Source organism: Bombyx mandarina, chromosome 16 (genome assembly GCF_030267445.1).
Source record: "Bombyx mandarina strain Sakado chromosome 16, ASM3026744v2".
Classification (NCBI taxonomy): domain Eukaryota; kingdom Metazoa; phylum Arthropoda; class Insecta; order Lepidoptera; family Bombycidae; genus Bombyx; species Bombyx mandarina.
Genome location: NC_143222.1, coordinates 10,386,213 through 10,530,391, shown reverse-complemented (window position 1 = coordinate 10,530,391; position 144,179 = coordinate 10,386,213). Strand labels below are relative to the sequence as shown.

The 144,179-nt window shown below is 37.0% G+C and overlaps 1 protein-coding gene across 1 annotated transcript; it reads right to left on the bottom strand.

Annotated features, from left to right (window-relative positions):
- Window positions 1-52,176: 52,176 nt before the first annotated feature.
- On the bottom strand, window positions 52,177-130,679 carry LOC114240515 (TWiK family of potassium channels protein 18). Its single transcript, XM_089733620.1, has 3 exons — window positions 130,299-130,679; window positions 54,271-54,924; window positions 52,177-53,290 (listed from the first exon to the last, which is right to left on the bottom strand). Exons 2-3 carry the CDS (start codon window positions 54,812-54,814, stop codon window positions 52,560-52,562), a joined length of 1,275 nt encoding a protein of 424 aa, XP_089589746.1. The 5' UTR covers window positions 54,815-54,924; window positions 130,299-130,679; the 3' UTR covers window positions 52,177-52,559.
- Between the last annotated feature and the right edge of the window lie 13,500 nt (window positions 130,680-144,179).

Here is a 144,179-nt window from a genome sequence, read left to right as displayed (position 1 = left end):
ATTTTGTGTGCTACCTTGTGTATATATTTTTTTATTTTCACGATCCAGGGCAAATACGATAGCCGTTTCCTATTCTAGGCCTCATCCTATTCCTATTCTAATTTCTAACTAGTGTAGTCGATCAATTCGCATAGCAAAAAAAACGGTCCGTTGGATTCTTATGGATTCTTTGATACGTATTTTTTTAATTTTATAATTCTAAATAGGACAACTTGCCATAACATATTTATAGCCTTCCATTAGATCTGGTGATGCCTAATTATCCTGAGCTACTAATTTTATTACTGTTTCTTTTCTACGTAGCTCCTGTAGCCATGATTCCTGCTTTAGCTATTTATGCCACTTTTTCAACCCTACTGACTCAAGACAGATGACTTTATGACGTCACTTAACATCAGAACGTGATTAAATATATATTGATATAGGATTGAATATAGGTAATAATAAAAGCAAAAGAAGACATAAGCAGGGCAGATTAACTTAGAACATTAACATTTCTTAACCATCGGGTGACTCCTGAGATTTTTTATTTAACTCCTATTTCCGCCGTGAAGCAGTAATGCGTTTCGGTTCGAAGGGTGGAGTAGCCGTTATAACTATACTGAGACCTTAGAACTTATATCTCGAGATGGTTGGCGCATTTAGATTGTAGATGTCTATGGGTTCCAGTAACCACTTAACATCAGGTGGGCTGTGAGCTCGTCCACCCAACTAGGCAATAAAAAAAAAAAAAAAAAGCAGCAATGGATAATACTAGATACACTAGTAATTTAAAAAGTTGCACAGTCAAATCAAAAACGCGAAAATGATAGTTGTGAATTTAGTTTAGTTGCATATTGCGCAAAAAAAAAGACAAAAACATAATGAAAAGGTAAAACGGATGCCGTCTGAAATAGATATTTCGAAGACCACAAAGTTCTGGTCACACTGTGTCAAACTGGTATTTTGCGCGATATAAATTATGAAGCTGATTATGAGAAGAAGAATAAAGAAGATTATGAGAAGAAGAATGAAGAAGATTATGAGATTACGATACAGCTCACGTAGCAACGTATCACTTCTAAGCCACAGGGGTGAACAACTCTTGTAAAGAATATACATTATCAAAATAAACAAAACGAATTTGTCACTGTAATCTACGGACATTATTTTCCAAAATAAATCGTGTGTGTATAAATTCGATCAGACTCGCGGGTGCTAAGTACGGTCCTTGTTCAATCACAAAATCTAATTTATTTACAAACCAGTACGGCCCGTCGAGATAACAATTCATTTTCTCCAAAATATGAGTGAAGCTTCTTGTTTTTGTATTAATAACGAATGCTATAAAATATGAAAATAGCTTTAATGTTAAATGCGCTTAAAGTATTTCTATAGCGGTCACGCTGCCTTATCTTAGGGATTCACTGGCTGTAGCATCTTGCCAATTTTGGTCATCATACAGGCTTGAGGTCCGATTTAAGGACCGTATTTTTAGAATGGTCGAGGTGAATGGTGGCATTCACTTTGTTTAAGGACTCTGAAAATCACAACACCAGTCTTTCAATCAGTTGTCTGATATATTATAATTGGATTGAAAATCATGCAGCTATTCAACGTTCTGGCTAAAGAATAGCTTAAGGCAAACCAAAATATATCCGTATTGCTCACTTCACTTAGTAAGTTGCAGAATAGTGCTTTGGCTTATCACTTCAATTTCTAGTACAGTTTTTAAGTCACGTAATATTCATGAATACGTTTAATTTTGGTACACGAAACAAACACAAAAAAACTACAAGCCCAAAAAAGCAGGTAGATTACGAACTGAAATTAAAAAAAATATCGCAAATTTGATACAGATAGCTCTAAATATTGTAAATTTTCAAAATTCTCTGTCGACAGACGCAACATGCAAAGTGAGAGGGTTTTCAAAATGATTAGATTTGTTTTTCGAAACTACAGATGAAAAAATGGAGTCGCACACGCGAAGCACGAAATTGGGAAATTGAAATGGCGCAGTGTGTAAATTGGACGGTGTTGAGCACAAAAGAACCAACAAATAAACCTATACACTGCTATTTGCATTGGCTTGAATTCATTGACGGGGTAGAAGTAATTGCCCGATTGGATACAATATAGTTACCTATTGCGCGCGCAAATTATTTGTAGCTTATTTAATTTTCACGAAAACAATCGGTAGGTTTTTGATTCGTTCGTCCAGAATTTGTTTCTAGATAATATATTTATTCCATGGCATTAACCTGTGTTCTTATTCATTTTGTGTATCTTAGGTTAAATAGCAAAATCCATCTCAGTCAAGGAGGAAAAATGACTAATCTATCTATAGGCACTTTCAAACGATAAATAATTATTCAATAAATTAACGAGTAGTAAGTTGTAAACTAATTTCAATGCAGTTAATAATAATTTACAAGAAACTCCAGGCTTGCCCTTTTAAAGTATGTGTACAGTTAGTTACCACAAACATTGCAAATTACCTATGTAATGCGTATTCCCAAATTGCACCGTATTGACAGCAATGAATGAAACATTGTACACAGTTGTTTGAAGGATTCACGCACAACCCCATAGGTAAGATTAATGATCCTATAAAACACGAATGGACAAATAATTGACGAACACGTAGAGCACGAATAGGTAAACAAACATTTTGTTTAATGTTCAATCGTTTCTTCGAATCCCATTTTTAAATTATTAGGGCCCGTGTGGTTGATTTTAAGTTTAGCAGGTATTCTTGAAATAACATATTATTTTTGGCTTTGAACAATGTTGCTTCTGCAAAATTCTCAGCAAAAAAAGAACAAGTGGTAAGCCACGTCATCGTATTTATACGTTTCGAAAGAACTTGTAGTTTAAAAGGAAACTGTTTTTATTTTATTTTTACCCAAGTGCTAATTGGCAAATTTATTACTAGTGGTCGCCCGGTAGTCGAAATTCGACTATAGTTAATTTAAATTCTAAGTTTGAACATCATTGTTAAGGATCTCTAAATCCCCCTCCAAACAAGTTTTTATTCTCGCCCACCACCGACCGATCGCGAACGCATATACATCTTTAACGATTACATTATCTACTACAATATTGCACTTCATTATTATTTGTTCTTCAGTTTTTATCTTTTAATAAACCTGTAAATACGAACCAAATCGTTTCATTGAAGAGAACAACAAGACATCCAGCACGGAACAATCATTAAGGGTCTATTGTCAAAAACTATCATAGACCCTCTATATATAAGAAATTTCGGCAAGGCTACACTATAGATAAATAATATTGAAGACAAACGATATCAATCTATTCTGAATTTGACCACAGACTATAACAATAAACAAAAGAGTATATATGCGTGTGTTTGTCAAATACATGGTAGAGTGTGTAATGTTTTTTTTATTTATTTAATGTACATATTTTTTATGTATAGTTTAAAAAAAAATTAGCATTCTGCGCTCCTAAAAAATCCTCCGTAAAATTATAATCTATACTAATATTATAAAGAGGAAAGATTTGTTTGTTTGTTTGTATTGAATAGGCTCAGAAACTACGGAACCGATTTGAAAAATTCTTTCACTGCTTGGAAGCTACACTATCCCCGAGTGACATAGGCTATAATCTTTTTTGAAAAAAATTAGGGTTCTTTACTCCAATAATGAAACCCAAGGTGTAAAAAAATGACCTAAATTATTCTTTACATCGCGTGCCCTGCGAAAACTATTTATGATAGAATAAAATAATGTACTACAACTTTGTAGAACACATTATTAATTACAAAAAGTTTCGCGACAGCATACGTCTAACTATTTGTAGTTATGCCGCAATAAGTGTTCTTTTATTTAAAAAAATAAAACAACGTCAAATATCGTTGAAATTTTTGTTAAAGACCCAAGCGGAGCCGGAGCGGGCCGCTAGTAAAATTATATAAACGATGAATATTTTACTTTTAAACAATTAAATATAATGAGAGGTAGTTTATAACTGAAAATGTTTAATGACATGGAACATTTTTGCACAACGACATCCTTGATAGGTGCTATCGGATACGCGGTGTTCGATCGCGACTTTTATAAGAATGTGATTTTTTATAGATTTGTTTACAACAAAATTTAATTCTCATTTTTATTGGAAAATCTTCATTACATAGAAAACAAGCAAATTCTCATTTAACATGTGTGCAAATGTAATTTTTTTTAACAGATAAGAAGCTTTAAAAAAATAATTCTAATGCATGAACAAATTGACGATATATGTATCCTCAATGTCAAATTCCTAATATATACCGAATCGAATAAACATGTACTTATATACGAGTATAGTAAATATATCGAAATAAAATATAGCAGTAGATATTATAGAAGTATAGATAGTATAGAAGATGTTTAGCAAAAATCTGAATGTCGCTAACGACATTTTCAAGATAATTTTGCGTGTATACTAGTACAAGTTCCGAACATTAGTACCACCTGTCTGGCCATGACTTCAGCTCGCCCGAACCAAGTATTAATTCAAGTACTTTATCTATGAGTCGAATTGCTTTATTAATGAACTAATGTTAGGTCGTATTATAAACTTGTAGTAAGTAACGCCACCTTGGCTATTTCTGACGTGAAGGCAGTTGACAGACTTCAATCTCATTTTGTAAAAAAAAACGGCCTAAACGTTTTTGGTGAGCTGTGGCAACCTCTAACACTGAGGAAATAGTCAACTCATCCCCAATGTGATGCAAAAAAATTGGCCTATGTAGGTAGACAGACAAGCATAGGGTCCGCCTGATCGTGGATATTGTCCCTCATGGGCATCAGCAAATGACAGATAATGCGCTGCGTACCAAATATTTATAGTTTTTGTGGTGCTAGTCGCACCAGTACTAAAAGAGGAATTATTAACTTTTACAAGCAGTACCTTTGTACTCTGTATCCTTATTGTCGTGTTTATTCTAACAGCTGTGTGTGCAAAATATATTAAATAAATAAATAAATACTGGAAGAGATTTCAACATGAAATCAGTAGTGCCCTTGTATTCTGTACCCTTATTGACGTGTTTGTTCTGACAGCTTTGTGTACAAAATATATTAAATAAATAAATGAATAAACAAGATACTCCTAAGCAATAGTAATTTTCTGAATTCAGGCGTAGGATCGTTTAAAACCAATCTCCTATTTATCAGACCACTTTAGAAGTTTAATAGTCGTAACATCACCACAAGTGATTAATAACTAAGCACTATCTCAAGCATGAATTTATTTTGTATTGCCTCAAACGAGGATCACCGAAGACACTCGTGACATTCGATCGTCCAATCAATGAAACAATGAAATAGATCCGTTAAAGCATTTTCAATGGCGCGGACAGATATCCCGAAAGTTCGATGAATTAAAAAAGTTACTTCCGGCTCTCGTGGGAGGAAGCGACGATTGAAATCGATTTGGTTATCGGTTTGATGGTCTTCATTGTTTGTCTCTCTGAATTTAATCTCACTTAAATTTAAAAAAAAAAAGCTTTTCTAGTCAGTAGTCAAAATCCGACCGAAATCACTTTCAACAACAAGAACGCCATGTTTCCTCTTTTGTTGTTCATATTCATTTTGCAACTTCATTTTACAACACTCCATTTATAACACTACCGTGCTTTAAGCGTTCTTCAAACCGAAACGCATTACTGCTTCACGGCAGAAATAAGCGGAGCGGTGGTACCTACCCGTGCGGACTCACATGAGGTCCTACCACCAGTAATTACGCAAATTATAATTTTGCGGGTTTGATTTTTATTACACGATGTTATTTCTTCACCGTGGAAGTCAAGCGTGAACATTTGTTAAGTACGTATTTCATTAGAAAAATCGGTACCCACCTGCGGGATTCGAACACCGGTGCATCGATACGAATGCACCAGACGTCTTATCCTTTAGGCCACGATGACTGTTAATCTTAATCGTTAATCTTAATCGAGATAATCGGACATTGCTCCTAAATTTATTAGATTGTCAACGGTCCTTGATACCTGTAAGAAGTTTTGATTTAATTCGACGCATTGCGCTAAAATCTTCCGTTGCCAATTAATGGCAAGTCCATGGGGGACGGTAACCATTGACCATCAGGTTAGCCGTATTATCGTCTACCTACAAGGGCAATAAAAAGATACCTGCCGAGGAAAGCGTGTGAATAAAGTAGTGAACTATTCTGTCACTGCGTATTTGTATATTTAGAAATTTAATTAAAAGCTAAAGATGAAATTTTTCAATCGGCCACCATCCAAAAGCATATCTGGAGGGAAAACGTATTGTTAGCCCGTATAGCTAAGTAGCCCGTATAGTTTGTTGAGACTGACTTTATAGTCGAGAGTTAGACTCCAAGTCTCTAGGTGGAAGGCGGCAATCAAGTTATGATATCTATGACCTTCGATGACCACTAATCACCAGAAGGGTTCTGAGCTCGTTCACGCAAAAAGTCCGTCAAACAAACAATTGCATGCAAACCCATCAGCATCAGAAATGTTTCAGAATTGTTTTCACGCAATGCTGTTCTTCTTATCTTAGAAGTCGTGACATTAAATATGTATCTGTTTATCGTAATCAGCAACGCAAGCTTTAAGCTCTGGCATACAATATGCTAAACTCAAAACAAGTACACTAAGTAGCGTACAAACAAGGCTTTCGAAGCTGTATAAACAAAAAGCTTTTCGTTCAATAAAACGACTTAAAAAATTACATTAATATCAAACGCATGTTTCGTAACAAACTCTACCTGCGTAGGTGGAGTCTCACGAGTTTACATAGAGACGGTACACGACGCATTTCGTGTTTCTGTACACATTCCCCTTTAATTAGACTCTGAAATGTTGCTCTGAGACGGCGTACAGCCACAGTTGAGCAAATAAATTGTAGAGTAGTAGAGTGGTGATAGAGCTTATGCTTTTTGTATACAAATTTAGGGTAAAATTTGGAATAGCTTTTTTTTTTGTTTTCGTATCGTCATGACATCCAAATGGTGTATTATCTATATATAAGTATATAAAAATGAATTGCTGTTCGTTAGTCTCGCTAAAACTCGAGAACGGCTGGACCGATTTGGCTAATTTTGGTCTTGAATTATTTGTGGAAGTCCAGAAAAGGTTTAAAAGGTAAATATGAAAATGCTCGGAATTAAATAAAAATAACGATTTTGTTTTTCCTTTGATGTGTCCCCCGTCGGACGGATTCCTTTTGTTTGTTTTATGTTTATTTTATACAAAAGCTTAGGTCTTTTATTTATCGATTGAGGCACAACGAAGTCAGCCGGGTCAGCTAGTAAAAAATAAATAAATGTACGTTCAAATTGCGATACTGACTTATTGCGGGTTAACTGATAATTGCACATGTTGAGTTGTGAAAGTACGAAGGCTACGATAGTCCAATTTGATGACTTATTGCCGGCTTATCGTTTTTTTCATTGCGTAAAACAGGAAATACGAAAGGCCAATCTAATTTAAAGTGTTTATCGGAATAATATAGCTTGAGTATCGCCACCAATCCGAAACATGAAACAAAAGTCTGAATTATAATGTCCGACGATTCAGCCACATTTTAAAGCAAAACGAATAATTGATTTACGGCAGAACTAGGCAGTATTGTGGTAACTACCCTAGCAGGCTTTTCATATGCCCTACAACTAGTAAAGGTGAAGACAAGAAGACAAGAAAAGCTTTAATGAAAATTCACCGCAGTCTATTTATTTGAATTTGACAACGGACAAACTTGCAGCATATCTCATGGCAAGTGGTCACTGTTACTTTTAGATTAAACCAACACCAAAGACATAAAGCTCCTTCGGGACTTCGTTTGATGGTGAACAAATTATTCATGTGGTCACACATTGAGTGGACATAGGAAGCAAACTGGTTCCACGCTGTGCGGCCTCAGAATTCCTTCAAAAAATAAAATTTACTATACTTGAATATCATTTTCCAGATTAATTTCGTAAAATTAAAAGCTTCAAAAGTAATTTCAAAGCATTTTTCTTTGTGCTTAATTGAAAATTATCGTTCGTATCTTTTGGTACCAGTGTTAGAGGAAAAAATTAAGAGTACACACACAAACTCATTGTTAATTTGTTGACTATGGAGTGCTTTTACAATATCCGATGAAAAATTGTCTTGTCGAATCCATCGAATGCGACGAAGGGCTCGACGAGTGAATTAACCCACAAACAAGCCCACTGAGTTTCTCGCCGGATCTTCTCAATAGGTCGCGATTCCGATCCGGTGGTAGATTCCGCGAAGCACGGCTCTTGGCTAGGGTTCGTGTTAGCAACGTCTCAGGTTGAGCCCCGTGAGCTCGCTTACTCGTTTGGTGAAGCTAGCATAACCCCACGAGGTTACTGAGCAGTAATTACGCTTAAAAAAAAGATGTGAAATATCGTACATCGTATATCGTATCGGTTATCGTATCGTATTTTTTTATTGCCTTTGTAGGCACACGATCATACGGCCCACTTGATGGTAAGTGGTCACCGTCGCTCATAGACGTCAGCAATGCCAGGGGCGGTGCCAAGCCGCTGCCTACTATACATTGAAACTCTCTACCTAATGAGAGTAGTAAACTAATAAGAATGGTAACAAGTATTTTTTTTATTAAATGATACTCCTTTTTCGGCTAAGCTCCCATCAAAGTTGGAACACCGATAAAATAATACCATCTATTAAAGCTACAAGTAGCTACAAGAGCAGTAGCCTTAATAGTTCTTATTAATAGAGCTTAGAACTTATATCTCAAGGTAGGTGGCGTATTTACGTTGTAGATGTCTATGGGCTCCAGTAACCACTTAACACACCAGGTGGGCTGTGAGCTCTTCCACCCATCCAAGCAAAAAAAAAAACATCTTCCAGCAATCTCTCCTTGAATAGGTAATCTGTAGTTGTCATTTCTCGCGACGTAACCAAACCATGATCACCAATTACCTACGTTCGATAATATTAACACTTTCATTGCGTTGGAGGTTCGTTTTATCACATCGCTATTGTAAAATGGCGTTCCCATGCTCTCTTTATATAAGTCTTTAAAAAAAAACAATAAATAAATACTTGTAAACGTATATAGCATGTGTGTGTAAATCTTGAGGTTTCAGATGATCGAATCTCGACTACTTGGCGAACACTAGTAATTCATATCCAAAACAAGAAGACATCAAAATGTTAATTGGTTTTGTGCCATCGATGTGTAACGATAAAAATAGTAGATGTCGTATCGTATCTTTATCGTGTCGGATCTTATAAATCTTAGTTAACATTCCAAAGTAAACATCTCATTAATCCTGGTAATTGTTCACGAAGAATAGTCGACTCCATCATTGCGTGATGTATTCATAATTTTTTTCCCCCACTTCCTTTGCTGTCGGAACATTATTATTATTCATAACACGATCGCTAAATTATCACGAGCTGTGTTTGGAATTGGCATCAATAACTTGGAGTTATTTGTAACTGATACAATAAACGCAATGACGACGCTTGCAGCTGAAAGTAAGTATTGTACTTTTTGACGAAGCATGTTGCTGATAACTCTGTTTCTGTAATCTGACGAAGCGTGTTGCAGATAATAACATGTACTTTTAAGTTAATAAACTCAATTTGTGCTTACAGTTGACTTATTGCAGTGAATCACGACTTAGACAGCGTTTTAGCTACTGTACTGCTGATGTCCATGAGCAGAAGTAACTGGTTTCGCTCGGTTCTTTTTCTGCCTATAAAGAAAAAAAATCGGTTGTCTGTAAAGTGGGTTTACTGACAATAGTTGAACGTGACATAAGAACATACTGATGGAATGGTTTCATATTTCAATTATCGCAATTATCGTTGCTATAAACAATTGACACCGCATTCACTTTTCACTGAACTTCATACTTGACGAAAACATGTAAATGTATTATTGTATAGCAGCTGTCCACGCGGATGCATCGCTCACTCAAGTAGGAGAGAGACAGATGTCGAACGCTGCCGAATGCGGAAGCCGATTGTGCCACTTTGTCGCTCGTTACGCGCTCTCGCTTGCACTTCAAGCCTTAAATGGAACGCCTCATGAGTCATGTTTTTTCGTGCGTGCAGCCGGCTCCATCAAATTATAAGACGTTGTCACGTCAAAATTTATTTGCTATTGTATAATTGTTTTAAGAGTTTTATCTGTAACTGATGCAATAAACTCAATCTGTGCTTACAGTTGACTTATTGCAGTGAATCACGATTTAGACAGCGTTTTAGCTACTGTACTACTGATGTCCATGAGCAGAGGGAACTGGTTTCCGTCGGTCATTTGTCTGTCTATAAAGATTTTTTTTTTATTGCCGTTGTAGGCAGACGAGCATACGGCCCACCTGATGGTAAGTGGTCACCGTCGCTCATGGACGTCAGCAATGCCAGAGGCAGAGCCAAGCCGCTGCCTACCATTGCTATTGCATAATTGTTTTACAGAGTACGAAGTGAGCCTACTCGACCTAATCCTGATCACGCAGGAGCAAGTCACCGTCGTCGCCCTGGACACATCCTTACGGATTCATCAGATCCAATAACTCTTGCATTAGATACCTTTAGCTCTAACACTAGGAGCAGGCTGAAGAACCTCGGTAACCGTGCTCGTCGAACTCAACAAAGAGGTCGACGTGCAACCTAACCCATGCATCAGCTCGCTGAGTTTCTCGCCGGATCTTCTCAGCGGGTCGTGATTCCGATCCGATAGTAGATTCATTCGCGAAGCAGTTGCCCTCGAGTTGTAGGTCTCCTTCGGAGGCGCTCGGGCAGCTGTTAGCAAATCCCACCCTTCTGGCTGAGCCTTGCTCGCCCACCTGTCCTGGTGAAACTGGAAATGACTCCGGGTCACCAGTAATACTTCAATCATAAAAAAAGCCAAAGAATTCGAAGGTGGGTTACGTTGTAGATGCCTATGAGCTCCGGTAACCACATAACATCAGGTGGGCTGTGAGCTCGTCCACCAACCTAAGGAATAAGAAAAAAGTGCGATATAATCATTCGAATAATAAAATTGGGCTTTTGACATCAAACTTAAGCTAATATTGGACAAACAAAAATATTTAAATTATTTTTAATTATTTTTTCAGTTTTGTTAGTTCCGGATGTCAAAAAAAATATATACTGACAATATTAAACGAGATATTGACCCGTAAAAGTAATTTGAATTGTTTCTACGAATTGCAAATAAAATGAAGAAAATATTTTTATTATTTTTATTAATTTCTCACTGAAGTATATCATCGTTTAATTACCAGCCAAAATACAAGATTGCATCTTATTTTCCGTCAAATTTGTTAAAACCGCCGCCTCTATACATCGTTAGTTTGCTAACAAGCTTTTAACTAAACGAGGCAATAATTAGACTGGTAATATGCGCGACATCAACTAGACTTTGACTTTATTAATGCACGAACTTAGTTCATAATTAGTCTTGTAGATGTTGTAGATATTTATAATTTAGGCGAGCTCTTGCGTGACAGTGTTCAAATCGGCCAATATCATAGCATTTTTCCTCGATGAGACAGATAAGTTTATGGACATCAACAAAGCTAAGAACTCCTTTCTACGCACGCTTGGATATGACGTGTCGCCCTGATATTACAAAGACGGGAATTTTATTCTATTGCCCAAAAGCTCTCATGAGTGATGTTGGTAATGTTACAAGCGCTACGTAATCTAGCAAGAACCTTCGCTATGATACGAATTATGCGATAAATAGCCAAAAGAATTTGAAATTATCATTTAATAATTATTGTATCATTTTGTACTGGTGGTAGGACCTCTTGAGTCTGCGCGGTGGGTACCACCACCCTGCCTATTTCTGCCGTGAAGCAGTAATGCGTTTCGGTTTGAAGGGTGGGGCAGCCGTTGTAACTATACTTGAGACCTTAGAACTTATATCTCAAGGTGGGTGGCGCGTTTACGTTGTGGATGTCTATGGGTTCCAGTAACCACTTAACACCAGGTGGGCTGTGAGCTAGTGCACCCATCATCATAAGCATCCTCATATACCTACCCATCATCCTAAGCAATAAAAAAAAAACAATTATCATTTTCTCAAGGTCACGGGTCTTGTACGAACCCTATATTAGATTTACTTTACTCAATAATTCACGATTCTAATTGGCGTACAATCAAATTATATCTAAAATGATTCAGAAAACAACTTATTCAATTATAAAAGAGAAAAAAAAGGTTGGTATTAATTAATTCCAGAAATAAGCGCAGCCATTTCTAGATGAAAATACAATTTGCGTTATAAAAAAAAACAAAAAGCAAAAAAACAAAATACGTTTCATCTAATTGAAAATCGCCTCTAGTCCTAACACAAATTAATTCTCAGAACAACAGAATTCGAAATAAAGTCTTTAAAGGCTATCATTAAAATAATACACTGCATTTTTTAAATTGTAATGAGTTTAAAGCTTCGTCAAACGAACGCGTACTTAGCGCCGCGTACTTAACGTCGCGCTCTTCAAATTGACTAGATGAGTCTAACGCTCCTTGACACAACGCATTCGCCAAATCATAGTGCCTTTCGATAGCAGTGTGAAATTTAAAAGTATTAAGAAATCGGTGATTCAGATGTGGCATGTATAGGCATGGGTATTTTCTAACTATTTAATCATTTTTTCGGGCATTATCTAGTATTTTATACACATGCACTCGGACGCTAAAATAAAATTTGTAAAATATTACAACGCCTGACGTCAAAGCGTCCCAACGCCGCGACAGAGCGCTACGTACTTATTAGCGCTGGGGCTCTGTTTGACGGTATGTTACCATAGTAGTACAACACATTTCGGCGTCATAGCGCGGCGTCAGTTTGGCGCCTGACGCGCGCTAATTACGCGTTCTGTTTGACGAAGGCTTTAATTCTACGTCATAGGTATTTCTGCGTATTCTGATGCGCTATTTGCTGAGAATCTAGCCATCAAAGTTTTTGAGGAATCGCTATCGGAATTATGTTGCAGCTTAAAAAATAATACATACGAAGATTTTTATCTCATTGTTCTTATCAACATAGCTGTTTTTCGTTCATAACCTAGTCCAGCCGTAAGTTTGTTACAATGAAAGCATATTTTTGTTGTTTTGTTGTTGAAAAAAAATATTTTTTGTTATGTAACAGTATTTATGGCCAGCATAGTTACATACAGATACAACCAGAGCTTACTAAGCACAGTATTGGAGAGAGACAGTTTCGCGGGCCACTAAAAACTAAAAACTCTTGTATATAACATTACCAATACACCTTCAATGAAACTTGCATATGATTCCTGTTTTCAAGTTAAGCATTGACATGTAAGTCTTATTTTTTTAAATAGCCTTTACGTTATAAACTTATAAAGTACTAGCCGTACTCGTCCGCTTCGCTGGGCATTTAAAATTAACATTATTATTATTGTGATTATTATTAGAGAGTCCAACACTCATTTAAATATTAGCCTATCCATTAAGTAGTGTATTTTCTACATGGATACCAAGTTCAATTCAATCGAATGCGTGGTTCAGTAGTTATAACGGAACATCCGTAAAAACCACTGTAGATTTATATATTACTTTAGATATATATTGTGAAATTAATTATTTAACCTATATTCCTTTCTAATAAGAGAAAAATATGTTGATTAATTAAAAAGTAATAAAGAATATACAAATACATTAATAAAAAAATGCTAACAATGTTCGGTAGAAGGGTTATTAAAATTTTGAAGATGAAATTCTTTAACAAGACAATTAGTTACAACTTATTTTTTAAGATATAATTTCACGCATAAAGGATTATATTTGGAAATTTATTAATCTTCATCTTTCTATATTCTGACAGCTCAATCCCTTTTCCTCTTAAGATGTTTTTTCCTTTATACTAATTAAATTTTTCTTAAATTGTTTACATTTCACGTTAATGGTGCGTAAAAAATTAATATAAAGGATGTTAAAGTAGAAGTCAAAATATAAAACCAACGCACTAGATTTAGCTTTAAATTTTATCTTATAATTAGTAGTGTGTACTTAATACGAAATAATAATAAAAATACAGACCAACTATCACCCCAAAGTTACAAATTACTGGTGGTAGGTCTTCTTGTGAGTCCGACGGGTAGGTTACCACCACCCGCTATTTCTGCCGTGAAGCAGTAATGCGTTTCGGTTTGAAGGGTGGGGCAGCCGTTGTAACTATACTGAGACCTTAGAACTTATATCTCAAGGTGGGTGGCGCATTTACTTTGTAGATGTCTATGGGCTCCAGTAACCACTTAACACCAGATGGGCTGTGAGCTCGTTCACACATCTAAGCAATAAAAAAAACAAATTTCACACAGTCGAAACAACATAATATTACGAAATCATGAAATTTGGCTGTAAGTAGTTTCGACAGTTAACTTATATTTCATTAGAGACTCCCATGCAAAATGCACTACTTCCAACTCCACCGGCTTAGGCTGTGTATTGTCTGGAAATTCGGGTACTTACTGTTTTAGAAGTAAGATTTCTGAATGACGTCAGCAATAGACAAACGAACTTCAATAAAGCGGAAGACAAACTTAAACTTGAAGAATTTAAACCAAATAAAATCCTTCTTACAGCAAGATCTAAGCGCCAAATTACGGTAGGCGTGACTGCATCAAAGCCTTTGTGACCGAAGATACTGGGTAAAATGGATAAAGGTAGGCATTTAAACTGAATAGATTAGCAGCGTTCGGGGATTGCGCTCGTTAAAGGAACAGAACGGGCCGGTTAATGCGAATTTGAATGGTGCCCGCTTGTTTAGGCATTATTGAGAATCGATAAATGTTTTAATTGAATTAGTTGACTACGAGAACTCAAAGAAAAACAGAGACAGTGAGACGTGGAATTAACGTTTTTTTACATCCTCAATTAAGATAAAGAGTTTATCATCAAAGAATCTCAATGAGAATAGTCTAGCAACTGTATCTGCTTATTATTAGCCTCCACCATCATTGACTTACTGTCAGTGATGCTCTATCATCCATATGTTGTAAGATATACTTTTTACGATTCTCTTCTTTTTCTCCACCTCATCCCACTAAGTAGGGTCGGCACAGCGAATTTTACTATTCCATCTCTTCTATCAGTCGTCATTTCAACAATCACTTATCTCTCTCTCTCTCTCATATTGTCATTCACACACTCCATCCTTGTTTTCTTCGGTCGACCTCTTCCCCATTACCTTGCACTACCCATTTTGATACATCTCCTAGTCACATGCATCTTCTCTCTACGCATAATATGTCCATACCCACGCTAACCGTCCGCACTTTAATTTGCTATTACCATGGCTACTTTCACACTCCTGTGTTATACTCAGTCCTTATCTTGTCCATTGTTGTCACTCCACACATCCATCTCAACATTCGCATATCCTACCGCATGCACTCCTCTTTCTGCTTTACTTTCGTCGCCCAGCATTCAGATTCATACAGCATGACAGGTCTAATGATAGTTTTGGTAAAGTTTCTCTTATATAATAATATATATGATTACTTTTTAGAACCGTGTTATAACAAAATAGAACTGTGCCTCCCATTTTCGGATGAAACTTTAGTTACTTTTCGCATTGGTTTTCTATAGGAAGTAGGGTGAGGTATTCAAGGTTTATCATTTATAAATTGCACTTGATGTTCTAATAAGTTTCAAATTACTAGGATTCTAAAAATTGAACGGTCGTAGAGAAAAGCGCACGTGCCTCAGTTAATTAATTTCAAATAACCCCTTAATCCAAATGGCTTCTATGCGGTCAGTCTGGTAGTTTTGGATACCGTTTACTTAATACAGTTCGAGTACAAATTGCCAGATTGCTAAACTTAATACAATAATAACCAAGTATTTACACAGGCCCGACTTCGTTAGTCTTAATATAAACACTTGAACTTGTAAAAGTGAATTAATTAAAGTTTCACGTGAAACTGATGTTATTGATAATTAATGTTTAGTTCAGGTTAAAGGGATAGCCCTAACTGGCTATTAATCTACTGCAATGAACTTATTTCTAGCTACTAGGGAATACAGCAATAAACGGGTAGCTCACACTATCCAATTTTCCATTGAGCGGGTGCTTTTCTCGATAAATCAACGGTCCAAATGTACTTGATCAACTATTCAAATCTTGTAACTATGCGAGTCATTTTTTCCGTGATCAAACGTCATGCCAATAAATACAAAAGCGTCCCTACTGAAATTAGCTTACAAGTCTAGTGGCACTTGATGTCTGTGGTGAGGTCAGACAGATCATAAATGCTGTGTTAGTAGTCCAGGTAGAGCATAGCTGCAAATCCAGACACACGAGGTCTTGAATGAGGAGGGAGTTAAGACCGTTCTCGATTATAAGCGACAGGATGAATAAAGCGAAGGGGTAATATAGGTTAGTAAAAATGAAACACGTGAAACTAATGAATTTGCGACATTTTATTTATTTATTGTTAACATAGAAGTAGAAACACAATCATAATTTCCATTTGTGCTGAACTAGGTGACAAAACTGTATCTCAAGCAGCAGTGTTCCTCGTACAAAGAATACAACAGTTTACTTCAGATACACACAAAATACATAATTATTTACTAGAAAAAAAAAAAACTGATATTCATGGATTGGTTAAAAGTGACAATATGTGAGCTTTAAATAATACATTAACAAAAGTTATTATTAACAAAAGTGTGATATTGAAAGAATTTATTAATGTATCTCTGTGTGTAATGTGTGTGAACATGAGGAGTGTAAAAGGGTATGTGTGGGTGTAATCAAAGATATTAAATTTATTTAATAACATTCAATGTCCTTATAGTTAAAAATGAAATAGACAATCACCATTAGTAATATGTAACAAGACCATGGCAGTGGTGAGTACAGATACTCCTTATTTCTGCTTCAGGACTTTCAGGTCTTCCAGTTGAGAGATGGCACACTGGGTTTGTGGTATCTGCGTATAATAGCACCACACTATCTCTTAGCGTGGGTGTTGTAAAAGACCACTAAAGAACTCACTGGACAATGGGTCAGCTCTATCTATGAGTATTATTATATCAGTGATTACGTTCTCCAACTAAAATTTACTGGTGGTAGAGAGTGTTGTGAGATTTACATGGATAGGTGCCACAGTCCAGTCTTTTCTACTGTTAGGCAGTCTTTCGTGCGGTTTATAAGGTTGGACTAATTATTATGATTCAAGCGGCTCGCGTAACCGCTAATTCTCGACGAGCTAATTACAATAACTAGAGCATTTATGTTTTAATCGTTATCATTATTTAAAAAAAAACTTTTCAATACCCTAACTTAATTAAAGAGAATAAAAAAAATCTTTTACCTAACAAAAGGTTAACAAACCCTTGTATCATCATTGTATTCTAACTTGAGAAATACAATTTGTATTACAAAGGGTCGAGACCTGAGCAAGGGATAATTATCCCTATTTAATTTCGGTACTATCTTAGATGAAATATGAAAAGGGTTTCGAGAAATGTAGGTGCTTTTAGGAAGGCTATATGTATGTATATGTTAAATATAAAATTAAAAATTCTTCATTGTCGAAGCATTTTTTGAGTTACGTTGTGGTGGTTGTGGTTTTTTGAGTTATCCAGCAATTTGGGAGTCTAAAGGTAACACACACATATCGACTTTTATACACATAAAGTTAATAAATGAAAGTAAAGAGAATATAGTTTTCTTTATTTGTACTATAGTTGGAAATTATGTAAAATAATAATAATAACACGAAATTACAATAGGCTGTCTTATCGCCCAAAGCCATTACTCCGAGATAGTCCCTGAATAAAATAAGATTTACAGTCTACCACTAATATTATAAATGATATGGTTTTCACAGTTCTATATTATAATTACAATTACGTATAAATATAGATTAATAACGATATTAACACACTAATGATTGGTATTAGTGTTTTCAAAAGGTCATAGGTATTCGTAGGCCGACCAGCGTCTTCGCTTGAGGAGTGAGGTAGAGGCATACTTGCTAAATAATATAACGAATGTTTGAATACTAGTGAGGTTTTCGTTTATCGTAAAATTAGTAGGTGAATTACATTTATTTCTCAAACATAGCACTTATCTCAATATTATTATATCTGATATAAGTACAGCGGGTATCTTATCCATCAAATTGTAGGTCCATCCAAATTAGTTTAGCCATATACGTGATTGAATAACAAACATCCAACACAGAAACCTACACGTCCTATGCTTAGATATTATACGATATAATATATATGACATAATAATTGAATTATGTATATTGGTACGCTTTCAATAAAAGAATCTGATACATTCAAAATTTCAAATCTAAACAAGATTACGAACAAATTGATTCCGAGAAATATTTTTTTTTTAAGGAAATGTCAGACTTTTTCACCTTTTCTTCCTCGTTGACGATTCAATTATTTTTCCATTAAAGCTCCTTCGTGGAGCCACGGAACAGCGACTCTCTAATGGGATCCCGTATATATTGCTTACGCAGACTTAAGAGCTATAATTTACACCTTTTGAAGTTAACTCGCCCGTTAATTGGTGGAAAGTAATTTAAATTGTTATTTTTTTCCATTTGTATGTTTTAAGCCTATTTCATGTAGCTTGAATACATGTTTGGCATACGCTGACTTGGATGTATCCGCGGTCTATTGAATAAATATCTGGTCTTAATGCTTCCATATCGGGTTAAGAATTCTGGAATAGTTGATTTAAATTTAACATAAATTCCTTGTAAAACAAAATTCACAAAAACAATCCTCACAAGTGGTTCACTCTTACTATAATCCTATTTTACCTCAGTTATTAGCTATATATTTTATTTTTTTATTTTTAGATCTCTCTATTATTTAATACAACATATTTTTTTCGATTTGTGGAGCTGTGTCGTGTTTTTTTTTTCAACTTTGGTCTTTCATTGCCTGTTGTTCTTTCTTAGTTTATCTATTACTAGGGGCATCAGGCTGCGTATGGTCTATCCGCTGTCTTTATTTAAAACCTCCTCTGCTTTAGTGACCGGTATTTTGGTTGGTATAGGATCTGCCAACTGGTACTTCAATTTGCTAATTCTATGATCTTTCTCGACGATTTAGTCTTCTTTCGAAAGGTTTTATTCATGCTAATAATTCTTCTTCTGAATCGATCTCTTCATTGTGAAGGTCTCTTCATTGTCTCAAGGTCGTGTCTAGTTTGAAATTTTGATCACGAGATGCACTAAGTTTCCTCACGTCTTCCTGTCTTTATAGCCTCGGTTATTGGTGAGCCGGTGAGCGTCTTTACCAGATCTGACCAGCGGGTAGGTGAGCGCGCTTGATCTTCTCCCACTAATCGTGCTAATCATGCTCTTTGTTAGGTTTATGTGTATGCAACAACATACCTACTATCTTCTGGCTCCAACGTACTTAGGCTAAGACGCCGCGGACGTTTCTTCGCGGACGCGGCGTAATTAGCATTTTAATTGGAAGCGCATTTCGGCTCGAAGACGAACCAACTATGGCTTCGCGATGCATATTCTTTAAAAGCGGACTTTTTAATGTAATTGCCTTGTTGGAGATATTTAAAATTGTTTCCATAAATTACAAAGTAATGTCGTTTGTCGACATCTTCCTTGTATTCTTTATGTAAGGTATATGAAGTGTCATAGAAAACAGGTGACAGAATTCACGAGAGCTCGCCCAAATGTGTCATCGTAGAATTAATGCTTAGTAGGTATTTGGGATCTTTCAAACCAGAGCAACGAAATAATACCCAGCAGTGTTAGTACTATCTCAACCGTAATTACAATGAAATCTCGTTGCACTGCTTCTGCATATTAATAGGCCGTTAAAAATTCATTCTACGAGCCAATTCGATATGTTAACGAAAATCGATTCGCCACTGATTACATTATTATTAATTTAATCCTCTTTGTGGATGGCGAAAATTGATTCGTTCAGAATAATGTATATGTTATTTTTAAGGCACATCCGGTGTTATCGGCATCAGAGCTGGTCAAAAATGTAAGCGTGTTGACACATGAGATCACTCTTTCAAATACAGATCAATAGTCGCTATACTACACACGAGTTGGTTCGCATAATTGCTTTAATATGACACTAATTATTGCGAATCCCAAATGCTTAGTATCACAATTTGGCCTATATCTCCCGCAACCTCGACATACGATCCAGTTTGGAGGGTGGAACAGTCCTTCCACAATACAATTGAGACTTAGACCTCCTCTCTCAAAGTGGGTAGTGAAACTCATATCGTGACGTCAATTGGCTCCGGTTTTATCTAGCAAAAAAAAGAAAGCTGCGCAAGTATTCTATCTTATTTTTCTCACTAAATCCTATAGATATTTATGTCTCTCTTTTTACGGTCGCCTTTTGAGTGTCGTTTCCACTTCAACGAATTTTAAATCGCAACGGTGACAAACAAGTTTTTACTATTCTTTATTTTATTATTATTTTATTGTACCTAAGACGCCGTAATGACAAATTTCGTATCCAATAAATATTGAAGACAGCGAAATATGGGTAGAGCAAAACATATATGTATAATTTGTGTAATAATTGAGACATAGAAGCCATATCTCAAGATGGGCGGACGCATTAATGGGGTCGATGTCTATGGGCTCCTGTGACCATTTAACGCCAGGTGGGCCGCGAGCTTGTCCACCCACATAAGAAATAAATAAATAATAGTTTAAAAAAACTAACAAAATACGCTTTTATAGAAAATCCAACTAATTTGAATTAAAAATAGTTTAAGAAAAAATGATTTTATTGTAAAAAAGCGTGGGGTGCTTTTCAAGATATTATCAAAATAACCCTTCTACTCATATCTGTTTATAAAATATTATAACTATTGATACCGTGCACCCCACGCTTTTTTTACAATAAAACCATTTTTTCTTACACTATTTTTTATTCAAATTTATATTCTATTTTAGTTGGATTTTCTATAAAAGCGTTTTTTGTTAGTTTTTTTAAACTATTACCTATATTTATTTTTCATTTTTAGTTGAATTTCAATTTTTTTTAAATTTTTTTTAATGTTTTTTTAATATGAAATTGTCATCGGTCGGTAATAAGTATACCAAATTTCGAGTTAATCCAACGTTTTGAAGGGGTCAAAATCATGTTCAAAGATTCCGTTACATACTAACATGTTACATTACATACGTATGAAGCTAATAAAAGCGTATCAAAAATATATTTAACTCTCTGAAACAATTTGATTACAAAGCAAACCGAATTAAATAAAGTACCGCTCAGTTTAAATGATGGGAAATGTATGGAACCATCACGCCGATGACCGCGTCATACGTCATTGTTATCGCATCATCTATGAGCCCCTAGGAGAGCCATCCATCGTGTTTATTGGACGCTGTCATACGTCGCGGCGACATTTTTTTCCTACCCAACGTTCCCCTATCCAAATAGATTGCGAAATAAAAGACCTATGCCTATAGTAGAAGTATCAATTTGTTTATGGCTCCGAAAACTACATACCAAACGGTTTCAGGAGGTTTTTTTTTGCGGCAAATAAGGAGACGAGGCGTTTCCCCCTGATGTATTAGTTATCTAAGCTTATATATTTTGCAAGCAATTGGATGGTATAAAGGCTGACTGACCACTGACCTTCGGACCTAAGTCGGAACGAGTAAAATGAGAATTGTGACTACCTATTGCGAAATAAAAGACCTATGACTGTAATAAAAGTATCAATCTTGTTTATGGCTCCGAAGACTACATACCAAACGGTTGGAGAAGGTTTTTTTTTTTTTTGCGACAAGTATGTAGACGAGGCGTTTCCCCTTAATGTATTAGTTATCTAAGCTTATATATTTCGCAAGCAATCGGATCAAATAAAGGCTGACGCTGACCTTCTAGTGAAAATGTTTTTTTTTTAAATTTTTTTTTTATTGCTTAGATTTGTGGACGAGCTCCTAGCCCACCTGGTGTTAAGTGGTTACTGGGAGCCTAATAGAAAATGAATAAATAAATAAACTCATTCAAAATGAGTCAAATGAGGATTATGTCTACCTCGTAAAGCGTAGTGACTTAAAGGATAAGACGCTCGATAAGCTCGTTTCGAGGAATGCTACTTTTTTTTTATTGCTTGGATTGGTGGACGAGCTCACAGCCCACTTGGTGTAAGTGGTTACTGGAGCCCATAGACATCTACAACGTAAATGCGCTACCCATCTTGAGATATAAGTTCTAAGGTCTCAAGTATAGTTACAACGGCTGCCCCACCCTTCAAACCGAAACGCATTACTGCTTCACGGCAGAAATAGGCGGGGTGGTGGTACCTACCCGTGCGGACTCACAAGAGGTCCTACCACCAGTAAGCTACTGTACTTGTTTTCGAATATCGCAGGCAGGTACAAAATAATCTCTTGAAATACTGTTTTATTTTCTCCTTCTACTCCTCCTTGCACTATCTTCTTCATGCTGAGGGTCGTGATCTCTGCTTACACTTTTCTTTGGGCTATGTTCTCCATTCATTCCTGTCCTCTACGCAGTGGTTAGCGACATTGACCCTGGAGTTCAGTGTCTTTTAATTTGATCTAACCAGCTAATCGAACCTCTTGCCCCTTTTGTAAATACGTAATGCGTACTTAACATGTATCTTGAAGAATGGCTCCACATTGAATAAAGGTGATAGATAGCACCACTCTGCCTATTTTACCGAAAAGTTTTAATGCGTGTCGGGTTGAAATAAGGAGCAGCCGTTGTACCTACTGTAAAAACTGAGACTTAGAACTCATGTCTCAAGGTAGGTGGCAGCATTTACGTTGTTCATGTCTGTGGACTCCGGTAACCAATTAACACCAGGTGGGCCGTCAGCTCGTGATGAGGATTCATTTCATGTGGATAAGCAAGTCAAAATATGATGGTTTATTGACTGAGCAATGAAGTACATCATTAAACAATGTTTCACAGTACAACTTCTTCATCTTTTAGCCCTTATCCTCCGTTATGTAGGGCTGAGACCAGTCTTCATTTGATTGCGGGCAAAGTATTTACTTTGCAATGTCTACTGACTCGGATTTCTGCAAATCTATTAAGTAGGCGTTGATTTATTTAGCCATGAACATTTAACATTGAAGTCGTCATGGCCTAAAGGATAACACTTCCGGTGCATTCGTATCTAGCGATGTAACGGTGTTCGAATCCCGCAGGCGGGTACCAATTTTCTAGTGAAATACGTACCAAATGTTCACGATTGACTTCCACAGTGAAGGAATAACACCGTGTAATAAAAATAAAACCCGCAAAATTATAATTTGCGTAATTACTGGTGGTAGGAAGGACCTTTTGGGAGTCCGCACGGGAGGTACCACCACCCCGCCTATTTCTGTCGTGAAACAGTAATGCGTTTCGGTTTGAAGGGTGGAGTAGCCGTTGTAACTAGATTGAGATCTTAGAACTTATATCTCAAAGTGGGTGGCGTATTTACGTTGTAGGCGTCTATGGGGTGGGTCCAGTAACCACTTAACACCAGGTGGGCTGTGAGCTCGTCCACCCATCTAACAATAAATAAAAAAAATCAAATATTTTTCTTGACATTCACAATAATCAGAGATCACCATGCAACAATGAGTAGTAAAAACAAAAGCAAAAATGTTGATAAAAAAATTACCGATAAGTCTCTGCAATAAAAATAAGAGTCCACGATCTACTGGTCCAGAAACTTTGTTATTGAAACTTAAGGAAACAATAAAAATTAATGAATGACCTGTCTCGTTCATAATTATCACACACGACTCAATTTTACGGACAATTCAATTGACATCCCACTAAAGCTTCAATCCACCACACATTGAACCGATAACCTACAAGCAAAAATCATACTTAACGCCGACAGGATAAGGATAATTGGGTGGCAGTACTAATGCACTTAGTTCTCGCTATCATTTCGGTGCACTGACACAAAATTTATATCCCGTGACGTAATGGCACTGTCTGGCTTATGCCTCCACATTTTTAGAAATGTTCTGCCATTTAAATGTGAGCTTTATGGTACACGTATAAGAGCCAGATTTGTAGAATAGAGGAAGTCCCTTGGCTGGCTAAGATGTAATTAGCGGAGACAAGCTCCGCTGACTTGTGTGGGATCGTAGTGCAAATGAAGACAGACAAACAATTTAATATTCATCGCCTGTTTTAAGAACATGTTTTTTTTTTTAATTGCTTAGTTGTATGCAAGAGCTCACAGCCCACCTGGTGTTAAGTGGTTACTGGAGCCCATAAACATGTGTATTCGAATCCCGCTGGCGAGTACCAATTTTCTAATGAAATACGTACTTAACAAATGTTCACGATTGACTTCCACGGTGAAGGAATAACATCGTATAATAAAAATCAAACCCGCAAAATTATAATTTGCGTAATTACTGGTTTTAGGACCTCTTGTGAGTCCGCACGGGTAGGTACTACCACCCTGCTTATTTCTGCCGTGAAGCAGTAATGAATTTCGGTGTGAAGGGTGAGGCAGCCGTTGTAATTATACTGAAACCTTAGAACGTATATCTCAAGGTGGGTGGCGCGTTTACGTTGTAGATGTCTATGGGCTCCAGTAACCACTTAGCACCAGGTGGACTGTTAGCTCGTCCACCCATCTAAGCAATAAAAAAGCTATTAGGGGGCTATTCCAGCCGTACCATGGGTAGGGAAAATAAATGTACAAGCATACTGCGCTCAACTTTAGTAGTCACAGAGCGTCTTATGAAAGAAACCAATATGGTCATTAGTATTATTTGACCTGCCTTTTTCTGGTACAAAACTGTCATGAGTTTTTGTTTTATAGGGATAGCCTTTGGACTTGGTGTCTAAAGTTGAGTAGCAATCACGAACTAAGCTGTCTCATACAAAAACAATGTAACCGCTTCGTCGCTATGCACTGTGTACATAAGAGTGTGAGATCACGTATCACGGGCCCGCGACGCGTGTCTTCTTCTGCTGACATCGCCATCGACGGGCTTAGAGCGCGATACTTGAACACATTCTTCAAAAATATAAGTTGCTGGTCTTTTATTAGAAAATGAAATGTGTTTTTTTTATTGCTTAGATGGGTGGACGAGCTCACAGTCCACCTGGTGTTAAGTGGTTACTGGAGCTCATAGACATCTACGACGTAAATGCGCCACCCACCTTGAGATATAAGTTCTAAGGTCTGAAGTATAGTTACAACGGCTGCCCCACCCTTCAGACCGAAACGCATTACTGCTTCGCGGCAGAAATAGGCAGGGTGGTGCGACCTACCCGTGCGGACTCACAAGAGGTCCTACCAGCAGTGAAATATATAATATAAATTTAATTCTATATAAATGTTACATAGATCTTTGTATTGGATTCGACGACATATTTGTATGTATGATGTCTAATTATACAAAATCGGCCTTATATATTTAATTTATGTTTTATATTAAATGCAACTAATAGGCTCAACCAAAGAGAATTTTTAGTACTGACTAGCAAGAACAGTGCTTCGCTAAATCTACCACCGGATTCGAATGGAGAAATGAGAAGATTCGGCAAGAAATTCAGTGGGTTGCCATGCACATCAGAATTCATCAGTGACGTTTTTTAAATAAAATGGTCACCATTGTCATCAATCTATTAAAACTTGTGAAAAAAATTTAATTGCTAATTTTATTTTTAAACAATAAAATTAAAGGTTACATTTTATTTTTTTCTCTCTAATTAACAACGTGGTAAGGCTAGCTTGTAATAACTTATGAAATAAGGTTGTATACGTATAAATTCTACTCGAGACCGCCACAGATACATAATCTGACATAATCTGTGACTATAAAAATTACCGCGAAATTTAGGAGCGTGTAAAAAGCCGTTTAAGAAAATAAAACAATTTAATCACAAATTTAATGGTTTTGCGTGTTCAAATGCACGATTTTTATCCCCGTCGGATTTCGCGAATATCACCGTCTTCGAAGAATTACCGAGATAATACTGTGGTTGCTCACAGAACTAAATCCAACGAATCAAACGAGGGACAAGTCAGTCTTTCATCCCAATTAAAATGAAAGTAAACTAAAATAAAACAAACTAGTGTAGACTCTCACAAGCACAACGTCTAATGTATTTTTTTTGTTCGTACCAAATGGTTAGAGAAGATATTTTTCAAAAAGATACTTGAAAATAAATTCTCTCTTATTAGCACGTATATAAGACTAAAGTACTTTCTTAGACAATTACACGAAGTTCATCCACATTCATTACCCGTTTTTTCTTTGTTATAGAAAAAGTGCTCATCAGAACGTTAGGCTATGTTTCTTGCTTTTCACAATTAAGTACCGTTTTTCCTGAGAAAAACCGTAACTATACTGAGATACTGTAACTATACTGAGACCTTAGAACTTGTATCTCAAGTTGGGTGGCGTATTTACGTTGTAGATGTTTATAGGCTCCAGTAACCACTTAACACCAGGTGGTATGTGAGCTCATCTACCCATCTAAGCAGTGAAAAAAACTTTTCTGTGAGGTAACGACAGAGGGAAAATCTAAATGGCTTATATCTCAAGGTGGGTGGCACATTTACGTTGTAGATGTCTCTGGGCTCCAGTAAACACTTAACACCAGGTGGTTAGGGAGATCGTCTACCCATCTAAGCAATAAATAAATAAAAAACTTTTCTGTGAGGTAGGTAACGACAAAGGGAAAATCTAAATAGCTTAAGGTGGGTGGCACATTTATGTTTTAGATGTCTAGAGGCTCCTGTAGCCACTTAACATCAAGTGGTCTGTGAGCTCGTTCACCCATCTAAGCAATAAAAAAAACCTTTCTGTGAGATAAGGACAGAGGGAAAATCTAAATGACTCATCCCAGTTTATGTTAATTAAATCGAAACACCCGCAGACATGCATAGAAGATATTTTAGAATTGGGACCAACATTATTAAACAAAGCCTCGATCGATCTAAGTGAACTCAAGCATCACCAGTCACCAGTGAACAAATAAGGGAATCTATAGAATATTCTAGCGCCCCGATATAACTGAGCTCTGAATATGCACAGACGGAATTCGTATATTTGACTTACCGTTCCGTAGCCAGTCGTCGAACAAACTAGTCCAGGAGCTGGATATCACAATGTAAGCAGTATGTTTTTTTTTAATAAAAACGAAAAGCTTACAGTGCCCGTAGGGATAATAGTCAGATAAGCTTTTTAATTTATTGTTAGATGAACGAACTCACAACCTACTTATGCTATGTGATACCAGAGTTTGTATCGAGTAGTGAAAGGTTACTTGGTTTAAGCGACATTTCGCTTGATACGTGACATTTATGTGTAATTAAAGTTCATTTTTATTTGTTATTAGCATCAACATTTCTATGTTCTTAATTTAACTTCAAGTACCGGGATGACCAAGCTTTGTTCGATATTTTTTTTGATAAATTGTGTTTTTAGAAATAATGTAAGTGGCAATATTGGCCAAAAAAAAGTTTATGTTTCAGTTGATTATCGATAAATTCGATTATTGAAAACACGAATAAAACAAAAAAAATTAAAATAAATCGTAGCTAGATCGATTTATCGCCCCCGAAATCCCCTGTTTACTAAATTTTATGAAAATCGTTGGAGCCGTTTCCGAGATTTAGATTATAAATATATTTATGTACAATACAAATATATTGATATACAATACAATATTATATATAAATATATTTATAATCTAAATCCCTAAAACTACAGTTGGATTAGGGCCTCTCGCAAAATCACGCCATTGAGTTAGAGTTTAATCATATTTCATCTACATTCATACTCTATTTCAATAAGCTCTTGCAACTGGGTAATGTCAAGGCAATCACTGCTCCAGTAAAATCCTATTGTTTTGTTGGACCAAAATTCTTCTTGCACATTAAGCGCTACCTTCAGGGACGTTTTGATTTTTTACATACTGCAAACTCCCATTCACTTAGGTCATCGGAGAATTTAATGCTGAAGTTTCCGGCTCACGGGACGTCATTTTATGACCATTGCTTTGCGGTTGAAGCAGTCCGTTTATGGAATGCACTACCCTTAAGCATCAAACAATCGTCCTCGCCGGAAATTTTCAAGTTCAGATTAAAATCGCACTACCTTGCACAATAATATGGCTCCTACGATATAACTGTATAAGCTGCTACTTATTTTGTATTTACTTGCATATTTTTAGTATTTATTTTTATTTAATGGTATGTAAGTCTATCTTGTATTGTATTTATTTTTCACAGCTGTATATAAGTATATATTTTTATGTAAGTTTACTAAGATATAGCACCGTCCATGCTAGTTTGCTTATTCCTCTCTCTGCAAGGTTGCCTGGAAGAGATCGCTTTCAGCGATAAAGCCGCCAATTTATGTCACCGTCTATTATTTGTTTTATATGCTTACTCTGTACATGCGGAGTCAATTTTTTTTATGGCTTAGATGGGTAGACGAGCTCACTGACCCCCTGGTATTAAGTGGTTACTGGAGCCCTTAGACATCCACAACGTAAATGCGCCACTCATCTTGAGATATAAGTTCTAAGGTCTCAAGTATAGTTACAACGGCTGCCCCACCCTTCAAACCGAAACGCATTACTGCTTCACGGCAGAAATAGGCAGGGTGGTGGTACCTACCCGTGCAGACTCCCAAAAGGTCCTACCACCAGTAAAAAATAAAAAGTTATTATTATTTTTTAAAAGCAGTGTAAATAAACGCCAGCTCCCGCCTCCTAAACTCAAACTCCTAATGCAATCAAATTCAAGAACGCACTGTCTGCCCGCAGGATATCGGGTCTATTTCCGCTCAAGTGCAACGACTGGATGGTATACTCGACGTTCTTTGGCTGTCTCCGAGGGCTGATGTAAGATCTTGCTGCGAATAGTCCGTTTAGAGAGCACGACCGAGCGTGATCGAGTGCCCATGCCGGTGAGATGCCTTCACAACTGTTGTATTCTGTACATTGACATAAGGATCGTTTTTAGGGTAGTTAGATAGGCAGGTAGTTTTTTTTTATTGCTTAAATGTGTGGACGAGCTCACAGCCCACCTAGTGTTAAGTGGTTACTGAAGTCCAGAGACATCTACAACGTAAATGCCCCACCCACCTTGAGATATTGTAACGCTAGAAAAATTGAAATTGTTTTTTTTTTAAATTAACGCCCTCTAGCGTATACGTGGCGCAGTGTGGGGAAATAATTTGATTATGAATCACTGCTTAGTGCACTTATTCGACACTGCATGGCGTGACCGTGCTATCTTGTGTGTGGTTCGAGGGTGAGATTGTCACAGCACTATAGGTGGAACATTCGAGAACCGTAAGACTATTCTTATAAAAGGACAAGTCACTTTGTCCGAAGCCTTTTTCAATCAACATCTCTCGAGCTGCAGTGCAAGTTGTATTACGTATTTACCAAAGTCAATTTATCAGATCCTTGGTGTATTTTTATTCAACCAGGGTAAGTGTTTCATAATTTATTCTCCACACTGTGTCCACAACCTTTATCTAAATTGAAGTTAACACCACTTTGTCTTGTCGTGTAGGTTCTAATAACTGGTACAGTACCTGTACATCAGTTAGGGTGCGGAGTGTGATTTATTATCACCTTCGAGATCCCGCAGTACTTTTCTGCGCGGACGCTGCCGGAAGCGAGGTGCTCTGGATTGGCGATCCAAGAAAGTACTTGACTACAGTAGAACAAGAAACACACCTGCATACACAACCTGGCTCGGATCCAGCAACCCCAGTTGCGGGGAAGCAATCCAGTAATCGTTCATCGTCATTTTGTGAACCACTGGTGATACCGTCTTTGTTTATAATATTGTTATTTAATCTCACTTTCATTAAATTCTTTCTCCTGTGTTCGGTATACCTACCGACACATATTTGACAAAGATACCGTACCACTAATTTATTCTGTGTAAACAATTATCACCATCAAATCTGTATTCATGTGTAGTTAATAAACTCAAGTGTAATATATATTGTAATTGTTTCATTTATTGGCGTGAGTCCTCCTCACAGAGTCTCCTGTTCACCGGTTGTCTACCGGTGGTGACGTGTCTAGAAGTGGTGCGACTCGGCCCCGTGTCTCTCGACCCCTAGACCGTCTTTTGGGGAGTGACGCGACTGTGCCTCATGTAACATCGGCATACCAGGGACACCCTTAGACACAGACACGTTATAATATAAGTTCTAAGGTCTCAGTGTAGTTACAACGGCTGCCTCACCCTTCAAACCGAAACGCATCTGATTCACGGCAGAAGTAGGCAGGGTGGTGGTACCTAACCGTGCGGAGTCACAAAAGGCCCTACCACAAGTAATTACGCAAATTATAATTTTGCGGGTTTGATTTTTATTACACGATGTTAGTCCTTCATCGTGGATGTCAATCGTGAACATTTGTTAAGTACTTATTTTATTAGAAAAATTAGTACCGGCCTGCGGGATTTGAACACCGTAGCATCACTAGATACGAATGCACCGGACGTTTCTTACTATCTATAATCCAAGCGATACCTTACAAGCGGGGACTCAAAATAATTTGATATTTTCATACGCCATATTATTATATGGGAGCAGTACTCAAACTATTACGAATTATATACTTAAGGTACCCCAATAGTTTTCGGATAATTGAATTTAAATGCACCAGTACATTTGTCGAACACCAAGTCACTCTAGAACCAACCTCATCTACATTACATGGAATATTTGTATTCGATGTTGAAATACCTCATAAAAACCCTAATATTGTTGGCAGTAAGTGACAAGTTTCTGATGCCATATACAGCGTGGGTAACAAAGTTTTAATACGTTCACGTTGAGTGATATGCGTCGCTTGTCGCGTCTCCTGTGTAAAGGGCTTCTTCCCAACGTGGTCCCAGGTTTAATGCGTAAAGCACGTAATTGTTAGATTGGCGAGATTCGTGTATTATTATATTGTTACGTGCTGGGGTTTGGGATAAATAAAAATTCTACCGAATTACAAGTTAACACTGTATTAGCACTTAAAACACTTCAAACTTTAAAATTCTCAATTCCCTTCAGGTGATCCGTTCGCTGTTTCGCTTCGAGTATTTTCGATTACTAACTGATTGCGTGCCATCTCTACAACGCTTCTATAGCCGATACCACATCCCTAGAATTATCGAGAATATTCCACAAAAGTCGAGTATTGTGTGTTTCCGCTATCTGACAATTGATGGCGTTGTACTTCTCGAGCGTTCTAGGTGCTACTAGATTCCTCGATATTCGTTCGGCTATTCGGCGATAGATGGCGTTACTTTTGCCGGTGTAACTATATCATATTTTACTCGGCTTCGAGTAAGACGACGATGTGGAATGTCTAGTTTCAGCTCGGTCTCATACAATATTACGAGGGACGAGATAAGTTTTGAAGCTTTCGTAATTCGTTCTTATAAGTAAAATATTCGCGAAGTCTAACGAAGTCTGCGCTATTGTTCACAATGGTAATTGGTAACCATAGCATAAATACATTTCTGCTATGTAGCTGCAATAAAGATATAGTTTCGTATTATTGAAATCCCTTTAAGCTATTTGATTGGTCTTATAAATGATGTTTAGGTTGTTGCAGTCCGGATACCTCAATCCAAAACTTCTATTGCGTGTCGCAAATTAGTCGACTTCAACAAGGTATTTCGTAGACCCGTAACGAAAAGCAAAATCTCAATATAGAGCTATGCGACTGTACCGATGTCCGAATCCCGCAGGCAGATACTAATTATTCTAATGAAATATGTACTTATATAAGTTCACGACGGACTTCTAATATGAAGGAATAGCATTGTGTAATTGTAATTGTAATTGACAAATCGAGCCCGTCTGGGTTTTTTTTCCTACCTAAGCTATATCAGCGTAACCTTAACTAGTAGGTGAGCTCACGGCCCTCAAACCTGACGACGTTGCTAACACGAACCCTAGCAAGAGCCGTGATCCGCAGAATCTACCACCGGATCGAAAACGCGACCCACTGAGAAGATCCAGCGAGAAACTCAGTGGGCTGTGTCTGAGGGTTAATTTACTCGCCGACCTTTCGTCGCAAGCGACGGGTTCGACGAGAACGATGACCGGTGCTTGAGGTACCTAAAGGCACCGTTAGTGGATCGGGAGGAGCCCGCCTGGATAGGCAACCACCTGTCTATTTTTTCCGCAAAGCGGTAACGCGTCCCGGTTTGAAAGGCCGGGTAACTGTTGACTAAAGAACTGAGACTTAAAACTCTTGTCTTAAGATGGGCTATTTATGTTGTAGATGTCTATGGGCTCCAATAACCGCATAACTCAAAAAAAAAATCAACAAGAGCGTAATACAATTTGTCAAACATACAAACCGTTTGACTCGGTCCTTAATGGTTAAGATTATCGATAACCGGTATCCCCCGGGCTCTAAGCCTCTCCACCTCATATTCGCTCTCTGATTTATTGAGTGTAAAAATAGAATTGCTTTTTGTATACGATGTGTGTTACCTCAACGTTTATACCCATCATTTGCTTTTAGGATTACGGCGAACGGCACGTGAGGGTTAAATCGAGAGAACCGTTTATTATGTACACGATTTAGAACAGATTTGAGGTGTTTGTTGTTCGAAAGCTATTGCGTTTGTCTGTAGCTTTTCTAAATATTGTCACATGTCATTGATAGTAGAGCAGATTGCATGAGAGATCGATGCGACTCTCTCGCACGATTTGCATATGGGTTTATGGTACATGTGATGTCTGTGGGATTACATGTCTACCGTTGAGAAACTGGTGGGCTGTAATTTAGTCTTCGTATATATTGACAGATATTGTGACGCTCTTATTGCCCCTGTAAGCAGACGAGCATACGGCCCACCTAATGGTGAGTGGTTAACGTCGCCCATGGACTTCAGCAATGGGGCAGAGCCTAGCCGCTGCCTGCCTGCTCTTAGCTGCATCCCATTAAATTTTGTTTAGATTTTTTTTTCCTATTCGCTGGTAGCCCAAGGAGCTATTCCAGCTACGTTAACGGGCAAGTGAGGTCACGGGCTCAATCTGAGAGAATTACTAACACTAGCGTTAGCAAGAGCAGTGTTTCGCAGAATCTTCCACCGGATCGGAATCGTGATCCGCTAAGATGAAACTGAGTGGGAAAATTCTAGTTTCAGAAAAGGCTAATCTAGCCATTACAGAGTAACTTATGTCCATCATCGGCTCTAACTGCTAACTATCAGGTGAACCGTATGATCGACTGCCTTCAAGGGCAATAAAAAAAATATCGCATTAGTTTCTTTTTAAACAAATTTTAAAAAGTTACCTTGTTACTTAATATTATTTTTTATCGTATCTTACTTAATTTTACTTTTTCTGTAGTTCATCAGTGTTTGAACCAATAGCTCCTTAACAGCAATATTGCTCCAATCACCTGGTTTGTGTAACAACTTATTAAACTTACTAACTTTCGCCAAAAATACTCACATAAAAGTTTTTCGCGGATCACGAATTCAATGTCCAGAGGACACGAAAGCTCAAAGTTCCATCGTTCTAATTAAAAGCGACCGAAAGTTTGGCTATTAATTTCTTCTTTCTAGAGTTGAGAGCTAAAAAATCTCCGGCTCTTATTATGAAAAAAAAATCATGTCATAATTATGACAGATTACAGGAAAAAATCGACGGAACATTCGGGAACTTTGTTCTTTAACAATTAGAGCTTTTGACTTCTTAATTTTGAGAGGTTTGATTTTAATTGATTTGTACTTAATTTGTCCAATTTTTATTTTTATTGTTTTTAAATGAATTTTTATATAGTCACAAGGTAAAACTTTGTTTTCTAATTCTTTGAGCAGTCAGTAGCATGTAAAATCTTATACAGTATGTATGTAATACATAAATACAAATCTTTAGCCATATGTTTGACGGTGGTACATTTCAGAACGGATCGATGGGTAATACGATTTTAAACATTTCAGAACGGATTGTTATCATTTTTTTTTAAATACGAATTTATTGGGTCTATTATTTAAGGGTTTGTAACTGATTTTTTTGGAATCTACACGAAAAATTTATTTTTATTTTTATTTAGTGATAGTCTCGGCGCGTGACAATGTTAAATAATCAAATAATAATATATTATGTATTATACTAGTACTACTATACTGTGGCGGGTGGGTAGCCATCATACAACACAAGATATTTGCAAGATGCCAACGACGGTTCGATTACGGGACAGAGTCAGTCCCACCGGGAGACATTTTAAACTGAGTCTAAAATACGGGACGTCCCGTGAAATACGGGACGTCTGGCAACCCTAATTGCACTCACTTGAGAAGATCCAGCGTGAAAACAGTGAGTTGCATCTGTATGCTAAGTCGCATAGTCGAATGATAACCCGCATTGTCTTTCGGATAATACGTACAATATATTAAATATAATTTACATATTTTGTATATGTGTGATTGCCCTATTTTAAAACAACAATAATTGTTGTGATATCGAAATTAAAACATGTGTACTTTCCGCGTGGGGTGGAAGCGTCAAATTGCTGTAATTTAAATTTTAAAATAAATTCGTATTGGATTCATGGAATCCGCCGAGTAACTACATAATATTATATTTAATTTTGAACGACTCTCTGTTTAATATTCGTTATTGAATTCACTTCCTGGTACCTGGTGAACGAATATGTATTCGTTAAATAAATAGTTGATGTTTTTTTCTTTAATTGGTTTTCAATGAAACTGTGCTGAAAGACAAAAAGTTCTTGTTTTTTTAATTTTTTTTATTGCTTAGATGGATAGAAGAGCTCACAGCCCACCTGGTGTTAAGTGGTTACTGGAGCCCATAGACATCTACAACGTAAATGCGCCACCCATCTTGAGATATAAGTTCTAAGGTCTTAAGTATAGTTACACAAGTATAGATTACTGTTATGTCAAAAAAATTACCGAATCATATTGTTTTAATATGATTTCAAGGTGCTAACAGACAATACACAGGCGTTTCTTCAAGTAAAATAGTGGTATAAAGCCCGCACGGATGGGTCTTGCGATCTTGCCTATTTCAGCAGTAATCCAAAAAAACTTTACAGTCCTTGTCCATCTTAGAGGATGAGACTGGTACCTTGTGTATGCTTATAATACACCACAAAATGTAGGTAATTAAAAGGTGTTATTTTTTTCCAGATTTTTCCAGTTGAACCGAATGCTCAGTCATCGATAAATGAAATGATCACTACAATATATTATTATTAAAATTATATTTATATTATAATGACAGTAACATTGACCGGTTAGTACAATCTTCGCTTCCGTCGGCCCTTGCGTCCTGAAACTAACAGGAAATACTCAAACTCCCACCCTCCACTGGGGATGGCGGGCGGGGTAAGTCGGAGTTGAACCGACTAAATCCTGTCGCTCAACAACCTACGTCTGAAACCTGGTATGAGACAGAACTCATGAAAGGGCAAAGGAGGGAGAACTGCTCTAGCTGGGGCTAAGGTCAGCAACGTCCCTGGCTAGAGCCCCGTGAGCTCACCTACTCGCTCGGCAAATCTAGCATGACCTCTTGAGGTTACTAGAAAAGGTAGAGAAAAAGCAATTCCAACAGTTCCACACTTCCATGACCGATTCTCTTTCGTTTTTCGGCTAGTTCCGTAAAGTTCCGGGAATCCCCACAATCGATTAACACAATCGAAACAAGTTCATCTCTATGAGCCGCGTTTTATATTAGATCCGCGAATAAATTGGCACAATTCACTCTGACACAAGTGGCGCCTTTCCGAATAACAAGGAACGAACGCAAATAGCTTGCGTAAATACACGAGAAAAACCGTCCCGAACTCTAAGTAGGGATGAAGAATGTTTATCGATATGTCTCATCCGTTTTATCGACTGTGGACAGGTGCGTTTGATTGTATTTCAATTCCTTAATGTACATAATTCACTTGCCTCGATTAATTGTAAATGTCAGTTAATCGATTTTGTTGTGTGAGTTATCAGCGTGTTCAAAAAGGGATACTTAGCCGTAAAGTTCGTTTGAAAGAACAGTTAAGTTAACTATGACTTAGTGTTGCAACTAAAGTTAATTTTTAGGATTGTTTTTGGATGCAAACGTCACATGCTTATACTGTTTCTTCTGGAGTGATTTTTTCTTGGTTTACGAAAAGCGTTAGGTACTCTTGAACTAGGCTAGTTATTGAATGTGGTCCAAGGTATAGGAAGAAGAGAAAAAATAGACAAATAAAGAGGTAAAAGCATGAACTACCTAAGGGATGAAAAGGCACATGCAAATGACCAAACTAAGACAGCCTGACATTGATATACAATTAAAAAATAGTTTTGTGACGGAAGGCATTTTTTTTACACACACCTTATAATCATATTCATTTAAAAAAAGTACGCGTTTATCCTAAAGGACACTTAATACGTAAGATGTTCGTGGTTTTCTTCTAGATTATTATATAGACCGCTGGATGGGGGTGTTACGGAGCTATGAGATTCTACAAGTATACACAAAATTGAGCATACTAAAAGACCATGGTCACTTTCTACCAGACTTTCCATTCACCCTTATCCCCAAGCCGAGGATATAAGTCTGGCTTGAGTAAATAAATGCCATTTCCCAACTGGACACCAGATCCGCACTAATTATGCCATATATCGGCCATGCGTCTGTCGGGTAGTTCTGTATACGGTATATCAAACGAACAATTCTCACAATGAAACAAAATCGTCTTCTAAAATCGTTTTATTAAATTTTATGAAAAAAACAGCGATGAAATCACTATGGCCTCTTTAAAATCACTATAAATAGATCCAATAGGTTCAATTAGTAAGAACGACCTCTGTTCCAATGACGGGTAGCGCTTTGGTAAAAGCTGACAGCGAGGTCATCTCAAATGTTAACCGAAGGAACGCTGGTTTCGCGTTAATTAAAAATCGATAATTTTCTTTCGACGCAAATCTATCGATATTCAACGAATCACTATTAAAGTGAAGACCGATCCACGCAAACAAGCCCGTTGCTCCGCTTTTCGTGTCATTTTCTATGAAAATATTTTTTTTTTTCTCCAACCAAAGCGAGGAGAAACGACGCATTGATTCCTTATCGGGCCGTTTATTGATAAACAAAGAATAATGCCTATAAATATTTATGGTTTCGTGCGCGTTTTCTGATGATTTTCAAAGGCCTCTGTTCCAGATTTGTTTTCTTGTAATCTACTTATTTTGTAGCCGGCTACGGCAAAACCAAAAGAGATTTATGGTTTTATAGACTTACCGAAATTTTATATATATTACATATGTTGTTGTGTGCTCATCCGATTTCTCCCTACATCTTTTGTTGCAGTTTTGAATATGCAGTTTTAGTCTTAGTACATTAAGGCGATTGTTGTGGTTGACGATGATGAATCTAGTTTGAATAATGAAAAAACGAACGCACCTAACAGAAGCGTTAGCTATCATAAAATAGAAAAGCTTTGATAAAATCTGAACTGCGCCAATAGCCTTTGCAAACTAAGCTCGCTTAAAAATTGAAACAGTATAATTAAGACTTTGACCTCATGGGTCACGGTATGTGGTGGCAACTCTGCGCGTAGGCGGAAATCTAGCTAGCTATTTATTCCCAAAAAAAGTCAGTAACACACGGGAGACTAATAGCTTAAATTCACAAGTATCCGACTTATGTACTTTTTCGAGGCAGAGTATGAAATAGGCGTGCATGCGGCAGAGATACGAATGTTGAGATGGAGGTGTGAAGTGACAAGATAAAAAAAGATGATAAAATAAAGAGCAGGACGTCCAGGATGGTATGGACGTGGTATAGAAATAGAAAGGTAGAGTGGAATAGGTCGACCGAAGAAGACATGGATGAAGCGTGTGACATGGACGATATGAAAGAAAAATGAGTGTGTGTTGAGATAACGGTGGATAGAGGAGAATGCAAAACGAAAATTCGCTGTGCCCTCTCCTAGTGGGATAAGCGGGAGACAAAGAAAGAAGTAATTTTTCAGGCAAGGGGCCGAACTTCCTATGAGGTATCCGCACCTAGGGGACATGTGGGGTATGTGTGACTTGACAGTCTGTTGATGTTGGGAGGAGACCGCGGGTCCAAGGATATTTTGAGGGTCTTACCGCTACAAGCGACTCCTGGTACACCCCCTCGCCTGACGTCCGATCTCCGCCCGGGATCAGATTCCGGTCAGAGTAGGTTCTCGCGGTCAAATGTACAATCAAACTAACAGCACCACCCCCAGGACGGCCAAATCGATCGTCGACGACCAACGATGGCTTTGTTGCTCTGCGAGATTGCGAGATTGGTTCGGGGCGAGACCGACTCATCAGCGCTCCATTTTCAGATCGTTTGACTAGCAACCCTTCGCCTTCTTCGTGGTGTAGGTGCTTAGGAGGAGTGCTACAGAAAGGAACATATCAGAACTGTATGACAAACATTTTTAGTTTGTTGACAAATAATATGATGTATTTTTTATCGCGCAAATGAGTTCACGGCCCGTCGTTGAGTAGGTATGGGAGCCCATAAACGTAGAGATTAGAGGTCTATGTCTTAATTGTGTAGTAAATATATTAGAATCATTTCAATGAATTTTTTGCAGGTTTGATTTAAGTAAGTATTTAATTAGGAAAATTGGTACCTGTCTACGGGATTTGATAACTGGTATAATCGCATAGGTCTATACGAATATTATATCGAACGTTTTATAACTCAGGCCACAAAGAACTCATGCAAAAATATATGTATTACGTTTTTAAAACAAAATACAATAGTAATAAAGTTTTAGTTTATCTTACATTTTCACGCGATTCTAATTTATGTTCAAAATTACAAGTCAAATATCCCATCAAGGAAGTTATTACAAGTCTATTCCAAAGTTCCCAACAAACAGATATCCGCGAAAGTTAATAAAATGTATATTTCTTAGCAGATCTGTTGTTTTCAAGAGAATCCTGTACAAAGTTAGATAGAGTCACTGCCTTGTTCTGACCAAACAATTCTCGGACTCGTTTGCCGAACTATTTTAATAAAAAATGCGCTCCAGTGAGACCAGCGCTTTACTGCTTAAAGACGGAACCCTACGTCACGGCTCTATAATATAACTTTGGACCCCTCGGGACCGCTTCGCTGTTATTGGCATCGATGCTACGCGTGTTACAAAAATGTCGCTTCTCTAGGGTCCACACGATAAAGTGATAAACTTATGATACTTAGTCTCGTTGTTAGAATTTTTATTACGAAATTTTATACGTTCAAAATTCGCTTAAATTTTCTCGTATGGCATCCTCTGTATTCATAACAAAGTTTTATTGACCATTCCTGATTTTCTTGATAAGCTATCATAAATTTAATTTATATCGGCAAACGAACTCAGTACATGTGGTTATAAGTATTTAACCGTTGCCCATAGAAGTGACAAAGTGGATTCCCACATCCCCCTCGAGACATTTGAAGTCTCCTCAGGTTACCGCTGAAGCCATAGACATCTTAACGTCACACATCACCTCGACATTAGATAGGTCATCGAAACAAGTTGTAGCGGAGGACTTCCTTCACCGCTTCAAATTGTCCGACGATATTAGGGAACTCCTTAGAGCTAAGAACGCCTCGATACGCGCCTACGACAGGTATCCTACCGCGGAAAATCGAATTCGAATGCGTGCCCTACAACGCGACGTAAAGTCTCGCATCGCCGAAGTCCGAGATGCCAGATGGTCTGATTTCTTAGAAAGACTCGCGCCCTCTCAAAGGTCTTACTACCGCTTAGCTCGTACTCTCAAATCGGATACGGTAGTAACTATGCCCCCCTCGTAGGCCCCTCAGGCCGACTCGCGGCGTTCGATGATGATGAAAAAGCAGAGCTGCTGGCTGATACATTGCAAACCCAGTGCACGCCCAGCACTCAATCCGTGGACCCTGTTCATGTAGAATTTGTAGACAGTGAGGTAGAACGCAGAGTCTCCTTGCCACCCTCGGACGCGTTACCACCCGTCACCCCGATGGAAGTTAAACACTTGATCAAAGACCTACGTCCTCGCAAGGCTCCCGGTTCCGACGGTATATCCAACCGCGTTATTAAACTTCTACCCGTCCAACTCATCGTGATGTTGGCATCTATTTTCAATGCCGCTATGGCGAACTGTATCTTTCCCGCGGTGTGGAAAGAAGCGGACGTTATCGGCATACATAAACCCGGTAAACCAAAAAATCATCCGACGAGCTACCGCCCGATTAGCCTCCTCATGTCTCTAGGCAAACTGTATGAGCGTCTGCTCTACAAACGCCTCAGAGACTTCGTCTCATCCAAGGGCATTCTCATCGATGAACAATTCGGATTCCGTACAAATCACTCATGCGTTCAACAGGTGCACCGCCTCACGGAGCACATTCTTGTGGGGCTTAATCGACCAAAACCGTTATACACGGGAGCTCTCTTCTTCGACGTCGCAAAAGCGTTCGACAAAGTCTGGCACAACGGTTTGATTTTCAAACTATTCAACATGGGCGTGCCGGATAGTCTCGTGCTCATCATACGGGACTTCTTGTCGAACCGCTCTTTTCGATATCGAGTCGAGGGAACCCGCTCCTCCCCACGTCCTCTCACAGCTGGAGTCCCGCAAGGCTCTGTCCTCTCACCCCTCCTATTTAGCTTATTCGTTAACGATATTCCCCGGTCGCCGCCGACCCATTTAGCTTTATTCGCCGACGACACGACTGTTTACTATTCCAGTAGAAACAAGTCCCTAATCGCGAAGAAGCTTCAGAGCGCAGCCCTAGCCCTAGGACAGTATTTCCGAAAATGGCGCATAGACATCAACCCAGCGAAAAGTACTGCGGTGCTATTTCAGAGGGGAAGCTCCACACGGATTTCCTCCCGTATTAGGAGGAGGAATCTCACACCCCCGATTACTCTCTTTAGTCAATCCATACCCTGGGCCAGGAAGGTCAAGTACCTGGGCGTTACCCTGGATGCATCGATGACATTCCGCCCGCATATAAAATCAGTCCGTGACCGTGCCGCGTTTATTCTCGGTAGACTCTACCCCATGATCTGTAAGCGGAGTAAAATGTCCCTTCGGAACAAGGTGACACTTTACAAAACTTGCATAAGGCCCGTCATGACTTACGCGAGTGTGGTGTTCGCTCACGCGGCCCACACACACATAGACACCCTTCAATCTCTACAATCCCGCTTTTGCAGGTTAGCCGTCGGAGCTCCGTGGTTCGTGAGGAACGTTGACCTACACGACGACCTGGGCCTCGAGTCTATACAGAAATACATGAAGTCAGCGTCGGAACGGTACTTCGATAAGGCTATGCGTCATGATAATCGCCTTATCGTTGCCGCCGCTGACTACTCCCCGAATCCTGATCATGCAGGAGCCAGTCACCGTCGACGCCCTAGACACGTCCTTACGGATCCCTCAGATCCAATAACCTTTGCACTAGACGCCTTCAGCTCTAGGAGCAGGCTTAGGGACCTCGGTAACCGTACTCGTCGAACTCGACAAAGAGTTCGCCGTGCAACCTATCCCATGAATCAGCTCGCTGAGTTTCTCGCCGGATCTTCTCAGCGGGTCGCGATTCCGATCCGGTAGTAGATTCATTCGCGAAGCAGCTACTCTTGAGCTGTTAGGTCTCCTTCGGAGGCGCTCGGGTAGCTGTTAGCAAATCCCACCCCTCCTGGCTGAGCCTTTGCTCGCCCACATGTCCTGGTGAAACTGGAAAGGCCTCCGGGCCACCAGTAATCCTTCAATCATAAAAAAAAAAAAAAAAAAAAAAAAAAAAAAAAAAAAAAAAAAAAAAAAAAAAAAAAAAAAAAAAAAAAAAAAAAAAAAAAAAAAAGTCGTGGCCTAAGTGTGCGTGCGATGCATTCGTATGTAGAGATGCACCGGTGTTCGAGTCCCGGTGGCAAGTACCAATTTTTTTATTGAAATACGTACTTAACAAATGTTCACGATTGACTTCCACGGTGAAGGCATAACATCGTGTAATAAAAATCAAACCCGCAAAATTATAATTTGCGTAATTACTGGATGTAGGACCTCTTGTGAGTCCGCACGGTTAGGTACGACCACCCTGCCTTTTTCTGCCGTGAAGCAGTAATGCATTTCGGTTTGAAGGGTGGAGCAGCTGTTGTAACTATACTGAGACCTTAGAACTCATATCTCAAGATGGGTGGCGGCATTTACGTTGTAGATGTCTATGTTCGCTCACACGTTCCGCACCCATGGAAGCTCCCCTCAATCAGTCTGCCTCATTTCTGCAGGACATAACCTATTTTAGGCTTTGTATGATGAGTGAGCTTGATCATTTCCCAGCCGAAGTCCGTATCTTCCTTAAAGATGTTTGGTGTTCGGAGTACATAAACCTAGGTAGATCACCCCAGCCTCGACTCAGACGCAGTGCAATTGGAATTCAAAGGATCCAATCACACAATATCATTGTCCCGCATCAAATATTTAATTTATGGGTCCCTCCTAGGCCTGGGATGTTTGTCTCCGGTACTCAAATAGCACAAAATCCTAGCATAAGACCATTATTATTATTATTATTTATTTATTTATGTACACACAGAAAAGATGACATAGTACAGAGTAATAGGAAAATTATGTACAAAGACGCTGCTTATTTCTTTAAGAAATCTCTTCCAGCAGACCTGCGAGAGGATTATGAGAATAATAATTAAAAGTGATGAGTGTGTGTAGAACAAATGACACATAACTAAAATTGAAAGTACCACACTAATACGATATCCATCATATCTACATATTTACTTAAACTAGAGGTCCCGCAGTAGTCGAAATTCGACTATAATTAATTGGAATTGTAAGTTTGTACACTATAATGATTGTATTTTATACTTCGATAATCACAAATTTCGCCAAGACTACACTATAAAAAAATATTAACAAAGACAAACAATACTTAATCTATTCTCATTTTGACAACAGCCGTCAAGAACAAAAGTTTGACAATAAATAGTATGCATGCGTGTGTGCGTCAAATACACGGTATGTAGTGTGTGTAATGTTTTCTTTATTGATTTAATGTATCTTTTATGCATTATTTTAAAAAAATATTAGCATTGTGCACTTCTTCTCTATATTCTCTATAAGTGTGGAAAATTTCATACTCCTCCGTCCGCGTAATTTTCGTAAAAAGGGATACAAAGTTTTTGCTTCACATATTAATATATAGATTTAATGTATCATAAAGCGCAAACAAACTCCGTCAACGTACGTTTTAATATTTATAGCGACCGCAATATACTTGCAATTACATTAACTACAGCGATACTCCAGAATTGCTCACCGGCTTATTTGCGATTTAATATGCGAGAGTACAGTGGGTATGTTTTCAATTCATACTATACGCTGAATCATGTACACTGTAAAAACTAGAATTCTAAATGCTTAGAACGAATGAAATAGTTTTATTTGTCAAAAACTTTTAAAAAAAAAACATTTTCTTTATTTAATATCTTAGAACTTAAGTTCCGGATATCTTCATAATAGAGACCTGCTTAAAGAATTCAGAGATAGAAGTAATGAATGAATGAATGAATGATTTATTTTATTTCAGACAACAACAAGTCCATATGTGCACTTTTTTTTATGATTGAAAGATTATTGCTGGCCCGAAGGCCTTTCCAGTTTCACCAGGACAGATGGGCGAGCAAAGGCTCAGCCAGGAGGGGTGGGATTTGCTAACAACTGCCTGAGCGCCTCCGAAGGAGACCTAGCAACTCAAGAGCAATTGCTTCGCGAATCAATCTACTACCGGATCGGAATCGCGACCTGCTGAGAAGATCCGGCGAGAAACTCAGCGGACTGATGCATGGGCTAGGTTGCACGTCGACCTCTTTGTCGAGTTCGACGAGTACGGTTACCGGGGTTCCTAAGCCTGCTCCTAGTATTAGAGCTGAAGGCTTCTAATGCAAAGGTTATTGGATCTGATGGATTCGTAAGGAAAATATGTGTACATAGTATCATTGAAACATACTTTAAAAAAAGTCGTCGTGGCCTAAAGGATAAGACGTCCGGTGCATTCATGTTGAAGCAATGCACCGGTGTTCGAATCCCGCAGGCGGGTACCAATTTTTCTAATGAAATACGTACTCAACAAATGTTCACGATTGACTTCCACGGTGAAGGAATAACATCGTGTAATAAAAATCAAACCCGCAAAATTATAATTTGCGTAATCACTGGTGGTAGGACCTCTCGGGAGTCCGCACGGGTAGGTACCACCACCCCGCCTATTTCCGCCGTGAAGCAGTAATGCGTTTCGGTTCGAAGGGTGGGGTAGCCGTTGTAACTATACTGAGACCTTAGAACTTATATCTCAAGATGGGTGGCGCATTTACGTTGTAGATGTCTATGGGCTCCAGTAACCACTTAACACCAGGTGGGCTGTGAGCTCGTCCAACCACATAGGCAATAAAAAAAAAATAAAAAAATACTTAAAATTAACAACACCGATCAAATAAAAAAGATACATTTATTAAAAATAATTATCAGTTGAATACATTTCAAATATTCCATTCAACTGATACTTACTTCGAACCAACAATTATTATTATTATTATTTAGTCCGCAAGTTCACTTTGAACCATGGTGAACCATTGTACCATGGTTCACCATGGTACAATGGTTCAAGTACCGACAGCCATAACAGTAATTTCTCAAGGAATAATTTTTATTTTATTTTATAAATCAAAGCTTAGAAAAACCAATCACTTTTTTTGTTTCGAGGATAAAAGACACCGGATCCTTATCTCACTGTGGAGAGCTGAGACTGCGGTATAAGGAACACTGTTGACCCACTAAACCACCTCATGTCCCAAGCCTACTATCGACAGATAAAAAGTACCGTCACTTCTAAAAAATAAATAAAGTCTCATAGAATCCGATTGTAATTTATAATGTTATAAGACCCTTCGTCTTCCACATCACCAGTTCATCTCATTAACTCGAAGAAGACATGACAAAAACGTTGATGAAATTTCAGCGAGACGTCATTATAATACGAGAAAGGGCCTTCAGAAGATATTTTATTACGTAAACGTAAATTGGACGGTTTTAAGCGATAATCATTAATTTAATGTCGCGTAAATTGTGTTTTTAATTTGTTTATTTATTCACAAATTATGACACATCGTAGAATACTTTTTTGTACAGGCGTTGATAAATAGATAATCGTAGCTCATCCAAGTTCCTTATCACATCTAATTTGATTTTAAGCAAACCTTATAATAATTACTTACTTACTTTTTGTTTGTACGATTTTTCCCTGCAATTTTTTTTGCATTGTACATACATGGCTATTAGTTCAATAACGAGGAACGTAATCTCTTCAATCATTTTAGATGATACGATTTTATATCGAATATAAAATGTTAATTTGTCGTGTCTGTGTGTCATGTATAATCTATACTAAGCTAATCGCTCTGTGATTCAATTTGAGCTAACTACTCTGTAAAGGGGATTTCCCACTCTCCATAGTGTGCTAGGCCCAAGATGGACATCAAATATTACTATAAAAATGTACTGATTCAAATTCTTAAATGTATTGGATATCTAAAAAATATATTGAAATTGACGCCACTATTATAAAAAATATAATAAAAATAAAAACTCGTTTTGAGGTTAATTTTCTATATAAATAAGTGTCGGATTATGAGATACTTCAAGAACTTTTCTTTTCTTAATGTTTAAGATGTTCCTAATGTATTTTTATCCAATAGGGTATAAAAAACAAACTTAATTCTTTAAATATCTATATTTTCTTCATCTTCATACACAATTAGTATCATCTAAAAATAGCAAAAGAGAGCATATACACGGTTTTAAATCTCGGTCAGGGTAAAACCACAATTCACACAATGTTTTTTAGTCGTAGTATGAAACGTTATTGATAAAAGTAAAATAAATCGAAGAAAAATCAAAACACATCCATTTTGTACGCAAGCACAACACCACGAGCAGCAAGCGAAGTGTCAGTCAGTCAGATTAAATTCAGTGTTGTCAGTATAAAGAAAAATAATTACATGAAATTCATATATCGATAATTTTTTTAGATAACCGATAATTGATTTATATCTTAATCTTTTTTTTACGAGTAAACATTATTTTTTATGTTTTTGTTTTAGTTGTACATATTTAAATAACAATACTAGTAAAGTTTTTTTTATTGCTTAGATGGGTGGACGAGCTCACAGCCACCCTGGTGTTGCTAAGTGGTTACTCGAGCCCACAAACATCTACAACGTAAATGCGCCACCCACCTTGAGATATTAGTTCTAAGGTCTCAAGTATAGTTACAAGTTAAAGTCCAATGGGTATGTCTTCGATGTTATTTTATGTGCATAAAATCCATTAAAGTCGATTGATTAATGATAATACTTAAAATGATTTATTTATATGTTTTATTTATATACTCAAAATATTTACTTTATACGTAAAAGGTTTTGAAGCTGGCAATATTTTTCCCGCAAAAATAAAAATCCTTGTTTTTTCAATAGAGTTACTTTTTTTAAACTACTTATTGTAAACTGTAGTGGCGCTTATTTGCAAGAAAGTAAATGCATATTTATTTATGACAAAATTAATGCACTAAGTATTTTTTCTATAATCTATTGTCCGCTTTGGGCCTAAAATGGGCCATCCCCTTTAAAATAATCTTTATCTAACTACCCTCTGACTCTAACAAAATTTTAGGAGGGGGAAACATTGCAAAAAAACAAGCCTCCCTTAAGCAAATTATTGTACAATTAAGTAAGCAACAAAACGAGATTTCGTTGTATCATCAGATGCAAATAGGAAATTATTGATCATCACGTAACATGATAGCCCAATTTATGTTATGCTAGCGAATCTTAAGAACGCTCAAAGTACTACGAGTGTCTTAAAAAAATTCTTAGAAGGCAACGTAAATGTACTTGCTCATGCTTTTAACGGCCGTCTGGTGTAGTGGTAAGTGACATGGTCACTACACAAGGGGGTCGCGGGTTCGAATCCCGCCAAGGGAAGATATTTCTATGATAAATATAAATGTCTTTTCCAGGGTTATGGATGTATATTAAATATGTGTATGTGTATAATAAAAATCTTACATTTATTTCCGTTATCTGGTACCTGTAACACAAGTTCTTTACGAACTTATCACGGGACCAGTTAACGTGGCGTGACTGTTAGTATATATATTTATTTATATTTATGCTTAAAGTCTCACAATAATTGATTACAACATCTTGAATAACACCATCCTCCATCACCTCATATTGTTTTTGATTTTACAAATAAAAAAGGACACGTCGGGTATAAAAAAAGGGTGCTGCGTCGAATTGTAATTTTTAATTCAATCAGTGTTTTGACCCAAATTAAAAATAACGAAGTAGCCTACATACATTTGTTGGGTTTTCAAAAACACCCACAAATACAATCAAGTGATTTACAATGGAAGCCTTTCGTTGTTGTTGTGGGGTAATAAGGAAAAATATTGCAAAGTCTACAAGCCGTAGACAATGGTGGTATGCCGTAGCTCCTTACTGTATTATCCAGCTTATTTTTGTGAAGCAGCATTTTGATTTAAAGGCAGAAGATATTGTTGATATTGTGAATTTTGATTTTTATTACGTCACATGAATGAACTACGATTTTCGATTAACACAGAACGATCGAATAGTTGGAATCTATCTGTTCCAGTAAACAATTCGCTAGTAAGACCTACTCTCCTGGCATCGGGAAGAGCAGAAACCCTAATTATATCTATTTTTCCATTTCCTTCTTTTTTGCATGGGCATGCAAATAATCTATCTAGTGCCCACAATAAGGATTACGCCACCCGCCTTGACATATGTGATAGATATCTGGGTTATTTTATAATTCAACAGACCCACTCAGACTAGAACGCATGATTAGCCGCAGAGATAGACACGCAGGTGGTACCTAGCTATACCTAGCTATGAATAAGCTCCTTTCTGCTAGCTAGAATAACCTAATTCGATACTACTTCTTCAGTAAAGTGACAAAAATGAAGTAAGTAATGAAGTTCAATTAAGGAATGAAGAAGTGTAATAAGTAGTAATGTATATCATCTACTCGGTAAACTGTGCCTATTTTATACTACCTGACTGTCTATTTATACTGACTGGGTAATCGTCAACTATCGTTACATATTCGTTTTAATTGACATCAACAGTACGCCGTTTTCAATCAATGAAAACTCAAAAAGTGTGACTCGAAAGTGAACTGAACTTAAAAGTGAGAATATCATCAATGCAGTTGAAGTCGATTAAGGATAACCCAAAAACTTTTGTTCAGGTCTTGATAAAAGTTAAACGGGACCACATTTTTTATTGCCCTTGTAGTCATACCGCCTACCTGATGGTGAGTGGCTATCGCCGCTAATGGACATATCATAGCGTTCAGGAAACACCGTAGAAAAGAGCTCATTCCAAAGCCGGATGATAAGTGGCAAAAACGATCCGTGAAAATGCACTGTAGATTAACACAGTAGTTCTAGGTAGTACGGATGAACTCTACTCCGGTGGCAGGCGGTGCGATGGTAAAAAGGAGATAGTGGAATCATCTCAAGCAATTCCGCAAAGCACTTCCCATGAAGCATACGGTACAAAATACAGAGAGAACCGAAGCCCTCCACAGATTCAGACCCACATGAAAAGCTCTTCGAAGAAAAAGGAATCAAGAAAGTCGAATAAAAAAATCTCCTGTTTTTTTAAAGTTGGTTAAAAACCCTTCATTCTTTATAGCAGCAAATAAAGAGCACGCGGGTTTTTTAATGTCGACGGACCCTCAGCATTGTGTATTCCCCTGTGTATGACCCAGCGAAGTGTCGACCGCACGTTTTACTGCGCAGAATCATTCTTCATAACCCAGCGTATCATTGGCAAGGAATAGCTTAATAGACAGAATAACTTAATACTACATATATAGATATATACTATCTATCACTATCACTAACCTTAATACGTTCGAATAATATGAAAATTTGTAAACCTGTCAAGAACACAATATGATTATCCAATAATTTTTGTACTTTGATCTAAATCCCTAACCAGGATCGGAAAAACAGACCACGGATGTTGTTTTTCTTAAGTTTTTAACTATTTTGTTACATTGAAATATAGGTTGACATGAAAGAAAAAGAAAAACACGAAAACAAGAAAAACAACCTCTTTAAATAGAAATACGCAATTATTTTTATGTATTTCACTTCTCTAAAAATTTGACGAAATACACCTTTAGACCTTTGACCTATACGACCGGGTCACATCCCACAATTTATCGTCTTCTGACCTCTCTATACCTAAGTTATGACCACGCTTCACCGTCCCGACTTATCAATTAAGAAGGGCTTTATTATTATACTTAACCTCATTGTCTTGGGATTGGGTATAGTGAACAAGAAAATGATATAATCCCAGTACATATGAGGTGAAACGTCATATTACATCCTTGGGTCAATTCGCCTAATTATTAATTCTTAAATGTGTTTTACTATTTTTGTTTAAGGTATTACGGTGAAAATTGAACAAAATTCAAATGAATATAATTTTAACTTCGCTTAAGCGCAAAATAATATTCACTTAATTAGTTAAGAATATTATAACAAGAGTACTAATTAATATGGCTTCTTCATTTCAGAGATAACGCTCTACAAAGCCGATATTATCGCATTGTTTCTTTCAAAAGGTCGATATTTATCCGTCGATATGCCATACTCATACGAGCTACCCATATGACCAACCTGTGAAAGTGTTTAAAAGTACTAACAATGATCAGTTCAGATACAAAAGGTACACATAGCACGAACAATAAATGGTTACTGGGGCCTACAGTCGTCACCTTGAGACATGAGATCTAAATCTTAATCGTATAGTTATAAAAGCTGTCCCATCCTTCAAAGCGAAACCCGTCAGCTTCGCGGCGGAATTATTTCCACCCTTATGATACTTGCCTTACCACTAATAATTTCGCAAATTAAATTTTTTGCTGGTTAACAAACAGGTCAATAAACAACTCTTGCTGTTGCTTCTTTACCATAAATACTATAGTACTACTCATTTTTTTCACATTCAAAATTGTCATGCTGTAAAATTGGAATTTACTTGACTGACTTTTCTGTTGGGAGTTTTTCATAAAATGCGGTACAGCTTGTTCGGGTCACGGGATAGTTTCAAAAACCTCGTTCTGTCAGAGGTTTGTGTACAATCTGTTTGTTTTCACAGCGGTGCCGTGACCTGTTATTGTCAGGGCGACCTGAATTTGACGCTAGACTTCGTGAGTGGCAAGTTGTGTTTGCCGAAGTAAAATTAAAAGGTTGAAAGGTCGTCGTGGCGTTTCACATTGCATAATCAAAGATTTATTTGACATGGAGATGCTCTTATTTTTTTATAAGTCAAAGCGGTGTATAGTGTGGGAAAATTGCAATTAAACCACATTGATTATAGTCGCTTTACCACTGGCTACTCAACCGTATCATGCGGCGCAACTGTAGCAGAATCCAAATATTATATTTCAGTACAGTTTCATAATGTACAAAATTATTAAAACGGCAAATTACTCGTCAGCTAAATGGTATCATATTATTCCAAGCCTCTAGCGGGGATTTAGTCGGTCGTGCTCGGAACTTCATTTTAGTCATTTATAAAATAAAAACTTGGAACTAGAAAAATAATATTTGAAGTAAGACATTGAATTTGATCCATAGGCGCCGCAACAAGAGGCGAATTCTCCAGGACATAGGTATTTCATCTGCAAAACCTAGTCTCATCGCATACTTATAATTACCACGACGGGAATTATCTTTAGATTCCAGTCAGTACTCATAATGATGTTATTGGAATGAATATGTTATATTCCAATCCGTTGGTCTGATCAGATTCATAACACCCTTGATTCCACTGTCTGCAATGCTCTCCGAGTAGCCGATGATTAAGATGGTACAGCATCTAGAAAACTAAAGTCATGGATGGAGGTGACAACGACCCTCAACGATCCTCAGGAAGACTATATTACAAAATATTGCTTGTTAAATTTTTGCTGTAGAATAATTGCAATCGTGTTCATAAAATAAATTATTGCATAGTCGATGATTATAGTCACTGCAGTCACGATGACTTTTCATTATTTGTCCTTTGCGATTTTTTTTCTGCCTAAATTTCTCTAATTTCTCCTTAAAACCTATTTGTAGGAATAGGAGCAGAAGTATAACTTTATTTGGTACATAGATTGATATCTCTGTCCTATTTCTGAAGTAAAGTAGTCGTTGTGTTTTAGTATCTCAAACGAGGCGACGGTATTCCCGATGAGATTTAGTCCTCGTGGCCTGCGAGAAATCTGGTGCATTCGTAAATAGCAATGCGACTATGCCAGTGTTCGAATCCCACAGGCGGGTACCAATTTTCCTGATGAAATACGTGCTTCAAAAATGTTCACGAATGACTTCTACAGTGAAGGAAATAAGACGGTGTAATAAAAATCAAACTCACTAAAACTATAATTTGCGTAATTACTGGTAGTGGGGCGTCATTTAAGCCCGCGCGGGTAAGTACCACCATGCGTCTCGGTTTGAAGGGCCCAGTTGTACTGAAAAACGGATACTTAGAGCTGATGTCTCGCGGTGGGCGGTGGCATTACACATTAACACTAGCTGATCCGTGAGGTGGTCCACCCATCTTAACAATAACAAACTTAAAAAAGATGTCTATGGACCTCGAATGATCGCTTATTATCAGTCAAAAAATATATAGGAAAACTGTTGACAGCTTGACGATGGCTGGGGTTAATCGCCTATTGATTTCTGAACTTGTTTTAGATAAAATATGTATAAATTCAGATTTATTATTATTTGTAGGGAAGGGTTTATAGGGAACAGGAAGTGTTATGCATCTATTTATTCAGCTTGTGTGTGCAAGTTGCGTTTCTGATTGTTGAATCTATCAGTTCTGTTTTGTGATCATAGTGTATAATTTATAGTCAATATTTACGCTTCGATCGCATTTTAACTATTTTATTGAAGAAACCTTATATTTTCGCAAACGTTTTGCAGCTCTATTCGTTTTTCTTCGTGATGTAACAAAATAAACAACAACACTTTAATAAAAAAAGGTTTATATTTACTCATATAACAAACCGTGTCCAAATCAACAATTCTACGACTATCTTCAGCGTTTGTCGTTGTCACATAAAAACGTCATCCGCCAAAGCTTTGCTCGGCGGTCTGTCATCCTCAAACGTCACCATTTTATCTCTATTTTTAACACTCGATTTTGACTCATGACTTTTACCACTAAACGGCGCCAAATCGTATAGGTCGCCTCCAGTTCCACTCAGATTAAATTCACTCAGACTTCTCGGAACAAAATACTCGACGCACTTCTCTGCGTGACCCGCTGACCGTCGCACAGGCGTATTCCGTTGGAAGCTCTCCTCACCGTAGTTCGAAGATTTCCGCCTTGGAAGACTATTGAACTTGGTCGGGTTCGATCCGTCTATTTTGAAGGTCACCTGCTGGCGTTTTTCAGAGCAAGTCGGGAAACTAGCAGACGGCCCCGCGTCGGCCGTATCTTTATGTCAGGAAACAATTGACATAGGTATTTTATCATCGCATATCTTCTCCACGCTGTGCACGGCTCGAGATTTCGCAGTTCCCGTACATAATGTCGTAAATTTCTTTAACATCGTACTCATGTCTTCTTGTATGAGATTAAAACACATAGCTATTATTACGATACCCACTAAAATGTAAATGCAGCACACGCCTACAGCTATATCTTCAGCCTTGGGAGAAACGGTGCTGGCATACAACCCTGGTTTCAAGTCACCAAAACCTATGGTTGCCAAACTGGCGAATGAGAAGAAACATCCGTCCATGAAGTCCCATTTCTCTGTCGTGTGGAATACGAAGGAGCCTAATCCTATATAAAGTACGATTAGAAAGAAACTAAGAATAATTGGCACACGAGTGTGGTCCCGACACGTCCAATGATAGCCACCACTAAAATTATCTAAATTTAACGCAGCTTGAAAAGGGGTCCGCTTTTGTTGTTCGCCACTGTACTTCTCCCTTTTGTCTTTACTGCACTCGCCTTGAACAGAGTGTCGGTTCAAACAGTCTGCTTTGGTGTGGAAGCTGTCGCTGTTCTGGCTTGATGGGCAGATCTTGGAATAAAGCACTCGGAAGTTTCGGGCCAGTGCTTCGCCGATAGTGGAGAGATACAGCATAATTATGGGAATGCCGATGCAAGCATAGACTACAGCAACCATTTTCCCCACTGATGATTTAGGAGTGACGTTTCCATGGCCTGAAATCATCATCAAAACTATATCTGTGAACTATATCAGTTCAATTATTTTTTGGGAATGTTATTAAAAACCATCTCTTCTTTTTTTGTAATTAATGTTTTATTGGTTGGTGTTGAGTGGTTAAGTGACTTTGTGACATGATGTCAAAGACGCAATTAAAAGTGCATTACTTCGCAAAAGTAAGCAGGACAACATAGTCATTAGACATGGTAACATTACCAACATAGGTTATCATGCTTATAATACTATCAATTAATGACAAATAATACTCAGAGATTACTGCCGCCCATTCTTCTGTTAAATATATTATACTAAATACAACAGTGAAAATACCTCATGAACGTGTGTTAGATACATATCTACTTAGAAATAATGATACCTGTCTTAGAATTTGAAGCCCGGTTTAGTCATTTGACATTATAAATTCATATGGTTCCCCATCCATCAAGTCGATATACAAACATAAGTCCAATGCTCTTTATAATTTTATTTACTCTCTGTTTCTAGTGAGATATACGAATATTCTTAATATGTTTTTACTATATCTATGGTGTGATGGATGGCAAGCAAATATAGGGCATTTGACAAATCTATATCGTATAGCCAGCCATAACGATCAATTTTTCAGCGTTTTGTTTGTGACAATAATTATTTATTTTAGTCAAAATATATACATATTACGAACCAAAACTATTGTCGTCACCAATATTTTTTATTATTTGTTATGCTATTGCTCTTTTTGGTTTGATTAGACTGATAAGCTATCATTGTCATCATAGCGTATTTTAGTACCATTAGAGACCATTACTCTGGACGAAGAACCTCGAATCATATTAAAGACTGTAATTCTTATCTTGAAATAAGAACTTCGATCGTGTCGCTAATAGTTTTTTTGATAAAAATTCGATGGATACTAAACCAATGTAGGATCCAGACACACTATCGCTAATCTTATATTTACTAGTACACGTAAACTTACCAATCGTCGTGATCAAAGTCAAGGCATAAAGGAAACTATTTGAAAATGTCCATCTGTAGTCGGATTCGTGATCAAAGGTTAGCTTATTGTCCAACAGTACGCCGCCGCGCATGCTCTTTATAAGAACCTTTTGGAAATCCATTAACTCTTTAGCAGCTAATTTGGTCCAGTTCTCCTTGTACAAAATGTTTAGGTCTTCAGTTATAGACCATAATTTTTCGACTGTCTTCGATCTAATATCGTTGCTGACGGTCTGAGGCTGACTGAGGTTTGGTTTTGAGGCCGCAACTGCTGTTTCTTCTGTGACTGCGTTGCCTTCTATTGCAAGAAAAAGAAAGCCACCTAAGAGGTTGTAAGTTAGAACCAGAAAACATATCGCAAGACAGGTGAGAGGAGAAGCTCTTCGCTTGTGAACACATCGGCAGCAGAATAGCCTTGAGTCATCTATACCTCTTCTTGTAAAACAGCATTTCGGTTCTTCCATAAAACTTGCATCGTTGCCATAATTTCGCTTAGACAGTTCCCGACTGCCGTCTTCAAGCATCGTGCGGTTTTATTGAGACATGCTACTCCTTCACCGTACTTTGTATTTTTTGTGGTGTCTTCTCTTCTTTAGTCTTGGCATTCTATCTCCTTTTCAGGTGTAACAGGAATCTGAAACAATGAACAATGTTAAATTATGGAGTGCACATCTCGCCTTTATGGTGGATTCAACTAGTCACTTAAGTGATGATCGTGGTTTCACCACATGGCACGCTTTTCTTCACTAGACATTGGAAATACAGGACTGTTTCTTATGACGATCTTTGGGAAACCTATGTCCCATAGTAGATGTATTTTGGCTAATAACGATGGTGAATTCACAGATTTTTTTGTATTTGTATATTAAATTCTTTTTTTTGTATTCTAGATGTGGAAAAGAGTCCACCTGCTTTAAATCTGCTATGAAACTTAACAATATGAGAAATGATACAAAGAGTCAGTGGTCTAATGCGTTTGGTGTATCAGTAGCATTAAGTGATTTGACTATGCCGATGCCTATCATCGCCTATGCTTATGACCAATGCTCAAGTCCTGTATTCGTCTTTATTGTTGACATTACTGGTAGTAGGACCTCTTGTGAGTCCGCACGGATAGGTACCATCACCCTTTCTATTTCTGCCGTGAAGCAGTAATGCGTTTCGCTCTGAAGGGTGGGGTGGCCGTTGTAACTATACTGAGATCTTGGAACTTATATCTCAAGGTTGGTGGCACATTTACGTTGTAGATGTCTATGGGCTCCAGTAACCCCTTAACACCAGGTGGGCTGTGAGCTCGTCCACTCATATAAGCAATAAATAATAAAAACTTTGAACTTGCACAAATAGGAACTAGTATCTGACTTATTTTAGCCACAAAAAGGTGATGCATCCAGGGTTGAAGGTGACGATAGCGTTATCATAATATAAATGTATCAAGTAGATATATTTATATATATTTTTATTGCCTTTGTAGGCAGACGAGCATACGGCCCACCTGATGGTGAGTGGTTACCGTCGCCCATGGACTTCAGCAATGCCAAGGGCAGAGCCAAGCCGCTGCCTACCACCTATATATTAGCGCATCCAAAAACTTCAGTAACCACTACGAATTCATCTTTTCCCCCATGGATAGTATCTTGCAGAAGATCCCTTACGAGGCAATAAAAAACACAAAATTATTAGATATTAATTATAACAAAAAAAACAGCTTGATCCACATAACGAAAAGTCATAAAACTTTTACGATTGAATTCTGTTTACGATGTAATAAAATTGTATTCCAATTCGTTATATTAGTTTTAGCTTTAACTATTTATATATTCTAAACATAACTGAATACACTTAATGTTTCAAACAATTCAGATAAATAGCTTTGTAAAGATCGCAAATATTCGAAATGTTTCTTTTAAGTGCAACAAAATTAATTACAATAATTATAAAAATCAACCGTTATTTTGTATTATTTCGTCTATTTAAGAAGTGTTCTGTTCCAACTCTTCGAATCATTTTGATCTATGTGGACAACTGGGTGATAGTAGTCCACGTTGTAGTATCAACGGAATTTGGAACATATTCACATCAAATTAACTATTAAAACATCCATTTACATACATTAAAAGGTTAGAAAATATCACAAATAAAACTTTGCACAAACTAGTTCAATCTAGATATCATTCATATGGAAACAAATTTAAACTTTTAATCGATAATAGTACAATATGCATTCCTAAGGATTTATCGGTATGTATTCATATTAATGCAAAACCATATTCGATAATAACTAATTTTGAAGCTTTATCGCACCAAAGAACATTGACAAAGGAATGCTGAGCCGACCATTCAGGTCATATATTAGTCTGCAAACTCTAGACCCTATTCCAATTTCCTTTGAACGTGAGTTCCAAGTTATGAAGCTTAAGCTTTATAGTTCAATTAACTGGATATATTGATCTATAATATATATGTATATAATATAGTACACCGGAATCTAAGTCCACTAGGGAATACGTTTATGGAAATTTAATTAATAATTAAACATGGCATGTAGATTGCTTGGAGTGGACAGATCTACTGATGTTTGTTCTGGATCAAATAATCTTGAATTATAAAAATAATAATTTGAATATATTTATTACTGGTCATACACGAATTGCTTTGCTGGCCAATCTTTGATTTGACTTTGATCCGATCGCTACTAGACTTCACAGAATCACTAGACCAAACTGAAGATTTCTTGACAAATTTTATCGAAATCGGTCCAGCGGTTTCATAATCTACAGGGAGCATACATAAGATAGAAGAAAATATATTTAAATACAGCTTTTAATCAATAGATATGAAGAGATACGAAGCATTTATGCGATACATTTTATATATTGAACTATTAACATTTGTATTAAGCTTCTCTTGTTTCTCGAGCGCTATGTAATTTTTTAAAACAAGCCGGCACCGATTTAGTTTTGTGCCTGGTATTCCCACCGTCCAAGGTTGGCGACATACCTCACCTAACTTTAAAATTAATAAACAAGCATACCTCAAAAGCATAGCGACCATGACATAAGCTGCAACTACTAGTCCTCCACCACTATCCAATATTTTAGACTTATTTAGTTGGCCATCCAAAATTAAAAAATGCATGAGCCTATATTTTATTATTATAGCACTGCCGACAGCCAAAACAAAACCAACAAACCTAAACTTTAGGTGTAATTTTCTGGACATTCCCTCTGGGAGATAAGAAGCTCGGTAGTCTTTCCTTGAATATTTATGGGCAACATGACACCATACCTTTATATATTACACGTGTAAACTCGAATAAAGGCTACGACCCTTTTCTTTACTTGTCTCATGGGTTTCACTTTCAGGCTTAAATAGATATACCTCGATGAAAGAAACATTATTTTTGGGGGCACATTTCGTATTTAGACTAACAGGCTTAAATCTCCAACCGTACCAATCAATATTAGGAGAAAGAGAAAACTATAGATGATTAAACATAAAGTTTAGAATATATTGTTTGGAGGTGCTGCATGGAAATAAAGTGACTTTTTTTGTAACTGGACTATTAGGCCAGTTGGGTAATTAGTTAGAAGTCTAGCTATAAAATTTTAGATCAACTAATTTTATTTTCATAGAAGGCCCGACTATACGGCGTGGCTTTTATAACCGTCGATCGGACGTACGAAAATCAGTAGTTTAACAGCAAATCCGCTTCTTACCAAGGTATTTTCGCAATCATTGGCAGCCACCGGAGTTATTTGCATCGGTACATTTAAAGGATTGAACATGGCGAATAATCAAAAACCTTTAACATCGAATTTGGCTAAGTACATAATATAAGTTTCATTACTGTTTTCATTTTATAAAACTTATAACTAATCTGTTGTTTATTTATACATATAATTCATTTCTATAACTTGCAGTATTTGCGCCTCAATCGATACAGGAGGATAGTATAGCATTTATTAATTTAATATACGCAACATGAAGCATTTGTGCGCCATAGCAATGTGTTTTTGATAATGAAGTGGTTTACGAACGTAAACCAATAAAACTCACGGCAATGCTAACTTTGGCATACTCTCATACACTTAGGTATGACATTTTTTTATTTCAACATATTTAAGTAATACGTAGCATGAAAAACTAAAATGTGATACCCACGGTTTTTCCATTTCAAATTCTGTGTCAGACTGTTAGATAGACTGCAACAAAAGACTTCCGTTCAGACCCTTTGAGCAAGCTTAAGTTCTAGACAACAATGCTTTTACGCTACCAACGATAAAAGGTATAGCGTTAGTGACAAAACCTTACAAGAACCTTGCTTTTTCATATGTTCAGTATTTCTATCATTGCTAGTAATCAATTCATCTTGATAATTTTAAAAGATTTCCAAAATATTTGCCTGTGTGGCCTTAGAATATTACTACTCAATTTCGTCCTGTATTTCGTAAAGGACGACTCAGGCATTCACCGGCAAATTGGCAATGGCGATTTCTACCATTGTACCAGCGTAATGCGATCGCCAACCGACTTTTAGTGTGGGCAGAGTATGTAAGTTCATGCTTTATATTGTAAATAAACCCAAATTAGACATCTCCGAAAATAAAGCGAACTAGTAAAATTCACATTGATTATATTTTTCTAAATATGTTAATTATCAGTAAATGAATACGGTGTAAAGTCTACCGACATGTCTACGACCTAACCTCGGTCACAATTCCGTCACTGACTTACTCCATCTATTACCATTGCCTTGCTAAGTGTACAGCCCAAATCCATTTCAGATCTGCTATTCTCTTACCGAAAAATAATCGAAAATTTAATTATCTGATCTGGAAGGTAGAATTGCTGAATTGTTTGATATACAACTAAGACTTACGAACGTGAATCACTCTACTAACATGCTTTTAAAAGTTTTTTCAGAAACCTTTAAACAATACAATGTCACTATGAAGAGCCGTGGTCAAAATGACCTTACCTAACTCTTAGCTCTGACTGATATTACAACATTAAAGTGGAAATAAGCCTACAAAATTTCATACGAAACAGCACTGGAACACATTTCAGACGTACTACATTTACACGCAACGACATTAATTCACCGGATGCGGTCGGACTCTGACATGCTGCAAAGTGTTGGACATAGTTTCATTGGAGACGATAAGTCGAGTCGTATTGTTTAAAATAGTAAGTAGCTCCTGGTTAGCTGTAGCTAGACAAGAGAACTACAAAAAGCGATCTAAAAATAAACGTTTTTAGCTTTGCAAGCAATTTAATTCATTTCCAAATCAAATCACTATCGCACGAGGATTACGGCTTCAAGAAGCAATTAACTGCAAGCAATTAAAACTTAATTAATTTTATTTAGTTTAGAAAAAAATTATCTATTTTTGTTTAAACCCACGTTGGTTTTGATAACGAACTTACACTCTGTTAATTTTGTTAATAATGAATAATTCAAACTCTTTATTAAATCTGTATGAAAATCTATTCGTTGAAAATGTTATTCTATTTTTCAAATACAGAATCTGACATGCATTATTTTAATTTAGTGGTCTGTTTTTTTAAGATCTTCGGATCATCCTGCTATTTAAGATATTACAGGATTGCTTTACGTATTCACACGATCGCTTACTTAGTACTTGACGCTATAAGTGACTGCGGCCAAATCTTCAATATTCTATAACTTTCAATATTCTATATCGTTGCACGATGCTAATAGAAGCACGCTTTCAATCTATACTAATATATAAATCTACAGTGTTATTTACGGATGTTCCGTTATAACTACTGAACCATGAATCCGATTGATTTGAAACTTGGTATCCATGTAGAAAATACATGTACTTAAAGGATAGACTAATATTTAATAATAATGACAATAAATAATTATGTTAATTTTTAATGCCCAGCTAAGCGGGCGAGTACGGCTAGTACAAAATAAAATTACATAATATTTGATTAAATCTACTTAAGATTACAGATTACATCAAATTGAATTGTAGTACTGTTCTGTTAGCACTGTGTCAGATAAGTGAGGTCAACCATCCTGCCTCGGTCACTTCGGCCAGCCCCGTCCCACCGTCTTTCTTATTAAGACAACCCTTAATTGCTTTTCTGCTTAATTGGTGGACATAATTCGTAATTACTTAGCTCAGTTTAGAAAGCACAAAAAAAAAGGTTTGATAAATTATAACATAAAAATCACATAATTTTATATTTATGTCTCCTTATCGCTACCAACCTAACTTTAAACGGGTAATCTTTGTATATAAAAATGAATTCCTGTTCGTTAGTCTGGCTAAAACTCAAGAACGGCTGAACCGATTTGGCTAATTTTGGTCTTGAATTATTTGTGGAAGTCCGGAAAAGGTTTAAAAGATAGATAAATATGAAAATGCTTGGAATTAAATAAAAATAACAATTTTGTTTTTCCTTTGATGTGTCCCCTTTGAATCGTCGCGGCGTGGGACGGATTCCTTTTGTTTGTTTTAAGTTTATTTTATACAAAAATTTTGGTATTTTATTTATCGATTGAGGCACTACGAAGTCTGCCGGGTCAACTAGTATTTAATACAATCAGACTCGGATCTCTGAGTTGAAGTTCAAATATTACAATTTGATTGATTAGAGCTAAACTAATGCAAAGTATTTAGTATCTTAGTCCATAGACATCTATAATGTAAATGCCACCACCCACCTTAAGATATGAGTTCTAAGCTCTCAGTATAGTTACAACGGCTGCCCCACCCTTCAAACCGAAACGCATTACTGCTTCACGGCAGAAATAGGCGGAGTGGTGGTATCTACCTGTGCGGACTCACAAGAAGTCCTACCACCAGTAAGCTAAGCTAAGCTAAGTATCCACAGTCAACCTCAACACGGTTTTCTTCGTGATAGGAATAGAGATGGTGCGATTTTATAACCAAAAATACCCAATGTCAACGTTCACAGAAAATGAAACCTGGTCATTGTATCAGTAGGTCGATATCAAATTTTATTATTATTTTACGGGACCTTCAGCCTCTATACTATAATTAGTGGATCAATTACCGACAGAAATCTCATCTTAAAATGATCGCATAGAAATCTACAATTTTGCACATTAGAAACGATTGCTATTTGAGACAGTCAAATCAAAAATTTGACACGATCGAGAGTCGTCGATTATTTTAAGACGACAATATATTTAGGGGCTCTAATATTAAGGATAAATAAAATAAGAAAACATTTCCCGGCAAAACATTGTTTGAAGCGAATTTCTCCTTGAGAAAGAAAAAGCTATTGACGCGCAAGGCAAGACTAAGCTGACATCAAACATTGAAACGCAAGATGCCACTAAATCTTTGTCGCTCTTTTTCAAAATAAATATTGGGTCATAGCTTTTCGGTTCCAGCTTAGACTTATTTGGACTACACTTTCTATTATGCATTTCCTTTTTGACTGCTTCAGTCCATAGGAACCAAATCGCAAGGTATCTACAGCTAAATAAACTTTAATAATGCCAATTATCTATGTAGCTTTTGCCGGGCTGTAGATAAACGTGCATAAAGTTTCTTCTCCAAAGCGCAAATAAAACTAAATGTATTTCGCTGAGAAGCTACACGATATAGGATAACAATCATTCATACCGCGCTTCCCCGACATTCCATAACAATGTTGAATGTGAAATCGAGTACTTTTGTTAGAAAGAAAAAGGTGAGCTATTTTTAGCTAGGTATGTTTTTGATGTCGATTGAAGTTACGATACAACAAAAATACCAAATAGCTATTACAGATCTGGGAAGATTATCTAGTTCACAATACTTCTATGCAAATTATTATAACGTATAGCTACTATAGTTTACTTCACTTTTGTTGTATTTTTGGTAGCATTACTTTTAATTATGACATAATGCTAGCTGTTTATTATCCAAAAATCAAATCCACTTTACTATCCAAAAATTAAATTCAAAGGCTTGTCTTCAATACTATACATTTTTTTTATTTATTGCTTAGATGGTTGGACGAGCTCACAGCCCACCTGGTGTTAAGTGGTTACTGGAGCACATGGACATCTACAACGTAAATGCGCCACCCACCTTGAGATATAAGTTCTAAGATCTCAGTATAGTTACAACAGCTGCCCACCCTTCAAACCGAAACGCATTACTGCTTCACGGCAGAATTAGGCAGGACGGTGGTACCTACCCGTGCGGACTCACAAGAGGTCCCACCACCAGTAAAAATTACATTCTAATATATTTAATGTTGGTAAGCAAATATACTAATTCTTTTACTGATTCAATCGTAATATTGCTGGAAAAACCCTTTTTTGGCTAAAAACATCCCATATCTGTATTTATTTTTATATCTAAAAGTTATAGGAATCAGACTTTAGCGAAGTTGAATCACTCAATACGAATATAATATCAGGAAGGTTGCCTTAGGCAACACTTTAAGCTGACATTTCTAACAGAGACATAGATAAAGTTTCTTGAAATCCTATTTTCCAAGTAATCATAGTTGAGGAGTTTGGCGTAAAACGACCTCAAACGGCTACAGCAGCAATAACTCCATTCGAATTACTTTGTACATTTACGCAATATTTGACATGTTATAATTTAACTTAAGCCTAACCGCATTCCATGGTACCGATTTTCGAGATTACATCCATAGCGCGTTGACACATAAAGATATTCGGCGGTTAAACTTTGTCTACACTGTGCGTACATAGCCTTGTTTTTGGCAAATAAAAGCTGAAATGAGGCCACTTTTTAAGGCTGTATCGTACTCACTTTTTCTGGATGTTTGGAGTTTCAAGCTTAGCATGGTTTGTAACTTTTTGTACCTTCGCTTGTTTTCGTAACGCTTCTGTTCATCTGCTTTTACATATGTCCAAATGATGTCCAAATTACAGATGTTTTACAGTGTCTTTTGAATACTATTAAAATTTCAAATTGTCATTCTAATAGCATAAAAAACATATTTCAATCGAATACTTTCATTTAGTGGAGTAGCATCTAATATTTGACATGGAACCCGTAAAGTGAACAATGTTATTGCCAGTCAGAGAACGCAATGTAATAGATCTTTAATACCACATATTAATGCAGAAATCATTCGCTGTGATAAAAAAATTAACTTCTAGGCATTCAAGGACAATAAAACGAGCTTGTAACTTTGTGTACCAGTGGAAGCCTCCACGTCAGTTAGATAGCGATTTGTTTAGAAAACCGGACTTATTTATGTACTTATTTACTTACTGAACTTGTAGTATTGTGGATAACAGGGGCGCTCGGGCCTACTAAGCCCACAAGAGCTATACATTCTGCTTTGGACGCCAAAATATTTCTTCCATTCAACAATAGACTGGTGTCGTCAAAGGCTATTAAGGGTTCAGCTGAGAATAGGCAGCATTCTAGCAAACTTGGCGTTATTGTTGGAGCAAATATTGTAACTCCGTCTGGACAATCACCACTATCCAGCTTATTCGTGCTGCAAGCCTGTCATACAATAAAATTGAGACTTTCACGTCATGTTTCAAATGAGTTGCAGTATACAGGTAAGAATAGATCATCCAGATTTACTAATCTAATTGAAGCTTAAATTTCATCTATCAAGTCCGAAATTACAGTTGCAACAATCTACAAATGTCTTTTAATAAATAAACATAACGTATCGTACTATCTTTTGTCACACAACAAGCCTTTTGTGAGGATAAAAGTAGGCATATCACGTTGCACAGGCCACATACGCAGCGTGCGAGTGGCAGTTCCCGCAAATAAATCGCTTTGTGCGGAACGTTTTGAAAGGTCACCTCATATTACTTCCGGATTCAGATATATTAATATGTTATTGTAGATGAATGTTTGGGACAGAGATAATATATTAAGTTTTTTATGATTCTATTAGTAATTGTGTCATCGTGTGGCAATATGAGATGGTTTGGAATTGCCAGTGTAGAGATATCGTTTTGCCTGACAGATTAAGTGCGCTACAATGCCGGAAGCCCCTGACTGGAGGTTGTGAAATGATACAAAAGGAAAAAAGGAGGATACGCTTTATTTTTATATTGTATATATATATATTTGAACTAAGATAGCTTCACGGCTCAGCTAGTATATAGGAGTTAGGCCATAGATATTTCAACTAAAATAGCTTTACCCACCTTGTGACATGTTGTTGAAGTCAGTCATATATATCGGAAGTCTTGCCCAGGCCGAAGAACATGACTGCTTCGCGATATTATGGCGGTATCTACTCATCTCACAATATCTCACATATCAATCTCACAATATACATTTCTCTATCTCTTATTCTCTAATTTTAAGAGACACATTGTTTTAGCAGAGTTTAGTCCATTGTTTTTCATTTCGTTTCTATTATTATATTGTTATGAACAGTATTCGTTCCGTTACAAATTCTTTGCAAACAATATTAAATAGTTAAATTAAAATACCTTAGCGTGTAGTAAAAATTTATAGTTATAACTCGATGAAACTCTTATTGTAAGTATTCGTAACTTAAACTTATTTATACCCAAACTATCTTTGCGATTTATTATTTAGTAGTATAGTGTGGATTACTTTGTTGATGTAGTTTGTGTGGATTTTAGTAGCAGATGGATTACTTTGCAAAACATTAAAATATGATGCATCGATGTTTGCGGGCTATCTTATAAAGTCAAATAGTTGAATCAGGCTACCAAGATTTTCAAGATACGCTAGTATATTTTTATAAACTCCAAACTACAACACCCGAATCGTCATTCTATTGAACATTATTTGAATCTTATATTTCAAATAATTTATGTCATATTCGGTCTTACATAGGAAAACCTAATTTAAAGATAAATTTAAGTGTGATGATAACTTAGAAATAAAAGCATCTCTGAGCTTCATTCGAAATCACATCCAATTTACCTAAGTAACGACACCGAAAATCCCAAAATAAACGGAGATTGAGGTCAAAATTTAGACAAGCCAAGGATTGTAGTTAGACCGATTTCACAGCTGGCTAACCTTAACTGATCGCCAACACTCCCTAATAGTTTTAAACTTAAGTTCCCAACGGGTGCTTAAATTTGAACGCAAATTTGTTTGGTAAATTCACCCCGTTCAGACTGGTATTATGGACCCTTAAGTGGGGACAAACGTGTTTTACGGAACGTTTGTAGCCATTTGGCTTATTATCGTTGAACAAATAAAAGATTGGTTATCACAAAACGTTATTTCATAGTTTTTTTTTTTCTTTATTAAAGGCTTTGGATCTGCTGAAATTATTTATTTATGTCAAACTGTAGATCTGTAAATGTCAAATCCAGTCGATTCAGAAAAAGCGTTCATACATACGCATTTTAGTATTCTTGGTATATTAAAATCATGAGCATGAGAACCAGGGTATACAGTAACTTAGGTGGGAAGACGAACAAGATATCGTGTATCTAGCCGATCAATTTCTATCACAATCTGCCAAGAGGTCATGTAACTCGTTTTGATGGGTAAGATAGGTCAAAAATCACTTTTTTTGCTGTCATTTAAGCCTTGACTGCATTGCCATTTAACATGGCAATCTTCTTGTTTTCTGAAAGCTTAGGTTATATTTTAGAATTAGCTTTCTGTCCGCAGTTTTAATCTCGTAACTACACTTTATATCCCGCAGATCAAGATGCATGCTGAGCAGCGGGATGAAGGAAAGCCTGCGTTCTTTACCATTGCGAATTTTGCGAATCTTGCGAATTTTGTCAAAATCTGTTAAGTAGTTAAGGCTAAAAATGTTTGGGAGGTTGCCGACAAACGGAAGATCTTCCACCGAGTGGTTGAAAGTGCTCGGTAGACCGACGATCCGAATATTGTTGTTCGGAACTTGTATATATTCAAACTTATCGTAAAAATGTCGTTAGCGAGATTCAGACATCTGTCAAACATCTTGTGTTCTTTGGTGCAACCGTCATAAATGCAACATTCAAGAAAAGCTCCTTTCGTATTAAAAAGTTAATGGGATAGAAAATACATCATCGGAAAACTTGTTTGTCAACTAGGTGTAAGGAAAACTTTTTAAAGACATAGATGCCTGCATTTGAGCCCTAGAATGTTTGCACAAATGAACTGTATCAAAATACATTACACAACTTTCCCTGGGAAAGTGGAAACATTGCCAAAATAGAACCACAATATATTTTTATTCGACCCCGTAACACTTAAAGTCGACCCATCAGCAAATTTATTTTAGTTCCCAACGACACTTTCCACATTCATAAACAATTCACGATCACTTCCTATTCAAAGAGTGATCCTAAAAAAACCTCCCGCGGAGGTAAAGTGAAATTTAACCACAACTGTTGGCAAGCTTTGTAAAATGCAAAAACTTCCAGCGTTTGAGGTGTTCAAAATCGTCTCATGGAGCCATTTCCTTTTACGACGTCTACCTTAATGGAAACAAAACTGTCTACTGAATTCTTTACAGCTTCGCTCAAAAACAAACCTGACTTGCAAGCTTTTTGTAATTGCGTTCCGTTCGTGTCTTGATTGAAGTTTTTTTTTGTTGAATTTTTTTCATGATGTTTTTCTTATAAGAAGTCCAATATTAATTAGTTTTACTTATATACCGAATACTTCGGATGCGGAAGGCGGAGGATCGTTTACTGTGGCGGACTATGGGAGAGGCCTACAGAGGAGAGGCTGATGATGATGATGACTGAATACTTCTATAATTTTAAAGGCTCCCGTGATATAGTAATCTTTAATCAAGTTTGGTATGATGGGATGTGCTTTTTACTTGACTTTTGTTTTTTATTGCTTCGATAGACGGATGAACTCACAACCCAAGTGTGTTAAGTAGTCATCGGAACCGTTATGGGCTATGGCTGGTGATGAGACATGAGCTCCAAGTCTTAGTTTTACGACACGGCCTAAGTAGATATGTTTACATATAGATAATCTATACCTTCATCGTGAAAATCATTCGTAATATTTGATTTAAGTTCTTATTTCATTAGAAAAGTTGATACCCTTCCGAATTCGAACACTGGTACAATCGCATCACTCGATACGTATGCACCGAGCGTCTTATCCCCTTATCCTTTAGCCCACGACGGCTTCAATTTCGGGAAATCATTTATTTATTTATTGAATGGATCAATAAGTGTTTCATGGCCAATTGCTATTATGCAATTACCTGGTCCCATAGATATCATAACATGCACGTCGCAACCTCTTATATAGACATCCCTTACATATTAGGTTGAAGTTTCAAGTGTTACATCGCGCCGCCTATAAAAAAATATAATACTAAAAAAGAATAGAAGAATATACGTTTTCTCTGTAGTAATTACTGATATATTTGTAATAGGTGCTATAGGCATTTGATACGAGAAATATTAGGTATTCATTTGGCAAAGTATACATTACATTACATTATACGTAGGTACTCAGAGCGATCGAATGGGCTACGAAAACATTCAGATAACAGGAATTGGAACGATGAAACTGATTACAGCTAGGCGTTGTTTTTGTAAAGATTCACTAAGATCGTTATTGCTTTTGATTGGAACAAAAGATTTTCTTTCTGACATCTTTAGAATATTACATACTAGCAGTGGCTCAACTAAGTTCTCTAAGACAGGAAAACCGGCACTAAAAGCACTTTCGAAATCCAATATTCCAACAATGTCCAAATATGGATTGTCACTTCGTATCTTAGAAATCATTGTTGTAGCATCAACTGATTTGATCCCCGCTTTCTTATTGAGCTTCGTATTTTTTTCTAACTCTACTTCAGTCGTGATATTTCAAGGGAGATAAAAAATAAAAAGCTGTTGTTTCGTGGGTACGTCATCTTTGCTCACCTTCACTGCTGCACGTCAGACGCATCTTATCTGTTCTACACAATTGCTTTTCATTCTATTTCCCTAGTGTAATAAAAGAATTTTTATTTTTATCTCGTTTTTATTCTTCCTTAGAATTATGAATACGTTTTGTTCGTGATGCTTTCTTCAAATAATCTTAGCAGTGAAATTGTGGAGTTAAATCGTGTTTTAATTTACATTAAAAGTAATTAATGTTTAGTTTAATGAGCTTTATGCGCATTATCATACATGTCGAAACTCCAAAAAATAGATCGCAAAAATTTAGAATAACCATTATGCAGTAAGTAGGATTTTTTTAAGGCTCCAAATTACAGTAGTTTTGGATGATTCCGGCATTCTAACTTTACCGATAGTACCGAAAATCACTTTTTAATCAGATTGAAAATCGTTGAATTTCTGTTTTGGTTGCGATATTGGTATACTGAACCTAAGCTTGAGATTCACACGGATCCATAATTTTTTTGTTTGTTAAATACCAATCGATTTTTAAAGGTAGACAAGAGATTAAAATTTTACCTTTCAACAACCATTCAATGCCCTTGATTATCTATACTAATATATAAATCTACAGTGGTTTTTACGGATGTTCCGTTATAACTACTGAACCATGCGTCCGATTGACTTGAAACTTGGTATCCATGTAGAAAATGCATGTACTTAATGGATAGGCTAATATTTATATGAGTGTTGGACTCCCTACACCAGTTGCGGGGGCGTTAATGATGAGAATCTTTATAGGGGTGAGAAATAATGATGTTAATTTTAAATGCCCAGCGAAGCGGGCGAGTACAGCTAGTTTTTTATAAATTTGTTTATGTCAGTTGAAGTATGAATAGTCGTTATATCATTGGTTGTATAGAGTATTGGCTGTACATGTGTATATTTGTATTTATTTACGTGTGTATGTAATTTAATATATGGGCATCATTATTAATTGATAGTTAGTGAATATCTTAGACATTGCGCTCACCAAACAATAAATTAATAATATTGTATTTTATATTATTAATATATTATAATACACAATACACGTATTGTAATAAAATAGTAATCAAAAAGTAATTTATTTAACGTCTTACTTTCACGAATGGACGAATTGTCAAAGAATTAATTTACTTAAAGTGAAATCAGTTGACAAATGTTCACACTTCAGGACTTGTTGGTTTTACTCTGAAAATGTAAGAAAGGAGTAAGTAATGATTCAAAATACCGTCAATTTTGTGATTTTAATTATATTTTAGACTCTCAAGAGTTCGGTCATTAATGACATAACAAATATCCGAAATATTTTATGTCACAACAATGCTAAAATCTCAATGAAACTACCGTGTCTATGAAATTATAATGTCTGTGAGGCCATACTGCTCTATATGGAACGAAAGTCGTTCGGCAGACGATATTTCACGTTCACCATTTGACTTACGGACCTCTCGTTCATATGTCAGCTACCTTGACGCGTACGGTTGGCTGATTTCATTTGGAACTGAGCTGCACTGCACTGGAAAAGGGAGCTGTGAATGGAAACGCTCACGCTGCACGATTGCATTTAGCAAGAAATTCACACGATATATTTTGGCATATATCCAACAGTATCTATTGTGTAATTATATCACCATTATAATGGATTAAAACTCCTTCCTGTGTCGTATTTTTTTGTTAATATTACAGTAACATACTTTAGTTGGAATAGGATTTAATTGGATATATCTGGGATTGCATGTATTATAATTTTCTCATTAATCGGTAGGATGATTATAAAAATTCATACTTGACTAAGATTCTTCCACTTGAATATATGTAAATTGATATTATAAAATAGTCATCAAATAGTCTAAAATAGACATCACACAATGATAAATTTAAAACGTTAATAATTTTAGATGATTTGATTTTCGATGATAAGTATCGTAAAAAAAATGTGCGAAAAAAATTAACCTTTTGTTCCATTTATATGTACAACTCCGGGTAGCTTCTAATTCTAACGGTAAGAAGGAATTTCTCCTGTAATCCTAAATATACAGACTGTACTTCAATCCCGTAATCCCAACGCAACCTACCGCGCAAGCAAGTAATAGCAAAATCTTGGATATCTGAAAATTAGGAATGTTTTTCAAACAATTTATGTTACGGTTGCCCACTAAAATCTGTACATACAGTAGTTTTCACATACTTACTGGGTGGTCAAAATACTAGCTTATAGAGGTCAATACCTACGATATGTTTACCGAAAAGATCATTTTTATTTTATTTTATTTTACCACTAATAATTTAAGGCCATTTATTTTAGTTTCCTCAACCAAAATAGTTCTAATAATACCGTTTATGTCTTCCGTGTTTGGTCTTCGATTGTAGTCTACAATCTTTATAATTACTCTAATTTTAGTCATTAATAATTAGTCTAGTTTTTATTTGGGCTAATCAAAAATGCTTTCGACTTAGCTACAAACAGTAAAGCTTTTGATTTGTATTAATATCAACGACGTCTCAAGTTACTCACTATCTAAATGCCTTTGGAGAGTTATAATTGAGACTATCATGCCTATCAAACTAGTTTGCATTAATTTATTGACATAAATTAATGTCCATTTAGGCCTTTATCATACAGAATAGATAGTTTAACTACAATACATTACGTTTGGCTAAAATCATGCATCTAACAATGAAATTTGCTTTTATAGCTTGATAAGTAAATCTTCTTCGTTGTTAATTTTTCGTCTTTCTGTCTAACCATAAAATTTTCACTACGCAGGACAAAAATGATCAATGTAAATAATCACAGTAGCAACCTTACAGATATACGTATGTGGTTCGTTTTGTTTTACAGTATTATTATCTTCACGTATTAAGAACGAATCAAATTGATTAAGCAGCAAATTATTTTGTAAAATTCAGGACTTTGGCTGAATTCGCCGCGTTATTTAGTAGACTGAACCCCGCCTTGTCTCGGTTGTGTCACGAGCAAAGCTCGACCATTATTTATTAAATTTGTTAAAGATACCTCTCCTAAAATATCCGAAGACAGCCTTACTTTTATTTGTTGCTTGTATCATGCGCAATGATTGCTATATGTTAAAATTTGATGTTGAATTTTATCGAGCTAGTTGCAGATTTAATTTTTTGCTCATAATTACAAATTAATTTTATTAGAAGTAGAAAACACAGTAAGTTTACAAAGTATTAATTAAGGTCACTACTAATATGGTTTATAGTGCTTCACAGATAACAGACTAGTATTTAAATAAAAAAATAGCGTTGCAAACGCCGAAACTGACTAACATAACTAACATAATTTAATAGGGTTTTAAAGATCAAGATACTTTGAGATTAGCTTGTTATGGATGTCATCGAGGAACCCGTTAGCAGTATATTTAAAATACTTTATGGTAAGATCAACAAAAAAAATCTAAACAAGAGGACACAAAAAAAAACTGCTAACTCACTCACTTAAACAATATTAACCATTCAAAGAACAGTGTGATATACTAGACTGAGCAAATGACCCGGAAATTGTATAGGACCCTAGTCTTACATTGGCGGGAAGTTGGGCGGCTCGTAGACTTGCAAAGTGAGGCATACGGTTCAATTTTCACGCCTCGATAGCAAAGTAACCGAGGTCAGACACAAGTTGAGTGACTTTTTGTTGAATTTAGCTTTTTAGGCATGTATCAACACCTCTATTCTCATAGTACTTAGTTTTAAATTAAAAATTTGTTTAAGCGCTTTATTGCGATATTAGTGAAATAAAATTGTTTTTATATTTGTGGTGTGCTGTATATTTGAGCTCTTGGAGACTACCACCACCCTTCTCATTTATGCAGCAAAGTAATCGGGCATTCAAATTTATTCTTTCTATAAATTCTATATAACTCTTGTAAGACAGGAAATGTTATAAAATTTGCATGTGTCCCAATCTCTGCAATTCTGCTATTAATAATTATTTTTTTCAATTTGAATAATATAATAATTTTCGTTTTTACTGGCGATAGTACGTCTTTTAAGTCCGCATAAGGTACCACCACTCTGCCTATTTCTGCTGTGAAGCCATAATGCGTTTCGGTTCGAAGGGTGGAGCCAGCTGTTTTACTGTAAAAACTGAGCCTTAGAACTCATGTCTCAATGTTAGTGGTGATATTTACTTTGTAGATATGGGCTCCGGTATCCACTTAACAGTACTCAGGCCAGAAACTCACTGGGCCGTGTCTATGGGTCACTTTACTACCAAACCTTCGTCGCAAGCGACGGGTTCGACGAGAACGGTGACTGGTCCTTTTTTTCAGTTGTATCGATTCTTACTTAATTGCGTTTGATTCATTTTAAAGGAACACGTAGTTTATTGACGAGTGCTCGCGTTAGACTGTTCTCAATGATTTTATCGATGTAGCGGGAAAAACCAACTAACAGCCCCTGAATTAAGTCTACTGTGCCCATAGACAGTAAAACGTGTAAGTCGCAATAACGATCCATAGCAACTGAGTACAAAGCGAAAGGTCAACAAATTTGGCGACTGTTGCAGGCTATTCTACGAGTACATAATATGTGTAAAGCAATGGAAATATCCAAGATTGGTAGAACCAAGATTGGTGGAACCAAAGTTCTTTAATTTACGGTAGACTGAAAGGCCGAATGTTGCTGTTACTGATGGTAGGACCTCTTGTGAGTCCGCACAGGTAGGTACCACCACCCTGCCAGTTTCTGCCGTGAAACTGTAAGGCGTTTCCGTTTGAAGGGTGGGGCAGCCGTTGTAACTATACTTGAGACCTTAGAACTTATATCTCAAGGTAGGTAGCGCATTTACATTGCAGATGTCTAGGGGCTCCAGTAACCACTTAACACCAGGTGGGCTGTGAGCTCGTCCACCCATCTAAGCAATAAAAAAAGGTACTTGCAAGTAGTAAATGTCGTTACCACAATTCATGCATTTGCTGGATTTCTTCAATTCGATCGTAGCTGCCGTGACAATATGCTTTTAGAATGCTGATAGAAAAATCTCAACTATCTGCATTTCGTTTTAATAAAGGTAATTAACTCAAAAACGAGATATACTTATTTTTATGAATAATTCGAAGGCATTGGCAATCGAGGCATGCGATGATAGACGCTTACCGCCAGCTCTAAGCTCTTCTTCTATCGGTGGTAATCAAAAAACAAACTCATAAAAATAAGACATTTTATGTTAACCAAACCAAAACTGTGCAATAATAAATGTCCAATCGTAAGTCCTACGAAAACCTCGACCGAACTGAAATATTGAATAGCATAAGTCCGTTTACATTTCCCTTTACTATCCCATTATCGGATTACTAAAGACGCGAAACCGCTGTCAGGACGTAAGGACTACCGTATCGTAGATGACATACCAATTCGTGCGAGATAATTCGATTCCATTCAATATGCGAACACTGTAATAATAGATTTATGTATGACATATGTTATGCGGACTAGACCTTAAGCATATTTAAGCTGTGTGCAATAATATCATTAAAATATTAAGGCATAGTATTATAATCTGCTGCTTAGCGTGGCTTTCGTGGACTACGAGAAAGCCTTTGGCTTTATCGAGACCTGGTCAGTTCTGGAATCCTTACAGCGATGCCAAATAGACTATCGCTATAACGAGTTGTTGACCGACGACTTAGTGCCCACGGCGAGAAGTCGTTGGATGGGGAAGGCGGTGGATCGTATTCTGTGGAAGGCATTGGGTAAGGCCTATGTTCAGCAGTGGGCAGATAAAGGCTGATGACGATGATGATGATGATGATGATTTTATATAACTTCTAAATTTTAAAATACAAATTATAAATAATTAAGAGGACATTTGAGTCGTCTATTATCAAAGGAGGCAATCTGTGCATTTGGACAAAAAAAAATTATTGATATGTCAATACAGATTTATTTGAATATAATCGTCTCCTTCAAAGAATACGGTTCAAAACCTGCATTAAATAAAGGTTAATAGTTAACCTGTTATTTATCTAAGATGTCGTTCCGAAGAGTTTTGTGACTGCCAATGGAATACAAAGTCAATAATTCGTTTTTCTGATTTACCAATCATTGTCCAAAAGTCAGATTGCCGCCTTTGATAATAGTCGACTCATTTACGACTTTACAAACACAAAAATTAATTAAAAACTAATTATGCACATTGACTTGTCTTTCTTTCTGGTCGTTCCTTCGCACGTTCGAGGATCGTGACTGTATGTCAATCTTCTCCACTCGGTCCAGTTCTGCGCCATATGTACCGCTCCCTGTATCTGACCTCCAGTCACCTCCTTGACTTTATCCACCCATATAGCTGGCACTCTTCCTCTAGCGCGCTTCCCCTCCATTTGTCTGAGAATGATGAGTATCTCCAGGCTGTGCAATGGGGATCGCATTATGTGCCCAAAGAAATTCCGGATCTATAAATAGCACACTAATCTAAAAAAAAAAAAAATTAGCACATGTACTATAAATTCCTAGTTACTGTATTTATGTGGTTTCAATACGTTTTAAGCTTTGACCACAATGATATTTGTGTCAACATCGCTAATGGCTAATCCAAAAACTAGCCATATCCAGCTAAAATATATATAGGTATCTGTAATTAGTGATACCGAAAACAATTATCTCCTCCATCAAATTTAATTACGCCAAATTGCTGGAGTCATTGCTACAGGATGTCGATTTATCAAGCCAGAGACAGAAGCGATCCATCAGTAACTGAGTGGATCATTACACGATGCGTCTTCACAATGAGTTAATGTCGTTTTTATGGATAGCCTACAGGTACTCAAGTCAGCTACAATATATTACTAATGGCAGTGATGTATAAAAACATCGGGTTAATTGATTAAACTAGTTTTATCGGTGAACTGTATCATTGGATAAAAAGATTTGGATTTCGAGTTTGATCTCGTCTCACACTCGAATGTACATTTGGTATCCTTGCACAGTAGAAAATATTTACTGAGGACCAATAAATGTTTGACATTTTCGTTTTTAATTCCATAGTTTCTATCTCATAAGCATCATAAAATGACTGACACCAGACACAGTGATGCAGTAATTAGCGCCCCTGACTATTGCGCCGGAGGTCCTAGGTAAGGGAACATTCGTGAGTTGACAAATTTATTGTTTTTTTTTATTGCTTAGACGAGCTCACAGCCCACCTGATGTTAAGTGGTTACTGGAGCCCATAGACATCTACAACGTAAATGTGCCTCCCACCTTGCGTAGTAAGTTCTAAAGTTTCAAGTATACTTATAGTTACAACGGCTGCCGCACCCTTCAAACCGAAACGCATTACTGCTTCAAGGCAGAAATAGGCGGGGCGGTGGTACCTACCCTTTTTTTTTATGATTGGAAAATAACTGGTGGCCCGGATGCCTTTCCAGTTTCACCAGGACAGGTGGGCGAGCAAAGGCTCAGCCAGGAGGGTTGGGATTTGCTAACAGCTACCCGAGCGCCTCCGAAGGAGACCTAACAGCTCAAGAGTAGCTGCTTCGCGAATGAATCTACTACTGGATCGGAATCGCGACCCGCTGAGAAGATCCGGCGAGAAACTCAGCGAGCTGATTCATGGGTTAGGTTGCACGGCGAACTCTTTGTCGAGTTCGACGAGTACGGTTACCGGGTTCCCTAAGCCTGCCCCTAGTGTTAGAGCTGAAGGCGTCTAATGCAAAGGTTATTGGATCTGATGGATCCGTAAGGACGTGTCTAGGGCGTCGACGGTGACTGGCTCCTGCGTGATCAGGATTCGGGGAGTAGTCAGCGGCGGCAACGATAAGGCGATTACCATGACGCATAGCCTTATCGAAGTACCGTTCCGACGCTGACTTCATGTATTTCTGGATAGATTCGAGGCCCAGGTCGTCGTGTAGGTCAACGTTCCTCACGAACCACGGAGCTCCGACGGCTAACCTGCAAAAGCGGGATTGTAGAGATTGGAGGGTGTCTATGTGTGTGCGGGCCGCGTGAGCGAACACCACACTCGCGTAAGTCATGACGGGCCTTATGCAAGTTTTGTAAAGTGTCACCTTGTTCCGAAGGGACATTTTACTCCGCTTACAGATCATGGGGTAGAGTCTACCGAGAATAAACGCGGCACGGTCACGGACTGATTTTATATGCGGGCGGAATGTCATCGATGCATCCAGGGTAACGCCCAGGTACTTGACCTTCCTGGCCCAGGGTATGGGTTGTCTAAAGAGAGTAATCGGGGGTGTGAGATTCCTCCTCCTAATACGGGAGGAAATCCGTGTGGAGCTTCCCCTCTGAAATAGCACCGCAGTACTTTTCGCTGGGTTGATGTCTATGCGCCATTTTCGGAACCACTGTCCTAGGGCTAGGGCTGCGCTCTGAAGCTTTTTCGCGATTAGGGACTTGTTTCTACTGGAATAGTAAACAGCCGTGTCGTCGGCGAATAAAGCTAAATGGGTCGGCGGCGACAGGGGAATATCGTTAACGAATAAGCTAAATAGGAGGGGTGAGAGGACAGAGCCTTGCGGGACTCCAGCTGTGAGAGGTCGTGGGGAGGAGCGGGTTCCCTCGACTCGATATCGAAAAGAGCGGTTCGACAAGAAGTCCCGTATGATGAGCACGAGACTATCCGGCACGCCCGTGTTGAATAGTTTGAAAATCAAACCGTTGTGCCAGACTTTGTCGAACGCTTTTGCGACGTCGAAGAAGAGAGCTCCCGTGTATAACGGTTTTGGTCGATTAAGCTCCACAAGAATGTGCTCCGTGAGGCGGTGCACCTGTTGAACGCATGAGTGATTTGTACGGAATCCGAATTGTTCATCGATGAGAATGCCCTTGGATGAGACGAAGTCTCTGAGGCGTTTGTAGAGCAGACGCTCATACAGTTTGCGGTACCTACCCGTGCGGACTCACAAGAGGTCCTACCACCAGTAATTACGCAAATTATAATTTTGCGGGTAGGGTTTTTTTTACACGACGTTATTCCTTCACCGTGAAAGTCAATCGTAAACATTTGTTGAGTACGTATTTCATTAGAAAAATTTGTACCCGCCTGGAATTCTAACGGTGTGCATCGCTCAACACGAATGTACCGCACGTCTTATCCTTTAGGCCACAACGACTTCATATGCTCTTTGGGTGTTTATTATTATCTATATATTTATATATACCTAGCCCAGCCATAAGTTTTGTTAGAAATGAAAATGCATTTTTTTTAAATTAATTAATCTTACATATACGAAAATACAGCTGATACCAAGCTTTTGAAGTGACTGGAATGACCGATGGCTTCATACCCACTTTTTGCAAGGCGATTACTGTAATCCTATTTTCTTTAACGCCCTATTCTATATTTTAATTTGATTATAAACACGAAAAAATATGTGAAATGGTGCAAAAATATAATATACGTGTTCCAAATTCAAAATAATTAAAAAGTTGAATAAAAGAAAAGTTCTTATGTAACAGTATTTATGGCCAGACTAGTTATATAATTATGTATGTCAACCACTGGTTCTCATAACACAGGGAATCCTAGCTTGAGGCTCGGTGACCGGGCGTGATTTGTTCCCAGCTATTTATTATTTACTATTATTTTTTTAATAAAGAAGATATTTCATCATGTAATTTGAATAGTCGCATATTATGACTGAACTATGGTAATTAAATTTGTATAAATTTAAATATCATGATTTTTTAATTTTGATTACTTTCTAATTATTTAATGTCGATAGTGTTTTATGATAAATGTACATTCAAAACAATAGTCAGTTTTTGTGTATTCAATTGCTAAAGATTACACACAATTACAATAAGATCAATTGAAAAAAAAAACTGTGATTCCAAGAAAAGAGACAAACAAAAGGAAACGCATTAGTTTGACGAATGCTCACTCGTTCCTTTAGTACATTTTGTCAACCCTATCACATGCGAGGGTGGAAAGTGGGGTTGGATTGTGATGGACAATGTCTCAGATTGAAAGCCCAGATGTTAGAAACCGAGAGTTCTGTCCTTTGTCATTTCCTTGACAATATTTCTTTGCTCTGTTCCAAATGAAAGTCGCATCCCGATCTCGGAAACTTTCGCTGATTGCTTTTAGCTTCCCAGAATAAAAGCTTCAGCTTCGGATTAAAATGAAAATTTTACCTTGAATTTAAAGGGAAATTAGTGTAATGTCCACTTAATAATGTGCAGGTGATTACCAAATGTATAATGAGTCGTGACACTGATCATGACAAGTATTCTTGGTTCAATGCCTGGTTGGAGTTTTTGTTAAAGAGATTTTTTATTTGTATTCTAAGCGTATTTGTTTGTTCACGTAGACGTAAATATAGCATTACTACCATAGACACAGCACATTCAGTTTCCCCCCGGATGTTCTCAGTGGGTCACGATAGCGATCCAGTGGTAGATTGTACGAAGCAGTAGTGTTTGCTAGGGCTAGTGTTAGCAAATTCTCACAATTTGAGCCCACAAGTTTACCTACCTGGCCGCGCTTATTAACCATTTAAGTTGCCAGTGAATAAATAGGGGAAAAAGAATGGCATTTTGAACATAAAATAAAATCTTTGCTTGGACCTAAGAAAACATAATCAGCAAAGTCCTCCTCTAACACCGGATATTAATTTTAAGTTCTATTCGAGGTACAAAGAAAATAATTATTGGGGGATACATTTTTTATTATGATTTTTTTTTTGATAAAAAAAAGATATTCCAAAACAAATTAATATACACTAAAAACAATAATCAACGAAATCGGTTGGCGTGGTATTGAGTTATTATATTTGTCTATTTGTCGCGCACGTACTTAATGCAAATTTAAGACTTATATGGTTTTCTCGTGGATACCATTATCAGAACTGGACTCAATTGAAATGAAACCACACGGAAAAAGTCAGATTTCTAATAAAAAAAAGAATCATCAAAATCGATTCACCTAGTCAAAAGTTATGAGGTAACACACATAAAATCTTACGCTACGGACGTTTTTTCCCGGTTAGGGTACCCCTCCGCATCGTCCCATAAGGAAATTCGTTCTAAAAAGATTACAAATAAAATGAAGACAAACAAATTAAACACTGTTTTCCATACGTTTTATCAACCAATTTTTGTTATTTCTTTTCTTAAGTAACAGTTAAAGAGCTTCAGTGTTATAAAAATTACATACATCAAAATCACACTCGTAAACCTGACCCATGCGCAAACCCTAAACACATTTTCTTCGCATAAAACATTCTAAACATCAAACATACAGAAAAGATAAGGCATTCAGTAGTTGTACTCTAATATATGCGTTGGTATTTCGAGTTACACCGCCTGCGTCCCGCTCCGAAAAAGCGACACAGATTAATGATAACAGTAAATCAAAATACGGAAGCCGGGATTCGGATGTGTCGATGCAACGGTTGGTTTGCGTAAGCGAATTGAACTACGACTCTAATATTATACAGTTCGAGCAATAAATTTATTATAGCTGCCATTGTTTTAGTTCCTATTCAACATTTATTAAACGCCACCAGAATAAATTAAGATAACAATTAAAAAGAGAAAATTTCAAAATTCCTTTTGACGGTATAAAAATATTTTTCAATATCTACGATACGACTATTTTTATCTAATATACAGCGATTTAAAAAAAAGAATATTCTATATGATTAAGTAAGCATAATTATACAGCAGCAGTAAGCATAATAATTTCAGGGATTTGGTTCTATCTATAAGTTTAACGTTAATCTTGTTGGAACATGTCCATGGGCGTCCATGGGCGACGGTAACCACTCACCATCAGGTGGGCCGTATGCCCGTCTGCCTACAAAGGCAATAAAAAAAAAAAAAAAAAAAACAACATTATTGCTTGACGTTTGGTTAAAGTTCCTTCTTACAAAAAACTCATAACCAGGTTTTTATTATAGGATTCTTAATGTTCTTACAGGTACATACCAATACTGAGGCCTAATACACATAAAATGTCAGTAAAATATAGAGTCGCATACTGAAATAAAATAAAAAAATCTTTAAAATATGATCAAGTAAGCATCATTTCAGGGGTTTGGTTTTATTTATAAGTTTAATGTCAATCTTATTGGAACAACATTATTGTTTGGCTAAAGTTCCTTCTTACAAAAACACTCATAACCAGGTTTTTATTATAGGATGCTTAATGTTCATACAGGTATGTACATACCAATACTGACACATAATACATTATAAAATGTCAGTAAAATATAGAGTCGGATACTGAAATATATTTCTTTGTAAGCAAAACGTTTGAACTAACACACTGTTTAAACCTGGACTGTGCTCTGACTGATGTGTACGCTAAGTTCAACAATGAGAGTTTGTGGTGGAATGTTTTATCGCGTCACATCGTGCACGTTTCCATTGCGAGTCAACTGTCTGTCACGACAGACGCGTGTTCGTGTCACTCCGTGTTAGACGAGCTCCTCTTGATGCATGACAGCCTGGTAGCTGAATGTTTGAGTTTGCGGGAAAATCTTGGTACTTTTTTATTAGCTTATCTATATATATTAATACGTGAAGCAAAAACTTTGTACCCCTTTTTACGAAAATTGCGGGGACGGGGGAATATGAAATTCTCCACACTTACAGAGAATATGGAGAAGTAGTGCAGAATGTTAATATTTTTTTAAATTAGGCATAAAAAATACATCAAATCAATTAAAAAAATCATTACACACACTACCGTGTGTTTGACACACACACATGCGTACTGTTTGATTATTGTCAAACTTTTATTATTGCACAAAGTCTGTGATCAAGTTGAGAATAGATTAAATATTGTTTGTCTTTTTTAATATTTTTATCTAAAGTGTAATCTTGACGAAATCATTTTGGTAATTAAAGTCTTTGACAATAGAATCATAATAGTGTAATACAAACTTATAATTTCAATAATAATTAATTATAGTCGAATTTCGACTACCGGGGGACCACTAGTTGAGATAATAATATTTTGTTGATAAGTGGTTATCGGAGCTCATAGAAACAAGAATTTGAGGTCTTTGGTCTTCGGTCTATATGGTTCTTTACATATTTAATATATGACCTTTTTTATTTCTTTTACGTTGGGGAATCCAATTTACGGATACCTGGCGATGCTGATATCGCCAGTCAGACGCCAAAACGACTACTGACTAAACGCCATCCATCACTCCCTCCCGACGTCCGATCCTCAACCGAGACGAAACTCGGGTCAGGGCAGGTAGGGGGGATCCCGTGACAAGCAAACGCACAGCTCTCTCGAGATTTAGCACATGGCCTACCATGTGATCAACGTTGCTCATAGACATTGGCAATCTCGGGGGCTAAGCCTAGACGTTGCCTACCTCTGAGGGCTTTTGTCGAATCTTGTTCTGAGAAATACCGCTACATTAAGGTTCATTCGTAGACTATTTTTTTCTTTCTCTCCTCATTCCTGACTCGATCTCGCAGAGAAACTCCCACACTCACATTTAATAAGGCACTTAAATTTCAAAAGCAACCACCGTCATTACTTAGCGCTTTTGATTCTATCAACGACTTATAAAGTTTACGATGCATTGCTTTACCAAACGCAAATCAATTGGCTATAGCTTCACGAACCTTCAGCCGAAGCCATAAATTTAAAAACCTGTCCAAACTTTCTGACGTCACAATTCGTTTGCACGATTGACGAGCGGGTAAACGCGATCCGGCCGATTTGGCTTCAGATTTATGTACCAAATGTGCTCAGAATTTTGATTGCATAATTTAGAGGATTCAAAACACATACGCGCTACCATCTGTGATATCCTTGTTTCCACTGGAACAGCGAATAAACCTAAAATTCCTTGAAAAAACTATTGGAAAAAATCAAAGAAAAATTTGGTGCGTAAAGTTTTTTTTTTCTACCTATGCTGATAGCCTTGAGAGGCTATTTCAGCTTCACCCTAACGTTTGTAGGTGAGCTCACGGAGCTCAAACCGGAGAGTTGCTAACACTGACCCTAGCAAGATCAGTGCTTCGCAGAATCTACCACCGGATCGGAAACGCGACCCACTGAGAAGATCCGGCGAGATACTCAGTGGGCTGTGTCTAAGGGTTAATTCGCTCGTCGAGCCCTTCGTCGCAAGCGACGGGTTCGACGATGACGGTGACCGGTGCTTGTAGTGCCTAAAAGCACCGTTAATGGATGCGTATAGTTATGATAATAAAATAAAGATGAAGTGTTTTATAATGCATCTTGCGTGCTTATCTTAAGAGGTGAAATTAGAGCTCCTCTGCCCATCTTATCCAATATAAAATTAAAAAGTATTCGTGGACACAAACGAAGCCTCATGGAAACTCAGTTAAATACAACATTTTCCAATTTTTCAAAGGATGCCAAGGATTTCGTCGCGGAAACAAAACATCGCATGAACAGCAAAAGTAAAATGGGTATGTAGTTTTCAGGTTGTAGTATTTGTCTTTTATCAAAAATTCCTAATAATAATATCAAACATTTGGCAAATAAAGCTCCCAAGCTACAATTTTCTCTTGTGTTATAGATGATGGAAACATATAAAGATACGCATAAAGAACAATTTGATTCGTTTGCAAGACGACATTGTGGAACGAAGATACGTCCACGTTAGTAATTCTCTTGAATCATATATCTGAAACTTTGAAATCTTTTTCAAAGCGTATGGCGACATTTACATTGTTAACGTATCAAGGCTTCAGTAATCAATTAACACTAAGCCGGACGTGAGCGTGCCTGTGGAAGCAATAAGAAATATACCTATTATTAAAAACCTATTTTTCCCTTAATGTTGAAGGCAGATAGCAATTGACGTCGACCTTCAGACGTGAAGTCGATTTCTTTTATTTTGTAATGCAACTACCCTCCTTTTCTACTACCATTTGAACTCGAAAATAGACAACATAAATAATAACCAACATTACAATGTCTCTAACTATAGAAAATCTTCACGGTTCCGTAAACTCTCTTTATCGATAGCCAACTTTACTCGTCTCAATACGGCTTACGCGTTTGTGTGTTTACAGCAGATTGCTCTTATTCTGTTGCGAGCTAATCTCTGTATTCTTATCTTTACGGGTACTCTTTGAATAGTATATAAAAGAAAAAGCATAATGTAAATCCTTTTGATACTTTTAAACATTTGAAATCATTAGTATATTATTACTGAACGTATTGTTTTAAAAATTTTCCATTATTTATATTGTAATTGCTTACCATTAATCTTATTGAATCTTATTGTTATCGATATAATCACGGGTAAACCGACTACGTCGGGCAAAATGCTAGGAGACGACAAATCTATCTACCTTCTTTTTAATACAGTGGGTCGCGATTCCGATCCGGTGGTAGATTCATAGACACATATAGAATAGATAAATTCTTAGTACCGCTCTCGCTAAATTAGGTGTTAGAAAGTTTACTATCAGCCTCAGCTCTGTGAGCTAGCACACCTGTCACCGTGAATCCTGAATAGTCCGTAGGTAGGCAAAAAAAACTACACTTTAGTATCGGCAATGTCTCAGAAACACTTTGAGGGTGCGTTATTTTTTACTAAGCCCAATTTTGAATTCCACTGACTTGACTATCTTAAGTCATCACTCCCGTTTGTTTTTATATGAAGCTTTCTGAATTGATGGCTTCATGGTTGTCGGTACAGAGTTCAATTGATAATACCATTGACTTATGAAATATAGTCAAATGACTAATGATTAGATCGAAGATCTAAGTCCGGAGTCCAGATAGTATCCAGCAATGGTATATTTATACGACTTTGATGTATTTCTTGGTTCGAGTTGCAGTATGGTATGGTACGTTTTATTTGCTGTAAGACTTGCTACATCTACAACCTATTGTGTTGTGTCTGAACAATCAGGTACTTCATCGTTCTGCAACGTTTACATGAAAGACAAACAGCACTTCGAAAACTCTCACAGGCTGAAAGATATTTCACGCAATCTCATACATTAAATGAAAACTTCTGATACTGCTTATTTTTGGCTGTAAGAGACCTCATTTAGTGGATTAGTTTCGATAATACATTAAATAATTTGGTAAATTTTCTTCCAGAATTTCCAATAACATTAAAATTAAAGTTAGGATAATATTGGCTTTAAGTGTGATTAAAAACGAAACCAAAGCTGTCTTGAAACCAAACTGTCGTATATCCAAACATCAGAGATGCAAATACGATATTATTCAACATAGACTTGGCAATCAAACCGTTACACCCAATCGATGCCAAAGTAATCCCGTTTAAGTAGTTCAGGATGTCTCCGAGGATTCGTAACAAAACCCTCATCTATATGTATGTAGTTGGTATTCGTAGCAAAGAGGTGGGGTCTGCGACATTAAATCTGTGGTCGAAACTACATTTGCATGCATAATTGTGCGGAAACTATACTAGAAAATCTGCAAGCAAAAATCACACTGCAAAACTTTCAGTCCAAGCTAACTTGACAATGGATATTTCGATTGTTATTGGTTGGAATTCAGCTAATATTGTTTTTTTTTTATTGCTTATATGGGCGGAGGAGCTCTCAGCCCACCTGGTGTTAAGTGGTTACCGGAGCCCATAGACATCTACAATGTAAATGCGCCATCCACCTTGGGATATAAGTTCTAAGGTCTCAGTATAGTTACTCAGTATTGACTTCATACTTGGCTTAGTTTTATATTCCTAGCCTGGATATTCATTTTCACAATTCGATGTAATTCATTTCAGATTTACGCTCCAACGTAATATGAAAATAGATAAGAATATTTGAAATTCATGACAAATAAATGAACAAAGGTGAACGGCCTGGTATTGAATTCCGAGTATGGATAAAATGTATGGCTATGTTATTCGTCGCATATTTATATTAAATCTCTAAGTTTTTAGATAACCTTCGATGTTACAGTGTTGAATTCGAAATATAAGTATCTAGTCTAGTTCGTATGCGGTGAACTTTTTGTAAAAATAAAAATACCAATAAAATTTAATAGTTAAATAATTTACTTACTAATCGTACATAAATAACTTTTTAATTTCAATTTAAGTAATATTTTACGTTGCTCTTAGTGCTAAAATAAGTGAAAGTAATATTGATGGTTTTTAAGACGAGTTCACTAAGTATGTTTAGGGATTATGCCTCACACTAAAATGTGTCATAAAAATTTAGAACTGTTACTAATATCATCGTTCATAAATAACAAGGCTGTGATTAAACAATATATAATATCTCTGCAGCGCGCATAGTTTCCGCCAAAATGGCTTTGGTGAGTTATAGCTGAATTATACCAGGTCTAACCGTGCAATTTACGGCAATGTGTAGCGATAAATTTATTTATAATTTGATATATTTATGAACTAAATGAAAGTATATACCCAGAAGGATATCCAGGCAACCCCCGAAACTAGCTCTAAGTATCGGCTGTCCGAAAATTTTGGGCATGTTTAAGCTTTCCCGGTACAGAAGTTTTCGTAACAATAATAATCCTGGCGGTATCTTTCAATGAAATGTGTACAATATGGACTTACAAGACATCCATATGACGTTGAAGCCATTGGGTAACAAACATGGGGTGGGTAAAATTGGAATTTTAAGGCCGCATGAGTAAGATTTCTGTCTATGCTTCCCGGGAAGCAGCCGCGCTCAATTTCAAAGATGGATCAGCCCTTTCATAACACAATAGACGTCTCATGTCTCAAGGTCGCTGAAGGATTTTATTTTGTGTTAATCTATTGGCTCCGGTTACCACAGAACACTAGAAGGATTATGGCTAAGCCTATCTATCGCAACCTTTCAAAAACTTACAACAATGAAGTCACACTTTTTTAAATCTTAATTTATCTAAAGCTTCTACAAAATGTTCGCGTGCTTTCTAGTTTTGCGTTCTCATAATTAATATATTCATACACATTCTTACTTCAACTATAAAAAATTAGAAAAGGTCTTTAAATCCGTATGAGGGAGTACGTTCTTTAACGTGGTCTTTATATCTACAAACTAGAGTAAATGAATTATTAGAAGCAATTTTAATTATGACCTTAATTAGCACAAATAAGCAGAAAAGCCTACAGTCCAGCTGATGTCAATCACTTACCAGCTTCCTAATTACTGTCCTATTTACTCCTCGAATTGTTATCTTAAGTACTACTTATAAAGTATGTTTTAAACCGACACGGGCTAAACACTATTCTGCTTATTTCTATACCGAATAACTGAAATATTCGAATTTGAAAGGTACATCAGCCGTTGTATTGTCAGGATTCAATCTTAAAATTAAATATCTCAAACTGAGCACTCAGATATAATTAATTCTGACTCACAATGAGTACTTGAACTTCTAATATTGACAGCAAAATGAATTGTTTTAGGCATCAAAGGAAATAACTTCATTAAAGACACTTTTTCACTGGTGGTAGGACCTCTTGTGAGTCCGCACGGGTAGGTACCACCACCCCGCCTATTTCCGCCGTGAAGCAGTAATGCGTTTCGGTTCGAAGGGTGGGGTAGCCGTTGTAACTTGAACTTATATCTCGAGGTGGGTGGCGCATTTACGTTGTAGATGTCTATGGGCTCCAGTAACCACTTAACACCAGGTGGGCTGTGAGCTCGTCCATCCATCTAAAACTTAATAGCCTACAGATGAATAGCAACTCAACAAAGCCACATATGCATGAAACTCTCTATAAATATTTCTTAGCTACTTCCACTTATGAAAGCTCGGGGTAAAACGCAGTTAATGATTGAACAAGCTACCGCACGGAGTTTCGGCATAACGTATTTTGCGTTGCATGAATATTAATTTGGGTTACATAAAGTATTTTTAGTAGCAAAAGGGTTGAATTTCAATCGGGAGGGCCGTAAGTTAATATTGGCGGGAATACTACCGAAATTTAATACAGGATGTTCCAAACACAATTTCGTTTGTGAGTTATGTGACGCAGACTTCCACGTTTTAAAATAAACGTTCGAGAAAATGCTTTTGTAAAATAATGATGCTACATATTCGTAATGTATTGTCTGTGGAACATTCTATTTGGGATATTACATTATAAGGTGTCGTGGCCTAAAAGATAAGTAGTCCGGTGCATTCGTGTTGCAGCGATGCACCGGTGTTCGAATCCCGCAGGCGGGTACCAATTTTTCTAATGAAATACGTACTCAAGAAATGTTCACGATTGACTTCCACGGTGAAGGAATAACATCGTGTAATAAAAGTGAAACCCGCAAAATTATAATTTGCGTAATTACTGGTGGTAGGACCTGTTGTGAGTCCGCGCGGGTAGGTACCACCGCCCTGCCTATTTCTGCCGTGCCATTTGTATCACATTTAATCGGTAAATGCCCTAACGTTTGCCAAATGAGACCGACGGACAAACCATAATGGACTAGCATTAATAATGACTAGGCGTATTAACCCAAGCCTAAACCGATTTCATAGTGCCACAAACTCACACCCAATTTAGTGTCTACAAACAATTAAATTTCACGCACCCGTAAATAGCAAAATTGTGCTTTATAAATTAATGACGTAGTTGGGTCACGTACAAATCTGCAGGAATGTGCTGAATCTAACAGCAAAAGGTACACACTAGGGTTGTCTCGCATTACCTTCATTCTTACTTGTTTGCAATTTCCTGGCGATTAAATTAGGGCAACATCATAGTTTGTCTTAATCCTGGCTGAGCCTTTGCTCGCCCATCTGTCCTGGTGAAACTGGAAAGGCCTCGGGGCCACCAGTAATCTTTCAATCATAAAAAAAAAAGTTTGCCTTGAAGCATAATTTTAGCAAGACAATAAATAATGTACCCACGCCGATTATTTGGCTAAATCAAATCACTTATGAACGTTAACTTCAAAACTTACTAAATGCAGTATACTAAGGATGTTTTTTGAAAACTCTGCATAGGTGCTTATCAATTATTGGCATCATAAATGAAACGCTTTTAACAAACTGGTATGTAATTAAGTAAATTTAATTTAATGATTTACTTCCATAAAAATCTACAAAGACAGAGGACTGATTCTTGACTGTTTTTTTACGTTATTGAAATTTTGTGACCACCCAAATAAATACATTAAACGGGACTAAGTACGGCTTTTTAAGGAACAGATGGATTATTTGGAATTTAACTGTACAGGTAATTACAGTAGAGTTAATAGCAGTAGCTGGTGGTAGGACCTCTTGTGAGTCCGCGCGGGTAGGTACCACCACCCCGCCTATTTCTGCCGTGAAGCAGAGTAATGCGTTTCGAAATATAGATTTTAATATTAATCTAAATGATAATTACCATTTTGACGCTAACGTAGCACATTTACTTCAATAGATATCACTGCGGTATCATGTAAGAATTTAAAAACATACAATTAATATTTTTCCATACATAGCTTCTAGCAAAACACATTATTAACTATGTTTATAATTTACTAATTTAAATCACAAGATTTTCATTCTTAAAGGCAATGAATACTCCATTGTTCCATCTATAGATAGAATTTTCACAAATAAATTTTAATATTGAGACATTAACAGCATCGTATTATTCCTAATTGCAATTCAAATAACCGTAGACACTAATAAAAATTACAAAAACATTTTACTTACGAAACATCATAAAAGGCCAACACGTTAGTAATCTTTTTTATGGCAGCCCTCGGGGTCCGAGGGTCCGTTAATCCCCACTGTAAATTGTATCACCTGCCACCCAAGCCGCGTCACGGCGAACATAAATTACCTTTGCCTATTTTCTATACTAATATTATAAAGAACAAAGATTTGTTTGTTTGTTTGTATTGAATAGGCTCCAAAACTACTGAACCGATTTGAAAAATTCTTTTACTGTTTGGAAGCTACACTATTCCCGAGTGACATAAGCTATAATCTTTTTTGAAAAAATGAGGGATCCTTACTAAATCTCCAATAATGTAACCCGAGGTGTAAAGAAATTACCCTAAATTATTCTTTACATCGCGTGCCCTACAAAACTATTGATGTTAGAATTAAATAATGTACTACGGCTTTGTATACACATTATTATTTACAAAAAGTGTCTAACTATTATAGCTATGCCGCAATAAGTGTTCTTTTATGTTAAAAAATAAAACAACGTCAAATCTCGTTGAAATTTTTGTTAAAGACCCGAGCCGAGCCGGAGCTGGCCGCTAGTCATATATAAACCTTTGAAGATTTCAAGATTTGTCGGATGATAAATGAACTAATCTAGGTAAAACGTTTTATTATGAATTGTTGTAATCGTCAGGGTTTTATCAGCAAATCCCGTTTGTTTTACGTGTTTTCCACGTAATTTCGCGCCAATGTTGTGTTTACGAGATTACCTCTTTGGATTAAATTGTTTGAAACGAGTTATAACGTTTTCAATTGTTTATGTTGAGAATCATTGGGAAATGTTGAACAGGTGGATTCTGGAAATGCCAGACATTGGGTATTTGTAAATAAAGTAAAAAACTGGTGGTTTTTTACTGGTGGTAGGACCTCTTGTGAGTCCGCGCGGGTGGGTACCACCACCCTGCCTATTTCTGCCGTGAAGCAGTAATGCGTTTCGGTTTGAAGGGTGGGGCAGCCGTTGTAACTTACTTGAGACCTTAGAACTTAGAACTCAAGGTGGGTGACGCATTTACGTTGTGGATGTCTATGGGCTCCAGTAACCACTTAACACTAGGTGGGCTGTGAGCTCGTCCACCCATCTAAGCAATAAAAAAAAAACTTTTAATTTTGTACTACTTTATTTATAATATTCGACTTGTGCACAAAAGTACAGTGGCGGGCTTAATTTATAAGGCATTATCTACTAAGGGTGGTGTGGTATGGTAATAATATAATGTAGTAAAAATGCAATTCACTTATACGACAGAAGAAGTCAGCTGCGATGGCCATAAATCAGAGGAGAAGACTAACCAATACGTCAAAATCTTCGAAATCCCAAATGAAAAAGTAACAGCAGACTATCTATCAAACGGTATATACCCAGAGAGAGTTCCCGAAGCAGAACCTTCTTGCGTATTTACAAAAGACCGCCCCAAATAAAATAAGATAAGATACCTATATATAATTCATTATGAAAATTAAGTGAGCTAGCGTTCGACGGAACTATGTTTCAAGGCTAAATTAAATTAATTTCGGTTACAATACCAGCCGGCCGGGAGATTAATGGTTCTTTGAGCTCGCGGCTAATGGACTTCAATAGTTAATGCTGAATACACGTGCAAAATTTTCTTAATTCACTTTTAAAACCATTATTATTTGTTGAATATTTGTTTTTCTAACTTTGTATAACGAATATTATATTTTTCATGTTTTTTTTATTGCTTAGATGGATGGACGAGCTCACAGCCCACCTGCTGTTAAGTGGTTACAGGAGCCCATAGACATCTACAACGTAAATGCGCCACCCACCTCGAGATATAAGTTCTAAGATCTCAGTATAGTTACAACGGCTACCCCACCCTTCGAACCGAAACACATTACTGCTTCACAGCAGAAATTGGCAAGGTGGTGGTACCTACCTCTGCGGACTCACAAGAGGTCCTACCATTAGTAATTACGCAAATTGTAATTTTGCGGAGTTGATTTTTACCACACGATGTTATTCCTTCACCGTGGAAGTCAATCGTGAACATTTGTTATGTACATATTTCATTAGAAAAATTGGTACTTGACAGCTGGTTCCGGACACCGGTGTATCGTTAGATACGAATGCACTGGACGTCTTATCCTTTAGGCCACGATCAGTCATAAATTTTGGATCGTTTTGAATTCTTCTCTTCGTAATTGTAGCGCGCTTTTATACGATCTAAGGGATTTTGATACCATTACATACGTTTTTTGTACAGTCTTCTTTTTTATTGCCCTTGTAGACAGAATGGAACATACGGCCCACCTGATAGTGAATGGTTACCGTCGCCCATGGACTTCAGCAATGCCAGGGGCAGAGCCAAGCCGCTGCCTACCGCTAGCGGCTGTCTTATTGGCACAGCGTGTTTTGAGTCCACGTAAGTATATCATCCTAACTAACTCTCCCGTGAAACAGTAAGTTTCGGCAAGGTGAATGAGTCTGCTGTGTATTACAAAACAAACAGATGAATCGTGAGCTAATTCAATCCAATATATAGCACTGAACACATTAGTTCACATGATCGGGGAATATATCGTCCGAGTCGCTGACGATAAAAAAGCTTTCTAAAAAATTTAAATCAAGCTTTTCAGCATAATCAGTTTTAAGATTTACATTTTAGTTTCGTAACCACACAACGAGCGAGAAGCTCAAGGAACAGATTGCAAACGGAATTTGTAATTCGAAATTCATTCCATGTTCCAATTTCACAAACAAAAGTTAGGTATCGGGATACTGGTACGTTTTATTATTAAAATTTAGAATAGAACTGTAGTTTTATTAAATAGTATTACTGGTAGAATTGTTGAAACTTTGACGGTTTTATGGGCACTGTCTATGGTCTTCGTGAATCATTGTTTAACAAATTTGGACTTTTTTCTCGATATTTCGGTCCTAAATTAGGATTTCCTGTGTCATGGGCACGACAGAAGAACATACGTACTTAAATACGTTTAAATAATGCATATACACATAACAAACCCCCAGCCAAAGAGGAAACAAACCGGTACATCACTCGAACTTGGCTTGCGGTAGGCAGCGGCTTGGCTCTGGCCCCTGGCATTGCAGAAGTCCATGGGCGACAATAACCACTCACCATCAAGTGGGCCGTGTGCTCGTCTGTCTACAAGCGCAATAAAAAAAAAACGAAGGCGTGCCCGATGTGGGAATCCAACCTACGTCTCTTGGTGCTTCAGTCAGGCAGTCAGGAGCGCTAACAACTGCAGCGAGTGAGTCAATCACCGAGTTGATGGCAATGCTATGTAATCTTTTTTTATCCATATATACGTGTAAACAGCCTCATGTCCTGATATGAATTTCACGAGACATTAGTTTGATATAACAAAATAATCTTTAGTATTTTTTTTCGCAGGCTGAGCAGACGTTTATTAATTAATACACGGTTCCTCAAGTAGTAAATAGTCACGATTATCATTGTTATTATCAACAGCTTACAGAAATCCACCGCCGGACATAGGTCAACCCAGCCAGCCAGCCAGATTCACTTGGCCATCTGTCTGTTGTAGTCACCTTAGCTCACGGAAATTACGAAAAAATATCTCTTTGCAAATGTCACCTTGAGCTATAAGTTTTGTTTTTCCTACCTAAGCTGATGGTCTTGAGAGACCATGTCAGCGTCACCGGGCGAGTAGGTGAGCTCACGGAGCTCAAACCTGACGTTTTTGCTAGCACGAACTAGCAAGCGCCGTGTTTTGCAGAATCTACCACCGGATCAGAAAAGCGACCCACTGAGAAGGTCCGGAGAGAAACTCAGTGAGCTGAGGTATACGGTTGAAGTCTTAAATTTACTATACAGCTTTTGCCCTACATACCAGCATGACTGCTTCACAGTAACGGTAAAGCAAATCGCTCTATTCTTATGAATTTAATATAAAATGCTTTCATAAGGAAATGCTGTGGTGTTCCGGCCAAAAATAATTAGTCTCACATTCATTAAGTTTTCCGTCGATCCATTGTGAGACTTCCACGATCATTAATTTCTCCATTGAACCGAGCCAAATGTCATTCTGAACCGATCATCTACATGCCTGTGGGATTTTATCAAGTTATTACGCTAATTGATGTAACAAATGAACGCTCATAGAAAGATACGTTTATATCAAAATGTATTATTTTTGGGTTTAAAAAGACTTTAATTAGCTTAATGACTCTGTTCTTGATCAGCAAATAGTTCATTCTTACCTACCTAAATAGGTTTGAAGACGATCGCTATGTATATGCCCATATTCAGATTTTAGATCGTATTGAATTCTAATTTTATTACAACCATAACAATTCGGTCTTACGGATCTAAACGTAGAGCTGCTTATCAGTCAAAAAGTAACAGGTGCTAGCGCCAACCGATGGGAGTTCAAGGTATGCCCTTTTTTTTGGGCCCATTGCCGAACCTTCTACGAAGTCTCCGCGCCTAGGAGCTCAGCGTACGCCCTGGCCCTAATCGAAATGAATTTAACTAATTTTAAACAGCTACCGGAACTAAAGACTCAAGACCATATTACAATGTGGATTCCGTTAGTCAACTGAAGGTATGATGATTCAATACTAAATTTATTATCCAACCAATCCTGCAAACTTTCTTATTTATTTTATTTTTTGCTTAGGTGGGTGGACAAGCTCACAGCCCACCTGGTGTTAAGTGGTTACTGGAGCCCATAGACATCTATGACGTAAATGCGCCACCCACCTTGAGATATAAGTTCTAAGGTTTCAAGTATAGTTACAACGGCTGCCCCACCCTTCAAACCGAAACGCATTACTGCTTCACGGCAGAAATAGGCAGGGTGGTGATACCTACCCGCACGGACTCACAATAGGTCCTACCACCATTAGATCGCGTATATTAACTACTGTGTCGGGCCAGATAGGATTGTGGTAACTATTCTTGCTCACTATAGGCCTTACTAGTAGTGGTTAATAAGGATTTATTACTATGATTACATTTCCACTGAATGCTTTAATTTCATATTTCTATACTGTGAATTGAATATACTCTTATTTACAAACAGAAAGCGAACACTTCTTTGATATCAAACAAGCTATCGCATGTCGGTATGTGATGAGAAACTATATTCGGACTCTCAAAGAAATATATTTCGTTTACATGTAAAGTCTGTATCTTATTAAAAACAAATCGAGTGCTTTTTATCATTTTATTTTTAAGAAATTTCAGTTCATTGATGTAACATTTTCAAAATACAATTGTAATGTAATCCTAAATGTACCCTAATGAAAAATAATTCCCGTAAGATGTTTTGTTGCAAAGTTTGTTCAATGTGAAATAAATGCTTTTTTTAATTGCGTATATGGGTGAATGACGTCACGACCCAACTAGTTTTAGGTGGTTACTGGCGATCATAGGCCTCACGTCGTGTACTCGCCTTGAGACGCGGGGTCAAAATGTAAATTGTGTTGTATAACAGCCGTTATTCCATTTGAGCTGGTATATATGACTATTTAGCGGCAGAAATAGACTGGAAGGTGGTAGCTATTCGTGCAAGCTCCCCAACCCCCTAATTGAGTACTAATGTTAGATGAAAAGCAATCTCCTGCAGGTAGCTACTAGTCTGCCTATTTCTGCCGCGAAGACATAATCTGTTCCTGTTTCAAGTGAAGAAAAGCCGTTTTCTAAAAGCGTTTTCGGTCAGAGATCATGTTAGAGGTTGTGGTAAAAAAATAACTAGAGGGTTCATCATCATAGCTCATAGTTATCCATTGCTGGATATAGGCCTCTCCCGATTTACGCCACTAAGATCATCCTTTGGCTCTCCTCATCCAATCGCTAGCCACCCTGATTAGTTTTAGTTCGTTTTTGATTCGCCTGATGATAAAATGTGAATACGTTAGCATCGCATTTTTCACAATCTCAACTTACCTCGCATCACATTCCCCCAATTTCCCAAAGCAACCAAAAATCACCTCAGTAATCTGGACGTGGCGTAAATGGAGGTCATGAAAAGATAAGAGAGACGAGATCAATCTACGAACTTCGGGACATCATGTACAGGAAGCAAAAAGGCCCCTACCATTAGGGCAGCCCAATGTTCTTAGTTGTACGCTTGAGTGGTTGCGGTCGTGATTTCGAGATAGGACCCCGAGCTCGAACAATAAGTAATCGGATTCAGTAATGACGTCACGAATGCCTCGAGCATCAGACAACAGTGTGGCTGATAAATTTGTTATTGTAGAGTTTGAAACTCCGGTTTGGTTTATAGAGGTAACTAATGTAGGTATACTATTAAAATTTTGTGGTCTTTCGTCGTTTTTCACAATCATTTTTAATTTTATTTAAGGCTCCAAGTATGAGGTCCGAGTAAAATGCGTATTGATAATTGAAAATTAACATCAAAAACGTGCGTGGCTTAAGAATAATGTAATCGAATCAAGTGATGGGATCATGCCGGATTTAAATCCCAAAGGTCCATTTTCGTAAGACATTTTCACAAACGACTTCAACGATGAATGCCATCGTGTGATAAAATGAATACCACAAAAATTGAGAGTAGGGTGTGTTGTATGTCCGCAAGGATCATCGTCATCTTGCCTATTTCTTCCACCAAGCTCCTGTTTGGAACAAGGAATAGAGTTATTATGTCGGTGATCGTCAGGTCGCCGGTAACCACAAAAAGCCAACTGGGTGATGATAATTTTCATCAGTGTAATGCACTGAAAAAAAAATCTAATCATAATGGAAAACTCCACGAAAACACCGTAATACAATTTCCCGTTTTAACGCCAAACATACGACTGCAGCGAAATAATTTGACGATATCCCCTGAATTAAAAGAAAACATTCGCACCGAATATAATGGTCTTATACAGGCTTCCTCTCGAACCTTTTGATCGGATGATGAACGAGAAAATAAAATCGTAATAGGTTGAGAGGCTGCTATGAAAGATAAGTTAAGTATATCGTCTAATTCACGGAGTACGAAAAGATATTTTAGCGAAACTTTATTACGAGACGCCATTAGTGGCCTCGTCAAAGTTTAAAGGTAGATGGGAATCACGACCACCCATTTTGCGGGCCCATTGCAGGCAATGATCGACAACAAAATTCGATTACAGAACACGAGAAGCCATTCATTACGCGCCTCGTCCGTGCGTGGTGTCTGTACGTGTTTGTGGTTAGCGTGTAAAAATGCGACTGAGGGTATCAGCTGAGATTGGGCAGCAGCGTTCTCTGAATATCATACCAACACACTGAGATCCTATTTCCATAATATATGTATATAATGATATTGGGTACTCCAGAATAAATAAACAATAAAAGGCTTAATTGCGTTTTCTGTTATGTGTATAATCAGAAAACAACATTTAAAGCCCTAATAAAATTATTATTTTTAACAAACTGAACTTTCTTTTTACTGAATGTCAAACTTCACTGAATGACATATAAGAAAAATCATTTTTATAAAACTAAAGAGTTTTAGACTATGAAGGTTTTTCTTTACATGTATATAAAAGACAAACAGATAAAAATGATAATAATTTAACTAATTCAAAAATTGATTTGTGAAGAAAATTTTATGTAATTAAATTAATATTAATACCACAACTTAAACATATTAAATAATGAATTAAATGAAATAATAATTGTGCATTTAAATTTAAGTATTTGACCTGAATAAAGGGGTTAAAAACAAACAAAAAAAAATGAGATCGCCATCTGATATTTAATGATATTAGGGTGTATTGTTTACCACCCTAGACATTTTAACTCCGAAGTAATCATACCTTCTGAGATGAAATACGAGACCAGCTATTATGCGACACAAGTGAACTTTAATATCTGAAGTTGAGAGGCAGCATGGACGTTGTTTTGTCTATGGGTCCCTTTTTTTTTATTGCTCAGATGGGTGGACGAGCTCACAGCCCATCTGGTGTTAAGTGGTTACTGGAGCCCATAGACATATACAACGTAGACGCGCCACCCACCTTGAGATACAATTTCTAAGGTCTCAGTATAGTTACAACGGCTGCCCCACCCTTCAAACCGAAACGCATTACTGCTTCACGGCAGAAATAGGCAGGACGGTCGTACCTATCGACGCGGACTCACAAGTGGTCCTACCACCAGTAATTACGCAAATTATAATATTGCGGGTTTGATTTTTATTACACGATGTTATTCCTTCACCGTGGAAGTCAATCGTGAACATTTGTTGAGTACGTATTTGATTAGAAAAATTGGTACCCGCCTGCGGGATTCGAACACCGGTGCATCGCTTCAACACGAATGCACCGGACGTCTTATCCTTTAGGCCACGACGACTTCTAACTTCTCCCGGACAGTATTTATCACAAAGTGTGCCTCTTCACCTAGGCATTTGTAATTGGCATATTGTAATTAAATACGTTGTGGTTTTAGCGGATTGAAGAGTTGCTTGTATCACTTTCCGGTCCATAAAATACCAGTTAATTTGTACTAGATTTACCCGGCGTTTTCCCGAGTCATTCCATTCACTATTGTTACGCCGGTAAGAGTAATGCCATCTATCACCGAATATTCAAACGAATATCAAAGGATCCAGAATGCTCGAGAATTACAACGCCATCTATTGACAGATAGCGGAAACTACGACTAGAGTTGTGTGGAACATTCTCGATAATTCTAGGGATGAGGTATCGACTATAAAACCGTTGTAGGGATAGCACGCAATCAGTCAGTAATCGGAACTACTCGAAGCGAAACAGCGAACGGATCACCTGAAGCGAAGCGGAACAAGCGAATTGAGAGTTTTAAAGTGTTTGTTGAGTGTTTTAAAGAGTGTTTGAAGTGTTTAAGTGTTTTAAGTGTTGAATACAGTTTTAAGTTTTACTTTGGTGAAATTTTATTTATCCCGAACCTCAACACGTAACACTATCATAAAAGTCCTATATATTACTCCAGGCTATAAGCTGTCTTAGTGTGTAATTTATCCAAAACCATCGGCCATTTATGTGTGGTTGATTAACAAACATGTTTTCATATTTATAATATAAAAAAAAAAAGGTTCACAAATATTTGAACTTGTATTTTTATTGAGCAACCTTTTTTAATTGCTTTTACGTAGACAGACAAGTGATAATCGAAGCTCAGAATCAACCTTCGAACACGATGTCTATATTTTGTCATCACTACATAGTATAAAACAAAGTCGCTTTCTCTGTCCCTATATCTGTCTGTCCCTATGTATGCTGAAATCTTTAAAACTACGCAACGGATTTTGATGCGATTTTTTTTAATAGATAGAGTGATTGAAGAGGAATATTAATGCAGCTTAAGCCGCGTGTCTACACTTCTTACTGTGCTATACAATGTACACGATTGACACGTGAAGCAGTAATGCGTTTTGGTTTGGAGGGTGGGGCAGCCGTTGTAACTATACTTGAGACCTTAGAACTTAAGCTAGCAATAAAAAAAAATAAAAAAAATGTGCCCCAAGAAAATCCGGATCCTCTCCTGGCACGTAGTCAGCAGGCGCTTGGTGATCTTCAGTTCTTCGAGGATGGGAACATTGGTTCTCATAGCTGGTAGGACCTTTTGTGAGTCCGCACGGGTAGGTATCACCACCCTGCCTATTTTCAGCCATGAAGCAGTAATGCATTTCGGTTTGAAGGGTGGGGCAGCCGTTGTTACTAAACTGAGACCTTAGAATTCACATCTCAAGGTAGGTGGCGCATTTACGTTGTAGATGTCTATGGGCTCCAGTAAACACTTAACACCAGGTGGGATGTAAGCTCGTCCACCCACCTATGTAATAAATAAAAGAAAAGGTTCACAGCCTTCCTAATACACGCAATTATGAAATGAAATAAGATCCCGATCTAGATTAAGATTTAGATTTAAAAAAAATCTAAAATTATAATTTGTTTGATTTAGCAATTATTTAATTCAAATATCCAATCAGAAAGCACTATTATGCGTATATAAACGAAACTAGAAGCGATAAATCAACTTACAAGCTCCCGTATTATATTTCATTTCTCATAAAAGCGTATAATGTTTTATTGAGAATCGTGACTCGGAAAATTCTCATTCTGTATTCCGAAATCAAATAAGTAATTTTAGTGATAAATATTAAGTACTAGCGACCCGCCCTCGCTTCGCTTCGGAAACATTAAAACACACATGAAACTAAAAAAAAATATAAAAAAAATAATAAAAAAAAAGTAGCCTATGTTCATCAGGGACAATGTCGGCTTCTAATGGAAAAAGAATTTTTCAAATCGGTCCAGTAGTTTCGGAGCCTATTCGAAACAAACAAACAAACAAATATTTCCTCTGTATAATATTATTAGTATTAGTATAGATATAGAAGAAACACAGATATGAGTCGACTATTATCAAAGCCGGCAATGTGACTTTTGGACAATTATTGGTAAATCAGAAAAACGAATTATTGACTTTGTATTCCATTGGCAGTCACAAAACTCTTCTGAACGACATCTTAGATAAATAACAAGTTAAGTTAATACTTTATTTAATACATGTTTTGAGCCGCATTTTTTGAAGGAGACGATTATATTCAAATCAATCTGTATTGACATATCAATAACATTTTTTTAGTCCAAATGCACAGATTGCCACCTTTGATAATAGACGACTCATATAGAAGTAAGTACAGAAACAAAATGAAAACGAAATTAAAGTGAAGTCCTTTATATTTTTACTGTGGGAATCCAACGTTTTACCAAATGCGATTTGTTACTAGAGATGCGATATAGAAGAATTGCGCTGATCTTACAAAATAAATTTTAGCTTGGGGATGTCCAGTTTGTGCAATCAAATAATTTCGGTTTTATATTCTTTAATTTCTAAAGCAAGATTTTTTTTATCCTTTTGTTACATTAAAACAATAAACTAACAAAATTGAACTATTAGTCTGCCTTCCTAAACATTACGACTATTATTTGTAGTATTAGAAAAAGTATCAATAAGTTTAGTTTAATTTTATGGCTAACAAATATTACTTAGTTATTCTGATTTCTTGACAGAGTCGAATTTTGATTTTGAATACAGTATTTGTTTCAAAAATCATAAATCATTTTACTACCCTAATGACCTTGATATCAATTTGAAAAGGCACACTAAAAAAATATGTGGGTACCAAATCATAAAAACCACAAAATGACGACCACTAGATAGTGGTACGTTATCATCAACTTGACTATTCATTTCATCACTAAAGCTGAGCATATTATCACCAACTGTATATTCAGTAAAATATTTCCACTAAACCCACGATACCAATGGGTTTTCAATACGTACCGTTTTTCTCATTTTTAATCTTACATCGTATTGAGAAATTCTAGTTATAGATAGTCTATACTATTGGCTTTCACCGCCTCGGAGGCGAGACGTGATCGCCTGCTTAGCGAAGCGAAGGAAAATAACCATGCCACAACTTCGCCCCTTTTGAAAAGGTTTTCTTTTGTTTACCCCGGCCTTTGATTTTAGGGGAAATAAGATTTGTTGACTACTTGTTTCCGCACCGGAACTGCGTTCAGAGATTTCTCTGAAAGACTATGTATGCTTCCATGAAATTATTTATAATTCAAAAACCGTTTTGAACTTCTGTTTTTGTAATGATTTAAGGGATATTTTAACACCGAACACGGTCAATGCTGTATTGACTTTCGTATATTGTACTAGCGGCCCGCTCCGGCTTTGCTCGGGTCTTTAACAAAAATTTCAACGAGGTTTTTTAATTTTTTTAAATAAGAACACTTATTGCGGCATAATTATAATAAATAGACATATGCTGTCGCGACACTTTTTGTAAATAATAATGTATCCTACAAAGTCGTAGTACATTATTTTATACTATCATCAATAGTTTTCGCAGGGCACTCGATGTAAAGAATATTTTAGGTATTTTTTTTACATCTTGGGTTACATTATGGAGTTTTAGTAACGCTCCCAATTTTTTATCAAAAAAAATTATAGCCTATGTCACTCGGGAATAGTGTAGCTTCCAAACAGTGAAAGAATTTTTCAAATCGGTTCAGTAGTTTCGGAGCCTATTCAATACAAACAAACAAACAAATCTTTCCTCTTTATAATATCAGTATACCTATAGATGTATTTTGATGTATTGATTTCTTAAATACACTTTAGGGCTTATTAACGACGAGTTACATTTCACTTTAACTTACTTTATGTCACATGTTGCTTTATTCATTTGGTAAATAGCAATGATGATTATTATTGCCTAACACTCAAAAAAAACTAATTAGTCTGTGCCATTTTAGGTAAACCACGTAATAGTTACAAAAATATTGCATTGTATCATTTCCTCAAGCCATTTTTCAAGCAGGCTAATTAGGAGGTTTTTATCCCTGCGTGATCGTTAAGTCTTTCTTTAGTCAACTATTAGACTGTGCTGTTTTTTATAGAAATGAATAATAATAATTCATAAATAAATAAAACAAAGCTAAAAAAAAGATACAAAATAAAGAACAACAACTAAAAAATCGGGCCATACTGGCCAACATAAGCCATGTGCGCACGACTAATCACGATAAATATCATACGGTAACATATGAAAAAAAACAAGGTTTCAATTGTGTTGGCCTTTCCTAGGAGTATTTCCAAGCTCAGTCCACTTTACTAAAAGATTGAATTATATAGAACACCTTAAAAATATATACCTATTTAGCTCAATAAATACCTATTTGTCCACAGCAGTATCATCATTACCATTTAAAATCTTACCTATCCTGATAACCAATTTTAAGTTATTATGACCTAAAGCTTACAACCTTGAATTATATCGTATCTCTTAGGTTTGTGTTCATACGATGTAACCATGGCTTTCTTATATATAACGCCACAGGTGACGATAAATTTTCTAGAAAAAAGTATAGTAACCATTCGCAATTTTAGATGTTGTGTGGCTTTATGAGATTTCGACCTCATGAACAGTATTAATTTAGCACTAGGTAGGTTGTGAGTACACCTATTCAGTCCTCATATAATAAGAAATAATAAAAAAACATGTTTGGCAACTCGGGGACTGCCACGATAAAGCTATTGTATAGCATTTTTTATCAACTTATGCAATTAAATTAGACAATAATAATTTAATATTAAAACAATAATGAAAGAAGATCACGCTATATTTATATACATTAACAAAAGCAAAAAATTAACTGTTCCCTTCACACTCATAAGCTAGACCGCGCGAGAAAGAGATGGGCAGATTTTTCATGATGCGCATACAGTGCGACGTCACGCCACGCGCTTATTCACAAAAACTACACAAGCGCATTGTGTGAATATGTTGAACGCGAGCTACATGGTAGGGGGGGTGGGCGTGTTCAGTTTTATTTTCGTTACGGAATTTCTTGATTCGGTCGCCGCGCTCCAAGCCCGCGATAAAAGCTATGCAATAGCTTAAAAACCCGATTGCCATACACAAGAGCGTTAACTTTAAAAATGAAACTTAAAACATGGATAATCCTTGTGCCTCCGCCTCGGATGATATTCATAGATATAAAATACTACTAGCAATATGAAACTGATTGCGATTTAAGAATTTACTAGAGATCCCGCAGTAGTCGAAATTCGACTATAATTAATTGGAATTTTAAGTTTGTACACTATTATGATTGTATTTTATACTTCTATAATCACAAAATTCGGTAAGGCTACTCTATAAAAAAAATATATTAATAAAGACAAACAATACTTAATCTATTCTCAATTTGACCACAGACGTCAAGAACAAAAGTTTGACAATAAATAGTATGCATGCGTGTGTGCGTCAAATACATGGTATGTAGTGTGTGTAATGTTTTTTTTATTGATTTAATGTATCTTTTATGCATTATTTTAAAAAAAATATTAGCATTGTGCACTTCTTGTCTATATTCTCTATAAGTGTGGAAAATTTCATACTCCTCCGTCTGCGCAATTTTCGTAAAAAGGGATACAATGTTTTTGCTTCACGTATTAATATATGGATAACGCACGATTGGAAAGACATGAGTTATTTCAAAACATATAGATTCTATTTGTCGCATTACATTTGTATCCTAAAAAAACATGTCCCACTTATGTAAGTTACCCAATATATGTATTTGAAATGTATTAGGAAGGAAATGGAGTAAATAAAATAAATCTATTTCCGTTGTATCAACATGCCTTCGATTTTACTACGAATTTTTGCGATTCCATGAAGTTGTGCTTTTTATTAATTGCATTGGATTGAGAAAGAATTTGGTTTAATATATCTCGCTCTGAGTTTAGTCAGGGGGGTTAAATCAAATTCAATGGCAAATTTTTAACAGTGATTTCATTAGTACAAAACAAGAAAAAAACACAGAAAAGACTATTATTAAAAAAATACTTAGGCAATGAATTTATAGTGTAGGATATGCTCCCAGGCATTCGTATTTTTCACGGCACAAAACCTAGCGTGCCCGATAAATACCCAATTTATCTTTAGAGGGAATGCCGTTGCGAAATCAAACTTTATCGCATTGTAATAAAGGTCTACGGTGTATTACAAATGTAGCGTCGGGCTGACGATAAATTGCCGTTTATATAGTACACGTTTTTGTACTCGCAATATAAGATTCCTAAGCCTATGCTACGTCTGGAAATGTTGGGATAAATATGTTTTGCGATTCACAACCGTTGTTCCATATACATAAAAATCAGTGCTGCTATTTTTGATGTCGCGTTTTGCTGTAGTCGATTTTTGTTGGATATTTGATGCACAATTTCACTGATACTTTTTTTTTTTCTTCTTTCGGAATAAATTTCCTTAGGGGACGGTGCGGAGGGATACCCTAACCGGGAAAAACGTCCGTAACGTAAGATTTTTATTAGTAATGCACACAGTGTACGACTTAACTTTGTAATAACGTACAAAAAATAACATTTTTTTATCATTCATTGACCACGATCTCAGAGCGTTTTGCGCAATACACTAACTCTGATGCAAACAACCGTGAATGAAGTGTACCACAATAAGTTCGCACGTTACCGAATGACCGTCGGTTGTTGCGAAACCTTCTTTTTTATTTTCTTTATACCTCGAATAGAACTTAAAATTAATATTTTTATAATAAGGAACTTCGTACCTATGCAGTGTCCCACGACACCACACATCTTTTTTCTATTAGCAGAGTCTTTTAATGCAGGCTTTGAGTGATTTTTTGGGAAAAAATATTACGGGTAATGATTTTGTTTGTTGTTGTAAAATCTGGTTGCAATTAAAAATTATTCCATTAATACCTTATCAACTTTGTATGCGCAACTCGATTTTCGGTCAGCTTACCAGGTCCCATAGAACTTGAAATGCGAATTCATTTATGTACTTTAAAGATTAAGTATCAAAAACAGTTGTCCCACCTTTCAGGCCAGAACGTATGAGTCTTTCGCTACAACATTTTTTTTTTTATTGCTTAGATGGGTGGACGACCTCACAGACCACCTGGTATTAAGTGGTTACTGGAGCCCATAGACATCTACAAAGTAAATGCGCCACCCACCTTGAGATATAAGTTCTAAGGTCTCAAGTACAGTTACAACGGCTGCTCCCCCTTCAAACCGAAACGCATTACTGCTTCACGGCAGAAATAGGCAAGGTGGTGGTACCTACCCGCGCGGACTCACAAGAGGTCCTACCATCAATAAAATAATTGGTTTATCTATCCATTAGATTAATGGTAATATCTATCCATTAGATCGCACAATACACTTTCCGACCTGTATATAATCATAATTATCTACTCAAATTGGTATATTTCTTGCTCAATACCCATGCTGAGCACTAATATTGGGCTATGCTATGAGTCCTTACTGATCTATATAAAAATCATGCCAATTTAGGCCACGAACAACGCGTTCCTATTGGAAGGACGGTTCGCAATAACAAACAAGCAATGCTAAAAAACAAATTGTAATACCTAAACCTAATCCCGTCAAAATATATGCCTGAAATTCCAACAAAATTTTCTCTTAATTCAAAAAAGAAAAACAAACATTATAAAATAATAATTAAACGGTCGGTTTCGTCTAACAAACTCTACATACATTATTCAAACGGCTCGTATAGTTCACGAGAGATCGGTTACCGGGCTGAATACGAACCATTATTTTCTGTTATAAAATTGTATGTGCGGATTGAATTAATTACATCATTAGTCATTAGGTTTATCAAAATGAAGCTTAATTTTAGTTTTTAATATTTCTATATTGCAGTAGATCTATAGACGATGAACCTGTCATTATTATCCTCCAAATATGATATTAATATTGAACTTGTATTATAAAAAAGTTATAGAGCATTCAAACCAGAAAAAATGACGGTTCCGCAGTAGAAAGCAGTAGGATGGTATCCGTCAGCAGACCGGATGGTCCCTTAATAATAAAAATAAAGAGAAAGAAGGGCAAGAAGAATTTTAAAGAACGAAGATAATCGAAAAATGGAAGCAGAAATGTTTGGAAATCGTGACGAAGTCGTCATGAATGGCTAAGATGGCTAATCAATCGAATTGTGCTATTGTTTGAATCCCGCAGGCAGGTACCAATTTTTTTATGAAAACGTACTTATCAAATATTCATTGACGAAGTGTACGAGACGGACGAGCTCACGGCCTACCTGGTTTTAAGTGCTTACCGGAGCTCATAGAAAACAGCAACGTAAATATTGCCACCCACCTTGTGACAGTCTCAGTTTTACAGTACAACGGCTTCCACCGCCTTCAAGCCAAAATGCATTACATAAGGTGGTGGTACCTACCCGTGTCGTCTTACAGGACGCCCCACCACTAGCTATGCAAATTGTAACTTTTGCGGGTTTAACTGACACGACGTTATTCCTTAATTATGGAAGTCATTCGTGGACATTTGCTGCGTACTCAAGATTATGGTTAAATAAAAATTCGGTCTGGGGGCCGAACCTCCTACGAGGTCACCGCGCCTAGGAGGCGCGCGGGGTATGCGGAACTGGTCCGCGACTGCGAGACCGCGGGCCCGAGGATGTTTTCAGGTCCCTACCCACCAAACGACTCCCCTGCACTTTTCGCCCAAGCGTCCGATCCTTCCAAGGTCAGAATCCGCATTAGATAAGGAGGTTATCGCGGTCAACACTACAACCAGACGGTGCAGCTCACCCCAAGAACGCCGTCGGCCGTTTCGGTACGGCAGCCCGTCAGGCCGCCCAGACGGTGCCGCTGGTGTCCCGGAATACCCTGCTGGACCAGAACCAGCCTGCCAGGTCCTGATGCAATACACTGCTAACCGGTTGCTCTTTTTATTTAAAACAAACTCCATGGCAGTGCGCTAGAGTGCTGGTAGCGCGCCGCGCGGCCTCGTCTCCCTCAGGTCACCCCGTGACCTTCACCAGGGGAAGATTATGGTACCTGCCTGCGAGATTCGAACACCGGCACAGTCGCAACGATAGATATCAATGCACCGGGCATCTTATCTTTTAGGCCACGACGACGTCATCAATGACCATTTAGAACAAGTTTCGGGTCAATAAAAAACTTTTACTCAAGAATAATAAACAGAATTTCGGCCTTGATTATACGAAACATTTTCTCGAACACCGTAAGCAATGTCACATAAATAATGAAGATTAGATTCAATAAGCCAGGACATAAGACATTTCCAATTCAATAACCAAAACACACGATTCCCTACTCTCTGCCGGCTGTGTTTGACCATTCACTTATTTCCAGAGCAATCGATGATCTCTATAAATATTTGCCCAACTCGTGTTACGTTATCGTGCTTAACCTAATTCCCTTAGTTTTTCTTGTTATCTCCCTAAATATTTTTCCATTAATTCCGAATCAAATGAACTCTTAATTTAAATTAGTTATTATATTTGCCAAGTACATAAATTATTGGATCGCATTGTTAATGTTTATGTGTTTCTGTATGTTTAATATGTATATCTATACGGAAAAGTATGGCTGAGGACCGGTGATATCACTAATGTCATTGTAGTCAGTAAAATTACTTCTTCAATCCAAAAAGATCTAAACTAGTTTCCTTCGATGCGGCTAAAACGGCGTCTTGAATGAAAGTAAATTGAAAACCTGTTGCCGTGTGTAATAATTGAAGATTCGATGAATATATAATAAATAAAAGAAAAGCGTCAACTCCGCTTTCATTGTCATCTACTTCACGGACAGCAATATATTAAATCCAAATAGCGACGCCTCCTATGGTCTTCTGATTAAGTTTGTTCCGATAACCAAAACAAATTGGCTTTCCCTAGAGTGCAAGGATTATCGTCATCGTTCGAAGTCATTTAGAAACTGTGGATCCTGGTTACGAAACAGTTATGGTAGTGGGACCGAATCGCGGGAAAATTTTTAAGGCCAACTTTGTAACAGATTTTTTTTTTTTTTTTTTTTTTTTTTTTTTTATTGCTTAAATGAGTGGACGAGCTCACAGCCCACCTGGTGTTAAGTGGTTACTGGAGCCCATAGACATCTACAACGTAAATGCGCCACCCACCTTGAGATATAAGTTCTAAGGTCTCAATTATAGTTACAACGGCTGCCCCACCCTTCAAACCGAAACGCATTGCTGCTTCACGGCAGAAATAGACAGATCTTGAAATAATTACCAATCGTCATAAAGTTCTAAGTCAAACCTAAAATCTGTATTAGTCTCCACGCATGGAATATGTAAATTTTTCATAAAGACAATTATAAAAACCATACATTTCTAAAACGCAAACTGTACGCAGCATCCAATTGTTGAGCATTATACGGAATCAATGACAGCTTTGATCTCAGTACTCGAACAAATCCTACAAAGGGCCCAATTCACTTTGAAACATTGGTTTTATTATTGGCTTATTGAAAATAAATCGTATTTTCACACTTTTCAATTTACAACCGAATGAAATGAAAAATGACATTTGAATACCTCAGTAAGAACCACAATACTTTAATAAAAATATCCAGGAATAATATGCTTGCTCATGAAGCGCTTTTTATTCCTTTTTATTATTGCTACTAGCGACCTGCCCTCGCTTTGCTTCGAAAACATAAAAACACACATGAAACAAAAAAATAAAAAAATAAAAAAAAAATTTAAAAAGTAGCCTATGTTCATCAGGGACAATGTCGGCTTCTAATGGAAAAAGAATTTTTCAAATCGGTCCAGTAGTTTCGGAGCCTATTCGAAACAAACAAACAAACAAATCTTTCCTCTTTATAATATTAGTATAGATAGACAGACAAACTCACGGCTGCCTTTTGTTGAATTTTCACCAGAAGCCATAAACAATACAAAGTTGATAATACCGCTATCACCTTTATGCCATATGGGCGAACTAACTGATTCTGTTATACAACACTTATCCTTGTATTGAAATAAAAAAACGTTTGATGCTTCGCGGCGGAAATGGGCAGGCTTATGGTGCGGTACATACCTTTTTTATTGCTTAGATATGCGCCACTTACCTTGAGATATAAGTTATAATGTCTCAAGTATAGTATTTTACTGTTGGAGAACCTCTTGTGAGTCCGCGCGGGTAGGTACCACCACCCTGCCCATTACTACCGTGAAGCAGTAATGCGTTTCGGTTTGAAGGGTAGGGCAGCCGTTGTAAATACTTGAGACCTTAGAACTTATATCCCAAGGTGGGTGGCGCATTTACGCTGTAGACGCACTTAACACCAGGTGGGCTGTGAGCTCGTCCATCAATCTAAGCAATAAAAATAATAATAAAAAAAAAGTTACAACGACTGCCCCATCCTTCAAACCGAAACACATTACTGCTTCACGGCAGAAATAGGCAGGGTGATGGTACCTACCCGCGCGGTCTCACAAGAGGTCCTACCACCAGTGGGTCTTTTAGCATTTGTATACTTTTTAGATGCGAGCTCACAATATTCCTTAATCCGCAGCAATTACAGCAAATATGATAGCTTCATAAGAAAAAGTCTACAAGATTTAGAACCCCAGCGTAAATGCATCACTGGATACGAGCACACTCAGGATCTTACCCATTGTGTACCACGAAGACCTTTGACATTAATTCGCGATTGAATTCTACTGAATATTTATATGATCGACGAATAGATTATAAAGATAACGAAAACGCTAATCATGAATGCTAATGGTAGCTCGGATTACTTGCAAACTTGAACAAAGTTAAAGCACAGTTTCATAGTAAGGACGTCATCATTATCAGATCAACCACAAGATGTCCACCACTAGCCGCAGGTCCCTAGTATAATATTATGTAAATCATAGTACTTAGGCAAAAACTTGCTATTACGCTCTTTGTTAAAAAATTAGTATGATCTCTTTTTGTTGTTTCTAAATACATATTCTGAATAATAAGTGTTTCACAAATAGATAGTATTCGGTACCGGAATAAATTGCATAAGGCATTAACCACCATCGAATTTTAATAATAATAATAATAAACATTTATTCCAAACATAAATTAAGTACAAAAAATAAATAAAAAAGATAACAAAAATAACGAGGCTTGGAAACGGTTACCGGCTCAGCAATGCCTAACAGTATCGAGACAATCGGTACTGCGGCGCTGATCTTCCGCCGGTACCTGCGGAGTGACGCGCACACCAGCATCAGACCGACCAATACACATCATTGTAAAATATATTAAAAAATAAAAAGAACATGAATAATAAATAAAAAAAACATTTATGAAAAGGACAACAAACTGACATTATTAAATTAATTAAATAAAAATTGCAGTTGCAAAGCACAATTGATTATAGTACAGAGTAATTATATTTGATATTTTCGAATTTTTCTTGTATATTCAAAAGATATACTTTTAAATTTGTTTTAAAGGACCTTAGCGTTCTCTTTTAATTTTAATTTTAATTTTCTGCTATTATTATTAAAATTTTTGATGTACAAATAGACCACAGGGCAATAAAGAAAACGTGAACCCTGCAAAAGTAAAACTGAAAACAAGGTCAGCGACCTGTAGGTACCTAGTGTAGAACGTATTGTTCTAAACTTCAATTATTTTTTTGGTAAAAAAAGTCATGCGTTTCAAACCGGAATGAATTAATTCACCATACTTCAGTTTATACATGCCCCGTGCTCTAACACCGTCATCTATTCGATGATTTGCAAGCAAAGTGAATTAGCCCTTCGTATAAGGTGACACTCTACAAAACTTGCATATTATGTCCAGTCATAACCTATGCAAGTGCAGTTTTCGCCCACGTGGCCCGCACTAACATGAAACCCCCCTCTACGGTGTTTTCCAAGCGCTATGACATGTCCTTCTTCAAACGAGGCTTGCGGAGAGTACTTAACGGTAGGCAGAGGCTTGGCTCTGCCCCTGGCATTACTGACGTCCATGAGCAACGGTGACCACATTGCATCAGGTGGGCCGTATGCTCATCTGCCTAAAAAGGCAATGACAAAAAATAAAAATATCCCTTCAAATCATTCAATCCCGTTTTGTAGTATAGCTGTCGGTGCTCCGTGGGTCGTGAGAAACATGAATCTCCGTGACAACATGGTGCTCGACTTCATCACTAAGTATCTTCACTCGGCATCAGTGCGCCATTTCGAGAAAGCAACACGACACGAAAAACCTCTTGTCGTAGCCGCCGGCAACTACATACCTGATCCTGCGGATCGAATGGTCGACAACGCTCGAAACACATTATTTCGGATCCCTCCGATCCACTAACGGTGCTTTTAGATACCTCAAGCACCGGTCACCGTTCTCGTCGAGTCCGTCGCTTGCGACGGAGGGTTCGACGAGTAAATTAACCCACAGACACAGCCCACTGAGTTTCTTATCAGAAGGTTGCGTTTCCGTCGGTAGATTCTGAGGCACTGCTCTTTTGTGTTAGCAACGTCGTCAGGTTAGAGCCCCGTGAGCTCACCTACTATTTCTGTGAATCTAGTATAGCCCCTCGAGGTTACTAGAATAGGTAGGAAAAAAAAAACCAAAAAATAACACCGTCAAAATACAACAAAAAAAATTCACTAAAAAAATCCAGTTCGTCATCGTTTTTCTTTCGTACGGAAGGCCTCTTTGAACTCGTGTCACGTATTGCATCTTTTCAATCAACTTCATGCACCATTCTCAAGTTCCAGGTCGTTTGGTAGGATGAAAGTAATTTCCAAAGTGGTATACGACTTTTGTATCTTTTTCAGCAGACCCTTTCCGGGAATATAAAACGTGAGCCCTTCCTCTTTCAAACGCGAAGAATCGATTTGTCTATACTAATATTATAAAGAGGAAAGATTTGTTTGTTTGTTTGTTTCGAATAGGCTCCGAAACTACTGGACCGATTTGAAAAATTCTTTTTCCATTAGAAGCCGACATTGACCCTGATGAACATAGGCTACTTTTTTTTTTTTTTTTTTTTTTTTTTTTTCCTTTGTGTTTTAATTTTTCCGAAGCGAAGCGAGGGCGGGTCGCTAGTCACATATAATTTTGTTCATACAGGTTCTGTCATCACCGTTATCTATGTGAATTAGTGCAATGAAATGTTTCTTAAGACCATTATTATTAAGTCCATTACAATTTGTCACTTTTGACGGGTCTAAAGATGTTTTTCCCCGATGAAGTATAATGAAATAACTAAAAAAAGGTTTTGGGAGACATGAGTGTCCCATTTTTCGCGCAATTGACTGTACTAATGACTGTACTAGATAGAGCCTGTAGACATCAAAATGTCAATGTCAACAGTAACAAACAAAGGTCGAAGTATTTTTTGTATTGCATAAAAAAATAGGAGAATGGATAATCAAGAGTGACCTACCTATCCATGCGGGCTGACGATATGTCCTACCAAAAGTAATTACGCTGATTTATAAGTTTAGCTGGATTCATTTTTATTACTCGATGTTATTCCTTCAACGTAGAAGGTGTGTACATCGTGAAAACACATTAAGTAACAACAAGTTATATTTAAGAACACAAGTTAGCTTTCCTAAAATCCTTAAGCAGTTAGGGATTTTGAAGTTCACGCGGTTACGTTGCTTGATAAGCGCATACACGAGGCCTTTATGGCACAACTTATCAAAATCAATGACTCCAGGAACGAGCGGACTCCCTTCCGTGGTTTTACGACATATAAATAATGTTAAGCGATGAGCAGAAGTTTGACTATTGATGTCCATGAGCATCGATGAGCACACACTCAAGACCCATGCTAGTCAGTCTTCAAAGGTAATAAAAATCACTAAAAGGGTCTTCATTTTCTAAAGGTGTTTTCAGAAATTTGTGGCCCGTTGGACCTGATGTGAAAAGAGCATTCTTTGTCAAGAAATTGTTAAATATAATATATTGTTGTATTGAAGATCGTATCTTCAGCAATTCCTTAAGTGATCCATTAATTACTCACTAGAACTCTGAGAAAGTCGTTATCAATACCCCAAGGACGACTAGGTGGAGAGGTTTATCGCTTATCGTTAAAATTGTAATCAGTTTTCGAGTAGCAACTTAATCTACCATTTTAGCGGTTCTCGTATTAGAAGACCATTCTATTTACCTTCTTGCATTTCTAGTTACAATAAACAGTTTTTAATTCGTGATTGAATTCTATTGGATATTAAATTATATGATTGAAGAATAGATTATAAAGATAACGGAAACGCTACTCATGAATGTTAATAGTAGCTCGGATTACTTGCAAACTTGAACAAAGTTAAAGCACAGTTTCATAGTAAGGACGTCATCATTATCATTATTTAACGCACTTGCTTACTCCTCTATCTAGGTGACGATCTTGATCTTAATGTACAAAATGAGCTTTCAATTTTTCCTGACCCTGTGCGCTTTCTGACAAATTATTGCTTAAATAATACAAAAGTGTGCACAAAAATAACTGAAACAACCAGTGCTTTGAAAAGTCCATTATTGTGCGTATTGATAATTGATATCCAATATAAATTCTATCTAATTCTTCCATCTAATTGATAATATTTATTTATGTAATATATATATTTTATATGTATATATTTATGTATATGTATTTATTTAAGTACGAGTATTTGTTTCTATAAACATTATATATGTTAGATATACACATATGTTTAAGTAATATCACTATTACACTACGCCTACCAAGGTTCATTTCTGCACCCCCCTAAGGTAGACTGTCAGAGAATGCCTATGGCATTAAGTCCGCCCTTATACTGTCTAGTATATAAAGCTATAAATAAATAAATAAATAAAGTGTAAAATACTTGATAGTGAGTTTTTGCGTTCGTGATTTATACGTTCGCGTATTTTTATTAGATTAAGTTAAATATTTGTCTTCTAGTTTCACTTCCTGTGTCCTGGTAATCAACGTTGAATACGTGAGGCACCGTAACTTCAACAAATGCATTATTTTTATAAATTCAGCCAAAATGGTCTCAGAGTTTTACTGGTATTATTATTTTTAACTAAATATTTGCAATGTCCAATATGTATTCTTCTGTCTATAAAAATCAGACATGAACAATTTGCGCTTACTTATGAAACACTTACTATGCAATCCATTAAACTCTAATAGACGTTTCATAAATTGAAAACAGATGTAAATACATTTGAACAACTTTAAAAAGAGCGGGCCCTGGTACAAGCTGTCTCAATTACTCTTTTTTAACAGCTTGTGCGGGCTCAAGCGTCATGATCATTTGCCAGCAACGCGATTAATGAACAAAACATGACAGCACAAAATGTTTGTACCGAAGCATTTTTACACTTCTAACCTCTGAGCTTGCAAGTATATTTTACACAAATTGTAATCTGATGAAAAAGGGACAACCATTCAAATTGAACGTCTGCTTTAGAATTTAGTAGGGAATTTCGGGGTAAAATTGTCAGGGAATTTTCGGGTGGGCTTTTGTCGTGATTTTAATATTAACGCAAATATATTTGGCGTGGTTTTTTTCAATTTCGTTTCAATTTAGAAATTTTGAATATGAAAAATAGTCTACCACCCTAAGCCTACAGGGTGGAATAGCAATTTACTTAGAACCGAAATAAGGTTTGTTATAAAATAAATTAATCATATTTCGGACTTTAGATCAAACAACCATTTGGTTGATCCAAAAGTATTTCTTCAAAAAAATAAATCAAAAAGTCAAATGTTCAATCATCCAAAGATTTTCGATATGAAACCAAAGATTAAAATGGAGAGCTCTAATAAATAAAGCTATTGTTATATTACTTTACAGGATCTCTTACCACGATAGTAAAAAAACCAGATAATATTAACAAATTAACAGCTTCTTTGGTCACTAGCAATGAGTTACATATGAGTTACATGAATTTCGAGAACAGCTATTAAAAATTCAATTACAGTTAACAAAGGTGTTTGTGAATTTCAGTGAATTGTTTTTTTCGCATGTGTGTCACCAATGGCCAATAACACAAAAGAAAATATTGGCATGGAATTGTCGTTGTAATTAAAAGCGTCATCGCTGTCGTTGTTGTTATCATTAAAAGCGTCTAAGCTCAATTGTACAAGAATACATTCATTGTTTTCTGCTCCGTAATGTTCTACGTTACGCTCAAAGAAAATAACCTATCATATTATTACGGTATACAGAATTGTTACAGTCACTGTACATTGACCGAAGCAATCACGAACGAGACACGAAAAGGAAACAAAATCGCTCCATTCCCTTGTTTATTGTTATTTTTATTACATTCAAACGTTTTCCTCGATGTGTAATTGCTCGTTTCTAGACATCGACTTCATAATTTTTAATGTGCGCTATTCATTGTACGCTAAGGTTCATTTTGTTAATTTTTTTACGGAAATATGTTTTCCATATTTGAAATAAAGTAATTCAGGTACGTCTTGAGTTCGAGAAGCATAACGAATAATTTATTTTTCAAATTAGCTCTTTAACTAAACAGTTTAAGGTTCATAATAGATAGGTACTCTATCCGGCTATTAAGCATAAGGTTTGGGTACAAAATTGTGTGGCAGTAGCCATCATAGAACATAAGATATTTGACAGATGCCTGAATTTCGTTTACGACATTTTCAAGATAAGCTTGCTTAAATGCAAGTAGCCAACAACAATAGTTGGACCGTCGGTCTACTGAGCAATATCATCTGATCAGTGAAAGTTATCTTTTTTTTTATACCTGAAGTTTTCTTGTAGCTTGGATTCCCGTTTAAGTGTTTCTTTGGGCACTAAGTTAATGTTGGAACTCACGGCCCTGATAACAAGCGGTTACCAGAGCCCATAGATTTCATAATGTTGAAGCCTCACTTGTATAATGGTGTTTCAATTTTCAAGCCAGAATGCATAACTACTTCGCGGCAGATATAGGCAAGGTGTACCCATTTGGACTCACAATACATTTATCCTACCGCCACGGGGCAAGCTAAAGCCGCCGTTGCTCGAAACATGTCCTGTCGGATTCACTCTCGGTGCTTTTAGGACCCTCAAGCACCGGTCACCGTCCTTGTCGAACTCGTCGACTGCGACGAAGAGTTCGACGAGCGAACTAGCCCATAGACACAGCCCACTAAGTTTCTCGCCGGATCTTCTCAGTGGGACGCGATTCCGGTCCGATGGTGAATTCTGCGAAGCACTGGTCTTGCTAGGGCTAGTGCTAGTACATTCTCTCAGGTTGTACCCGTGAGCTCAACAACACGTCTGAGCGTAACTGGAATAGCTTCTTAGGCTACCAGCAAATAAGTAGAAAAAATCACAATACAAGGCTTATTATATAATAAGTGCGAAAGTGGCACCTGTGACAGAGAATTTGGGAAATGCGCGCTTGGAATAGTATGGACATACTGTGATAAGACGAAATAAAAATGAGGCTGGTAAGAGAGTGTTAACTATAAATGTGGTAAGATATAGATGAAGAGTTAGATCTAAAAAGAAATGGATGGATTGCGTGAAAGACGATATGTGTTAGAAGGGAGTGAGCAAAGATATGGTATATGATAGAGGAGTATGGAAAGAGAAACCATGTTGCGCCGACCCCAGGTGACTGGAAAAAGGGCAGGAGAATGATGATGAAGGCTTATATAACAAAACATCGGTATAATTGTAACTTCGACCTTCATTTCAAGATGGACTGTGGCATTCACGCTTTATCTACGAAGTTCGTTGTTTATTACCAGACGGTCCGTAATCTCATCTGCCAATCTACGCTAATAAGAAACCCTTTGTTCCATTTCAAAAATATTTTGTACTGTTCGTACTATTTCATTACTCCCAGTTGCTAAATAAGCCGCTGTGTAAATCAAAACTCAAATTACAAGTTTGTTGATTACGAATGCTCAAATAAATCGATAAATACGTAACGTAAACAAACTGTTTACTCCACGACGCGGTCCCGACTGTTATTTGTTTTCAAATTTAAATTATTTTCCTACTTAACGAAAATTCGAGAAACGCGGTTGATGTTGAAATATTGTTTAATTAACATAGACGAAGGATAAATATTATGTTGTAATAAATAACCGAAGATGTTCCTATTTATGTACCGCATCCGAAAATTACTGGTACTAGGACTCTCGTGAGTCCGCAGGGGTAGGTACCACTACCATGCCTATTTCTGGCGTGAAGTAGTAATGCCTTTCAGTTTGAAGGGTGGGGCAGCCGTTGTAACTATACTGAAACTATACTCATATCTCAAAGTGGGTGGCGGTATTTACGTTGTAGATGTCTATAGGCTCCAGTAACCACTTAACACCAGGTGGGCTGTGAGCTCGTCCCCCCTCTAAGCAATAAAAAAATAATTAAAATTAACAAACTATTGTTTATTATGTATGAGAAGTCTAAAATGCGCGTCGTTCGAAAATCGTAATGGGATTTTTTTGGAACTAGAGTTATTCATTCGATTTTTGCAATTCGTTCGTCATCTAGAAGCTTCGAAATAATCAACTCACGGAATAGCGTCAAAAAGTAATCGAAAATTTAACAAAACGACTAGCACGAACTAAACGCATAAGTCTAAACTCGATTCGCCAGACTTCAAAGGCTATATATATATATATATATATATCTAAGATATTCGCTTGATACACGTAGCCTTTGTAACAATCCAATTTATATGCTCCTAGAAGGAATACCTAAGACATTCCATTTACAGCGAAGCGGGGCGGTAAACCTCTGAGGGCTCTCGAATTATCCACTAAAGATAACATTCGAACTTTTATTAATATAATCCGTTGATGAAGATGAAATTAGAAATATAATGGAATTCCTTGATGGAGTAGGCAACGTTTAATTAGTTTAATGTCTAAGCTCTTGACTAACACGGTTCAAGTCTTCCACTCATACCAAGATATCGAAAATTTACTACTTGTTATTATTACCGTTATTATTTAAAACCTATGTGTTCAATTTAACAGTTATCACTCTGGTTGTTGCTGATAGAAATGAAGATATTTGAAAAATCTATTACAATTTTGATTCCGATCGTCGTTCTACCGGTAGAAGGATCTTTTCAATTGCCAATGTAGACAGTATACCTGTCGGTAACTGACAACCTCCGCCCATGAATGTCAGCAATGCCAGCTAACTTGCTTCGTATTGCCAGGGAGGGTTTTTTCATTTAGAACATTACCGTCTTATCTGCAAACCGTTTATAGATTCTTTAGAGGCCATGCATAAGAGTTCATTCATAATTCTGCACAAAAATAAATCATGGATAAATAAAATGTTATTTATTCATTATGCCTATTAAGTACAAATTTAAACTTTTCAGCTATACCAGCTTAAGAACCCATGCAACACAGGGAACAAGTGTTTCTTCGCTTAGAAGTAATTTTTTTCTCAAAATTTATTAAAATTAAAATTTATTTCTCATCAAACGCTACAATTTACAATGCCCATGACTTTTAAAGTAAATTTCTACTGGCTAAAACAAGGACCAAACAGGTATAATCGGATACAATTCACAAGACGCCTCTGACAATACCATTAAATGAAACAATAAAAGCAAAAGTGCCGGGTAAGCAAAAAAAGAATATTTAAATAAGAAATAAAACGTTGTTTTGTTGTCGAGACGAAAACTGCATTGTGGCTGTAGTGCACTCCTGAGCGATTCCGCGGCGCTGAAACTATTGAAATGGCTGAATGGGAAATATCCAGGCCAAAAGGGAAGTTGGAGTATTCGAAATGAAAAACATTTACTTCCGCGAACGGTCAATCCGAATCACGTAAAGCATCAGTACCAAAGTTTCGGGTGACTTGTAGCGAACGAATGATTAAATGAACTCATAGGGATCGGTGTCCGAAGCTAAGGAATTTAATTAACTAATTGCTTGAAAGGATTTTAATCGAGATTTTCAAGATGATTCGGTAATGTCCGAAAAATTCTGAGAGCACTTCTTCCGTGACAGTGATTAATGGTTTGTGAAAAAATCGGGATTGAGGTTGAAATTTTTTTTATGCTTTTGTGGTTTCAACACAAGTTTTATTTTAATTGTCTTTAATAAAATATACCGTAAATATAAATTAATGGTTAACGCTTTTTTTTCTCAACTGATGTCATACCAAATAATACTACTAATAATAATTTTTAATAATAATTTTACTGGTGGTAGGACCCCTTGTGAGTCCGCGCGGGTGGGTACCACCACCCTGCCTATTTCTGCCGTGAAGCAGTAATGCGTTTCGGTTTGAAGGGTGGGGCAGCCGTCGTTACTATACTTGAGACCTTAGAACTTGTATCTCAAGGTGGGTGGCGCATTTACGTTGTGGATGTCTATGGGCTCCAGTAACCACTTAACACCAGGTGGGCTGTGAGCTCGTCCACCCATCTAAGCAATAAAAAAAAAAGGCTGTTCGTGATTTCGAAATTTAAACCTAATCTAGTTATTTGTATGTTGTAACTAACAAAAATTTCATTGTACTTTTTATAATGCATTTCTTTATACAGATTTTAAGCATGCTTCGAGTACACGATATACAAAATGCGCGTAGTTATAACGCAAATTTATATTTATTTTATTTTATTGCGCGATTTTATTCATTCATCGTGGAGTCTCTGACACCAACCTGTTTGGTGTGTAATTACTTAGAAAAGTGGTGCCTGTTTGCGGCATTTGAACCCCGCCATTTTCATATCGCTCGATACGAATACACCAAACGCTTTTTTTAGATCACCTCCTTGCGTCAGTCTGCTCATTACTGAGGGTCGTAACTCCCCCGCTGCATCATTATCTCATACACAATTATTCTCCATCTGCTGCGATCCTTGGCTTTGTGGAGGGATCGTGGAGCTGGATCCTTTTTAGACCGCAAGGGCTTAATTATTTTTCATTATTATTATTATTTATTTGAATTGTATTTTTTTGACTTGTTTTTTCGTATACTGTAAATATGTTTTCTTGTTTAAAAAACAAAAAGAAAATAGTTGAGAAAATACAAAAAAAAAAAAAAGCCCGCTGAGTTTGTTTCGCCGGTTCTTCTCAGGATTGTGGCTTTTTTTGGAACCGGTGGTAGAGTTAACATTTTCTTTTACATTTTGACATTCAACAAGTGTGTTTTTGATGACATCCAAGATGAAATAAATGATTTTGAATTTGAATTTGAATTTGAATTTGAATATATAACTTTTAATTTACCCCAAAAGCATTGTTTTATAGGTGTCTCAGAATATTAAGTCACAGTTTTTAGACTTAAAAAGCTTTATCCATTACAAGTATACTAATACAAGTATACAAGTAAACACAACAGAACTATTAGTTAATAATACCTTTAGTATGATACCGGGCTAGATACTATGGACCCGAATTTTATAGGTCGGTGTCCATTTTTTTTTAATTGCTTAGATGGGTGGACGAGCTCCCAGCGCAACTGGTGTTAAATTATTACTGGAGTTCACAGACATCTACAACGTAAATGCGCCACCCACCTTGAGATATAAGTTCTAAGGTCTCAAGTATAGTTACAACGGCTGTCCCACCCTTCCAACCAAAACGCATTACTGCTTCACGGCAGAAATAGGCAGGATGGTGGTACCTACCCGTGCGGACTCACAAGAGGTCCTACCACCAGTAATATTACAGATTTTACTATAGATATTATAGCTGTTAGATATTCCAATCTGAATGTACTTGTAAAGTACAAGATAGAAAAATCTAGCTTGCAGTAGTTTTTTTTTGTAATCCATTAATATTCCTACTTAAAAAACGACACCGTGTTAGATAGATAATATTTCAGTGTTTGCCAAAGGTTTCATAAATAAGTCTTCGATGTCTATAGTCTTGTTGAATCATATTACAGAAACAAAGCCACGCTCGTGACGCTACAAATCAGAATAATATACAGGGTGTAATCTTTTCAGAAACTAATCTAAAGAGGGAATATACCACGGCCTAAATAAATTGAGAGCTTTCTTCATTTACAAAACTAATTATAAAGCCTGTTTTTTTTTGTCACTGCTTATTCGCCGGTAGTCTAACAGGCTATTTCAGCTACGCTATGGTTGGTAGTTGAGCTCCGGGAGCTCAATTCGAGAATGTTCGTTAGCACCGACCCTAGTAAGTACCTACCTAAGTACTTTGAGAATCTACCACCAGATCGGAATCGCTACCCATTGAGAAGATCCAGCGAGAAGCTCTATGAGCTGTGTCTATGGGCTAGTTAACTCGTCGAACTATTCGTCGTAATCAAGGAATTCGACAAGAACGGTGGCCGGTTCCCGAAGAGCCAAATCTTTTTAAATTGAGTATTTTCATATTACTGGTGGTAGGACCTCTTGTGAGTCCGCACGGGTAGGTACCACCGCTCCGCCTATTTCTGCCGTGAAACAGTAATGCGTTTCGGTTTGAAGGGTGGGGCAGCCGTTGTAACTATACTGAGACCTTAGAACTTATATCTTAAGGTGTGTGGCACATTTACGTTGTAGATGTCTATGGGCTCCAGTAACCACTTAACACCAGGTGGGCTGTGAGGTCGTCCACACATCTAAGCAATAAAAAAATTAAAAAAACTGGGAGTCCGCAATTTAAATGAAAAGGTAGTTGCCCCAAACATCACCCACTGACACCTCACGTTAAATATTTTCAATAGTGTCCGCCAGTTGTGTCTTCGGCTTAGATTCAGATAAATCCTCTACGTTTCTAGTGAGAAGGCCTGTCCAGCAACAAAACTATCAAAGCTCCATATTAAATGTATTTTCGTGATAAAAAAAATACCATATCCATAACACTTTGTAACACTATTTTTATGGCGGGCTCATAAATTTCTTATAACTCAAGATAATGATAGAATCTGATAATATCCATGGACTTGAGCTATTATTAATTGAGGCCGTCAGCGCAAAAGCGGCCTAACCCACAACTTTTCATAATCATGCTTATGTGTATATCTCAATTTATTTAAAATATAATCAATTTTGATGCAAAATCGGCATATCCGTAATTTCACCCATAGATAACAAATGACTTTGTAAACATTATTTTTGCGCGTATTCTTTTTTGCCTACTCAAATTCAAATTCATGAAAACTTAAACCACATTGCTCCATAATAACTATGGTCAACTTAGGCCACTTTTACGCTGACGGCCTCAATTGTTACATATTGTGTGGCTCAATGTGGAAGCAGCTTTATCTACCGAACAATCGTAGAGAAAAAGAGAAAAGTAGAATGCTAGGACTAGATGAATTTAAAATAAAAATGAATGTTAAAATGTTTAGGCACAGAATAAATGTTTTTATTTTATTTACATTACCTAGATATTATCCAGTGGGATCAAAGTCGCAACCTTTAGCAGTTCATAGGTCCTTGATGGAGAGCTACCAATTATACGTTATTTTTTAATTACCGAGTTAAAACAATTTCTTTATTTATTTTTTTATTTACTAACAATCACGCCACGTTAACTGGTCCCGTGATAGGTTCGTAAAGAACTTGTGTTACAGGTACCAGATAACGGATATAAATGTAAGATTTTTATTATACACATACATATATTTAATATACATCCATAACCCTAGAAAATACATTTATATTTATCATACAAATATCTTCCCTTTGCGGGATTCGAACCCGCGACCCCCTTGTGTAGTGACCATGTCACTTACCACTACACCAGACGGCCGTTAAATCATTGTTTGTATTTATATTATTATTAGATGATCTACCGCACGAATGTGTATTTCTTCTGATCACGGATTTCGCGTAGTAAATAAATGACAATTCTTAATCCGGCTTACCCAGGATAAAGGAGTGTTTTTCCGGGTAGCGCAAATAATGCCCGGTAACATTATTTACGGTAGACATTATCCTTAGATGACAAATTGGTAACACGAGATTTCACTTCATAAGAAGTTATTCAGGAAATAAACAAAACTTGTGGGTTTTTTTAGTATTAATTTACTAATATTATCATTAACCACTTTTCGTTTCTAATTTTTAAATCTCTGTTCGTTTCGTTTGAAATAAAAATTAAAAGATAATTTATTGTAAAAATTAATTAATAAACACTGCATAATGTATAAATAAATAATAATATTATGTTATAAATCTACTTTGAATTTTTAAAATATTTGTTTAAACATTTTATACAACTTGCCTGTATAAATTGATTCAGCTTATACTATCCCCTCTTTTTTCGCCTATTAGCGATCTTCATTTCAGTAATAACACTGACATGTAATTCTACTATGTGTAGCAGTGTGAAAACGGACTAAAATGTTTAAAAATAAAAAAAATCTATACTTTTTAATATTATAAAGCTGAAGAGTTTGTTTGTTTGAACGCGCCAATCTCAGGAACTACTGGTCCGATTTGAAAAATTCGTTCATTGTTAGATAGCCCATTTATTAAGGAAAGCTATAGGCTATATAACATCAAGCTAAGACCAATACAAGCGGAGCACCAATAAAGAATGTTTCAAAATCGGAGTTTTTTTCCCTTTTGAGAGCTTCCGCTGCGTGCGCTGCGGAAACGGTTAAAGTTTCACTAAAAGAATGTATGACAAAATTGTTGCCCTTTAAAAGCTCTAAAAAAAGTCCGCGACAGCATATGTCTATATTTTAAGGTTGGCTCACTATATCGTTTTTTATGCTAACCAAATTTGTTATATAATAAAGCATTATTTGTGTAGGTGTTCTTATCGAGATGCTATGAATCCCTATCCAAATAAATACGTTAACCATTACAAATTGTTATTCGTTATGCCAAAGTAACTATTCCAGGCGGACGAAGTCGCAGGCAAAAGCTAGTTAACTAATAAAGCCCGCACGGGTATTAGCCGTTGACGGCTGTTTCGACTGGAAAGCCTTCTTTTGTTCCTTAAGCGGTAGGAAACTCAGATAGACAGTGCGATATAATTTAACTAAAGCTTGGACACGTCTCAAGGTAAGTATCGGTAATCGCCTTGTGACAATTTTCGGGTGACCGCTAAAGAATAGATGGGGCTTGACTTCGCACATCCATATTTTTTTTTATTGCTTAGATGGGTGGACGAGCTCACAGGCCACCTCTGGTGTTAAGTGGTTACTGGAGCCCATAGACATCCACAACGCAAATGCTTCACCCACCTTGAGCTATGTTCTAAGGTCTCAAGTATAGTTACAACGGCTGCCCTACTCTTCAAACCGAAATGCATTACTGTTTCACGGCAGAAATAGGCAGGGTGGTGATACCCACCCGCGTGGACTCACAAGAGTTCCTACCACCAGTAAGACTCCATCTAACACCGTAATAAATATATATCACATCAATCCATCCACACGTTTGATGGTTACCCCGTTATAAAGGCGTGATTAGTTTCCATTGCCAATAAAAGAAATTCTATTTTCGAGAATATTCGAGAATGCAGATTTGGAAGTTTTGTTTAAAAAGAAATTTACAGCAAATCAAAAAATCTTAAATGGAGTGGACACTATCCGCAGTTGGAAATAAATGAATGAATTAAATTACGTCTATTTAATAGTAATAATAAGTCTATTTGTTGTTAATTAGAAAGAAACATTATACGTTGTTGAGTTTGATTAATTGATGTTGAAGTATCGTATTGAAAATAGATTATTCTCAAATCGAAGTTCACGAAATTTGGAATTCGAGAAATGTTCTTTTATTTCCGATATGGGCGGACGTGAAGTCTTCAGGAATATGTCTAATTAATCTGCTTGTTCATTCTTTGTGCCTTTTCAAAACATTTTGCGGAAACCTTGTTCCTGTATGTTGGCACTACAGGGAAACTTTCTATAAAGTGTCATCATAGCTTACTGTTACGTGCCATGAACAAATCATTCTCTAAATAATAATAAAAAAACATTGTTTTCACCATTAAATTATGTTTACGAAAATTCACACAGCAACTGTAACACTTTATTTGACGTCTTCCCAACGGTCCATAAATCATTTGTCAGGTAAACTAAAAAAGCTGGGTCTAAAAGGGTTGATTTGGACAAAACTGCTTTGTAAAATTGGTTATAATAATACAATAGAAAACGTGTGTGTAGTTACAACAAGCCCACTGAGTTTCTCGCCGGACCTTCTCAGTGGGTCCCCTTTCCGATCCGGTAGTAGATTCTGCGTAGCACTGCTCTTTCTAGGGCCAGTGCTAGCAATGCCTCCTGGTTTGAGCCCCGAGAGCTCACCTACACGTTAGGGTTACGCCGACATGGCCTCTCAAGGTTAGATAGGAAAAAAAGGGTTAAAACAAATTTGCGTATTGTTTTAATTTCTTTAATGCTTAAATGAAGGCATTAGCTAACGATCAAGCTATTGTAAAGCGATTATTAGATCTATAGACATCACAACGTAAATACCAGCACCCACCTTGGTATATTGGGTCGAAGTCATATTACATATGTACTTCGAACTGGAACGTATGATTGCTACGGGTCCCCCCGTCCCCTCTAAGCTTACAATACACATATAAAAATTCACATTTAGCCCATCGAAGCTTTACTGGATTTCACTAGGGATTAATATGATTTGCATTATTTCTTGTGTAACTAATATGACAAACTTATTCAATTATTGAAAAACGAGCCGCTACTACTGGATTTCATTGACCGTTTATAGGCTAAGTATTATAAATAGTCAATCATTTCTGCTTATAATTGAGTCGTCTATTATCAAAGGCGGCAATCTGACTTTTGGACAATGATTGGTAAATCAGAAAAACGAATTATTGACTTTGTATTCCATTGGCAGTCACAAAACTCTTCGGAACGACATCTTAGATAAATAACAGGTTAACTATTAACCTTTATTTAATGCAGGTTTTGAACCGTATTCTTTGAAGGAGACGATTATATTCAAATAAATCTGTATTGACATATCAATAAAAAATTTTTGTCCAAATGTACAGATTGCCGCCTTTGATAATAGACGACTCAATTATAGACAGCCGGTGTTTAATACGAACGAGATTTGAGGCTCGTGTTTCTAAATGTTTTGCTTTAATGAGCGGACTAACTCAGGGCACACTTAGTGTTCAGTGGTGACCGAAGTTCATAGACATTACAAGGCAAAAGCCGCCGTCCGCTTTAAGACATGACTTATTACATGTTATAGAACAACAGAGTTAACTGAGTTAGTACAACGGTTGCCTCACCCTATAAAGTATAAACTAAAACGCGTTATGGCTTCACGGCAGAGGCAGATTTCTAATGAGACAGTACAAAAGACTATTTATGGAAATTAAAAAATGTCCGGGCTTGATTTTTTAACATGATGGTATTTCTTTTTTTTGGACCGACTGTAGCGGCAGTTATCGCCCCTAGCTGTGACGTTGAGGGTCGTTGATTAGATTCCCACATCGGGCAAACTTTGTGTGATCAGCAGATTTGTTTGTTCTTTATTTGGCTGTTTAATAACCACACATGTATAATATATTTAATATGTGGTGCTGGCGACGTATGCTACGAATACCATGGACGGCCCGCCGCACCAGCATCTATCTCAAGCAGCTAAACATAGAAAAGACTCAACGTCTATCCACAACTTGCCTACAAAGAATATTGCGGTATTTTGGTCATGTTGCACGCAGGGATACCAGCAATTTGGAACGCATTGTGGTGACCGGTAAAATCGAGGGGAAAAGGCCTAGGGGTAGAGGTCCCAAACGATGGTCGGACCAAATAGCGGAGGAACTGAAAATACCTGTCAGCGACGCACTCCACCAAGCTACAGAGCGGGATCGATGGAGACACGATCCTCAGCAATGAGGGACTGGTTGAAGAGAGAGATATATTTAAATGTATACACGTATGTTTGTCAGTCTTTGACACCCGTAAAACAGGGAATCCTAAAATAGGATCAATTGACTGTGCGTCTTTATTCCCTAATTACTATTATTAGTATTATTATTATTTCGTCATCGTGGAAGCAGTTCGTGGATGTTACGTGTAGTAATGTTACGTATTTTATTAAAAATAAGTATCTACATATGCGATTCGAACACCAATATCACATAGTCACCATAGTCACATTACTCAACACGAATGCACCAGGCGTCTTATCCTTTAAGCCATTACGAAATCTATATATTAATACGTGAAGCAAAAACTTTGTATCCCTTTTTACGAAAATTGTGCGGACGGAGGAGTATGAAATTTTCCACACTTATAGAGAATATAGAGAAGAAGTGCACAATGCTAATATTTTTTTAAATAATGCATAAAAGATACATTAAATCAATAAAGAAAACATTACACACACTACATACCATGTATTTGACGCACACACGCATGCATACTATTTAGTGTCAAACTTTTGTTCTTGACGTCTGTGGTCAAATTGAGAATAGATTAAATATTGTTTGTCTTTATCAATATTTTTTTTATAGCGTAGCCTTGGCGAAATTTGTGATTATAAAAGCACTAGCGACCCGCCCTCGCTTCGCTTCGGAAACATTAAAACAAACATGAAACAAAAAAAAAAAAAAAAAAGTAGCCTATGTTCATCAGGGACAATGTCGGCTTCTAATGGAAAAAGAATTTTTCAAATCGGTCCAGTAGTTTCGGAGCCTATTCGAAACAAACAAACAAACAAATCTTTCCTCTTTATAATATTAGTATAGAGTATAGATAGTATAGATATAGATATAATACAATCATAATAGTGTACAAACTTACAATACCAATTAATTATAGTCGAATTTCGACTACTGCGGGACCTCTAGTATCTAAAAAGACATGAAGCATTAACTACAATGGATACAAAGATAAGATACAAACCAGCCATACTGCTACGCTTGATTGAAATTTAATTTAATTAGTTCGTCTAGTCTCCACTCATCACAGCTGCGAGCTGCCGAGAATCAAATCAGACGATGCTCATCTCGGATTTATTAGTAACAATAAATGAGAATGTTATTGTAATTACTAGATTTAAATTATTAGAACAGTAGATATTATATGTATGTTAACGATAGTAGACAGTAAGCTAAGAAACCTTTTCGGAATTTCTAGATGTTTTCGGTCTATGTATTAGTTTTTTTTTTTGTTTTTCTGTTGTAGGCAGACGATCATACAGTCCATCTGAGGGTTAGTTACCGGCACAATCTATGCCTACCGCTGTATATTTTATGTTTATTTTTATTTATTGCTTAGGTGGGTGGACGAGATCACGGCCCACCTGGTGTTAAGTAGTTAAGTGGAGCCCATAGATATCTACAGCGTAAAAGGCGCCATCTACCTTGAGATATAAGTTCTAAGGTCTCAATTATAGTTACAACGGCTGCCACATCCTTCAAACCGAAACGCATTACTGCTTCACGGCAGAAATAGGCAGGGTGGTGGTAGGTAGGTTTAGGTTTGTAGGCAGCGGCTTGGTTCTGCCCCTGGCATTGCTGACGTCTATGAGTGACGGTAACTACTTAACATTAGGTGGGCCGTGAGCTCGTCCACCCATCTAAGCAATTAAAAAAACAAAACAAAAAATCGCGAGATATTTCACAACGAACAAAAACCCTTAGCTATTAACTGTTACATGCTCTGGAACTTAAAGGTAGACTTTCGAACTAAACTCGCGTCGCGGATTTTGATAATTTTGTAATAATTACGCCTCAAGATCGAAACAAGAACAGCATTGTGAGATAAACGTTAAGTTGAATTAAGTTCTCAGAAACTTTTGCAAGCGAATGTAATTTCTCGTCTTAACAAACTTTAAGCATCTTACTTTAATTTTGATGCGAAGACGTGATTCTAAATTTGTAACTCAATTGTGAGCGGCTGCTGTAGTAACACGCTTCTTATATGGCTACAAATGACTCGTAGACACAGCCCACTGAATTTCTCGCCGGATCTTCTCAGTGGGTCGCGTTTCCGATCCGGTGGTAGATTCTGCGAAGCTACGTATTTTATTAAAAGTAAGTATCTACATATGCGATTCGAACACCAACATAGTCACATTACGAAATCTATTTATTAATACGTGAAGCAAAAACTTTGTATCCCTTTTTACGAAAATTGCGCGGACGGAGGAGTATGAAATTTTTCACACTTATAGAGAATATAGAGAAGAAGTGCACAATGCTAATTTTTTTTTTAAAATAATGCATAAAACATAATATATCAAATCAATAAAGAAAACATTACACACACTACATACCATGTATTTGACGCACACACGCATGCATATATTTATTGTCAAACTTTTGTTCTGACGTCTGTTGTCAAATTGAGATTAGATTAAATATTGTTTGTGTTTTAGTATTTTTTATAGTGTGGTCTTGGCGAAATTTGTATAAAATACAATCATAATAGTGTACAAACTTACAATTCCAATTAATTATAGTCGAATTTCGACCTCTAGTAAATCTAATAACAGATGAAACTGTTTGTGAATTTATCTTTTTTAATTTTATCGTTTTAGTAAGTTTCATTGTCTTATGCGCCCTGCGTAATCACGATACCAACGGCACGTGATATTGTGAAAGTGATCTTAAGTATTTACGAGTGAGTGTCAATATTATTAATGAGAAACTTTGTTAGTCAATCACGCCAAAAAACCGGTACGTATTTCGATTGAAATTCACAAACAAAGATGTATAGTTATGTATGAATATCACTCAAATTAGCACACAGGATACTTTTAACTCAGACAACGCCACTTTTTACTGGTGGTAGGACCTCTTGTGAGTCCGTATTTCTGCCGTGAAGCAGTAATGCGTTTCGGTTTGAAGGGTGGGGCAGCCGTCGTTACTATACTTGAGACCTTAGAACTTGTATCTCAAGGTGGGTGGCGCATTTACGTTGTAGATGTCTATGGGCTCCAGTAACCACTTAACACCAGGTGGGCTGTGAGCACGTCCACCCATCTAAGCAATAATAAAAAGGTTAATTATTTCCGAATTTCATCATTTAGCGCGAGTGAAACCGTAGTAGCAATTCTTGTTTTTTTTTTACCGCTTTGGTTGGTTGATGATCTCACGGTCCATTGGATGTTAAACAGTCACCGGAGCCTATAGACATCAACAAAATAAATGCCAGCACCCACCTTGAGATATGAATTCTCAGTTTTTACAGTACAACGGCTGCTCCACCCTTCAAACCGAAACGCATTACTGCTTCACGACACAAATTGGCAGACTGGTGATATCTACCCACGCGGGCTCACAAGATGCCCCGGAATCATTAAAAAATTATACATCTTTATGTCTACAAGTTTCGATCACCGCTTAACATGAAGTGAGCCGTGAATTACCCCACCCTTCAAACCGAAACGCATTACTGCTTCACGGCAGAAATAGACAGGGTGGTGGTACCTACCCGCGCGGACTCACAAGTGGTCCTACCACCAGTATTACGCAAATTATAATTTTGCGGGTTCGATTTTTATTACATGATGTTATTCCTTCATCGTGGAAGTCAATCGTGAACATTAGTTGAGTACGTATTTCATTAGAAAAATGGGTACCCGCCTGGGATTCGAACACCGGTGCATCGCTTCAACACGAATGCACCGGACGTCTTATCCTTTAGGCCACGACGACCCTAAAACTCATTTACCAACACCCCGTCTGCCGTAGTTGACCCACAAAGAAAACAATTGAAAGCTCTCATAAACATCTCAGAAGTCTCAACTCGTGTTAATCAAAGTTTATAATTATATAGTTAACAATTTCAGATGTTTCAATATTACAGATTTAAATTATCAATCAATCATCACAGAATTAAGAGGAATAAATTACCACTCGTGTTTAGTATGAACTAAATAGATTCCACTGAAGTAATCGTTCCTGCTATTACTAGAGTAGTAAGATACTGCCGTCCTATCGCCCAGTGCTAATTAGTATTTTAAAAAAAACCATGAGTGATTTATCAACTTAATCCTTTTTTGTTTCCTCATGTCAATGTCAGGAAAATTTCTACTAACTCCAGCTAGTAGGGTAGTGTTATAAAAACATACAGAAAATTAACTCCAATACACGATTCGTATTATCTTTAAATAATCGATTAATTAAAATAGACATCGAAACAATCGTAATCCGAACTTGAACAAAAATCACCCGGTCGATCATAACAAAAACATTCTTTCTAAATACAGAGAAAAACAATTCACAATAACCGTCTAGTTTGACCGGAACAAGGCCGTGTTTCTCAACAATGATAATCTTCACAATGCTCATCATAAATAAGATAGGCCAATCGATCACGCCCACACAAACTCGTAAGGATTTCATTCAATAAACATCACTTACATAAAAGCGTGTTTCGGCCCTCGGCTGGCCGATCGCCAGCGCCTTCATCCGATACAAATCCCCCCACAATGCCATAAAGTCATCAGTCACCATTTACGTCACAAAATCTAATAAACACACATAATAATATGTTTACTTTACAACACTTCAAAGTGTTTATAGCACAAAAATAATAACGACACACTTGCTTTTTATTCGTCGAAAAACTAACGTTCGAACGTTCGAGATGCAATTTGAATTATTTTCCGGAACCCGAATGCTACCGATAGCTAGAGTTTTAAATGTAACGTTTCCGAAATCAAAATTTTATCGTAAATTTGTAGTTCGAGGTGGCGTCGGTCGACGTGCGACCTCGCCGATTGTCTGAGGACAACTGGCCGTCGAGTTAAGCAAAGCTTTTCGGTAAGCGGCAATGCGCATGCTCGAATATGCTTTGAATAACATGATTTGGCTGATCTTTCTGATCCGTGGCACAGCCCTTTGCTGTAAGTAGCGGCCTCGATCGGACCCTAAGGGAAATAAAACCAAACACGATATCGTTCGAATTAAAACCTAAACACTCCATTTACAAAAACGAGTACATGAGTTTCATTGCTGAAATTTTTTATTAGAAAATTCAAATTTAGCGGTCCTTATGCGAAAAACAAACTTACTTTGTAATTACATAGAACGAAGATAAATGAACTGCACCCGAATTAGTTTGTAGTCTCGCTGAAAATGACTAGACTTTTAATTTTGTCTTGTGGCTACCTCAACCGGGGACTTTTTCTTTGGCAATAACGCATTTAAATCTAGTGGAGTTCAAGACAACTTACATATTCATCAACTAAGGGATCCCACCTAATATTTGTACTCGCCATTTGCTTACCTGAAATAATCATCAGCTTTGAGAGATAAATAAGATAACCGCATTTACATTTTTTTTTATTATGAGTTCTAAGCCTCTTTCATAATAGGCTGCCCAGCCAAACCAACGCATTGTTGCTTCACGGCAGAAATAGGCAGGGAATTACAAGATATACAATACACTAGGGATATTATCTGAAAAACTAAATAATATTTTTTGGATGCGAACTCTTGTTCTAAATTATATTGGATGTCGAAGCTCATAGACATTAGAACGTAAGTACCGCTACCAGTCTAGAGACAAGATATCAAAGTTTCAATACTTACTTTTCATACCTCAAGGCATGATTGCTTCGCGAAAGAAACAAACAATAGACAGTGATAGCGTTCATGATTTCAGAACCCTTTAAATGAGCGATAAGCTCTTCACTCTTAGAAAATAGCATGCTTCCGTGCAAATTATGAAATGAATTAAGCTACAAAACTGCAAACCGATCCAAATGTAACATCATCAGCTATTCAATCAAGAACGTCGGCGGGTAGCTAGGTACGTAACTTTTGACAAGACGCTTTATTACGACTGGGCTTTTGGGGACTATTCACAAAGGAGACAGCCCTTTGTGAATTTCATAGATTGATGTTAAAGGGGTGGACATTAAGAGAAGTGATGTCGAGACTCTGAGATGTAATACACGCAAAGGTTCGTATCGTTTTTATATTTTTTTATAACGCCGAATTTGGGTGGTTTCATTAATATATTGGTGACTAAAACCTTTAAGCAATGAACTTTATTATAAAAAAAAAGAACACAATATTCCTAACCTTACTTTACTGGTGGTAGGACCTCTTGTGAGTCCGCACGGGTGGGTACCACCACCCTGCCTATTTCTGCCGTGAAGCAGTAATGCGTTTCGGTTTGAAGGGTGGGGCAGCCGTTGTAACTATACTTGAGACCTTAGAACTTGTATCTCAAGGTGGGTGGCGCATTTACGTTGTGGAGGTCTATGGGCTCCAGTAACCCCTTAACACCAGGTGGGCTGCGAGCTCGTCCACCCATCTAAGCAATAAATAAAAAAAAGCTAAAAGTACATGTTATTATCCGCAACATGCTTCGTCAGATTACAGGAATAGAGTTATCAGAAACATGCTTCGTCAAAAATGAACTAGTGTGATAAGTACCTATAGGAGTTATTTGGAATCGAAAACCGTAATATGTTTCATCAATAAACAGCATTTCGTGTTGCTGTCGAGGTTCGAAGATATGAACGAGGTGTCTTATCTACCCAAATATGTTTACACAGCAGACAATATCCAATTAAGAAAATTTTGTTATTTTCACTTCTTTTTTTTATGATTGAAGGATTACTGGTGGCCCGGAGACCTTTCCAGTTTCACCAGGATAGGCGGGCGAGCAAAAACTCAGCGAGGACAGGAGGATTTTTAGACTCTTACTTTAAAAATCTGGATTTATCTTGAAAAGGTGGATCCTGGAGTAATTGTTATTTTCACTTTCGTTTTGTTAGCCACAATGTCATTTCCATCATCGTAGCTTTTGTCTGTAAAAACGTAACAGATAAGTATTATCCTGGAAAAAATAGGGAAATGCGTGCTTAATTTGAATACCGGCATAGTTGAATTGATCGGCTCGAATACTGGACATAGGTAGGCAGCAGCTTGGCTCTGCCCCTGGCATTGCTGAAGTCCATGGGCGACGGCAACCACTCACCATCGGATGAGCCGTATGCTCGTCTGTCGGCACGACACGGGCAATGAAAAGTGTTCGAATTTTCCAAATTAATATTTAAATGGTTACATCTATAAATTTATCAGATGAATGAAACGATAAAAAGTCTACCAAAAATGCAATAAGATATCACGTTACTGTCATAAAATGAAAAGTTACTGAAGTTTTAGAAAACTTAGCACGCGTAGTGTTTAACTTGAGAGATGACGTGATTTGGTAAGCCTGATTGGGTTATCTCTACTCTTTGCATAATGTTCCTCAGCTCAGGAACACGTGACATAACGGAGCAATTTTTATTCAGGCTATGTTCCATTCTTTCCTGCCCTCTGCGCAGTGGATGGTGGAGCCTCTTTCTTTCCATTAAGCTATCTCGTCCATTATCTTGTCTCAACAAGAGATTTCACAAGCTAATAACTAATAAAACTTAATCTAAATACTAGCTAGTGGTTAAAAATAAACTAAAACTTAAAACAAAGCAAGCGACCGCCGCACAGTGGGTCGATACTATGATTTTAGTGACTTAGGGACCAACTTTGTTTTTTAAGATTTTTCTTCACGTAGATAGATAGAGCTCGTTAATCTCAATAATAATTGTTTTGGGCAAAAATTACAAAAACTTTATAGTTTGGTCAGAAAAATGTGTTTTATGATTTTTTTGTATGGAGCGGGTCACATTAAATTAAATTCCTGCTAAGTACCGTGAGGTCCCGCTTTGAAACTTTATTTTTCTTACACCTTGTCTAGTCTACTATCATTTGGTGCTATGAACATGTGCATAAAGTTGCAACTCTGCCAAATAAATGGATCGAAAAAAATTAATAAATACATAGAATAAAAACCTTTATTTTTATTTTCGTAAGTGCTTTTAAGTTAAATTTGATATGGATTAGTAAGTACAAGCACGCAACAATACCCATAATTACATAATACCTAACAAAAATACATTTAGTAGGTCTCTAATTAATCAATCTCTGTAATTATTAGGATAGTTAACATTAGTTACTGAGGATAATTAGTTAAGCAGCCATTACTGGGTAGTAGAAAATATAGTACACATTTGTGTCTCTCTGGAAGTATAAAGTGACCATATTTATTATATACTAACTAGTGTTCGTTTATTCGTACTACTACTAACATCTTGTGATTGTCGTCGTGATCTTCCTTTTTCCGTTATAATGGATAATTTTATTAACAATTTAGGATTATTTATGATTTTAAGAGAGCAACTACAGTCGCTGTCTGATAATAAAAAACTTTCAATTCCTACAAAATCAAATGAACGTGACCGAAGAGAAAAGTGTTGAGCCCCAAAAATTCTGTACGCACTTTTGTTCAAATATAAGTGCAATATGGAAACGAAGTAGTCGCATGTTAGCACAGTTTATAAGAAAAAAATGTGATTAGTTCGAATGTGCAATAAACTGGCCCGAAGGCATGATACCTGAAGATATCAACACTGTACACGAAAGGCTCGAGATTTCTAATACTGAAGATGTTGAAAATGTACCACGCTCTAATGTACTACAGAAGCCTCGACATCTACTTTTACACCTCGAAAACCTTTTGAAGAATTGGGATCCAGGCACATTGAACAAATTTACCAATCGCTTTCGTTAACCCCGGATTAAATGAAAGCTACTACAGTTGCTAGTTTGAGAAACACTGGAAATGAAGATGTAGGAGAAATAATGAACCATTTGTCAAATCACCCCGAAGATCTAGAAAAAGTTAAGGAGTGTTTAAGTACAAGTAAAGTGAAAAGTAGTACATATTCTCCCGATAAGGCACTATTAGTTTCACTTAAATTAAGTAAGTGGCAGTATATAAATCTAAGAGAAGCAGCAAATGAAAATGGGTCCGATTTATACCCTTCTTAATATAAAATTAAGCAAGAAAATACCAAATGTTATCCAGGGAAAGACGAGGTAGTTATTAATGAAGAAAGAGCTGCTATTAAAATGCAAGCATTACTAAGCTTGGCGGTATATAGGCTTTTAGATGTGATTACTTCGGATTTCGACTCGGCAAGAGAGCTACTGCTTATAAGCAAATAGGCTTTGATAGAGCCCCAGGTCAAAGTAATTATAAACAAAAGACTGGAACAGAGTTTGATGATTCATCTATTTTCTTGACCAGTCTAGTTCCTATAAGGCTTCAGAAATTTGATGGAACAATTGTTTGGGAAAACGACCTACCCTCATCAACTTTTTGTTGCCGTCCAATAATGTTTAAATTTATAAAAGAAACGCAGTCAACAGTGGCAATTATAAAAGCTAGCACAACAGAAGAAATAGAAAGACTTCAGCCATCAAAAATCAAACAAGTTGAAGTTAAGCATCAATTGCACATGACGATGATAGACGGCAAAATAACCTCATATTTGTCAGAAACATTTTCTGCTGTCTGTGATATTTGCAAAGCAAAACCGTCAGACTTTTTTGGAGTCACTTGCTTATCAAAGAGAAAATAATGAAGGAATATTCCAGTATGGAATGCCATCTTTACATGCCTGGATAAGACGCATGGAGTGCTTACTTCAAATCGGTAAATATAATTTTATTACTTCACAATTTTTTCATCCTATGTAGTTTCCTGTGAGATTATTTTTTAAATGACATTTTTTTGTTTGCGTCTTTTCGTTTGGACTTCAAGAAATGGAGTTGCAAGGGGAGATGACTAAGAAAAAATATCAATCAGAAAGAGCGCTATACCTTAAGCGTTTAAAAAGGAATACGGTTTACTTATAGATGTTGTCAAGCAAGAAGCAGGAACAACCAATGATGGCAATACTGCCAGAAGATTTTTCAGGAATGCAGATGGAACAGCCCGCATAACAGGAATACGTAAAGATTTAATAGAGAGGTTTCACGTGATTCTTCAGACTGTTGCATCTGGAGAGCGCGTGGACCTTTCCAATTTTTCCGAGTTTTGTAGATATACTGCAGAATTATATATTAATTTATATCCCTAGTATTATATGCCTTCCAGTATCCATAAATTGTTGGCACATGGTAGTGATATACAATAATAAAAAGCTTTGCCTTTCGTGCCATTCCTATAGGTAAACTGTCGGAAGAGGCAGCGGAAGCTCGCAATAAAGATTTTCGGAAATATACAGAGAGTTGTTATTTTAGAAAGATAAGTAGACTGCCGACTAATGAGGATATTTTACACAATCTTCTTTTGTCTTCTGATCTAAAGATCGAATGGTGAAACAAAATATATAATACTTAGAGAGATTGATTAATTAAGACCTACTAAATGTATTTTTGTTAGGTATTATGTAATTATGGGTATTGTTGCGTGCTTGTACTTACTAATCCATATCAAATTTAACTTAAAAGGACTTACGAAAATAAATATAAAGGTTTTTACTCTATGTATTTTTTCATTTTTTTCGATCCATTTATTTGGCAGAGTTGCAACTTTATGCACATGTTCATAGCATCAAATGATAGTAGACTAGACAAGGTGTAAGAAAAATAAAGTTTCAAAGCGGGACCTCACGGTACTTAGCAGGAATTTAATTTAATGTGACCCGCTCCATACAAAAAAAACACAAAACACATTTTTCTGACCAAACTATAAAGTTTTTGTAATTTTTGCCCAAAACAATTATTATTGAGATTAACGAGCTCTATCTATCTACGTAAAAAAATTTGTTAAAAAACAAAGTTGGTCCCTAAGTCACTCAAATCATAGTATCGACCCACTGTGCGCCGCACGTTTTCTCGGTGCTTTAAAATTCCAGATAAAATATCCGGCGGGAAGATTCCGTAGCCGTCTTCACTACGTCAGCTCAATGAAGTGCGCTGATAAAATGTTCAGTCGCTGAATAAACTATGCGCCTCGAAGCGCTCAGGAACGCCCGATCGTGGAGAGGGTGCTTCTAGGATTTTAACTATTTAATTCCTTTTGCGTTGATCACGATATGAACTATACTTACAATACTTACAATACATACTATACTTCCTATACTTACAATACTTACTATACTTACAATACTTACTATACTTACAATACTTACTATACTTAGTATACTTACTATACTTAGTATACTTACTATATTTACTATACTTACTATACTTACTATACTTACTATACTTACTATACTTACTATACTTACTATACTTACTATACTTACTATACTTACTATCCTTACTATACTTACTATACTTATTATACTTACTATATTTACTATACTTACTTTACTTACTACACTTACTACGATAACTTTACTTGAGACCTTTGAACTTATATCTCAAGGTAGGTGGCGCTTTTACGTTGTAGATATCTACGGGCTCCAGTAACCACTTAACATCAGGTGGGCTGTGAGCTCGTCCACCCATCTAAGAAATAATAAAATAAAAAAATTAAGAGGTTATAGCTTCGTTTTTACTAGAGGCATAGAGCTCACGGTCTAAATATTTTAGGGGTGCTTTGAAATATGGCTACAAAAATCTCTGTCATAATTTTAGAACTAACAACTTTCCAGTTTTAAGTGGTGTTAAATGGCCTAATGGACTGACCGCCTGAAGTACACTATTGGGTGTTGCGACAATGTCACGATTTAAATCCAAGAGCTACGTATCTCTATATTTTTTTTGATAAAATCCTTTACATATTTATTTTATGAATTGATTTAAACCTTCACGGCTATCTACTTTATAAACATTATAATTCAACAGGCTCTTACTGCGATTTGCAAATGAGTACCCGCTAATTTGTTGCTGTTGCAAGCGCATTATGTCGGTTAGACTGAAGACCACGATAGTTGGAAACCAACAAAATCTGTTTATCCTCTTTCTAGCCTATACAGTCTCGGCCCGGAAAAATGTACAAATCAGGCAATTGCTAATTATAAGTGCAAAAAAACACATAAAGCTGCTGTTACTAAAAAGCTACTTTACGCCCTGTAATCATAGAGTAAGAGTGATGAGAAAAAGCCCACTGAGTTTCTCGCCGGATCTTCTCAGTGGGTCGCGTTTCCGATCCGGTGGTAGATTCTGCGAAGCACTGCTCTTGCTAGGGCCAGTGTTAGCATCACTCCGGTTTGAGCCCTGTGAGCTCACCTACTAGCTAAGGTTACGCTGAAATAGCCTCTCAAGGCTATCAGCTAAGGTAAGAAAAAAAAAAGAGAAAAATCTGCTCTTCCGAAATATAAGTTTAAAGGAAACAAAATAATGAAATTCGAATGTGGAATCCTGTGCTTCAACATTGACAATATATGCCTCAGGAATGCCGCGATTTGAATAGTGTAATAAATATTTCATTTGTTTTCTTTCACAATATAATTCCATATTCTCTTTAACGGTAGTGGTTAGGTATTCCGAATAAATTATATTTACCGTTTTCGTACTACGAACCTACCTACCATTTTATTACCATTACATTACCTACTTCTCGAATACCCGTCGACTCGATCATTTATCATTAGATTCCTCTTCTGAAGCTAGTTTCGCTACACCAGCAGTACTGGCCTCTAATTCCTGACTCTCAGATTCGTGTAGAACTTGTGTTTTCAGAGAACTGTATACTATTGTAGTAGTGTATTCCTTGATTACTGTACATTACGTGACTCAGCTGCTGTCCACAAACTAACTAGCAGTTGATGCAAAAACATATTGTAGTTTCGTTCATTTAAACAATGACCAATATTTTGAATGGCACACGGTTACAAAGTTCTTTCACGATCCGTTTTTTTTTCTAGTTATTGGGAGAATCTGGTGGTTGTCTTTATTTTATTAACCTTAACCGTCAATTAAATTTCCAGGAAAATCGCCCAATGGGGCGCGACTGAAATACGAACATATAAACACTAAGTTGCAATGATTGTGGATTTGTCAATTGTGCTAAAAAAAGACGATCTTAATGTGAAGATTCACTACGAACTGGACAGTACTTTAACTTCTTCTACTACTTCAATTAAGCTTACCCCATTCAAATAGCCGAGGAATTTTATTTGTCGTGGTAATATTTTTTTCGAAATTTTATATTTAAAATGGATCTCCTGTAAAGTAGCAAAACTGTCGCTTAGCCCAAGTAGTCTTTCATACCTCAATATATTAATTGGTTTTCCCATTCCCATCAAAAGAAATCGGTTGTCTGTAAAGTCGGTTCACTGACTATAGTTGAACGTGACAACGTCATAAGAAAATGGAATGGTTTCATTTTTCAAAAGAAAAGAAAATTTTAATTTTATTTGTTTGATAGATATTTTGTATGGACCATTGACACCACATTCACTTTTCACTGAACTTCATACTTGACGAAAACATGTAAATGTATTATTGTATATATATATACATATATTGTTTCTAGGTAGGTAGCCGTATTCAAGTTATAATGTATACGTCTACGGCAACTTAAGAACGATTAATAATTCGTCTAGGCAATAATGAAGTCGTCGTGGCCTAACGGATAAGACGTCCGGTGCATTCGTGTTGAGCGATGCACCGGTGTTCGAATCTCAGGCGGGTACCAATTTTTCTAATGAAATACGTACTCAACAAATGTTCACGATTGATTTCCACGGTGAAGGAATAACATCGTTTAATAAAAATAACACCAGCAAAATTATAATTTGCGTAATTACTGGTGGTGGGACCTCTTGTGAGTCCGCGCGGGTGGGTACCACCACTCTATTTCTGCCGTGAAGCAGTAATGCGTTTCGGTTTGAAGGGTGGGGCAGCCGTTGTAACTATACGTGAGACCTTAGAAGTTATATCTCAAGGTGGGGGGCGCATTTATATTGTGGATGTCTAGGGGCTCCAGGAACTACTTAACACCAGGTGGGCTGTGAGCTCGTCCACTCATCTAAGCAATAAAAAATAAATAAATAAAAAATGAAATAATAATAATAATAAATAATCCGCGACGGATGTCTCAAAATTAAATTAAAAAAACAATGCAATTCTCGCTATCATTTACATTTTGAAAGTTCCTGTCACTCAACTCCATAGTTTTTAAAGGGGAACTTTTCAGTTTTTTTTTTTTTGGTTGCATTGTGTTCTCAACACAACCCGGCGCGGAATACTGTTCATGCCGGTCAATGCGTGAATACTTTACAGAGTAGAGATCTTTCACCGATGCTTGTTGATACCAAGAATGCTAATGTGCACAGTAGAACCGCTCCTGACTTAGACTCATTTAAGGCCTCGCTCGAATAAGTACACGGCATGGTAATTGAGGCATCGCCAAAATAGGGAACGGATTTAGCGCAAGAATCATAGTTGTCATGTTATTGCCTTACGCCCAATTTTCTTAATACTGAGAATAGCATTGTTTTTTTATTGCTTAAATAGGTGGAAAAGCTCACGGACCAAACGAACCAATAGACATCAACAACATAAATGCCGCCACCTACCTTGAGATATGAATTCTAAGGTCTCCGTTTTTACAGTACAACGGCTGCCCCATCCTTCAAACCGCAATGCATTACTGCTTCACGGCAGAAATAGGCAGGGTGGTGGTATATACCCGTGCGGACTCACAAGACGTCCTACCACCAGTAAATAAGTAAATATCTTTGAAGATATCGCAGATTTAAAATAGCATTTTTTTTATTGCTTAGATGGGTGGACGAGCTCACAGTTCACCTGGTGTTAAATGGTTACTAGAGCCCATAGACATCTACAACGTAAATGCGCCAGCCAGGTCTCAAGTATAGTTACAGCGACTGTCCCACCCTTCGAACCGAAACGCATTACTGCTTCACGGCAGAAATAGGCAGGGCGGTGGTACCTACCCGCGCGGACTCACAAGAGGTCCTACCGCCAGTAGGTAGTAAAATTATAAAGGTGGTTACTCTGTACCTTATCGTCTCACAGTTCGCGGCCCACTTTATACGGCGTTTCACTGAAAGGGGCGCGTGAATAAATAAAACACTGAATGTAGTCTGTACTATGTGGGTCGCGGAATTGAGAACTAAGCTCTGTACATAAACGGAGTAAAGAGGTGTGTAATGAACCTCAAAACGAGACAAAAAACTTTTTACTGAGATTTAATGCACTTGTTGTAAGGGAATAGAAACTTCGGGGCAATTGGTAAAAGTGGAATTTTCAAGAGTATTACATCTCATTCTCTCGCAGACTGAATCGTATAGTTTGTCTCTTTTTAGTGTCACTTTTCGTTTCATCGAAGCGTTCGTTGCTTCTACTGCTATTAGGACCTCTCGTTTACTGATGGTTGGACCTCTTGTAAGTCCGCAAGAGTAGGTACCACCGCCCTGCCTATTTCTGCCGTGAAGCAGCATTATCTTTGGGTTTGAAGGGTGGGGCAGCCGTTGTAACTATACTGAGACCTTTGAACTTATATCTCAAGGTGGATAGCGCATTTGCATTGTAGTTGTCTATGGGCTCCAGTAACCACTTAACACCAGGTGGTCTGTGAGCTCATCCACCCATCTAAGCAATAAATAAAAAAAATTGATTGTAGTTTATAATACGTTTTAAGTGTGCACACGTATCTAGCCTTAAATCCCGTAATAATCGGTGACTGAAAATCAGCGCTGCTCGATGCATCCGCTTGGAACAGCATTAGCTGAGCCGCATCCTTTTGCCTTTTTAATACGCTTTTATTAGCTTCAGACGTATGTATGTTAGTATGTAACGGAATCTTTGAACATGATTTTGACCCCCTTCATGACATAGGATTAACTTGAAATTTGGCATACTTATTAAGGACCGATGACAATTCAATATTTAAAAAATTGAAATTCAGTTAAAAAATGAAAAATAAATAATAGTTTAAAAAAACTAAAAAAATACGCTTTTATAGAAAATCCAACTCAAAAAAAGAAAATAAATTTTAATAAATCTGAATTAAAAATAGTGTAAGAAAAAGATTTTATTGTAAAAAAAGGGTGGGGTGCTTTTCAGGATATTATCAAAATACCTTCTACTCATATCTGTTCATAAAATATAAGTATAAGTACTCATACCATGCACCCCACGCTTTTTTACAATAAAATCATTTTTTCTTACACTATTTTTAATTAAAATTTATTAAAATTTATTTTCTATTTTTTAGTTGGATTTTCTATAAAAGCATATATTTTTTTAGTTTTTTTAAACTATTTTTCTTTTCTTTTGTTTTTCTACCTGTAATAATCTAAATCTGTGTAAAAGGCAATAAACGATTTTATTATTATTATTTTATTATTAATTAAAACAAATTTTACGGTTTGAGGTTCAATTTAAATTTAATTTTATTATTTTTTACGTTTCTAATACTCTACGGTCACAAATCTATATACAGTCAAAACCGTTTACTGCGACATCGTTTAGAACAACATGCCGGTTATAATAACCTAGAAAAAAGGTCCCGGCTGAATGCCATATGACCGCCTTATTAAAAACATTGCTTTATACGACATTGCTAATAACGACATACCTCATAAAACGACCACATTTAACTAATATTTCGGAGAATTAGATCTGTTAGAACGACCGGCTAAGCTGTATTGTAAACAATTTGAATAGGTATCTACATTTGTCTTCAATGGCTATTAAAATCAGGAAAGAAAACAATAGGATTTAGTTTATTGTAGGGTATTTTCTAATTCTTAGAAACAAAACACGTGCATGCGGTAGAGTCAAAGCCTGCTTCTTCATATCTCTTCAGTTAGTTTGTTACTTATCTATACACAAGACGTACCAAAACTTTGTGGAGTTAGTCGTGAAACTTTCAAAATGTCGCAAAAAAAAGAAAACAAATTAATATTGAAGAAAAATCGCGTATTATGTAAATATATTTTTCCAATAATTCCCTATAGATTTGTTTGTACTTGCACGATACACATTAAACATCACCGGTTGTTACGACTATCGGTTTTTACGACTGAATATGAGCAGTCCCTTCGATGTCGTTATAACAGATTTTGACTGTATTAATACGTGAAGCAAAAACTTTGTATCGCTTTTTACGAAAAATGCGCGGACGGAGGAGTATGAAATTTTCCACACTTATAGAGAATATAGAGAAGAAGTGCACAATGCTAACATTTTTTTAACATAATGCATAAAAGATACATTAAATCAATAAAGAAAACATTACACACACTACATACCATGTATTTGACGCACACACGCATGCATACTATTTATTGTCATTCTTTTGTTCTTGACGTCTGTTGTCAAATTGAGATTAGATATTGTTTGTCTTTGTTAATATTTTTTATAGTGTAGTCTTGGCGAAATTTGTGATTATAGAAGTATAAAATACAATCATAATAGTGTACAAACTTACAATTCCAATTGATTATAGTCGAATTTCGACTACTGCGGGACATCTTTTTTTTTTTTTTTTTTTTTTTTTTCCACAGGAGAAAATCGCCGGATCCCCACCCGCGCGGCAGGTGGGGTATGTGAGAGTTGAACCTCACTAAAAACTCCTGCCGCTCACAACCGGCGCCCTACCTCGGACCGGGCCGGAACCCAGTCGGGGTTATTGAAACGGCGGGACAGGGTTGACGCAGAGCACATTACATCCATCCCACCGTCTCACGGACGCCGGACCGGTGGCCGCCAGCGACACGACCACCGGTTCCCTCGTTCAGCGGGCCGAGAGCCCGCTTTGATGGCGCCGCGTTACACCTTCCCCCAGAGCGGTCGGGGGAACGCGGTCTACCATCACCCGGCTTCCTATTGCGGGTGAGCGTGCAGAGCACGCCACCCCACGTCTGGGTCCCTCCCCGCACAAAACGGGTGGGACCCCTAACTCTTAGGGGGCCAGGTCACGGATACGACCCCGGTCCCGACCCCCTGCTCGGCGGCGGCGGGTTTCCGCGTAGTGAGGAGAGCTTTCCCTCACTCGCCCCGCCGCCTCCTTCTGCGAGATGGTGCACTCGCAGAAGTCGAGCATAGCCTTCCATGACTCATCGCTGCCAAGCATCGACGCCACGACGCCAGGCAGCGACAAGTCAGGTCCTATCTTTGCGACCAGGACACGGCGCTGCACCTCCCAAGCGGGGCAGACAGCGAGCGTATGCTCCGCCGTGTCCAGGTCGTGTCCACAATGGTGACACCTCGTCGTCGGCTCAGCCCCTATCCGGCGCAGGTACTTCCCGAAACATCCGTGCCCGGTCAGCACCTGCACCAGACGAAAGGTGAGACGTCCTTCGCCACGATTCACCCAGTCATCAAAGACCGGGTATACCGCCTGGACGGTCCGTAGCCCCCACGTGGGGTTGGCCAATCGCCTCGACCACGACTCGAGCACGGACCGCCGAGAATGGGCCTTTCGCGCCCGCAGCTCACTTTCGGGGAGACGCGCCACGCCCCGAGCACGAA

What these genes read in the sequence shown, in the direction of transcription:
- LOC114240515 (XM_089733620.1), bottom strand. Translation starts at nt 54,814, where the DNA reads ATGCTTGAAGACGGCAGTCGGGAACTGTCTAAGCGAAATTATGGCAAC. An exon ending in GACTTTGATCACGACGATTG is followed by an intron (nt 53,291 to 54,270) that starts GTAAGTTTACGT and finishes TGATGATTTCAG; the next exon opens with GCCATGGAAACGTCACTCCT.